This window comes from Cricetulus griseus, chromosome 7, assembly GCF_003668045.3.
Source record: "Cricetulus griseus strain 17A/GY chromosome 7, alternate assembly CriGri-PICRH-1.0, whole genome shotgun sequence".
Lineage (NCBI taxonomy): Eukaryota > Metazoa > Chordata > Mammalia > Rodentia > Cricetidae > Cricetulus > Cricetulus griseus.
Window position 1 is genome coordinate 123,050,038 of NC_048600.1, and position 144,179 is coordinate 123,194,216.

General features: G+C 38.1%; 1 protein-coding gene across 4 annotated transcripts; it reads right to left on the reverse strand.

The window, feature by feature from the left end:
* Positions 1–468: 468 nt before the first annotated feature.
* On the reverse strand, positions 469–64,470 carry Abca5 (ATP binding cassette subfamily A member 5). Of its 4 annotated transcripts, none has more exons than XM_027425790.2 (39): positions 64,305–64,469; positions 55,693–55,812; positions 54,474–54,678; positions 53,129–53,290; positions 48,465–48,553; positions 46,620–46,849; positions 44,554–44,695; positions 43,157–43,345; positions 41,487–41,634; positions 40,208–40,376; positions 39,447–39,505; positions 35,421–35,531; positions 34,059–34,234; positions 33,392–33,511; positions 32,021–32,159; positions 30,740–30,830; positions 30,428–30,567; positions 29,491–29,610; positions 27,786–27,990; positions 25,148–25,317; positions 23,010–23,137; positions 22,473–22,610; positions 20,968–21,081; positions 18,658–18,828; positions 15,851–15,964; positions 15,349–15,483; positions 14,550–14,624; positions 13,274–13,365; positions 8,289–8,415; positions 7,766–7,883; positions 7,581–7,672; positions 6,670–6,845; positions 6,065–6,140; positions 5,856–5,950; positions 4,923–5,042; positions 3,515–3,664; positions 3,101–3,180; positions 2,135–2,190; positions 469–1,382 (listed from the first exon to the last, which is right to left on the reverse strand). In XM_027425790.2, the coding sequence occupies exons 2-39, from the start codon at positions 55,792–55,794 to the stop codon at positions 1,275–1,277; spliced, it is 4,932 nt and encodes a 1,643-aa protein (XP_027281591.1). In that variant the 5' UTR covers positions 55,795–55,812; positions 64,305–64,469; the 3' UTR covers positions 469–1,274. The 4 variants fall into 4 exon arrangements, with proteins under 4 accessions (XP_027281591.1, XP_027281590.1, XP_027281593.1 ...); XM_027425789.2 differs by having other exon boundaries at positions 64,238–64,469; XM_027425792.2 differs by having other exon boundaries at positions 27,786–27,987; positions 64,238–64,468.
* Between the last annotated feature and the right edge of the window lie 79,709 nt (positions 64,471–144,179).

A 144,179-nucleotide genomic window follows, 5' to 3' on the forward strand; every position in this document is an offset into this window, starting at 1 on the left:
CCAACAGGACTAAAAGTTCATTAAGTCTTCCCAACATTAAATAATTAATAGCTTCACTGAAAGTTTTACTATTTAAAGTAAGTTGGAAGCAAGCCCTTCTGTTCTTGCTATTGTTCTTTATGTCTCTGTAATGAGTCACATCACAATATACTTGTTTTTTGCAAAGCTAACACTTTATAAACAGATTGAAATATAGTATCAACTATCTCATTTATATTAGTATACCTGTCCATAAGTCATATAATATTTCTAAGTATATTATCATATCATATATTAACTCTCTCATAAGAGTGAAACTCTGATTTTTGTATTCTACTATGCTCCAAGGTGACTGCAAGGTGACCTTTTAAAGAAATATATTGTTGATCTACTTAAAACTCAAGAGAGAATCAGGTAATAAAATTTAGCAAAAGAAATAGTTATACAATAAATTTCTTATCTAACAATAAAATTAAGTGTGCCATTTGTGAGGAAGGCAACAATTTTGTTGTTGTTGTTGTTGTTGTTGTTTTTAATCTTCATTGAGAGTTGGGGGAAGGTAGAGACTAATTCTCCTACCTCTACAGACATCTGCCATTGTAGTTTCAGAGAACCAGACTGTTAGATACTAAGACACTAGTCATAATCTTTTTGTGAATTACCGTCACCAAAACACACATGAATTTTAATGTAGGCAAAAGAAATATAACTTGAAACATCTAATTACCCATACTGAAAATCACTTACTAAAGTTTCACTTTACTTACTATGATTATTGACTATCACCTAGTGGATATACTCCTTAACTTCTGAACTTTTACAGATGCCAACTTCCTCTAAGAGTTTCTTTTACAAATTATAAAGGAAAAGCCAAAAGTTTCCTCATTGCCTTATTTCTCTTTTCTATATGTTAGTTAACATATTGGTATTTTTAATTAGCACTGGAAGATTATATAATTATGCAAGATAGTATAAACTTATATTATTCAGAATTATCCTTTCATAATTTCTTAAAGACATAAACTGAGAAATAGTGTTTTCATGAAAAGTGGAAAATATGGCATATAGGCTACATTCAATATACTTCAGATATAAACATGCGTGTTGACAATCACACACAAATTTATTTAAAGGAAAACCAAAAACACAGCCATTGCATATAAATTAAGTGTAGGAAAACTTCCAAGTGCTTTCATGTTTCTTCAATTACTATTCAAGTAATAAACTTTTAAAATCAGTTAAAATAAAAAGGATAAATAAATGCAGTGTCAATAAGCAGAATGAGAAACAAACATTTAAAATACTACTCTATCTTCCTGTGTTCTTTCCCACCAAAGTGTGCTGTTTAAAGTTCCACAACTATTATCTTCTTCCTCTTGTTCTTTGGTAAGTTCTACAAAAACCTAGATAAAAGGAAAAGAAAAAAATTAACTATTCTATAAGTCAAAGGACTTTTAATTGACAAACATGATACAATGCCATAACTAACTATATTAACAAGTATCCAAAGAGATTTATTGGTATTGATATTATTCAAACAAATTAAATTTTGTCCATTAGATACAAAGACAAACACATACTTAGAGAGTTAATAAATTTTCTGATTAATATATCAAGTAGTACTGTCATAAAGTAATTTAAAATCGCTTAAACAATTTCAAGTATCCTAATATGGAATGAGTCAAGTATTTACAAAGATGAATAAAAAGCTATTCAAAATTAAGATAAAATTTACTTGAATTAATTATTCAATAATATATATATATCAAATCATCATACTATTCTCAATAAATGTAAATAACATGAGTTTTCAATTAAAGGTGCTTTAAAAATAAAATTGAACAAAAAGCAAAGAGGAAGCTAAAGTTGTAATTATAAGCGGGGATGTTGAGATGGCTCAGTGATATCTGTCGCCAAGCCCAACGATCTAAGTTCAATCATTAAACCCCACATGGTTGAGTACGGGCTCCTACAAGTTGTCCTCTGACTCTTTGTGGCACTTGTACACCCATACTCACACATGAAATCAATACACACATACATACATTGTTTAAGTATATCATTTAAATGTCTATAACATCACAGTTTCTACAATATAAACCTAAGTGATTGCTAATACTATACAGTAATCTTTTCTAATTTAACTTTACAGTACCTGTTCCAGTGTTGCTTGAGAAAAGCTATATTCTTCAATGGCAAAAGTATGTTTTGCTATTAAAATGCAAAAACAGCATTTTACTTAGTGATACTTTTAAAGAACGAAATGGCAATAACTGATAAGGTATCTAATCTGTTTTCTTAAAATTCTGTCAACAAGATATTCAAAATGAAGCTGCCCAAATGTTATTTCCCTCAGCCTTCCTCTTTTTCTCTCTCCCATGCCCACTGATGACCCTCAGATGTAAGCAATCAGGATCAAATTACTTGACCTACTTGACATTTTCTAAGTTATCTCCTCTTTTCCTTCTGTATCTCCTTCCTCATTATTTTTTTTCTTATGGTGTCAGATCTCTAGGCCCCATTCTCCAAAACTCTACTATATCCTGTTCTAATTCTTAAATTAGATTCTGAACATTGGTCATCATAAGTTTTCCTATATTCACTTCATATCCCTGTGCAATCCAATCCAATACCAAATTCTGTTAGTATATTATTCCTTTTACAATAAAGACATTACCAGGAAAGTAAAAATTTCAGAATTAATAATTAGTCTACAGCTATTTTGGAGATATTTAAGATAAAAGTAACTTTTGTCCTATTCAGAATCCACACCAAAAATGATAAAAATTTTATGTTTCAAATTTCTATGTTGTTGAGAATTATGTGCTAAGTACTGAATTTGCATTATTCCACCCCCTCTCTCCCCTCAAGTCCTCTTGGGTCTCCCACATTCTCTCTCAAATTCCTGACAAATTCTTTTTTAATTATTTATATATATATATATATATATATATATATATGTATTTACACATACATTCATATTTACTTAGAATAAAAGAATGAATGATTATTTTATTTGCTATAATTGCAACAATAATCTGGCTCCCAGTCCTAAACTTTCTGAAATAAAGTCCTTTTGTTACTAGAAAACTATTTTACAATATTCTCAAATGCTACTTGCCTTCTTCCAACTTAGCAAAGGATTGTGACAGGGACTGAACATCTTCTCTAGGGATTTTATAAGCCAAAATAGAAGAAAAGCTGAAAAACAAAGATAAAATACAGGAAAATGCAAAGCATAAATATTGTGAATGCTCAAAAGCTAAAGCTTAAATTTTTAAGTTCAATTTCAAATATTAATAATATACTTTGATATTCATTTTCCTAAAACTTTGTGCAAAATGACAGGATAATACCATGTAATTATAACCCTAAAGTAGATACAAATGTCTGTTCTGACAGCATAGTCCAGTACTGGTGAGAATATAACACATCAATAAGATACTCAAAGACATAGGTAGAAATATAACTGAAAATATAATCTTTAATGATGTCTACTCTATAAAAATATTGAATATATTTAAAAAGTTGTTACCTCTCTTGGCGGCTTGCATTTGGGAAAATATATTGGATTTCTCTTTGAAGGCGGTCTATTTCCAGGTTTTCTATCCAGTCCTTTAATTTAATTTCCAAAAAGTAGCCTTTGCCAAACTTACTCTTTAGATGCTGTACTGTGCCAATACATCTGAAGTAATTTTTAAAAGAAGAGCTAAAATGGCTTGACAATTTCAAAGAATGATTTCTTAAATCTCTACCAAATTTTTTTTATAAAATGACTCTGGGAATCTTTTACATGTATAGAAAAAGTTGTAAACATCATGCAGCATGCTCATATTCTCTAGTCTCATTTTACCTAATATTTTCTTCTTCTATTTCTATTTCAAATTTGTCAAAAATCAAGCAATCTACATTATACAAATTTAGCTGAGGTTAGAGCAGGGTTTATTTGATTTTGCTAGTTTTCCATTAATATCTTTTTTGTTCCAGGATTATTTCATGTTGTATTTAGTTGTTATGTCTCTTTAGTTTCCAAAGTTAATGACTCATTCCTTCTTTTTCGTGACTTGTATAGTTTATAAAAAAATACTGATAAGGGGCTGGAGAGATGGCTCAGAGGTTAAGAGCACCAACTGTTCTTCCAGAGGTCCTGAGTTCAATTCTCAGGAACCACATAGTAGCTCACAACCATCTGTTATGAGATCTGGTGCCCTCTTCTGGTGTGCAGATATACATGGAAGCAGAATGCTGTACACATAATAAATAAAATCTTTAAAAAAAATACTGATCAGATGTTTTGTTGGAATGTCCTTCAATTTGTGTTTGGTATTTTCCTCATGTTAAAATAGGGTTATGACTTTTTGGCAGAAAAATCACAATCTGAAGCATGTTTCTCGCAAGTGTATCATTTTCAGGGATGCTCAGTATAGCAGTATCTGCACACACTGCTTACTTAAGTTATCTAAAGTTTTTCAATTGTGAACTTAACAATTTTCCCTTCTCCTTACTCAATTTTCTAGGAAAATTGATTATATCCAGCATAAACCTGGGACAGGAAAGGGTAAACTTCCTTTGAGGGAACAATATAGACATATATTATTTGAAATCATGGTGTAAGGAAAATTTGCCTCACTGCACACATTTATTTCTTCAATCAATTATTTATTTATGTAAATATGAACTCAAATATTTATTTTATACTTTGTATTATACTTCAAAACTACCTCTAGGCATGAAAACATACTAATACAGGTAGTTGGACATATTTTGTTAAAAAATTATGTATTTCCAAGAAATTACATAGAAAATAATTACAATAAAAACTAAAAGAAAAATACATTTTGACATTTCAAAATAATGTAGAGTTTTCTAAGTTTTTAAAAGATCACATTCAAAATATATCCTCAATTCTCTTTCTCTGATAGGAATGCTGCTTGAACATATACCTTAACTGCCCGGACACCATAATTGCCACTCTGTCACAGACAGCCTCTGCCTCTTCCATGTAATGAGTGGTCAGAAGAGCAGCCCGCTTTTTGTTTTTAAATGCAGTTCGGATAGCTCTCCTACAAAATATTAAAAAAATTAAGAGGAATACACTTGTCTGCTAATAGAAATGAGTTTTTTGACTACAACTTACCCAATATCGATTGTTGTAAGCTATTATATCCTACCAAACTATGACTATTCTGACTTTTCTTTAGTTTTGAAACTTGACAAATGCAAAGAAACTTCATTATTTCTAAAGTCTACATGGGGTTAGAGTATAATAACCAGGCCAGTGTACAGCTCAGAGACACAGCACTTGCTTAGAATGCACAGCAGCTCACTCTCAATCCCCAGCAAGAACAGAGAGAGAGAGAGAGAGAGAGAGTACAAAAACATGAAGGAGTGAATCAATGTATGATAAAATATGATTTTTTGTGATATAAAAAGCTGCATACTCATAAAATAATATACATCTAAATCAAACCCTATACTTTATAAACTTTGAAATTAAAGACTAAAAATTTAATCAACTAGTTCTCTAAACTACTACAATGAATTACAACATAAGTTCAAAACAATATTATGAAAAATGTAATTTACCATTAAATGACTAGGGAAAAATCTTTCAAAATTAACTCAGAAAGTAGAATTAGTTATTTTAATAACCACTTATATATTCATTTCTGTTCTGTAGTATATAAAGTATCATTAACATTTCTACAAAGATATAAAACTTTTAAGAGGTTAAATATTTAATTACTATTTTATAAAATCAAGATGTACACATTACTAACAGGAAGCTATTAGTCACAATGACCCTAAATACTGTGACTGTCTCTGTAAACCATGATATAATGCACTGTGACAAGTGTCTTTAGTGTCATACTCACCACATGTGCTGTTTGGCTCTGGGGTCCATACCTGTGGATGGCTCATCCAGTAGCGTAACCTGTGGGTTCCCCAGCATACTGAGAGCAAAACACAGCTAGACGGAAGAAAGGGAAACTGGACTAAGACTTCACTCTGAGGATGTCTGTCTGGAGAGGAGAAAGCACTGAACTAATAAAATAGATGCCATTTGTTGTCTAGTAAAAAGTACCTTTCGCTTGATCCCTGCAGGTAGTTTCTTTATAGTTTTCTGAAGATGTTCTTTCAAATCAAGGGCATTTGTTATTCTGCAAAATGGTCAATACAAAATTAATGTACCTGGATCTGTTTTAATAAAAATATAAATTATGCATAATCACTAACATTGTTCTCTCTAAAAGAGTCACTTAGGTAGTTTAGTATAATTAGGTCAGAAAAATCTCTAATTTATATCATTTTAAACAAATTAATTGTCTTGATAAATGATTCACTTAACTTTCATATCATTTATGGGTACCTTCTTCTTATAACTAGAAATAGGAAAATTGAGCCAGGCAATGCTGGCACCTGTCTTTAATCCCAGCACTTAAGAACAGAGGCAGGCAGATCTCTCAATCCAAAGCTAGCTATCTCAAAACATAACAATGAATCAGACAAAAACAGAAATAAAGAGTTGCCTTTTTCATAGGGATCAGAATTTTGTAAAGAATACATGAAAACTGATGACCACTTTTCTATGAAAATTATAATCTACAAAAGTGCTTATTTTAAAATTTGAAAAAAAATAAAATTTCCTGCCCCCATGTAACAAAAGCAATCTCCAGACAACAAATTTACCGACTTATTACTTCTTTCATGTCACTTGAACTCATTCCTTTCACAGCTCCATAAATTTCAAAGTGTTCTTGCAGAGTAATATCTGGCCACAGTGGGTTTGTCTGAGGGCAGTAACCCATACACTTACTGGATTCATCATCTTCATTTGAATGTGAAATATAATCACCTAGAAATATCTACAAGAATGTAAACCACATTTTAGTATCTTTGCTTAACTTGTATTGTGAAGGAGACAGTAAGTAGATTTACTTAAACTCCTTCCCTCAGCCACAGTACTTGTTACTTTTTAAAGGTGCCAGGACTCGCATAGCTAAGTCAGAGCTTAGAGATACAGCCACAAGAGATAGTAATTCTACACTGTTGGGTGGGAAATCAAGCCACAATTTTAAGTACTATCTTTATGGGGCTTCACTAAAAGGTTCTATTTAAACCAATGAGCTAAGCAAAGTAAGTCTGAGCTAAGCAAAATAAGTCCTTTGTATTTCTTGGATATAGTGTATAATTGACATGAAGAACAGCTCAGGAAAAATTCAAAGAAAAAACTATTCCTTTTCATTATTAGCAGAACAGTGAGTCTGTCTGTCTAGTGAGAAGAGGACAAGGGAAAAAACAAACAGGAAAGGAGAACAGTACATAGATGATGGGGGTTCTCCCAACTGGTAAGTGACATATTACAACTGAAGACTAATTGACAGGGTCAAGACTAACTTGCATATCTACAGAAATTAATTTGTAAGTCACCATTTGTATTACTTTCACAGCGGACCAAAATATCTTAATCTTATAAGTCTATACTAAAAATACTAAAACACATGAAGTTTGACCATCAAATTCCTAATTTTTCAATAGTAAAGTTATCTTAATGAAAAATATGCTATATTAGACCTAGCCCATACTCTTACATATCATACCTGGCCTGAAGTTGGTTCAATATCCCCAACCAGAATATTAATAATTGTGCTTTTGCCAGCACCATTTGGACCCAACAGTCCCAAGATCTCTCCTATAGAAATTGAGAGAAAAATTATATATTAAAGTCAAACTAAAAATGGAAATTACTTTTTTGAAAGCTTACTTAAGAAAAATAAATACCAACCTTTTCTCACACAGAACGAGATGTATTTGGTTGCTACTTTCTTTGTTTTTCTTGAATGAAGAAAATCTTTCTTGTCATCATATTCTTTATGCAAATTGCATACCATAATGGCTGGTTTCTAATAAGCAAAATAGATTTTAAAGAGTTATAAATTAGATGCCTCATATCTCATATATATATCTCAAGACCTATATTCACTTACATAGGAGGACAGTGTACAAATAAATATCATATTCATATGCAATGCAAAGTATTTCTTTTTTTAAGATTTATTTATTATGTCTACAGTGTTGTGTCTGCATGTATCCCTGCAGGTCAGAAGAGTGCACAAATCTCATTATGGATAGTTGTGAGCCATCATGTGGCTGCTGAGAATTGAACTCAGGACCTCTGGAAGAGCAACAAGTGCTCTTAACCTCTGAGCCATCTCTCTAGCTCTGAAAAGTATGTCTTATTAATTCCTATGCCTTTGGTAATTTACCATTTCAGACCTAATATGACTTAGCAATAATAAACAAGTTACCTCCTCACAACACTGGCAGCTCATCAGTTCTTTAACCTTCAGTCTTTCAGCTTTGACATCTTCATCTTCATCCTCATTGACTGGTGGTTCCGGAAACTTCTTACTTTTGGCCTTTTGTGAGAGGGTCCTAGATACATACAAATAGTAGATGGGTACATAATTAAAATATCAAGAAATTTAGGCACTACCTGGGAAAAAGGTTTTAAAAGAACATCAACATGAAACTTAATGTTACATCTGAAAAGTAAAATTACAAATTGTATTTTTCACTGATTGTTAGTGCTTAAATGACATTATTCAAATCCATTCATTTATTCAACATTATAATATATAATGAATATGTTGAAGGTGTTGTTCCACAGGAAAAACAAATAAACAAACAAACAGAGGCTGAAGAGATGTCTCAGCAGTTAAGAGCATGAACTGCTCTTCCAGAGACTATGAGTTTGGTTCCCATCACCCACATCAGGAGGCCCAAAACACACTATAACTACAGCTCTGAAGGATCGGATGCCCTTTTTGGCCTTGGCTTTCATTCACAAACATACACACATATACATAAATTTTAAAAGTATAATCTTTAATTTAAAAAAAATCCCAGCAGCCAATCCTAGGGCTCAGGATTAAGAGGTCGATGAATCTCTGTGAGTCCAAGTCCACCCAGATCTACACAAGATTGATCAAGTCCTAAAGAGAAATAGCTCACACAAAGATGATCTCAGCACCTGGGATCATATGCCTTCAATCCCAGCATTAGGGAGGTATATAAGACAGGAGCAAGGTCTCACTATCAGGCATTAATTCTCCAGCTACAAAGAGGATATGAAGACATTGAATTCTCAGGATTCTCTAGCCACACTGAGGAGAGGTAGTTATCTAAGGTTTGGTGGAGCCAGGATCACCTTTCAGTCTGAGGCAGAGTGAGAGTTAGTGCCCTGCTGCTTTGCTTTTCTGATCTTCAGCTTGAAGCTTGAACCCCAGTATCTGTCTCTGGGTCTTTTATTTATTCATGCTACGGGTGTTCCTAGCTAAGACTCCTCGAAATAGGAGACCTAACCACATAACCTCTGACCTATTATCTGCCCTGACTACAAGATAGGCTGGGACAAAGGTGGCACAGAAATTATGGGAGTGGTTTTAGGATAGGACCAAATATGACTGGCAAAAAAAGTCAATGAAATGATTCCTAATGATATTCTGCTATACTCATATATTATTGCCTAGCCCAATTGTCCTGAGAGGCTTCACTCAGCGACTAATGGAAACAGATGCAGAGACCCATAGCCAAATGTTAGGCAGACCTCAGGATATCCCATGGAGGAGGGGGATGAAGGATTATGGAAGTCAGAGGAGCCAAGGACATTACAGGAAAACACACAGAGTCAACTGACCTGGGCTCATGAGGGCCCACAGAGACTGAACCGTGAACCAGAGAACTTGCATGGAACTGACTTGGTCCCTCTGCACATGTGTTGCAGTTGTGTGGTTTTGTCTTCTTGAGAGACTCCTGGAAGAACTGTCTCTGACTCTGCTGCCTGCTCTTCGGACCCTTTCCTCCTGCTGGGTTGCCTGATCTAGCCTCAATAGGAGAGGAGGTACCCAGTCTTACTGCAACTTGATATCCCATGGCTAATATACAGGGAAGGACTGCACTTTTCTGAAGGAAAGGGGGAGAGAGTGGATAGAGGGGAGGGAGGAAGTTGTGGGGAGGGACTGGAAGGGGAAGAGGAAGAGAGGGGAAACTGTGAACAGGCTGGGAAAATTAATTAATTTATTAATACAAAAACTTTTGAAGTAATAAATAAAAAAGATTATTTAAAAATTAAAAGAATGCCAGTGGCTCTGACATAAGTTAAGTGGGTGATAATGAGCAGAGAATCCCTGACTGGTTTGGAGAATCAGAAAACAAAAGGGTTGATGTATTAGAAAGACTATCTCTGTGGATATAGGAATATGCCCCATAAATATCAGTAGAAATACGAAGGGGGACTAAGGAGAGCCAGACCTAAGCTGCTCAGTATCTGAGGTCAGAACTATAACACTAGTAAGCATCACACACTCATCTAAACTGCCCAGTGTTTGCATAAATTAATAATTTGAGGCCAGAACTATACGCATCACACACTTATTACCTAAAGTGTCCAGCATTTACAGGCTTTAATACTTAGCAAGTATATACACACGTGAGAGCTATAAAGCCAGGAAGCACAACACATTTAACTGTCCAGTGTTTCTATATATTAGTACTCTGCAAATACACAAATGTGACAGGTATTTAAAGGCAAACCGAAAGCTGGCTATTACCAATACATGTAGGGAGTAAAAAAGGGGGTTTCTCCTTTGTTTCCAAAGGAGAAGAAAAGCTTTGGATACCATCAAAGTTGATCAAGATTCTGATCAAACAGGAGAAACCTCTCGATGAGGAGAAATGACAGGTCATCCACCAAGGTATATCCCACGAATTGTATAGAAACCTCACAAAGGAAAGGGGAGTGTTTTGTTCTTGTCTTCACAGAAAAGCCTGTCTCCAAAAAGCAAGAAGACACTGAACATGTAGATACTTATTTAAGAGAGGACAGCTACCAAAAGAGAACCATCAAACAAAGGAGAATCTATCATGTGGTAAACTTTAAAACTATTTCTATACAAGAATCTATTTCTATTTATTTCCTAGTACCTAGTCCCAATTCACTTAAACCATAGCTGGCTTTAGAGTTGGATTTGGCTCTCCTCTAAATCCAAGAGTGTTGTTAAAACAAAATTCAAAATTCAGAAGCAAATTGATGTAACACAGAAGATGACAAAATCTAGGGACTGTCATTTGTCTATACTTGGTTGTTTCTCTAAAGGTCTAAATTCCCTCATAATTATTATCTTTCCTATTGTTGCCCTTCCCAGTATGCAAACCTATAAAAGTTAAAATTTCTGTGCTGACATTAATGTTTAAGTCCCCCTCAGCGAATAAAGAATTTCCCAACAGCAATCTTTGAAGTCTCCAGAAAGAAAATCGGGCCCCACTTCATCAATTCCACTGGATCCAACTTCATGTGTTTGAACTGACAATCACCAATCTAAAACTGGTTTGGGACTACACCACTCTAGACAACTCCAGAGCAGCTAGCTGAGATGGCACATGTTCTAATTACACTCTGGCCAGAGCTTCAGATAAGAACTTCAATCAATGTAAGAACCTGAATCAAGAACTTCAATCAAGCATCTCCCGCCAAACATAGACTGGGTACAAATGTTGTAGCTAGTCCACATAAGTCTTTCACTACTCTAAAATTTTCTTCCTACAGGATCCCATGAGATTCGTTGTCCATTTCAGCAGGAAGTAACTGAGAATACTACGCTCCCCTTTCCCTACTGTTGACACTAAAGGATAATGTACACCTGTTTAGGGTTAGTTTTCTATTGCTTAGGGTTGGGTTTGGAAGGAGGTGTTCAGACTTGGACATCTCTTTCAGATGAGTTTAGATGGGATAGAGACAATTAGGATGAGATATAGGTAGATTATTATATCTTCTTGTGATTTACCTTAGTGATTTTAGCTATAGACAACTTACATTGTTACAGATCCTTGTATGATGTAGCTTGTATGTATAATTTGTATATCACAAATTTACTGTGTAAAGTCTTCTTTCTACTTACAATGTTTGGTATAGAATTATCCTTCATCTTCTATGTATATATGCTCTTACATATGTTAAGACATTTTGTACACAATTTAGTTTTGTTTCAAGTCTAAATCTTTTTTTTAGACTAAAAGGGGAAATGTAGGGGGTAATCCCGCATACCTGTAGCACTGACCACACCCAGTTGGTCACAGGTATGCAGAAGGGATGGGATAAAAGAACTGGGAAGGAGGCTCTCACTCTTTAGGGGTTCAGATTGGGTTTCAGAGTTCATCTGAGACAGGACTTCTCAGAGTGCCAATCTGGTTATCAGCTTCTCGTGTGAGTATTTCTTTTTAATAAATATACCATTAGTAACCATATCCTGTGTTCGATTCTGTTCCCTTTCAAATCCCCATGTTTCACTAAATAATTTCATTTTAAAATAACCTAGGGAAGATACTGAAGTTTAGAGAAAATACCTGATTTAACATAACCATATACAAAATACACAAACAATTTTTACAATTCAATAATATAAATACAATGGAACCAATTTTTAAAATGTAAATGTGCTAGATAATTTGCTATTCAAATCCTAAACTATTGTGCCAGTGAGATGGCTCAACAGGAAAAAAAGTCTGCTGCCAAACCTGATGACCTAAATTCAGTCCCTGACACCCACAGGGTAGAAGGAGACAATAGCTTTTGCTAGCTGTTCTCTAAGACCCCCATGCACTCTGCGGTTTATGCATACTCACAAACAAACAAGCAAACAGGCATGTGCATATAAAATAAATACAAACGTATTAAAAGATGAATGATTCAATTCCTAACAATCTGACTTTTTTCAACAGCAAAAAGCAGGTAACTATACTATTTAAATACATTATAGAACAAGTCTTTAGTGGCTTAAATTTTCAAAACATATTTTTTCTTTTCTTAAAAAATATTTTATATGCATTATAGAATATCCAGAATGAACATGCAGTAAATGTGTGAAGGACACTACACATTAATGTTTATTTTGAAAAGGAAGGAATGAAGAAAGGAAGGAAGGAAGGAAGGAAGAAAGGAAGGAAGGAAGGAAGGAAGGAAGGAAGGAAAGCATAACAACAAAACCAAGAAATGACTACATGCTATCTGTAACTCCAGTAATATGTAATGCTCAGAAAAGGCAAACGAGATTAGTGATTGCATAGGACTAGAGGCATGGGAAGGAATATAAGAAAGTGACTATTAATAGTTACATTTACTTGGAGAGCTGGAATTGTTTTAAAATTATATTGGTGTTTAAAATTATGGTGATGGTTGTACAATTCTGTAAATTTACCAAAACTTTAAAACTTAGGTTTAAAAAAATGAACTAACCTGAAAAAGGGATCCTTTCTTAATGATCTGCCTCCATGTTTTTTCTCATAGTGTTGTATGAGGAAAATCCACAGTACACACTGCAGGTAGGGCTAAGAGAAGAATATGTAACAGCTTATGACTGAATCATCATTTCCTTGCTTTTCCAACAGAACCAAGGCTATATAGATCAGGTTTTTCACCATACCAGAGGGGGCCGGAATCCAATTGTTTTATGTTTGTTGTAATGAAGATATTTAAAAGCAACTTGTCTTATTTAGTATCTTGGTGGGTGTTAGCGATTGAACTCTGGCTTCACATATGCAGTTTATGTTATTCCACTAACTGCACTACCAGTCATATATTTTAATACTAAGAAAGTAATGTTATTTTCCATAAAGTAATTCTTCATTATTTTTCTGCCCCATAAATTCATTTACTATCAGTTTTACAAAACATAATTAAGTATAAAAGCTTAGCTGGGAATGGTGTCACTTGGCTTGTAATCTCAGCACTAAGGGAGCTTAGACAGAAAAATCATAAAATTCAAGCTGGGCTGGGCTATCTAAGACCTTGTCTCACAAACACAGGACTTTGTTCTTCCTCTGAGAAGCCAGTTGTATTAAAATAGAATTAGTAGCATGGAAAACTCAAGTATATTGTACTGGGGATAATTGGTCAATGAAAGGTATTTCTACAAAAATGCAGATTCCTTATTATTAACACACTTAACATATGGACTTGTTCTTTATGTAACAGGACAAAAACTAAAAATAAAACACAGGCAAACAAGTCATTCTTTTCTAACTCACTCTGCAGCCCAAGGATGATCTCATGCTTCTGATTGCCCTGCCTCCAGTACGAAGTGCTGGGATTACAGAGTGCATCATAACACCTGGTTGTTACTGTGCGAGGGATCAAACCAAGGGCTCCATAAATGCGAGACAAGCATTCTTAACACCCAAGGTATGTCCTGAGCACATAAACATTTCCATTTTCATTGTTTTAAACTTTTTATTTTATTTAAATTTTATGTGTATGAGTTGGTTTGTTTTGTTTTATTTTTAATATATGTGCACCACATGAATGCTTGGTGCCTGTGGAGGCCAGAAGAGAGCATCAGATCCTCTTGAACAAGAGTTACATTTGTGAGCCACCATGTTGGTTGCTGGGAATTGAATCTGGATCCTCTGGGAGAACAGCCAATGCTCTTAATCACTAAGTTATCTCTCTACTCCCACAAATACTCTTTAAGAGGATACATGAACACACAAAAATAGTTTTTGTTATTTCTTACCATTATAACAGCAACTAAAAGCTTATCCCATGGATTGTAGGTATCTTCATTTTTTGGTATATTTTTCCAAGAACCCTAAAACAAAACATCTTTATAAGGCATATACACAAGCATTTACGTTTAAAATGTTTAACATATTTAGTCATAAGCATGTAATCTCTATAAATAAGTTTTTCCTATTAATCAGCTTTGTTATGTCTAAGTTAAAATCTTCCTGCTACAAAATATTTCTAGAAGCAAGAATAGTCAAACATATTATTAAACCAGGGTAGGAAAATGGAATTATCCAGCAATCATAAAGTATGAATTTTCCGCTTAATTAATGTAACATTTTTATTATTTCTTTGTGAATGTCATAAAATGTAGTTTGATCATAATCACCCGTACTCCTATCAACTACTTATTTTTTTCTAATCAATTATCCATGATCAAAATTAATCTGACATTGTCCTGGGGGGAAAAAAAAACCTCTTACATTTAATTTTCTTTCATTACTTTATAGTATAACACATTACATAATCCTTGAGAAACTCCTAACAATAAAAATAAAACCATACATCCAATTATGCATATTAAATTAAGCATCAGAAACCATGTAGTAAACATAGTGTTTCTCTTTTGACAACCTGAAGTCATACTTGAAAAGATGTGTCATTTTAAATTCCTGTATTGATTCTATAATCAAGCAGTAGCAGTAATCTTGTATTTGTTACTATTTTCAGTACAAGAGCCAAGATATCAAAAAATGAATAAATGTATATTTAGACTTTAAAATTTCTGAAACATCTACTAGACATACCTTTATGAAAGAAATCAGGCAACCCATGAGTGGATAGATTGGAATGGCTATGCAAAAGGTGTAATGAAAAACAGTTGAAACTGAATATCCCAAAAAGAAAGTTATTTCAGTGACTGCAATACAAGCCAATGCTGTCTAAAGGGGAAACAAGAAAGTAAGTGACAGAGTATTTTAAAATCTCATATAAACTTATTATAAATTGTGACTTGGCACCAATTATATTTTTTGATCCTCAAATAAAATGTGCATCCAGAAATGACACTAAGCCAGGAAGCATCAATATGTTGGCATCAACTGTTAGCTGTTAAATACTGTGAGCAACATCCCTTGGAGTAGATGAGATGGAAGATTGGGTTTCACCCAATGGGAGAAACCACTAGTTTCTCCATACACTCTCTACTCACAGAAGATACATTTACACCCTCAGTATCATCACCAAAGCATGCCTGACTTCTACATGAGCTGATTTGGAAAACTGAAATAAAATAAAAGTGCAACTTACCACAGAATAGATAAATGACCAAAATTCCCTGGTATTTAAAATTTTCTTAAAGGTGAAAGAAGCAACATAAGTGAACAGAATAACTGATGGTACATAGCCAACAAGGCAAAACACCTGCAAGTCAGAAATGCATGTCCTATAAGAATTCAAATAGCTTATAACACAATATAAAATATCACAGTTATATTAAAATATTAAGTAAGTTTTATTTCTCAAATGTCATTCTTCAACAAACTACTGTAAAAACTATCATTGCACTTATTTGAACAGTTACAATCCATAACTCTATTAAGCCAATAAAAATCATGCTTTTAAATTACTGTTTTATACAGCTCTAAGCAATTTAACCTCAGCATTATCTGCAATTTTTAATATCAAGTAAAATGTTCTGTCATGCCAGATGGTGTTACTGCTCACTTTTAATCCCGGCACTGAAGAGGCAGAGGCAGGTATATCTCTGTGAGTTCAAGGCCAGTTTGGTTTATATAGTTAGTTCCAAGACAGCCAGGGCTACACAAAGAAACCCTGTCTTGAAAAACCAAAAGAAAAAAAAAAAGAAAAAGTCTTATTATTTTATTATTTAAATCAATTAAAGGACAACTGTCTATCTTTCAAATATTTTTTTTTCATTCTTTTTTTTTTTTTTTTTTTTGTCCGAGACAGGGTTTCTCTGTGTAGCTTTGGAGCCTATCCTGGCACTCACTCTGAAGACCAGGCTGGCCTCGAACTCACAGAGATCTGCCCGCCTCTGCTTCCCGAGTGCTGGGATTAAAGGTGTTCAACAAAAACACCCGGCTACAACCATTCTTTAAAATACTTTAACATATGAAGTGCTTTGCGTGTTTGTATGTATGTGCACCATGTGCATAAAGAGTGAAGTCAGAAGAGAGCATCAGATCCCTTTGAATTGGAGTTACAGATGATTGTGAGCCACCACATGGGTGTTGGGAACCAACCCCAAATCCTCTGCAATAATAGCAAAGTTCTTTTAATTGCCGAGCCACCTCTCCAGCACTTAGCAATTGTACACTCAATATAACTTTTTTATTTAAGTTTTAGTTCGGTTTTTTGTTTCATTTTATTTTGACACAGGGTTTCACAACATAGTCCTGGCTGGCCTGAAACTTACCAAGTAGACCAGATTAGCCTCAAACTCCAGAGATCTTTCTGCCTCTGCCTACCAAGTGCTGGCATTAAAGGTGAATACTACCATGCCTGCCTTTAATATAACTTCTAAGATTATTTTACAGGGCAGAAGTTAATATCAAATCCAAATCTATGTTTGCATCTAGCATCTTCATACATGGTGCCATATTGTTGTACTTTTTTCTACTATAAATCATTTAGCAAAAGGAGGTCTTAATTAGATTTTCCATAGATCATGAACGCCAGTTACACATTTCTTTCACATTTTCAGACAAACTTAAAATCCAGGAGAAGGAGTTTCTTTCTCAGGGCTCAAGAAATGGCTCACTGGTTAAGAACTAGACATCTGTGAGAATTGTAGTTTGGTTTCTAATACCCTTGAAACAAGACAGGCAACATGCAAATGCTGGTAGCTCTGAGGATTCAACACCCTCTATGGCTACTGGCTTACATAGACATAGACACAGACACAGACACAGACACAGACACAGACACAGACACAGACACAGACACACACACACACACACACACACACACACACACACACACACACACACACACACACCCATACATACATTAATTAAATCAAATCTTTTTAAAAAACTAATTCCTTTCTTTTGGGGGGGGGCGGGTCGAGGCAGGTTTTCTCTGAGGCTTTGGAGACTATCCTGGAACTAGCTCTTGTAGACCAGGCTGGTCTCAAACCCACAGAGATCCACCTGCCTCTGCCTCCTGAGTGCTGGAATTAAAGGTGTGCACCACCACCACCACCACCCGGCTAACTAATCCCTTTCTTATAAAATGTTTAGGTGTGAGAATGGGGAAGGAAGATTTAGGTGCCTTGATGCAAGCAAGAAGTCTACTTGAAAGACCACAACAGTGCAGTGATATATTATTTATAATTTAATAAAGCTTGCCTGAGGGTTCAGAATGCAAAGCTAGCCACAAGTCATAGAGGTTAGTCAGTGGTGATACACACCTATAATCCCAGCAGCCATACCAGCTAGCCATAGAGCTAGGTGGTGGTGGTGGTGGTGGCACACACCTTTAATCCCAAGACTCAGAAGACAGGCAGATGAATCTCTGTTAGATCAAGACCACAGTGAGCTACATGAAACTGATCCGCTCCTCCTAAGAGAAACAGCTCACACAAAGGTCATCTCAGCACTTTGGATCACATGCCTTTAATCCCAGCACTAGGGAGATATAAAGGAAGAAGCAAAGCGTCTCCTATAGAGATTTAGTTTCTAGATAAGGAGAGCTATTGTCTCTGAAGATTCGTGGAGAGAGCATTACACTTTGAGGATTCATGGAGCTAGCTGTTTCACATTTTCAGTTTGAGGTAGAGGTAAGAGCTAGTGGCCTGGCTGCTTTGCTTATCTGACCATCAGCTTGAATCCCAAGATCTGTCGCTGGGTTTATATTATTAGTGTTACACAACAACTTCAAGGATTATTTTTAAATTTTAAATTATTTTAAATCACATATAAGAAATTAAATTAAATGTACCATACACAATAATAAACATTTGATTCATTTTGTTTTTTAAAAGCTAATACACATGTTATTCAATCTGACAGCTGTCATATATTCATATGTAAATAGATTTTTTAAGAAATACTTAACTATAAATACCATGAGCACAACTGATGCTCACTTACCACAGCAAGAAATTTTACAGGATAAAAATATAGTCCATGATGAAATGCAAATAAACTTCCCAGCATCAAAGTCAGAACAACAAAAAATAAGGGAAAATCCACAACAGTTTGTCCAACCCAATAGGCTGATGGTAAAAGACCTGAAAGTTTAAGTTGAGTATAAGCTTTGATCTAAAAAAAAAAGAAAGAAAAACTATTAAAATCATAAACATTTTACAAATAAAAAGCAAGTAAATTATTGTAGAACTTTTCTTTAAATCAACAAAACAAAAAAGTAACTTTACATACATTCATTCTAGCCCTTTTAGATTCATTTATAAGATTTATCAATTTCAACAAAATTTTGAAGATTCAGAATATAGTAAGATAACACAGAAATGGTGGGTATGCCAAGAGTGACAGCCAACCACATTCATATGAAACTATGCAGAAATAAATGAAGACATGTTTAAATAGAAAAGGATTCGCATGTTCAAAGTCTATATTTAATAAAAAACATAAACTGCCTAATATCCTAAGATCCTCTGGATCTTCACAGAGCATCTGATTATGTGTGAAACTTTGTACAAAGAATATACATTTGAAAGCACTTTAAATACTTTTTAAATAAATTGCACAGTATATAAATGCATGGTTTTCCTAATAGTATTTTCATGTATATTAATATTTAAATCATTTTTCCTTCTCATGCTCTCATTTATTTTTTTCTAAAAATCTTATCTGAATCCTGATGCCTAACAATACTATTCATTTGATTTCCACCACTTCTAAAACTATCTACTCACAATAACTCAGAGTTATTATCAAAGAGCAGACAACAGTGTGAGAAATGAGAAACAAGAAATAAAAAATTAGGTAAGAGGAGGAAGTGAGGCATTAGAGAGATGGCTCAGAGGTTAAGACCACTTGGATCCAGAGGTCCATGGTTTGATTCCCAACACCTACATGTGGCTCACAACCATCTTTAACTCCAGTCCCAGAGAATCTGATGCCTTCTTTGGGCCTTTGTGAGTTCTTCAGGCATGCAGTGCACAGACATACATTCAAGCAACCATAAATGTTCATACAAACATCTATATGCAAACATTCATAGCTACTGTATTTGTAATAGTGAAACCCAGCAATAATTCAGATGCTTTTTGTTTGGTTGGTTTTGTTTTGTTGAGACACGGTTTCTCTGTGTAACAGTCCTGGCTGTCCTGAAACTCACTTTGTAGACCAGACTGGCCTCGAACTCACTGAAATCCACCTGCCTATACCTCCCAAGGGCTGGAATTAAAGGCATGCACCACCACTGCCCAGCCAGTTCAGATGGTTTTTAACAAGGAATGGTTATAAAAACTATGATCCACACTTTGAAATAGTTCTCAGCAATAAAAAGGAATGGACTACAAGGACTCCTGACACAAATTTCATAACTTTAAAAGAAAGCACTAGGAAGTTACAGTAGTAAAAAAAAAATGAGTCAAATGCATACTATAATTCCATTTATTTACTTTTGAAACACAAAAATCATAAAACAGAGAACAGGTTAATGGAGTAAGACAGCAGGGTGAGCAAGCCATGATAAAGCCAGTAAGCAGCTTTCCTCATGACTTCTGCTTCAGTTCCTGCCTTTAGGTTCCTTTGCTTTGCTTGAATTCCTGGCCCTGAATTCCTTCAGTGATGGACTGTTACCTGGGGTATAGGCCAAATAAATCCTTTCCCCCCAAGCTGCTTTTGGTCATGGTGCTTTATCATAGCATCAGAAACATAACTAAGACACTCTCAAATTAAATACTCTTAAAAAATTACCTGTTTAGGTAGGTAGGTGGGTACGTATGTATGTATGTATGTATGTATGTATGTATGTATGTATGTATATAACCCTTCTTACTAGCAGCAACTAATACTTTTAATTTTTATTTTATTTAAGATATTTAATCATGTGTATGTCTGTCTGTGTAAGTTTATGATACCACATGCATGCAGGGGACCATGAAGGGCAGAAGAGAGTACAGAATTCCCTGGAATTAGAGTAACAGGCAATTGTGAGCTGCCATGTGGATACTCAGAACTGAACCAGGGTCCTCTGCAAGGAAAGCAAATGCTCTTAACTGCTGCGGCATCTCTCCAACCCCTATTTACTTTTTTTAACTAACTTAAAAAACATTTTTTTTAACGTTTACTTGTTTGTGACCATGTGGAATAGCAGAGGGATTTGGAGGAATCAATTCTTTCCTTCCACCAAGTGGATTCCAGGGATCAAAATCAGGTCCTCAGGTTTGAAAGAACCTGATACCTGCAATTTTTTGTCTGACCTATTATTACCTTATGATTCTCTGCATTTTCCATGGCAAAGTAAGGTGGCATTGCAGTAACGATGATTCCAAGCAAAGCTGCTTGAAAATATAGCTCAACTTTAAAAACTATGTCAGTAATTTCCTGAAAGGCAAACACAATAGAAAATGAATCTAAGAATGACTTTACAATACCCTGGAATATCCTGAAAGAGCATTAATATCTTTAAAGAAAGACATTAAGATATCTACCACAGGGTATGGATGAGTAACAGGCTTATTAACAAGACATGCTGGTCTGCCAACTCTGCCACTAATTAGTATGTGTAATAAACAATTATCATATCCACCAGTGGCCAGATGCAATGATAAGAAGTACCTAAGAATAATATTTGGTACTTTTCATTGACTGTGTGAATACTATCATGACTGTGATAAATAGCATCTTGATCCCTTCTTTTTTCCCTTGGGAAAAGCTATATTCAAGCTTATCTTCCTAAAGAATCAAGAACATCTCCCAGACAAGGGTAACTAGCTCCTATAGCTCCGCATCCCTTGTTACCCTAAGGAGTCAGTTAACTTTCCCGGGAAGTCCAGTAAGTAGCTGACATCAAAACACAGACTACCTGACTCTCAGGTTGCTTTTGGTGTTATTCGCTAGCCTCAACAAGCCCATTTCTCTATCCTTGTTCATCCTGATCTTTGTGTCAGAGACCAAACCCAGTACCTTGCACCTGCTAGATTCTGGATAAATCCTGGACTCATCTCTACCCTTTTTATGTAAGACGATACACTCATGAAACAGGAAAAGTACTCTGCATTAGAACAGAATCCATATGTCTAACAAGTGCCCTGGCCCACTTTTCCATCAGATGATGTAGAAATAGTGCATCACTGTCTTGTTGTCCCTGGCCTTCAACATTTTGTTACAGTAGTGGTTTGAAAGAAAATGCCTCCCAAATGGAGAGGCACTATTAGTAGGTGTGACCTTGTTGGAGTAGGTGTGGTCTTGTTGGAGGAAGGGTATCACTGTAGGAGCTTTGAAGTCTCTTTTCTCAAGCTTCATTCAGTGTGACAGTTAATTGACTTCCTGCTGGCTTCTGGTCAAGATGTAACCAATTCTGTGTCTGCCTGCACACTGCCATGCTCCCCATCTTGATGATAATGGACTGAACCTCTGAAACTATAAGCCACCACCTCAATTAAATGTTTTCTTTGTTAAGACTTGCTGTGGTCATGGTGTCTCTTCACAGAAATAAAAAAGCCTAAGATATCGACTTAAAGCAAAAATAGTTGCCTGTGTGACTTTTTCAATATCTCAATAACTAGATTCCAAACACACCCCCAAAAAATATTAAACAATGTTCATTTCTTTTCTACAATTATTATATCAGTGTTTCAAAAACCTATCAGAATCAAATAGAGCTGTTCTGGATTTGAAGGCAACTAAACCTGGAGACTCCTAAATTCTCCACCTCAACTTTTAACTTACAGAGATTTCCACAAATGAATTGATTTTTGTGCATGTTTGCTTACTTGAATGAATGGGGTACTCCAGATCTGGATAGCCTCAGTCACATTTAAATGATAAAGATAGTAGTTACTAATGATGTTCATCATTACTGGTAGAGAATAAACCATAGTACTGTTGAAAACAGCAGTAAAAACATAGTCCTACAATTTAAAGAAAAGAGTTATTACATTCTTTATATAAATATACTAATATCACTAAGGACCAACTTTTTTGTGAAATAACCTTATTTAGATTAATTAAATCTTAGTAGATACTGTGAAAAAACTGTTTCAACAAGGGATAGGAAAAGACAGGTAAGATAACCTGGCTTGAAATATGTAGATTTTTAAGCAAAAATATAATAAGAAAATGAAATTTAAAAATGTTACTGGTCACTTACCAGGGTGTAAAAGCATCACAAACAAAACCAATTATTTTTAATTATTTATAAAAATAGACTCTAATTCATGACTAAAGGAGTAAGTTCAGCGAATTAATTTAAAGTAGTCATTTTAGTAGATTATAACTTTTAAATGAGTACACATGTATAATACTCTTACCTTTTCTGAATGCACCACATTTAAAGCTGCACTATGGGGAGCAGCGGATACATAGTCACTGTCATTAAACATTGTCACCATTATGTTCTGGTGTGTGAAAAAGTTAATAAGATCACTGATATCTGAGTCTGGTATCAGAAAATAAGAATATCAAAGAATCAGTTACAGTAAGAAACATTATAGACTTTTAATAACATTAGGAGATAGTGTTCTTTCAAGGAGAGCTTTTATCTTCAGTCTAAATATTGGTAAGAGCACTGGCTCTGTAGCCAGAAGGCCAACATTCAAACCACTTCCACTACACATCCTTCAAGCAAGTTACAATGTATACTAGATTTAGATTCCTCTGTCAAGAAAAAAAAAAAAGTATAACTACTCTATAGTAGTGGTTGTGAAAAGTAAATGATGGAATACATATGCAAGGCCTTGAGCAGAACCTGCTAATTGTGTAAATTTTATCTGCTGCCTACAGAAAGATTAATAACAGTAAAAGGTTAACATTAAATTTGAATAAAGTATGAAAATAATCTATTTGGTAATTTTAATTGTGCCAAAGTAGCCAAGCACGAAAATCAGTCTTCTACCAACATTCTTAAATGACCCATCACCAAACAAAAAAAAAGGAAAAAAATGACTGAATCCTGTCCGTGTTTAAATGTATAGCATTATGTCTAGTGAGTGGAGCAACCCTGCTCTACCACCACAAAAGCCAGGAACCAAAACAGAACAATGTGACTTAACAAAGAAACCCAAATTTCACAAAATCAAACATTCTCAGTAACTGAACAGAATGACAGGGTAGATTGAGCGCCAGTCATGAATGTCATGTGATACAAAATTCTCTCCTGATCTCTTAACTACCAGAGTGGAGATATAAACAGGAAAATAGCTATCCTGCAAGTGACATAACCATGTAATTTATGCTCTCAAAGAAGAGTAAGAAAATATTGTGTGTGTGTGTGTGTGTACATGTGTTTGTGTATATTGTATATACAAGTCACACATGCATACACACATATATACAAGTATATGTATGGATATATATACATATATATGTAGGTACATATGTATATGTATATACACACATACACACACACACAAGCTTCAATTTGTACCAGCAATAAATGCATAGATCCAAAAGCAAGAAACAATACTATGAGAAATAATGGAAGAAACAAACACTGAAAATACTAGAATTTCTACAGTGCATCAAAAATTAAAGAACAGAAAGATTTTTAATACATATATAATTTTTAGATATGCACAAAAAATCAAAAATGTGAGATTTCACAAAGTATTGTATTCTAACTATATATAATACATACTAAAACTAAAGACAAGATTTCTAAATGAAAAGGGTATACTGTAAAATTATTTTCTAACTAGAGAGATTTTTCCATGCTAAAGGTATCTTTTTCAGAAAATATTAAAATTATGTATCATAATTAGCACCTTTTTTAACAATAATGACTTCAAAGTAATATAGTTTCCGCAAGTCTTCAGACTACAAGCTATTTATGTAATAGATGTTATAAGAAAGTTGATCATAAGTAAATGAAATTCTTTACTAATTTCTAATATTTTCAAAATATAGAATCCTAATTTAAAATTAGCTGAAGTCCATAAAAATATGCAAAAAACTTTTTGTCAATTATATAATAAGAACAAAAACAGTAAATACAAAATTTTCAACTGTAAACAAGATATTCAGATATAGATATTTATATGCAAGTAAGCCTTACTTTTTACTTATAACTAATTCTTCAAGTAGTTCTTGACAAATGTTTATATCTCAATGAATATGTGTAAATACTATATATTATAATTCTTGCTAAAGAAAATTTTACAGCCTCAAGTTTATTAAGCTCATCATGAGATTTGAGATGAAACATGCCCATAACACCTTACTACTACTGTTTTTTTAAAAGAAGTTAATCACTAAAAGCAGTATAAATTAGAATATTTTAAAAACTGCCAATTATACTTAAATCAAAACTTTATTTCTGATATTATTCAGTATCACTAAGAATAATATTTAAATTTTACAATGATAGCTCATGTTCGCTTTATTCTGAACTCATCAACCCTTCACCCCATCCCCAACCAACACACATTCACAGACCTTCACACACTCTCACCAGTAGAATTTTGAAGCAGCAGGCTTGTTTTATATTTATGAGGTTTATCCCCAGGTCTTAGGAAATACAAGTCAGGAACAAGTTTGATAGGAACCACAGCATTTTTAAAAGAATGATGTACCAAAAACATAAAAATCTGAACTGCAAAAAATATTAAAAGCAGAAGCAACCTGCAAGAAAAAAATAATATAGTTTAAGATACATCAGCATACAAATCTATCAAAGATCTTCCTTCATATTAGTATAAATTTGAAACTCATACAAATATAAAACAAAAAACAACCAAACAAGATGAACAAAAAACAAAGAAAAATAAAAACTTCCTAAAAATCTATTACAAAAACTGACCTGATACCAATATTGGAGAAAGAGATAAATGAAATATCAAAATTAAAGAGTATTAAATTTGGAGTAAAGAGAAGAAGTTTTAAAAGTATGTATGGATAAGATTCCCTCCTAAATTACAGATATATAAACATAAAATTGTTAAAGAACTAAGTATTATCATAAATGTTTATGTTTCTATATTTCTGAAGGAACTGTTTCTTGCTCAGACTCTATTCTAGACATTTACTTTTCATAACATTTACTTTTCACTAACAAAAAATATTGAAAGTACAGGGAAGAAAATTAAAATACAGTGAAAAAAGTCTGCAATTTAAAATCTTCATCCTTATCACAATTTAATTACATTAACTGCTACTGTTCCACTTAGATAATGTCAAACTATATTATATAAGATGCATATTATCCCATATATATCTGCACATTACTGTATTGTACCATGAACATATAGTACTGCAAAGGGACATTGTAGTATCATAGAGAGATAGTTACTTGCCTATAAAGTATCTACATATTATATAATGCATTCCAGTAGCTAGAGCTTACAACATCACACTTAATTTAATAATTTACAACTTCCAGTTACACTTCTTGTATTTTTAAGAACCATTTCTGCTGAGCAGAGTAATGCACTCATATAATCCCAGTCCTTGGGGAGCTGAAGCAGGGGGACTGAGAATTGGAAAGCAGCCTGTGTTAGAAGCTCTAGCTCAAAAAAACAAATAAACAAAACAAAATCATTACATTATTTTAAATATTCTGAAATCGGCATCTCTCAGAACATGCTGCATTTAAGTCTAAATCTGTAAGTTAGTAGATGTTTTAAGAAAGAAAAAAATCGCGACTGAAGAATATATGTAAACCAGGTTAATATTTTACATTACAAAATCGTGAAAAAAATTCCATGGTGTTCTTACATGTCAACTATTCTTTGGAAGAATATCAGAAGAAATAGTTCCTAGTATATTTTACCATATAATATTTTTTGTCTTTAACTCAATGTCTGAGTTCCCTCAGACATTATGAATTGATAATCCTTAATCTGATGATACCTGAAGACAGGAACTCTGGAAATCAATGCAAATTAGGTAAGACCCTTATAATGTGACTAGTACCCTTATAAAAGTGATACCAGCAAATGCATGATAGTGTGGTGCTGGCTTGCATTTTCTTTCCAAACACAAAAAGAAATCACTAAAGCATGCAATTAAATGGTATCTTTCTTCAAGGAAAGAAAAGAGCCTTTACCATGGGTATCTCCGACTCCAACCTCCAGAAATATCCAGTTCATGGTTATTTTATTACAGCAATCTGAATTAAGTCACTGTTATTGTTTTCCAGAGAATATATTATTATAATGATGGTCAGCTAAGTAAATTAAAACATTCTGACTTAAATAAAGTTTTTTCAGAACAACTGATATAGAAACAAATCAGATACTTGACTAGCATTTAATACTAAATAAACTTGGTAAAAACCTCAAATAACTCCAATATATTTCAGACATTTGATGTCATGAATGCTCTTATTAAGATTTGTTTCTATTTATTTCAATTATTTTTGCTCTAGCAAGATATACATATGGTACATTAAAGCAGGAAATATAATTTTCCATAAATCATTCTCAGACTGGGGGAAAAGGGTATTAACTGAGAGAGAATAAAATTATGTACAGAATTTTTAAAATCCTAGGTCTACTAGATAAATAGTTTTCTTTATGTTTCAGCTTTCTTCATCTGATTCACAGGATTAAAACTTAACTTTCTTGCTATTTACTAAAAACAATTATAAAAATTAATGAATGGAAAAATTATGACAATATATAAATGGAAAATAAAAATTTAATGACAATAACTCAAAAATTAAACATGAGAACTTGTCACTTCATATTTTTAAAGATGAGACAATAAATATGTGTTTAGAAAAAAAGTACAAAGGTCAGCATGGTGGTAAACACCTTTAATCCCAGCATTTAGGAGAGAGAGGCAGGTGGATTTCTGTTAGGTGGAGGCCAGTTTCGTCTACATAGTGAGTTCCATACCAGCCAGTGCTACACAGTGAGACTGTCTCAATCAATCAATCAATCAATCAATCAATCAATCAATCAATCAATCTTAATGAAAAGTATAACAGTTACTTGATAAAATTACTGTACCTTTTGATACTATGAAACTGTCATTTTAATCTTTCAAAACTACAAAGCTGTAAATGTCATTATTTAAAAGTTCACACAGCAAATCCAATTTGCAACCTGAAAAAGACAAGTTTTCAGAAGAATGATAATTATACTTACACTGAGCGCACTGACTTGCTTTCTCGTTTCAATGTGAGGAAATGAAACTTGGCTATTGTAGACATTTGCTGTTTCCAAAGGCTCATGGTGCTCACTTGAGAAGCTTTTGTTTCAGAAAGAATCAGTAAACTCTGTTCCATTTCATCAAAAGATTTTGAGTCCATTTCTTCCTCCACTGACTGCTGTGTAAATACACTATAATCTACTTGCCAATAAAATAAACAAACAAAAATTTTGGGATATGTTTGGAATAGGAAGATTAAAAACTAAGACATGCCAATTTTCCAGAGCGAATCTGGAAGTGATGTGGAACACAAATGGAACTCTTGCAGGCTTTGTCAACATCTATTAAAGTTGAACATGTGCTAAATTTCAGTCATGAAATTTTCAGCTCCAATTTTCACCTTACAGTAGATAGCCCCAGCTCTGCTCTTTGCCATAACACCTAAGATGCTCTTGGCAAGGTCACTACTGTCTTCCTCACTACCAAGTCCCCCATTATCCTGTTTCCAAACTCTATTTGCTTTACTCTCTATGCTATCTGACAATTCAATGCCCACTTTCTCTTTCCCCCAAAACAGCTTTGTCTGCAATTTTACTTCTCTGATCTTTAGTGAAGGAAGAAAATTCTGTCAGCCCTGCTTTTGCTCCCTGGCTACTCACCATCAGGGGTTGCCCCTCTACACCTTCCTATTCTCCCTATCCTGTGTTCTTCCCTATTTCCATAGAACAGTGTCTCTGTGACCTCAAAATGTCCATCTCTAACCCTCAAAGCTTCACTTAGCTTCAGATACATCTCAAACAGTGAAAACAATAATGCATTCTATCTTTACATAACCCAATTCCTCTACCCTCAGCAAGCGGCAATCCCACATCAGGTTCTCAGACCAAAAACTTGAGATTGATTCTTGATTCCCCCTAATACTCCTCTGCAAATCATTATTGCTTAGACCAATACAACTCAAATCCATTCCTTGCAGATTTTCTTGCCAGCCTAATTCAAACTGAAATTGACATACAAGTTTCCTCACTGTTCTGCTCTTCTTTCACACCAAAGTTATCATTTAATAACTGGAAACATTTATTTCAGTGCTGGACACAAAACTCAGAATCTTCGAGGTGCCAGACAAGGGCTCTATAACAGAGCTACCTTCCCACCCAAGAATATATTCATTAAAACACAAACAAGGAATTACTAAGTTTTTCCTTTGCTCTAAACCCTTTGACATTGACTAAAAAATTGAAGGAAGCTCTTCTCAGATGTTCAAGAAGCAAAACTGGACCTGGCCTTTGGGCTACTCTGACATCAATGTCTATTATTTTCTTTATGGTTCCTGCCATGGTGACCTGCATTTTCATACCTCAAAGACATCTAATTAATGTCTCTAGACCTGAGAAGTAGAAATTTTCTTTATCTGGTATATTCTGTCCTAGAATGTTTACATGTCTGGATTTTTCTGGCAACTGACATCTCAGTTCAAACATCTTCTCAATAATGTCCTCCCTGACAAGAAAACCTTCCAAGAATATCATATCATTTCCGTCATAATTTGTATCACTATTAGCAAATACTTCAGCTACTTACTTACTTCTGTCCTTAGATCCACAAAGCAACACAAACTTGATATGCTTGCATAGCTTATTTGCTTATATAATTGTTTATCTTGTCCAGTTTATTGGCTGATATTTTTAGCTCTGTTTTTACCTGCTTGGTCGATTTCTGCTTCAACTTCTAGCTTTAAGAACACATCTTCCAGTGTTGTCATGGAAACACCATAAGAAATAACACCCAGATTTGAATGAATGTCTAAAGCAGAAAACAAACCTAAAAGAAAGGAAAAAAAAAGAGGTCCCATGGTACAGAACTCAAGTTGTATAGAGGGCAGGAGATACGTCTCAGCAGTTAAAAGCAAATATGCTTGTACAGAGGACCCAAGTTCAGTTCCTTGCACCAATGTTGGGGTAGCTCACAACTGCCTCTAACTCCAGGCTCATGGGAATCTGATGCCTCTAAGAAGCCTCCACAGGCACCTGCAAATGCCCTCCCCCGCCCCACCACACACACAAATAATCTAAAATAAAATTAAAAGAAATTGACCCACAATACCATTCAAAAATAATACAAATTTGTATAAAATACATTCAAAAATGGATATAAGCCAGGCATAGTTGTTCATATCATAGTTGTTCATATCTATGATCTCAGCATTCTACAGGATGAGGCAAGAGGACTGCCATGAAACTAAGATCACCTGGTACTACATGGCAAGTTCCATGCCAGCCTGGACAACAGTGTAAGATCTTGTCTCAAAAAAAAAAGGAGGCAGAAAGAGAAAAAAATTAAAATATGTTTTAAATTTACTTGGCATAGTGGTACTCAAACATTTTGGTCTCAGGATACTTTTAACATTATTATAAATTCCAAAGAATACCAAAGAAACTTATGGATATTTATGGAAAAATATCCATTGGAACTTTAGCATGTTATAAAATAAAATTAATAAATATTTTACACCACTGAAATGAATAAAATGTTAATTCTAAATTAAAATAATTTACATTATATCTTATTCTGAAATTAGAAATTATTTGAAAATACATAAGAGTTTTGTTAGAGTCAACTAAGAAAATGAAAAACATACCTGAAAATTTGTCCATGTCTTTGAAAGGCAAGCTATATACAAGCTGTTGGTCATTCTGTTGCAGTAAGGTAGCTGCAGGTATGTGCTGCCTAACCAGTGAAGAGAGTGATTCTGTGGCACAGTATCTGTCAATATACATGCTAGAGAAAGCCAAAATCATAATTTTGTGATTATTCCATAAGCAACTAAAAGTAAATTCTGAATGTTTTAAATAGTATCACTAAACACACGGCACAATAGAGGAAGACTTAAAAATAGTAACAGTCAAGCACAAATACAAATAGAATAAAGTCACAGAAGAACAAGTGTTACCTCAGGCGGTAGCCGATTCCCCATTTACTTTTTAGGAAAATTGAAGAACCAACACATTTCAGCATTCCTTGTGATATGACAGCTTTCCTATCTACAAAATGGAATTCATATTTCAATTGCTAAGTTAATAATAGCACACATCCAAGTATTATATCATTAATCATCACAACAATTTTATAAGGAAGACACTACAATATTATCACCTGTTTTTTCAGATTAGAATACTGAGAGAAGACAAAGAGACATTGTTTAGACATGTTTCACAGAGCTACTAACATAAGACTCAAGAGTGCATACTCTACATAGCTTAGACTCTTCCTAAAGGAACTTATGATACAGGAGTTTTCATGATTCCTGTATAACCAGATGTACAATAAAAAAAAAAGGAAACATAATAACAAGAATAAAAACGTTAGGTCATTGGATTCTTTTCACTTGAGATACTGCTGAAGACATGAGTGAACTTCTCCATTTATTATACTAAAGCAGCAGCTAGAAAAAGAAATTATATTAGTTGAAACTCTCAAACCTTTGTTCTAGATGTTAAAAACCAATACTAACTTAAACCTGGACTATATATGTGTATACACACACATACACACACACACACAAAAAAAAAAAAAAAACTGCACATAAATAGTTAACAGGCCAGTGAAGCCTGCTTTAGAATGATCTGTTTACAAGGCTTGCCCTTGACTACCATCTGGGAATCTGGATGGGGGATTCCTAATAGTGTCAAAAATTCTACACACACATGCCCACACACACACAAAATACAGTTTATGCTGAATACTTGTTTTCCTTTAGGGAGTCTAGAATTGTTCTGTGTTAGGAAGAGTAGCTCTATGAACAGTACCCACAGGAATCATGGACACTGAGCCTTTAATAAACTAGAAGACAATATTTCATAAATATGGTTAGTAAATTATGGAGAAATCAAGGGACTCTGTGAATCATGTACCTGGCTTCCTCTGAATTGTGTCTTATTGTGATTTAGCTCTTTGCTAAATTTGCTTCACAGACTTTTGCTATAATGAATTAATATATAATGAGTATGATAATACGGAAAATCTTATGTGAGTTCTTTTGAGAACTCACTGAAACAGAAGATGATTTAGGAAACACTAAACACAGAAATATATAATTTTTAATTTTTAAAAATCTTTTTGTTTAGAATGTACACCATTAGATAATTATTTATTCCTCGGGATTTAGCATTTCCATATTTATCTCCCTTCAGGCTTGTGACCTTGTCATTTAAACGTAAAGCAAAAATCTCACCAGCAAGAATGTCAGCTTCATCCATAAAATGAGTACTGAATAGTGTCACTCTGTTAGCTTTCCTGTACTTTAAAAGATTCCAAACAATGTGACGAGAGCAGGGGTCCATTCCTGCTGTTGGTTCATCTAGCAGTAGTATCTGAGTGAACATGGGTATAAAAAAGCAAAAAAGCAAATATTTAAAATTTATATGGATATGAGAAAATTTCTCTTTCAAGTTAATATTTTTCACCCCAAAATAGGTTTTTTACTCTTATATAAAGTTTGTATAAAGTTTGCCAGGTGTTGGTGGCACACACCTTTAATCCCAACACTCGGGAGGCAGAGGCAGGAGAATCTCTGTGAGTTCGAGGCCAGCCTGGTCTACAGAGCAAGTGCTAGGACAGGCTCCAAAGCCATACAGAGAAATCCTGTCTCGAAGACAAAAAACAAAGCAAAACAAGTTTGTATAAATGTTTAGAATTGTAAGTGAATATTTTCCTTGGTTACTTATATATAAGACACTGGTATAACACTCGGACAAAGTAGCAAATATGAAGTATATTGCTGTATGTAATTGAATCTGTATATACAGCAATTGATTATCTTCTAAATAATTTAGAAGATGTTCTGTATCATTTCAAGGGAAGCATTTTGGGGTGGGGAACATTTTCTTTCTATTTTTTTGAGGGGAACTTTTTATTAAGAGAGACTCTTACTATGTAGCTTAGACTGGACTTGAACTCATCATCTTTCTGATACAGTTTCTTGAGTGCTGGATTACGGGCATGGCCACCTTGTTTGGCTTCAAGTTGTTTTTAATTTTAAAAACATGATAGTGGGTGCTAGCAGAAAGCCCAGGTAATAAAAATTCGGAGTCCACCCTGATCCCATGCTACAGTAGAAAGGAGGAACATGGCAGGATAGTGGTTTCCATAGGCTCTCTGTTGTAAGCACACACATGAGTTTTTTAACTATGTGCAAGGCAAAGTTGCTTCTCTTTCTATGGGCTAGAGAACATCATAGAACAAACACATGTAGTATCAGTGCACCCAGATAGTGGCTAACTTAATTATCCCTTTATTTTTTGTTCTAACTTTTTAAAAATTGTATTTACCATTTTATACCTATGAGCATTTTGCAAAATGAATGTACATCTGTGAACTGTATGAATGAGGTGCCCCAGAGGCCAGAAAAGTGTATCAGCTCCTCCTGGAACTGGACTGAGAAACAGCTGCAAGTTGCTATGTGGATGCTGGGAATTAAACACGGGTCCCCTGGAAGACCAGCCAGTGTTATTAACCACTGAGCCTTATCTCTAACCCCATAACCTTCTTTTCTATCTAATAAAATTTAAAATTATCTCATCAGTGAAATTAACATTGTATTTACCTTTGGATTCCCAAGAACTGCAATTCCTAAAGATAGCTTTCTTTTTTGGCCACCACTTAATTTTTTTGCTTGGTTATCTTTGATGGCTTGCATGTCCAAATCCAGCAAAACCTTTTGCACCTGTGTGAACAATGTTATTTTAACAATCACCTCCTTAACATAATCATCAAAATTAGTTTTTATGTATCTTAAATTTTAAAGTATCATTTTAAGCATCATTTAAGCAGTATAATTGTAAAGCTAATTTTAAAATCAACTTTAAAATCTTAGGATGTGCTTAATTTTTACAAATATCATACACAATTCTTAAAATAATAAGTAACAAGGTTCTTGGGGAAGTCTGTTTCAATTTTGTGTCTTGCTGGGTAATGGGGAAGGAAAAGAGATGAGTCTGAGGCTCTGTGTGTACTGAGGCAAGGGAGAAGAGGAGTGAAGGCAGAGCGGATGAGAGGAAGAGGGGGAAAAGTAAGCACCCTCCAGAAGAAAAATGAGTTATTCACATGTGCTAAGGTGTGTACTCCTAATCCATACAATTCTTCATATTTTCTGTTTACTAATCCAGATAGGTTTTATATGTTTAGATTTTCAAGCATACTTATTATACAATTGTTACAAAGTATATTAATTTATAGAAAATACACTGATGGTTTATATATGGATAACATACTTCTTGTATTATATTGTTGGCTGGAATTCCTTTGATTGAAGCCAAAATTGATAAATTTTCTTCTACTGTCAAAACATCAAAGTTTATATCTAACTGTGGACAAATGCCAATCATTTTTCTTGCTTCAAACATCTCATCTATTTCAGAGACTCTGTGTCCATATATAGAAGCAAACCCTAAAAGCAAAATATTTATATTTACATTAAAGACATTGAGTGTTAAAAATGCATGTTTTGATGTACCTAATAGCTTACTCATTTTGTTACAACATATACCCAAAGCAAGAATTAATATATATTTGGAAGATATATCCTCATTTCAACAGTACTTGCAGTATGTTTTCACTGATATTTCAAACTTATTTTCCTTTATTTCCAGGCAATATTATATAGTGGAAAGAATAGTAAACTACAAGCTTACCATGAGATATCAATATAACTACAGTGACACTGTTTATATTTATGGTTCAATAAAGATTTCTTTCACCTCCAGAAACTATAAGATAATGAAGGGAGATCTACAAATTTTACAAAAGCTGGTTGTATGCTCTTGAACATAATAATGTCTTGAACTCCAGCTTTCTTATTATCTCAACTGAATGATAATAAGCTTCACTCTGTTAAATCATGTATGGAGAACTCTAACAAAAGTCATATGTGTAAAGTCTAAGACACTATGACTAATGCCAGAGAACATCACAAGTAAAAACAAAGAACAAGTCACACTAATTTCAAAGGTCAAGTCTGATTTACAAAGCTGAAATGCAGATTCAATATAAACTGGTCCTTTTTTATGAAACTGATTTCACTGACCCACTACTCAGTAACTGCAGACACATGAGGGCTCCACACAGCAGCTGACACCTATAAAATAACCCCAGATCTAGATTATCCTTTGAGTACTGCTCCTAAAGTTTTATTTTAAAAATTAGTGTTGACATTTATCCTTCTTTCCTTCAGCTGCATATTGAAATATTTCTGTTTTTTCCAGTGTCAGTTTACTTTCCAATTAGTTACTTACTGGTTTATTTTTCCATGAAAATATGGAATAAAGATTTGTATACATATAAATATGTGATAGAAATAGGTATATAAAACAAATAAAAGGTAAATCAAAATAAATAGTTAAAAATTTAATTTTTTACTTGATTAAATATCATGGGACTGATTTTTTTACTTTTAAAAAAATGAGTATATACAGTAAAGAAAAAACTTCTTCATAGTTATAGAAATAGTTATTTAAAATCACTGACACCAATCATCTACAACATATAAAGAGGACAAATAATTGCTGCATACTGTGACTCCTTTGTTACTAATGCTTAAAAAAAATTAAGACTTATTTAAGTGAGAAAACTCTTACCATCAGATGGTGGGCACAATCCACAAAGAATATTCATCAGTGTACTTTTTCCTGTCCCACTATGGCCCAGTAATGCAGTAATCTGACCTTCATATATGTCAAAGGACAAATCTAGTTCAGGGGAAAAAGAAGGCTCAAATGTGGTTTTTATTTTGTTCAGCTACCTAAGGCAACTTGCAATTCCTAGCAATCTTAAGAAAGACATATTTCAATAAATAAAGTTAACAACATACTTTAAGTAAGTTAAGTAGACTCAATGTAGTCAGTGGTATGAACAGCAGGAAATGTAAACTGTCAATGATTTGTTCTGACACTAAGATTTAAAGGCTTACACAAAAATATTTGAAGGTTTTCTGTATATTGACTTTTAAAAATTGTCAAAGAAATTAAAACATAAATTGTCTCACATAGGTATCTAAAGATATGTTAAATATTGTGGAAACAAAAAGAACAAAACAAGGAATTGATAGCAGAAGGACAGAAATGACTAAGAGAATAGTTAAAAGGTTCAATTGTAAATTTACTTTATTTTATGTGCACAGATGTTTTGCCTGCATACGTGTCAGATCCCCTGGAAGTGCAGCTACAGACTACTGTGAACTATAGGTGCTGGGATCAGAACACAGATCATCTGGAAACAAAGCCATGTTCCTAACTACTTAGTCATCTATCTCTCCAGCCCCTGGTGGTTCAATTTAATGAGTTTTATATAACTAGATGGATATATAAACAATTGGAGGACAGAGATAAACAACTGAAATGACAAAGCAGGAATGAACTAGTCAAGAAACAACCCTAAGTCTGAAAGAAAGCTCCTGGTAGGAAGCCTCTCTGCTCACTCAGCCATGAAAGGCTGACTAACTGATTAGAATGTCCATGATCCAGAGAGGCTGAAATGTTGCAGGTCCAGAGCCTAATTATAGTTTATCTTGGGCTACCGTGAGCCCCTGCAATAGCCATTCCCTTCCCTCCTCTGTGTTTGACCTAATGTCCCTGTGACTAACAGGTAAAATCCTTTGGAACATATTAATAGACAACCAGCTTCCACCAACCAAAGCTAAGAGTATATCAGATAGCACCTGAGGCCTATAGAGCAGCCCAACTCCCTGCTTTATAACTGAAAAGTGCCTTCACTGTTGTGTTTTGTTACTATCCTGGAACATGAAATCTGGGGTAATATACACCTGTGTTCCTGGCCATAGTCACTCATATTTGGCTGCAGAATAAACTCTCCTAATCTTTTGAGTGAGAGCAGGGTTTCTGCATGCACAGATGAAATGTAAAAGGGAGGGGGAGGGAAGTCTCATAGCCCAAGTCAGTAACCCAGGTTAATAAGGAAGTGAGTCAGTCGTGGTGGCTCACTAGGGTGGCAGAGAGAGGAGCAATCAAGAGTTTAAGACAATACTAGGCTGTACAGCAAAACCTTGTTTCTTAAAAAAATAAACAAATTAAAACTGTAGAATTTAAAAAAATACAATGTAGAAAATGATTCAGTAAGAGACTTCTAACAAGATCATGACTATAATTGCCTCAGAGAAACTCAAATATACCAATAATCTGTGCACACATACATGTGCACACAAACCTGTCAGTAAAGTATATATTTCCTATATGCCCATTCGTATACTCATGAGTACTTGAAATTTTAGTTATCTCATTGTGATTTTAATTTGTATTGCCACAATGAATAATAATATTTAATATAATTTCATGTACTGATCTGCCATCCATTTTTCTTCTCTGGTAAAACATCTGTTTAAATACGTTACCCATTTATTACATGGTCTCTTAATTAGCATCAGGGAGCTGTGAGCTTGACACAATCCCAAGTATTTTGAGAGTCTCAATTGGTAGAATGCTTCCCTCTGATTGGCCTGTGGACATGCCATGTTGGTTGGTATGGGAGGGCCCAGCCCACAGTGGGTGGTGCCATGAGCGGGGGAAGCAAAGCCTTTATGTAGTGTTCCTCCGTGGTTTCGGCTTCGGCTTCAGCTCCTGCTTGTATTCCTGCCTTGACTTGCTTCAATGAAGGACTGAAGTGTAAGATGAAATAAAACCTTTCTTCCCCAAGTTGCTTTTGTTAATTGTGTTTATCGAAGCAACAAGAAACAAACTAGAACACATAGGCTGTTGTTTTCTTATTTTTGAATTTTAATAGTACTTTTAAATATTCTTGATAGAAGTGCTTTGTTGGAGGACCTTTCTTCCAATCCATTATTTTTCATTTCCTTAGCAGTGTCTTACAAGGAGCATATAACTTTAATTTGCAATCAGTTACTGTGTGTGCTTTTGGAGCCATACCTATAAAACTTTTGTTTAGCCAAGTCCCAAAATATTTCTCCTAGGTCTACAAGAGCTAGTTCCAGGACAGGCTCCAAAGCTACACAGGGAAACCCTGTCTTGAAAAACCAGACGAAAAATATATTTCTCCTGGTTTTAGTTCTTTAAGTTTTATTGCCATAAGTTTTGTATTTGGTTGAATGACCCATTTTCCACTAGGTTTTGTATACAATGCTCAGCATGAATCACAATTCATATTTTTCTAGTTTTGTTTTAAACTTTATTGAAAATTTAATTGTCCATAAAAATACAATATTTCTGGGCTGGAGATGGCTCAGCTGTTAAAGGCTAGGCTCACAACCAAAATGTAACATTTCTGTATTCTCTATTTCACTGATTTTGGTCTTTCTTTCATGCCAAAAAGAAGTCTTGATACTATAATCTTGAAACAAGGTAATGCTAAACTCCAAATTTATTGTTGTTCTTCACATTTGTTTGGGGAATTCTAGGTCATTTAATTTATATATAACTTTAGAATCCATTTTTCAAAATGAACAAAAAATAGAATTCTGACTGAGTGTGAATCTATAAAATCTGGATTCACACCTACACATTCATTCTTGCAACACTTAAACATGGCATTGCTACCTGTCTAAACTTTTGTCAGAAATGTTTTGTACTTCTTAAGATACAAGTCTTCTACATTCTTGTCAGATTTATCTGAAATGCATAATATTTTTGATGCTACTGTGAATATTGCTTATTTTAATTTTCATTTATTTGATAGAAGAATGCAGACATATAATTGATTTTTATATATGTTTATCTAGTACCCTGTCATCTTTCTAAATACATTTTTAGTTTTACTACATTTATTACTAAGATGGATCGCTTCATCTGTAAATAAGTTGATTTCACTGGTTCCTTTGCAACCTGGACATCATTTATTTCCCTCTCTTGCTTCTTGGCATCGGCAATAACTTCCAGCTGAATAACTCAAATTGAATGCTATAGCTAACCTTAAATGCTAAGTAAAATAATTAAGAATCATTTCTCATTAATGGCACAGCAGCCAGAAATTATAGACTCATATATCAGGTCTAATTTAAATTAAGAATTTGCTTATGCTCATGAAAACACACTGTTTAGAACCAAAAGGCAAGCTTCAGATTACAATAGGATATTTGAATATCATTATCTAACTAAGGCCATAACCTAATATATTAAAATTGAAAAACTTAAATAGGTACTTTAGAAAAAACAACATTCAAATGCCCAATGAAGGAATGGTAAGTTGCATTATGCTATTGGGCCAATGTAAAATAAAACCATACTAACATACCACTGTACCCTATCAGAGTAAAGTCACAAAGATTAAAAATGTCAGTGTATGCATATTTTACTGATCCTGGAAGACACTGACACATTGCTAAAAGTACCCCAATATTCAAGACAGCTCATCACAACAAAAAGAATCTTAAAAAGAGATAACTAATATGTATATCTGTGCACAATAATAAAGTATAAAAGAAGAGAATATGAACTGGTTCAAATTATTAGGCATTTTCATGTTAACAGATATCACTTTCTGGCTTTATTAACTTCCATACTGTAAGTTTTATTATCAACATTAGTCACATAAAGTACCTATAATGGTAAGACAAAAAAATCAAAGCAGATAAGTTTAAACTTCTCCATTTGTACTACGATGCTGTTACAGACAAAGTTCTGGGGCAGGCTACTTACTTCTCAAAGCCTCCACGTTTTCATTTCCTTTTCTATAGGCCTTCTGAATACCACTTATTCTGAAAAACAGATTTATATTAAAAGTATACACAAAAATATTATTACATGTGCTTATACATTATGATTATTTTATCCAAGCTGCTTTATTGCTTTAAGACATAGTTTTTAAATTCTGAACTAGACATACATCTCTAGCAACATAAGATGCTCCCCACACTATTAAGACAGTGATGTACACACATACTTGGGTAATAGATATTCAAATTTGGGGGAAAAATGGATGGGTGGGACTGGAGGGATATTTTATAATAACACGTTCAAAACAAGAAAAATTTGCATTCTTGCAGAAAAATAAAAGAGGAAGGAAGAGGTTGAAATATTTAATAGGAAAAAAATAATAAACCACTTTCCTGCTAAAACAAAAATCCAAAGAAAATTGACATTAAGGACACAGTTATCTAAGAAGCTATGAAAGTAAACCGCTGCTCTCCATTTTATGAATCATTCACCCATTTTCATGTTAAGACAACTTTTAAGTGAAGCCCTTGTTCCAAGGAGTTTACAGATTCATCTTCCATTAATTAAATGCTTTTACATTAATAAAGGGGATATAAACTTGATGTCATTTCATGTCGACAATATCAAACTGCCTACAAATGTGATTTTTCTCATTCCATATATTTAATGATAGCAAAACATAGGATTTAAATGTCACAATTTCTATCAACAGTTCTAGCTATACTTTCAAAATTGAATCATACCTTATAGCTTCTTTTCCTATAAATTCTGGAGAAACAGGCTCAATGATTTCACTAAGACTAATATTCCCATTAATGTTGCCCTCTGATAGCTCCTTGTAATTTCTTTTGGTTTTTGACCAATACGATGGTTTAAGAAAGTATAAAGATGATCTCCTTAAGCCAAATTCCCCTAAAAATTGAAAATTTAAAGCTGAGTTATAAGAAATTATTCCAGAAAGCATTTTTAAAGCCACAGTAAAAGACCTTATTTTACTTCATTTTAACTGAAAATTCATATTGGATGGGTGTGGCAGCAGCCACACTGACTCCTAGCACTTGGGAAGCAGAGGCAGACAGATTCTGAGTTGTTTTTTTTTTAAGATTTTATTTATTTATTATGTATACAACATTCTGCTTCCATGTATATCTGCACATCAGAAGAGGGCACCAGATCTCATAACAGATGGTTGAGAGCCACCATATGGTTGCTGGGAATGAACTCAGGACCTCTGGAAGAGCAGCCAGTGCTCTTAACCTCTGAGCCATCTCTCCAGCCCCAGATTCTGAGTTTAAAGCCAGCAGAAACTGCACCGCAAGTTCCAGACCAGAAAAAATTAGAGTAAGATCTTGTCTCAAAAAAAAATACTAATAATTAAATAAAGTCATACTAACTAGTATTTACCATATTAGACAGATCTGGAATATAGAAAAATGTATAGAGAAACTCAAGAACATGGTAAAGATGAAGCGTGACATGGTCAGCTCTGAAATCATATGCAAACATCACTAAAGGGACTCAGTAGTTTCATATCATGCATTTAGATAGATATTTAGATAGACAGAGAGAGGGACAGATAAAACTACAACAAAAGAGGCTATGAATCTGGGGGAGGGACATGAAAAGAGTTGGAGGGAGTAAAATGAAAGGGGACATGAAATAATTGTATTTTAATTTTTAAAAATTAAATTTTAAAAAGGTGAAGAAAAGTGTTACAAGATTGCTTCATAGTTTTGGATCTTAAAAGGTAAAATAGTTTAAAAAGATTAACATAAAAAGGATTGAGTTGTGAATTTCAACTAGCCTTTCAAAACAAGCATCTCTCCTATTACACATCTTATGTTCACTAGTGGCTAATGAATATACAACATGATATATGTTGTGAATATATGCATATAATATTACTCAAAAGCACATTAAACCATTAATGACTTAAAATACTCCGATTAGCAGGGGGAAAAGTTAAACTGATCCTATATAAGTAATATTACTTTAGAATCTTTACAGTACCCAACCACATACCTGGAATGACTTGATCAAGATAGACAGCCAGGAGGACATAGAATACACTATCAAGAGCTAGCATGATAATAGTAATGATTAGAGGATAGGGGCCTTCAGTCAAATTAGAAAATAAGGCACCATCATTAAAATCTTCTAAATGCATGACCTGAAAACAAAAACACCAACATAACCATAAAAATTATTAGAATAAAGCTAACACTACTAAGCATAATTCATTATATCCAGAGTGGCATTAACAAAACTATTTAAAAAGCGGTTAGTAACATGTTCTTATAAGGAAAACAGTAAGGACTACCAAAAAAAAAAGTTTATCTAAATGATTCTTTTAGTCATGGTTTCTATTCTATGTGAGGTTTTTGTTTTGTTTTTTGTTTTTTTTAGTTTGTTTTGTTTTTGAGATAGGGTAGACTTAGCTGGCCTTGATCTCACAGAGATCTGCCTGCCTCTGCCTCCCGATTAAAGGATTTAAAGGTGTGCCAAGATTAAAGGAATGCACTACCATGCCCTCATTTTAATTCTTTTTTTTCCAGTCTGTGCTTCTTAAGCTTGTCTCAAAGTGTGTAACAATGACTCTTAAGTTTCAAAAAATTAATATATTTATAAATAATCTACTGTAATATTTCCTCATAAAACATCTACAAAATATCAAATATAAATCACATATAACTGAGTTTGTTCTAGTCTATAGTTACTTATAAGATTTTTTTAAATTTGGCTCTGACTATACATGTAAGAAAAATAAAAAAATTATAACATAAATAGTCTTAATTTTAATTTTTTATTTTAAGTATACAGGTGCTTTGCCTACATGTATATCTGGGCACCGTGTGTGTGCCTGGTGCCTGTGGAAACAAAAAGGAGCATCAGATCCCTGTAACTACAATTGTAGCCACTTGAAAGCCATCATGTAGGTGCAAGGAACTGGACTTTGAACCTCTGGAAAAGTAGCTAGTTCTCTTAACCACCAAGACATTTCTCCTGCCCCTAATGCTAAATATTATTTAGATGGATGACAATTCCATGGTTCCTAGACCAATAAAACCTACCACACACACCTAACATATTTTATTATTTTACTGATGGCAACTTTGTTCTTTGCATACACAATTTTCTGCTCAGCATTCTGAAATAAACTTATAAGTGCTTACAATAGATCAATGAAGATTATTTGGAACTCAAACCAGTGACTTCTAATAAACTGAGTTATTACACTGAAACAGTCATGAGACACACTAAAGCAAAAACTGAAGAACTTGTAAGCAAGATATTTAAGTGAAAACTTAAAACTGGAGACATTCAAAGTCACAATATATATAAAAGATACTCTAGTATATTTCTTTTTATTAAGATTTTATTTATTATGTATACAACATTCTGCTTCCATATATATCTGCACACAAGAGGGCACCAGATCTCATAACAGATGGTTGTGAGCCACCATGTAGTTGCTGGGAATTGAACTCTGGACCTCTGGAAGAGCAGCCAGTGCTCTTAACCTCTGAGCCATCTCTCCAGCCCCTATTTCTTCCTGATAAAATTTAAGTTTTCTTAAATTTCTTTCTCATGAAATGTAGTGTTTGTTTAGAAACAAAAGGCAATAACAAGACAATGCATCAAACTGGCAAGAAGACAAGTACTTGGCAAATGAAAGTGTACATATTACCTACCTGGGCAATACCAATCAGAAAGGTACACTGACAGAAAGGACTGAAGAGCCACACTAGTGATTTGGGGAAGTTTTCCATGAGGACTATCAAAAGGCCAACAAATCCAAACGCCACAGTGACAAAAAACTCAACTGCTCCCACATGTTTTGATTTTTTAAAAAGAGGTGTCAGCATTAAAGCAAAAAACACCTAAAAAAGCATAAATGTTAAGGTTAATGTGTAACTCATATACACTGACACAAAAGCAGCATTAACATTTTGTGAAAGAAAGTTGCATTCATGAGAAACTACAGCTGTTAAATGTAATTTCTAAATGTTACAGGAAGATGCTTTGTATTCCCAAAAGTGATACACATTAAAAATTTTAAATTGACAAATATTAATGCCTATATTTTATCTGAATTGTAGGTAAATATAACCACATCTATACAATAGCATTCAAAGGGAGCTATGTGTTGGATAGCTAGCTCAGGGACCCACCTGTTTCTAAGCTGACACTGGGGTTTCAGAGACACACACCTGCACCCAGACTTTATGTGGGTGCTGGAGATCTAAACTCAGGTCCTTATCTTTATCAGGCAAGCACTTTACCTACTGGGTCATCACCCCAAACTCCCAGTAAGCTTCTAAACAAAGAACCTATATTTTAAACTGAGTGTGAAAAACTATATATTAGGTCATTATACTAGAAATAAGAGTTATTTATAATTTATTATTTTAAAGAATGAAAATGGTAGTAAAATTATTTAACAATATACAGATGGGCACATAAATCAATTGTAATGAAAATTGGAATCATTTAAAGCAAAGGTCAGTCATTATATTCGTCAGTCAGTATACAAAATGAATATAAAGACTACGAAAGAACTACATTTTTTAAAAACCTTTAAAATTAATTGTCCTATAATATAAATTAACGTGAAAAAGTCAAGGTACCATGAAAGGGGAAAAAATACAGCAGTGTGCAAACTTCTACTGACTATATAAATACAGTATCAGAAGTACTACATGTAAAATAGAATACTCGAAAACAAGTTAGATTTGAACATGAGATTATAATTTTTCTAAAAGCATTGTAATACTATATTACATCATGCCGGGTGGTGGTGGCAGATGCCTTTAATCCCAGCACTTGGGAGGCAGAGGCAGGTGGATCTCTGTGAGTTCAAGGCCAGTCTGGTCTACAAAGCAAGTTTTAGGACAGGCTCCAAAGCTACAGAGAAACCTTGTCTCGAAAAATCAAACAAGCAACTAAAAAACAATACTACACCATTTACTATTTATTTATCTATAACTTACTGAAAATATCTTTAATGTAAAACTGACTAAGTTAACCAAAGAAAAAGATGGTAACTACATAACCAAGTTACTTTGATATTTCGGGTTAAAATACTCACAGATGATAATCCATAAAGGAAGAATAGTAGAAAAATCACAATGCTGCTACTCTGAGGGAATAAGGAAGATGCTGTTGCAATGACTGCCATAAGAAGTGACATAAGAAAAATCAAGCTTGTATACAGAAGAACCCAGGAAAGCCTACAACGAAAGCGCAAATACATTTATAGTCAAATGAACACATTTCAGCAGTGAATAAAAATCACTTTAAACTTCACATTTGTTTTAGTCATTTTATTCTTTAAATGAATTTATTTGCATGTGCTCATATACTGAAAATTAATACTGTTAAGTAATACAGAATAAAGTATTAATCAAGTCACAGGTGAATGTAATTGATATAGAGATAAAATGCTATCTCTCAGCATCAAAAAGCATGAAAACTTGATAGCAATGCATGACTAAAGCTAATACTCCCAAAAGTCCTATCAGTATCTCTGATTCTCTTAAACTGTAAGAATTTAGTAAGTGAATATAATTTTTTAAGAAATGAACTATTATTAAGCCCCCTCTGGTTTGGTTATCAAAAACACAAAAGTCCTTACCAATTAATGGCATATTATCATGCATTATGTGAGCTTGCTGATCAATAAGATCAACTAGAGTCACTATTTTTACTCAAAATTTTCCCTCAGATCAGAGCTTGATGGAATTATTATAGTATTAAATTTCACATTTTATTTCTTTTCCCATTAGCATTAAAAAACATTTTAAAGACATCAAATTTAAACATTTAATTCAGTTTATACATACTTACCACTTACAGCTAAACTCATCAAGCAATTTCAATACAAAAATAGTAATACATTGCTTCTTAAGAGATATTTCTAGAACATTTGAAAAAAGAAGGCAGGTGTGGTCACACACACCTTTAGTCCTAGCACCCAGGAGGCAGAGACAAATCCCTTTGAGTTGAAGGCAAGCCTGGTCTACCTAGGAAGTTCCAAGACTGCCAGAGTTACTTGGGGAGACCCTCTCTCAAAAAAAAAAAAAAAAACAGTATGGGGCTGAAGAGACTGCTCAGTGGTGAAGACTGCTTGTTGCTCTTGCAGATGACCTGAGTTTGATTCCTAGCACTGACACAGAGGCTAACAACAACCATCTGTAACTCCAGTTCCAGGGAATCCAATTCTCTCTTTTGTCTTCTGCAGATACTGCATGTACATGGTACACAAGCATGCAAGCAAAAAAAAAAAATACATAAGGAATAAAGATAAAATTTAAAATGCAAAAAATGGTAAGACATAATACAAGTTTTATAATTGTTACAATAAGCCAAAAAAATTAAAAGTGCATCTTTTAACAGCAACTTACACAGTACTAACCTTTCTCCTAAGTGAGCTGAAAGAAACCAGTTTTTGTTTGAAACAGCATCTGGCAATGTAGCCTAGGATAGTCTCAGATTCAAGACCTTCCTGACTTAATTTCTCAAGTGTTAGCTAGCATTATAGCTAGGCACAAACCAGCCAGCTTATCAACAAAGTGTCTTATTACACAGTAGAAAGGGGGAAAACGTACTTAGCTATCTATAAATATTCATGCCTCCATAGAATTAGCACTGTGTAAAAATACAAATACATTAACGTTCACCTATGGGAACTTTTTCTCCATCGTGTCTCTATAAATTACTGATATGTTCCTCATCTTACTCTACTGAAGTTTGCAAATGGGGAAAATAGACTGGGAACTACATGAGCAGACCCTGATCTTTGTAACTAAATTTCAATGTTATGTATATGCTGTAACATCACGAAGGACATTAATAGTCAATTTTTAGTTTTTAAGATTGTATATCATCAGTGCAATGATATGATGATATGCATGTTACATGCCTCATGGGTTCAAACAGAATGTGAAATAAATTTAAATGTATTGTCAACACAAACTTCCCATATTGCTCTTCCCTGTGGTAAAACAAGCAACTAATTGGCTGGTCTCAAATTCTAAGAAAAATGGAAACATAAGGAACCAGGATCAGCACTCCATCAAATCAGATAAACTATACTGCTGAAGATCTGTACATCCAATTCAATTGTTAACTATTTTAATAAACTGTTAAACATACCAAAAAGCAGTGTCATGAAGTCCCATTATCTTTAAAAATTCCTTTAACTTTTTTTCTTTTTCTGCTACAATGTGAATTGCCAAAAAGTATCCAAAAGGTGAAAATGCTATAACTAGATATATTAAAATGACTCCTCGGGGAAAAGTGTCTATTTCTAGAACAGCAGTTTCTCCCATGATAACAGCTTTAGTTGACTCCAGCTCCTTCCACAGAGAAACATTGGTCTTCAACTATAATTAGAAAATGTAAATACATTAATTTAGTTCTGACAATAGCTCTTAATAAAATGTGATTATTACCTAAAATTAGTAAGTAACCTCATGCAAATAAAGTATTCAAAAAGACACACTCTTGAAATAAAGTGAGTGACCATAATTCCATGATATAATCTGCTTTTAATTCATTCTGGAAATTAAAAGTTTGCAGATTAAATAAGGAATACATTTTTATTAATCCATCCAATAAAATATGATTGTGCTACTACATTAAGCAGATTAAAGACATAAGAGGAATATGCTTGCTTCTTCACCACTGAGGCTTATAGGAATGACTAATAGCCACCAGTCCTATGGCTATATTCAAAAAAGCTCTTTGTTTAAAGAGCATGTTTTCTTAGTGCTTTAAAACTGATATACATAAGACATATATACAGAATTATGTAACAAAAATATTTGCCAATTGACACTTCTAATATTCAAATGAGTGCCTAAACCACAACTCTGCACTACTCACAGTGGTCTAAGCTTGTGACTGCTAATGTCTGACTAAAAGACATCATAGAGACACATTTAATATTTCACACTTTATCTGTACAGTACAACTGAAGTAACACAGTACCACAAACCCTAATACAATCATACCCTACAAGTTGCGATAATTTTTAATACAATTCTACACACATCATCTTATTTGGTTCTTACAAGCATCCTGTCAGAAAAAGTATTACTATTACAGTCAGTATAGTACCTAGCAGTTTAACAGCTGGAAGACACAGGACTGTTGTTTACAGACTCCATTTCTATAACCATTCATGCATACTCTGAATGTACAGTTTGGTGGAGAAGACTGCTTATATGCATTTTACATTAAAATATTTTATAGTAAATTTCAACTCGAAAAAGCAAATAGGAAAAACCCCACAGATCCTAGGGGAAATGGAGAAATGTGATATGTAATTCTAATAGTTCCAGCCTAAGGCATAAAATCTAAGGCTAGTTTTTCTAAAGTGTGAAATGTTGAATGAGGCCATACATTTAGAACCGGATTTAAGAATTTATACACCATCTGAGAGGCAGAACTGCACTAAAGCAGATATAGGAATCAAAAGATCATAATCTGATCCTCTGCCAGTAATTCAGAGTCCTGTAGTCACTTGATATCACTTTATTTCAGTTTCAGTCTCAGAGGGTTGGTAAACATTAAATAAATTTATATGAGAACATAACTTAGAAGTGTTGTTTTAATAAATTAGGAATAAATGTTGAATAGAAAATAAAATCTAGCACCACAATTAACTTATTGTATTTCTTTAACTTATTTGTATTCAAGGGAAAGGTCTAAAAGTTCAGATCCTTTATAATACAGTAATATCTCAGAATATTACCTATAATCAATAGATATGTAATACTGATAGACAGTATGTTGAATAATATTCATAAAACTATACAATAAAAGTAGGCTTCAAAAAATATTAAATTAGAAAATATGATTTCCATTTTATCTTTTTTCTTAAATGATTATGTTATGTATTATATATTTTTTAAGTAACTTAACCAAATCCAACTTTAAAGAATTAAGGAATAATTATTAAAATGTGGTTAGATTTTCTTCCTTTGTTACATTTACCTGTATAATGGCAGCATCAATTGATGCCTGTAAAACTGTAAACCCTGAGGACCAGTATTGAGCAGCATCACATGACTTTGAACAACCAGCTATAGGGAGAAAAATATGAGATGTAAGATTCTGTACAATACTGTAAGTGCTTTCTTCTGAAAATAACACATGGAAGGTTACCAAAGTAGCACAATCAATCACTCTCTACAGGACTAAGGAGAACATGCCACTACCATTCAAAGACAAGTATCTGTAAGATTCCTATTTGTTTGAATGCTCAGACAAAATTACACATATTAGAGGCTTGCAAGATGGGTCAGTAGGTAAAATCACCTGTCCCACAAGCCAGGAGTAGAGGTTTATATGTGTGACCCAAGCATTCTTGTGTGAGATGATAGACAGGGACAAAAGAACAACTCAAGAAGGTCATAGGCCAGCCAGCCTGAAGTACAGGGTAGTAGAAACCACAGGAGAGACCATGCCTCAACAAGATAGAAGAAAATCAACTTTCAAAAGTTGTTCTCTAGCCTCCAACTCAGATGCAGTGGAATTTACATTCAGTCACACACATAACAACACATAATCACATATACCACATAAAATAAAACAAATAGATACGAAGTGGTAAATGAATAAAGATGTAAATTCATTATAAACACAATTATTTAAGTCACTGTTCTAGGGCTGGAGAGATGGCTCAGTGGTTACAAACACTGGCTGCCACTACAGAAATCAGTGTGGCTGTTCATCGGAAAGATGGGAATCAATCTACCTCAAAGTTTCAACTATACTACTCTTGGGCATGTACCCAAAGGATGCAACATCCTACCACAGAGACACTTGTTCAACCATGTTCATGTGGTACATTTACATAAGAATATTACTCAGCAGTTAAAAAAAATGGCATCATAAAATTTGCAGGCAAATGGCTGGAACTAGAAAAATTATCCTCCGTGAGGTATCCCAGACCCAGAAAGACAAATATGGAATGTATTCACTTATATATGGATATTAGCTCTGGAGTCAATAATAACCAAGCTACAATCCATAGAACCACAGAGGATATGTATAGAGTAACAAACTAGAGGAACAGATAGAGCTCATTAGGAAAGAGAAATAGAATTGATTTTATGGATATATTGATGGGGGGTTCTGGAATGGAAGATCAAGTAGGAATGGAAAGGGGAGGAGATGAGAGAGGAAGTATGGGTAAAATTAAGGGGTATTTGAAGGTTAGTATGGAAACCTAATACAATAGAATCCTCCTAAAATACATACACATAGAAAGGTGATCCAACAAAGCCTGTAGTAGTAAAGAGGCTGACATGCTTATTATCATTTATCATTAACTGCTGATGATGTAGTTCTGAGGAATACATCTCTTTAATTCTTTGCTTTTTATGATATCCATGACAATTTTTCCTTTTGTTTTGTGTTGAAATTCCATTAATGTCATAAAGTCATTGATTAGACACACATTTCAACTTTGTTTTTAAGAGTTTTTTTAAACCTATAAACAGGAACTTTATTAAAAATCATGTCGTGCACAACATTGAACTTTTTCATATATAGGACATTTATATATATATATATATATATATATATATATATATATATATACCTTAGTATGAATATATTAGTAAAAATGTTTCTTGGAGTTTCAGTTTGTATAAACTACACAATTTGTAAACCAGATGTAATAAAAATTATCACTTAATGATTTTATTTTTTTCAGAGCCAATTTAAGTTAAAATTCATTTTAGTAAGAGCTTTATGATGTTCTTTTAGACAATATTGTTTTAGATTTCATTTATTATGTTATAGAATTTGCTTCTTATTAACTTCAGTGGAACTACATACCATGTGACCAATTTATTTGCTTGAATTAGTAAAAACATATTCCCTTTTAACTCAAAAAAAAAAGAGAGAGAGAAAGGTGATCCAAATGAAAATGTCAAATAATGGGATAGACAGAGACCTAACTATCCATCTCTTGTCACCAAACAAAGTTTCCAGTACCAGGTTTGGGCTATATCTAATTGAGCTGTTGGCCAAAAGCCAACAAAAAAAACAGGAATCCTCAAACAAACCAGACTGTTGCCAAAACAATAGGTTTCTCTCTACAAACTGATAACAAGGCCCCATTTTTGAAGACAATACCTAAACAACTCACTGAACATGGAGATGTCAAACTGGTGCCTATATAGAGCATTCACCCCTATATTACAGGGTATTTATTACAGGAAGGCACTCTATATGATATCAAAAGAGAAAATAAACAGCAAGCCAGCCACACCCCTTAGTCTACAATAGTGTACTACCTACAAGATATGCCAAGGAAATGGTGGCACAGTTTGTAAGAGTAACCAACTAATTCCTGATCTGACTTAAAGCCCACTCTAGGAGACAGAATCCATAACCAATACTGCTTGGGTAATCAAGAACCAGAGACTAGCTAGCCCAGGGACCTAGGACAAAACCAAATTATACAGGTCTTAAAAAAAAAAAAAGGTAGGAAAAAATGTAGTGACAAATTTACTATTAATGATATTGTGTTATACTCATAGATCTGTGCCTTGTTCAACCATCATCAGAGAAGCATCCTCCTACAGCAAATGGGAACGAATACAGAGACCCACATCCAGACATTACACAGAGTGAGAATCTTTGAAAGCTCAGCCCTAACTGGAATGTCTTTACCAAATCCCTCCTCTCTAAGCTCAGGGAACCCCAAGGAAGAGAAGAAAAAAAAGAATTTAAGAGCCAAAGGAGATGGAGGACACAGACACACACACAAACACACACACACACAGACACGCTCTCTAAAACAACATGAGTAAAGCTCATTCACATGAACTCACTGAGACTGAAGAGGCATGCAGAGGAGTCCGCACACTTAACATTATGGCTTCCAGTCTAGTGGTTTTTATGGGATCCCTGAGTGTACAAATGAATGGGTCTCTGATTACTGTGCCCTCTCCTGGGATCTTTTCCTTCTGTAGGTCTGTCTTGTCTGATTTTGATGTGATAGTTTTTGTTTTATCTTAGATTTTATTTTAGTTTGTTATATTTCTAAAAAAAGATGAGTGAATGAATGTAAAGTTTGCCACTAGGGTATAGGTTAACAATGGAACTGCCATTTGCACATGCTGGGAGACAGAAAATCAGTTTTCTCCAAGGGAATAACACTGGGTATAACAACTACTCCGGGGAAGATCTCATGTTCAGTAGTTGACCAGCAAAAATGGACTTCACAGGTCTTTTGTGTGTGCTTTTATTTGGTTACAGTTTTGGTTTTTCACTTTGTTTTCCCTTTTGGGTGATATATTTTGTTTTCTAAATTTTAAGCGTTTTGTGTTGTATTGGGTTTTTGATTCTTTTAACAAATAACTTAAAGTTGGGTGAGCAGGGAGGAAGAAAGGATCTGGAAAAACTTGGGAGAGGAAAAAATACAGTCAAAATATATTTAAATCTAAAATTGTTTTAAGTAAGAAATAAGTAAATAAATAACACAGGATGGAGGGAGGGGGAGAGAGGGAGGAAGGAAGGAAGAATAGAAAAAAGGAAGGAAGGATGGATGGACAGACACTGGTTGCTCTTGAGGACCCATGTTCAATTCTCAGCAGATGGCTCACAACCACATGAAAATCCCGTTCCAAGGGATCCAAAACCCTCTCCTGACCTCTGTGAGCACCAGGCATGCACATGATACACACACATATGAACAGGCAAAATACTCATAAACACAAAATAATACAAAAAAGTCACTTTTATGTTTTAAGGTAAATCATTCTATAATGCAGATTTATCTCTGACACATGGGTAGGTCCAAATTCATAAAAAGAGAAATAAGAATTTTCCAAACAAGCTTTTGGGACAAAGGAAAAACTTTCCATACTTACAGTGAACTTAATATTGTACGATAAACAGAGTTGATATTATCTTTTCATGGGTTTAAACAACTGAAGGCAGTTCTCTGTTTCAAATGTAAACTAAGAAATTTTATTGGTAGGAGACCTTGAGATTTTAAACATTTATATCATACCACAGTGAAAACTATTACATGAAGGAAAAATTATATATTTAGAAACTCATACAATGAAAGATACAATTTTGGGTTTTTTTTTTTAGATTTTTTATTTATTTATTATGCATACAACATTCTGCTTCCATGTATATCTGCATACCAGAAGAGGGCAGCAGATCTCATAACAGATGGTTGTGAGCCACCATGTGGTTGCTGGGAATTGAACTCAGGACCTCTGGAAGAATAGTCAGTGATCTTAACCTCTGAGCCATCTCTCTAGACCACAATTTTGTTTTTTAATGTAAATAACATTTACATAAGTGTATTAAAATTAAAATGAAGATTAAAGTGATTTTATATAGCATAAATTTAGTGTAGATAGTATTTGGGACAATGTACATACACAATTTTTATTTCTGGATACAGGGTCTCATTATGTACCCCAGCTGGCCTGGAATTAGCCTAGGAGTAAAGGCAGGTGCCACATACCTGACCTCATATCTAAATTTTTTATGCTGCACATGATAGCTTTCCTACCTGAACAAATGAGTTCAGTTGAAAATGATGATACTAGACACCACCTTATTTTGATTATAAAGAAATGCACTTAACACTGAGTTCAATGATTACATATAAAATTACTTACCTCTTGAATCCATGTAAATAGAAGACACTGGAATCATATCAGGAAAAAAACGAAGTTCATAGGACATGATGTCTTTGAAAACCACACCTACAAAGTTGCTTGACTTAGAAAGACTGGATGCTAGCATTTCTTTCTCATTTGCATATTCTTCAGTAATTATAACTGTAAAATATTAGGACATATGTAATTAAATCAGAAACTGCAACAACTTACTGTAGTACAGTAGATCCATGTTATATTTGATGAATGAAATATTTTAAGTACTATTGTCTTAGTCACTAATTTCTTAGAAAATGAAGGTAACTGCAAAGAAAACAATAACATAAAATGATCAGCAGTATTATTTTACAGACAGTAAGTTGTGATCTATGATACAGTATAATATGAAACAATATTCAGAATATTCCATCAAAATCCATTATTTGAAAATTTCAATATGTTGTAATACATTCTAATTCTATATTCTAATACTGAATGGTTTTTATATCATCCCCACTTTTAAGTCTGTTTGGTTTTGGTACTGAAAAAAAACCTAGGCCCTTGAACATGCTACCTATCCTTTTTAAAGTCTGTAAGACTTCTGACAGAAATAAAATTATAAAAATAATAATGCAGTTCAATTACCTGTTTCATGGTAAAATAATTCCTAATAATTGAAGTTTTACTTTTAAATATTTGTTTCTATAAAGAAAATGTTTCTAGGCATGTCAAGCTCTTTGACATTGTGATACAACATAATCATCTACAAGGTTCATGCTAAAGAATCATGCGACCAAGTTAGAAAACAAATCTACTGTTTCAAGTAATTTTGTGTTGAGCCATATCCATAGTTCTCTTCCACCTCAACTACATGCAGCCCATGACCCACAGATGAGCATCTATGTTAGCAACCATGCTAAAACTCTACAAAGTCTTCTTTGAATAAAAATCAACATTTATGCCTAATACTGTTTATTCCTCTTTAGAAGCTAAATGGAGAAAACATTGTCACCATTCTATCACGTAAGTTGAACAAATTTTTAAAATATTTTCTCTTATTGTTTGCAATAAGTTAACTTCACTACAGAAGATCCAGAATTTGTTGTGAAGGAACCTAGAACTGGTACTTGGCTTCATTATCCATTAGCTGTGTAAGTTCACATTAGTGACTTAACTCTCCAAATTTTAATATTCTCACACATGATACCTAGCTAATTAACTGGATTGCTGTAACTCTAGCTCCAAGGAATCTTAAGGGCTCTTCTAGTGTTCATGGACACCTGCACACACATGTATACACATTCACACAAATGCATACAACATAGGCATAAATAAAAATAAATCTTCTTTAAAAAGATTACAATACCATCAGGAAGATGATCAGTAGATACTCTCTGCATGATGCTGCTTGTAGTATTATTCACAGGGGTATATCCAAGAATAAGGTTAGAAAGGCTAGATTTGTCCATGGGGCTAAGTTCTATATCAGATACTTCTTCGTATTTCTTATTTGGATGCATCATGCTAATTAATATTAGCCAAAATAAAAAAAACAGGGGAAAAAGAATTTCCTACAATAAAAGAAACATAGTTATTACAAAGTATAAGGATGGTGGCAAAAAATGAAGATTTCTATGCAAATACATAGGTAATACTAAGGAAATTAGCAAGAAATTGTCCTCTCGTTTGTAGAGAAAGTAAAAACAATCCTATCCTAAAAGGATAACTATGTTGAGCATCCTACCAAACCCCAAAACATAGCTGATCATTTTCAATATGCATTCAGTTCTACAGAAATGTTTTAATACTCAAGTATATAGTAAAGTGGCATAAAGATAATGTTCAAATGTCTTAAGAGTACTTATTTAATACCTACTATGTTTACTCATAAAATCCTAAAGTAACCTGCAAACAAATCCTTACAAGGATTATCACTAAAATGAAATGAACTTGGAAAAAAGAAAAATAAGTAAATGAGTAAATAAAAACTCTTTGGTTCTGAATTAAAAATAGTACCTTATTAATATCTAAACTACGAGTAAAATTACACTTGATTAGTTTATGGCCTGCTTTACTAGGCATGAGCCTACTTTTGCTAGTTTCAGAAGATAGCCCATACTTGAAATTATTGCCAATTTGCTAGCTAGACTTCATTCTTTTACCAAAAGCACTACATACTAGGGTACAACTCTTGTGACATAGGTTTAGTATTCTTTGGCAAGTTAATGCAGAAACCTTAAGGTGGAAATATGTGGGGTATAAAATTGTGTAATACTCTGTTCCAAAAAGTTATCTGTGGAACATTACTTCATCAACGGGGGAGAAAATGTATACCTAAAATTCAGAATCACATGCTGATGTTAGAAGTTAACTGAATCGAGTAATCATTAATACATTTAGGAGCATTGGTTCATTCCTTTTTTTTTTCTTGCTATCATAAACAATACAATATGCTCATATTTTATAAACAAACTGAAGGAAATAAAATTATAATGAAAATGTATTCAGAAACATTATCTTAAAATAGAACACATCAAAGCAAAACAAACCATAAAAAGGCACAATAATGAGTATTTTTAACTTACCTGAACACTACTTTTTTTAGTCCTGCATTTAACGAGGTAATTTTTCAGTAGAAGTGTTCTAGTCTGTCTCCAAACTCCCACTTCCCTAATTGCAGTTGCCATGTTTTCTGGGTCAGCTTACTAAAAGGAAAAAAAACAAAAAAAAAAAAAAAAACTTGACTATCCAGTAAAGCAATATGATATTTAATGGCAACATACAGATATTTTTCATTCCCAGGTAAAATAAAGTTAAGTATACTGCAAGCTCTCCTACTTGTACAGAATGCATGAAAGAGTAATCTGACAGCTCTACACAATATATAACAACATATGAAACAGGGAAACATCAAAATTTTAATCATCCCCAAACCAGCAATGAGCTTACTACTTTTTCTCCTTTGGTACACTCAAACTGAGCACATGAGAACTGAGCACCAAGACAGAGACGGCTTCAGAAGTTAATTTACAATTCTGACTTGAAGAAAAGTTAGTCTTAATACTCAGAAGATGTGGAAATTTTGTTTTTATTGATCAAATTCCTTTCCGTGTCCTTATCCTGAAAAATCCCTTTGGTGGCACATTATCAGACTATAGTAATGAAAGCCTAATGCTGCAAAACTCTGAGGAAGGGAAACTCCCTCTCCAGAAGACTGGGTGGATTCCTTTTCTTTTCTTCCCCACTGTTCTTTTACATCACTCTTCTACCACTGGGTCCTGAACAGTAGTTACTGCTGCAGAAGTTAAGTGACACAGTGAAACTTTCTCACTAGGGGACCAAAAGAGCAGACAGGGGAGAAGAGAAAATATGGAGGTCAAATAACAAGGGGAGCTCTGAAATGCACACACACATGCCAAAAATGAAGTTTTTATTGCCTCTTATATTAATTCCCAAACTAGGATTATATGGATCTCATCCTATGAATGTTAATAAAGACTGGAGAAACCAAACTAGCAGACACACCACTAACCAAATCCAGACTGGTCACCAGGCAGCATACACATGACAAACCTTTTGAAAATTCAACTGAAGATGCAAATAGTTCAGAGAATGTTGGAAAAAACTTACAGCCAAAACCTAAAAACCTTCACAACCAACTAAAAGAAAGTATCAGCATATCCACAAGATTAAGAAAAAGCTCAATGTCTTAAACAACCACAAATTACTTGGCAAATGGCCAATATATCCCATTGTCAAAATGACAGTATTGCATGAATTTCACCAGAAACCACAAAAGCAGCATCTGCCTTCAAACTGTTATGCCACTGACAGACCAAAGAATCAAACAAGTCCAGTTTATTAAGCAAAAGAAAAAAAAAAGTGTGTAAAAGGTTACTTACGGAGTGGTAGATGACCCCACCACCACCACACCCACCTAAAAAGTTCTTATTTTACACAGCTATAATCATACAGCAGAATTTATTTAAAATAAATTGAATAAATAATTTTAAAATTGGACTAAGAATCAATGCTAAAGTGACAAAACAGGAACAGGAATTAAAGTCTAGATAACAGAAGACAAAGATAAAACTAGACACTGAGAAAGTTACATGCTTGCATGTTATCTACCTTTGCTCTTATTGTAGATTTTGCTAGTTTCAGAAAACTCTCAAACATGGGAAGGAATGCTCTATTTAGTGTCAGTCTGGTGCACATAACAGCAAATGGGTTTTGCTGAAAGACAGGAGTCTGGCTAAAATTTGAAGGACTAAAGTTCCTACACACAAATTTTGAAATTTGTGACAAAAACCTCAAAGTAGCTAGCAATCTGGGAGACACAGAGAAATAAATTTGAAACTAGAGTGGAAGCCCCTCCCTGATAGTTAGCACTCACAGAGCTGGGGTAAAACTGTCAATAAAATCACTCAGCTGCAGACTAACAACTAGCCAAACAAGGGGTTCCATATTGTAACTGGTGCACAGTGGTAAGTTTGTTCCAGAAATAACCAATCACTTTCTAACGGATCTGAAACCCATGACATGGAAGGGAATTTAAGGGAGGGAATTTACTCCTGATACTGCAAACCCATCAAACAACGCCCATGCCTAGGGAAATCATCATAGGCCCCAGTGGGAAAATACTACAGTTGTTTTGCTAAATGGACATGATGTGCGTTGTAAACTACCTTCTAAATAACTATGGTTATGCCCATAAACTAGTGTGGCTATCAGCCTTTGTGGGAGAGGGTCATATGTTCTTCAGTGATGTGTCCATTGGTCAGTTTTCGTTACTAAAGTAAATAAGCCTCCATCCACCCACCCATGTGCATGCAAGCAACTCTAAATACAAAGGGGCATTTAATTTTTTTGTTTCCATTTAAAAAGATAAGTGGGGAGTCTTATTAGGAAGTTGTTTGATGGAAGGGCAAGGAACTAAGAGAAGACAATGGGCAGAATATGATTAAAGTATAGCATATCTATTTTTGAAATTGCAAAAGATTTAAAAAAAAGCAAAAACAAACAAACAAAACCCAAGGTCTTGTTAAACCTTTCAAAGCAGCTGGTGCTGTCTTGTTTTATATAAACCTACCTAAGAGAGGCCACTGATGTGAGTCCAAAACAAAGACAGTTTGTTCCAAGTTCTGTCTCTCTCCACTTCAGATAAAGAAGCAAACAACTTTTTAGAAGCAGTTAGTCTTCTCCTTAATAGATGTTTATTATTAAAAGTTAACTTAAATGACTATCCTTTTTATGTGCAGAGAAAAATGATTAGACTAGAACTTTCTAATTAACAAAGAAATTACAACTTTTACTTTGCTTTTCCACTTTGTCACTGATATATAATTACTTATGCAAGGAAAAAACATCATTATAAAACTATTAAAAGAAATTAGAAACAGTGCAAAAAAAAAGCAATCAAGAGTACACTGGTAATCACATGTAAGCCAAAGAAAAGAAAAAGAAAAAAAAAGAAAAAGCATAGTAATTCAAAGGTAATTTACTACAAAACAAAAAGAAACATCAATCAACTCAACATGAATATACCCAAGTTTTCTGCCAAAAAGCAACTTAGTAAATATCACTAAATTATTAATTATCAAATTGTATGTTTAACATTCCATTTTAGATATCAAATCCTCCACAGAATAGCTGGATTCATATTTCTACTTTGAACTGTCACTTGAATTCAAATTTGAGTCTCTCTTGTCTGAAGTTCACAAACCTAATTATCCACTTCATATCTTGTGAGAACTTTTTAAAACAAAACTAAATCCAGACTGGGTACAGTGGAGCATGTCTTTAATCCCAGCAGAGGGGGGTGGGTCTCTGTGAGTTGGAGGCCAGTCTGGTCTACACTATGAGTTCCAGGTCAGCCAGGGCTACAGAAAGAGACCTTATGTCTTTTAAAAATAACATTACATAAACAAAATAAAAACCCCTAAATTCTACTTTCCAACCATGAACCCAACAAATACAACACCATTTCCATTTTCTCCACTACAACTACCCCAAGTGGCATTCATTACATTTTCTTCTAGCAATTTAAAATTTTTGTTTGTTTTGTTTAATTTTTTGTTTCTTTCAAGAAAGGGTTTCTCTGTGTGGCCCTGGATGTCCTGAAACTCACCCTATAGACCAGGCTCAGAGATCCACCTGCCTCTGCCTCCCAAAAGTCATAGGAACTGAATTTACCTTAAAGACATTTATGAAAATGTAACTTTCTACTGTTAAGTTTCCACCTAATGGGAAATTCTTATTATGCTCAAATTTGATTTTTCTTCCTTGGGCCAAGTGCCAAAAGAATGTTAAGCAACACAACATAGGCACCAAATCAACAAATACAATTATTACTAACACTTGAAATAGTATAGCATAGTGGTTAAGAATATGACCCTTGTAATCAAGCCAGCCAGCATAAATCCTGCCTCCATCATTTCACAGCTCTGAGATCCTAGGCAAGTTATTTAAGATTTTTGTCTCTACTTGTCTTTTGTAAAACAATTAGAATACCTATTTGGAGTTCTCAAAATAACTAAATGAATTGGTACATGTAAAACTGAAATCCTGGTACAAGGCAACATTTATTAATTATAAATATTTGTTGCCATTTTATATAAAAGTAGTAGAACTAATAGACACAAGAGAATAATAAAGAATGCCATATTCATGGAAGAACAACAGGGTGATTAAAAAAATTAGCAGAAACAGAACTCCTATATAGTGTCAACAACTTCTAAAGACAAACTGGTAAACTATAAGTAAGGCTGAATCGTGAAAATCCACCAGAATGGATAATGATAAAAAAAACAAACAAGGGAAAGAAGTATAAAATCTGTTACATAGGAATACTGATGTAATCAGTATGATGGCTGGTCATAGTTAAGATTTTTTATTGAAAAGCAGGTCTAATTGTGTGGAAAATATTTCATTTCAATATTTTTGAGCTTCTATCCATCTAAGTAGTAAAACTTGACTAAACTCTAGTGTGACAACTATAAAAAGAAAATCTGAAAGTCTACTAAATTAGTCTTTTCTTTTCTACCATATAAGTAATTGACTTAAAAATAAAGCATTACACATGCCAAATACCAGAAAATAAGTTAAAAATTAGGAAACTGGGGCTGGAGAGATGGCTCAGTGGTTAAGAACACTGACTACTCTTCCAGAGGTCCTGAGTTCAATTCCCAGCAACAGATGGCTCACAACTATCTGTAATGAGATCTTGTGCCCTCTTCTGGCGTGCAGGCATACATGGAGCCAGATTATTTTAAACATAATAAATACATAAATCTTTTAAAAAATTAGGAAACTATTTATTTACTGTGTGTGTTGGGAGTTGGTTATATTCTTCCACTATGTGGGTGTTGTAGAATATGTGTACACTGTGTAAAGATGTTTTTATTGTGATAAAAAGCTGAACAGCCAACAGCTAGGCAGGAGGTATAGGCAGGATTTCCAGGGAGAGAAAGGAAGAGGAGGAGAATCTGGGTGCACAGGAGACACCAGGAGAAATGGAGATTAAACAGGAAGCTTAAGATGGAAGAGAGTTAATGCCAAGTGACAGAATGTAGATTAATATAAATGGGTTCATTTAAGTTATAAGAGCTAGTTAGAAACAAGTCTAAGCTATAGGCCAAGCTTTCATAATTAGAGATCTCTGTGTCATTATTTGGGAGCTGGTTGGCAGGACAGAGAGAAACTCCTTACTTACTGGTTTGGAGAACTGAACTCAAGATTTTCAGGCATGGGGACAAGTGCATTCACCCACTATACCATCTCACTGAATCTAGACTGTTTATTAAATGACAAATTGTTTAGAGATTTTTTTTTCATGTAAGGGAATCCTGTATTTTACTGTCTGTTTAAAAAGTGTTTTTCTTAAGAGACCCATTAAAAAAAATCTCTAACTTATCTAATATTACCATCACCTCTCTCAAGCATTTTAGCTAGCAATGCATCAAATATTTTGGAATAAACAATACTATTTTATAAGAGGCAAAATCACCTTGGAATTAAAATGTATTATGTAGAGCCCATTTTTAAATCCAGGTTTACTTCTATGATGTATGAAGTAAGATTATATCTTATACAGAAACTGAGCAACCTTAACATTCAGAGCTATTTACTGATAAGGTGTATTCAGAGACCTTCTTGGCATATTTAAAAGAGTCTTGGGAAGGCTCTCAACTGAAAATATGTTCTGTACTTTCAAAAGATGACTATTTGAGGTCATTTCTGGCCAACTCAAACAAAGCTAACAAATGAAACCACTGTTTCATTCTCCCCTTTTACTAAGTTCATTAGTTAACTAAGTAATTAGTTAACATAGTGCAATACCATTTTTATGTGTTTAAGTATGAGATACTTAATTTAAAAAAAAAAGTCTTACTTCTATTTGCTTTTCTGACACCACCAACGGTAATACCGAAATAATCTTAATACAAATTCCTTTGTCAAACCTTTTCCTGAGAGTCCTAACAAACAGATTAAGGGTCTGAAAACTAAGATGGAAGAGAAAATGGTGTCTAAGCCCAACCCACACCTTGCTCTGCTCTTAATCTTAGAGTTAACAATGTATGAGCGGTTTGGGGGGGTGTGATGAGATGAGACCAGGTTTCACTGTGTAGCCCTGGATGGCCATTAGCTTCCAGAGATTCAAATGTCTAGCCTGTATCCACATGTTTTTTAATGGTTGGAGGGAAAAAATCATATATTAAAAACTCTGGATGGGTCAAAATATGAAATTCAAATTTCAGGGCCTTTATATGAAGTTTTGTTGGAATACACCCATGCTGATTCATGTATGTGTGTCTAAGCTAAGACAGATTCTACTTGGTCTTCAAAACATAAAAGATTTAACTCCCTTACTCTTTATCCAAAAGGCTGACTAATTCCTTTTAACAGCTACAGGGGACAGGAACAAGAGGGGGAAGTGGGTCATTTTTCTAACATTTTCTGAAGAATTTCTTCGAAAAACAGAAGAAAAAAAGTATATTGTTCTCACTAACTTCAGGTAAGTAAAATAAAACATAATGTTCTAATCCCAGTTGAGGGAAAGAGTTTGGAAAAGGGTCAAGCAAAATTTCTAAGCAGAGAGAAAACTAAGGGAAAGCTGGACTTGTGTAAAATAAAGAGCAGAGTGGAGGCAGACTGCAAACTGAAATGGGGCAGGTTATGGGTGTATGCCCTAGAAAACAGAAACTGGAAACAGATTGTGAAATACCTTTTCTGCAAAAGCTAAACACTAATTTTGTGCACAGCCAAAGAATCCCTTTCTGCACCTTGAATCCCTTTCTGAACCTTTACACCCAAGGGGACATCTTCCACTGCCTGTCAATCACACTTTACAAGCCCATTCACTTTCCCGGTCCTCAAACCTCCTATACTTCTGTCTCTAGCATCACTTTCAAACTATGATCTGGATTCCTACTTTAGTGAGAAAACGGAAGCAGTCAAAAGAAATTTCTCCACTATTCTATCCACTTACCCACATCTCTGCCTGTAATCATGGTCACTTTAAACAATGTGCCATTAAAGCCTAAACTAAAGACTCCATTTTCCCTAGAACTCTAAATCACAAAAGCTTATATGCAATCTGGTTTTAGCTATACTTTTAAGATTTAATTTTTGTAAAAGAGCTATTAACTTATCCGGCAATGCACTGAAGGAAAATTCTGCCCAACTATACTACTGGCTTCTCAGTGAACAAAATAAGCCTTTAAATTTAATAGAAGATCAATCATAAATGCTTTCTTCACTGATCCTTTAAAATTTACTGGAAGTGGTGACAATAATAAAACAAAATACTAATGTCAATAAAGTTTAATCTAAATTTTGTGACAGCATGTCTTGCTGGAGAAAATGATGCAATGGCACCCATATAGCAAGTCAGTTAATAGTTTTTCTTATATATGATATTAATTCCGTATAAAAGTTTAAAGTTTGCTCTTTAAACTGTTTCCAATCTAGTTCTCACACTAATAAAGATTACAATTTACACTACTATGCAATTACTTTTTCAATTAAACTCAGCGGCAGATATTAAAAATGATATTCATCTTTGTATTATTGGAACAAATTATTATCTGGAAAGTAAAAAACAGTGAGTGTAAAGTATTAATAAATTTATAGCCAATTTAAGATTTCCCTATGTTTAATATCATGTTAAGTTTTGCATTTTCAAGAACACATCCAATGAAACGACCCAAATTCAAAGACCAAAGTCTCTTAAGTCTGATTTCAGGGTAAATACCCACAAAAGTGTTCTAATAATGTTCCCATCTATTGAGTCTTGTCTGGTGAGACATAAAAATGCTCTCTGGGCAAACCAAATGTTTTGGGGTAGAGCACCAGAATTAAGGAGTCTGGCACGCCTGAAGTAGAATCTCAGCGTCTCATTTTTGCCCCCAGCGAGGGCTTTATTAATGAAGTTGTTTAACCTCTTTAAGACCCATTTCCCACATCTACTCAACTAGAGTGCCATCTAAAACCTCAGAGCAAGATGAAGTAAGTAATGCTCACTCTGGCTTAGAGCCAGGCATGCAACCTACAATGTCCTCGGCAGAAAGTAGACGTGACTGCCTTGATTCTTTTACAACATAAAGAGAGCCAAGCCTGGGAGAGCTGGGGTGAAACCCTCGGCTCTCCCCGCCTCAAGGCCGCTCGCTGCCCCCCATCCGCCTCGCTGTTTCTTCCTCCCTGAACCATTTCTGCGCCCGGGAATCTTCGGTATGTTTGGGGAATTCGGATATTTACAGTCCCCAAACCGTGTCACGAGCTCTGCGGATTTCCCTCTCACCCCAGAGTCCTCTGGCCGCACCAGACCCGCCAGACAATCTGCCCCCCAAGCGGGACGAAGCTCCTTAGCCCTCGGGAGGGAAAAATGACTCCGGTTTGGTTTGGGGGTTGTTTTTGTTTATTTTTTTTCCCTTCTGCTCTCTCGAAGCTCTGAGGATGGAAGCGCTCCATGTCGCTGCCGACGGCCCGAGGTCCCGGTCGGCGCTCCCCCCCCCCCGCCAGCATCCCCGGCGAACCAGCATCCTCCGGCCCGGGCGGCCGCCACACCCTCTCCCGGCCCCCGCTGCTCGGCTGTCCCTGCTGTCCCCACCGCCCCCGCCACCTCGTCACCTCTCTCCGCAGACGCGACTGGCCGAGCCTCAGGCCTAGAGCGCCGGGGGTCTCGGCGTCCCCTCACCCCGGCGTCGTAGCCGCAGCGCCGTCAGGCCCAGGCCGAGCGCTTCTCTGCGGGGACCGTGAGAGTCACCGAGCTCAGAAATGCTGTGAAGGGATGAAACGCGGGTCAGCGGGACCGAGCGAGCTGGCGAGCGAGCGAGCGAGCGAGGCAGCGAGCCAGCGAGCGCGCACGCGCGTGCCCGCCGCACGGCTACGCAGGGAGAGCGCCGCGCGCGCGCGCGCCGCCGGAGCCACGCCCCCTGTCCGCCTCGGAATGCACCTGAGGGCTGGGCGAGCATAACGCGCGTGCTCCTGGGGCTCAAGACGGGAGCGCGCTTGGGGGGCGGAGCTACGGGTGGGCGGGGCTCTGAGGCTTTCTCGCTGCGGCGGGATCTCAAGGAGCTCGACCGGTCCTGCTGACTCAAGCTCAGCTGTCCCGAACCTCCTGGGAAGTTTGCGGCACTCTCTAAAGAGGACAGTTTTGAGCTACTTCTGCAGCCTCCTGGAGGATGGCCTTGGCCCTACGCCCTCCCATCTGCCTCTGTTTCCTTGCAGTTAAAGTCTCCCGCTGCGGATCCTTCTCCCTCCGGCTGGCTGCAGCGTCCTCATTTCTGTAACTATTACCTTCCCCTCCCCAGTCTCAGACCCGGGACCCTGCACATCCTGAAATTGACCATGCTTTGGGTTCCTTCGTATACCCGCCTTAAAATCTGCAAATGTGACAAAACTTGGATTATTCCCAAATCCAAAGATAGGACCTCTGGCAGAGATTACATACCACACTTAATTCTTACTTAATCTGCAATCTGATGTTTGGAGTTCTGTTTACCCAAAGTGACCTAAGCAGTGGTCAAGGTATTTCAAAGTAAAGTTCACAATAGCGAAATTACACTTATCCCTGAAGAATACAGATTCTTTCTTCTCCAGAGCCCACCAACTGCCTCAGATAGGGGTGGAACTTCATAACACACACACACACACACACACACACACACACACACACACACACACACACCATTCACGCTGGGATTTTAGATGTCTCGATTTTAAATGGGTTTTGTGCATACAGTCACTGTTGGTGTGTTGCACAGTTACTTAAGTCTTTTAAATTTGTGAATGTGTACATCGTTCATACATAGTTCTCCTTTATTTGTATATGTGTGTGTGTTTGTAGAATTTGTTCTCTGTATTTTTTATGACTATGTGTTCTCTGACATACAAAGTACTTGCACTTTGCCAGGTGGTGGTGGCCCACGCCTTTAATCCCAGCACTCGGGCGGCAGAGACAGGTGGATCTCTGTGAGTTTGAAGCCAGCCTGGTCTATTGAGCAAATTCCAGGACAGGCTCCAAAGCTACACAGAGAAACCCTGTCTCGAGAAACCAATATATATATAATTTATTTTCACTTCAATTCTCGTCATCCTGAGAAAATGATCTCTTCCCTCTCAACTTTACACACCGTATCATATTATCCATTTCACTTGGTTATGTGCTAATCTCATAAACTACATCTGCTAAGAGCTTTTTCTCATACCAATTTAAAATATACCGGTCTTGTGGATTCATAGTACATGGTAAATGTTGCTAACAGTACTACTGATAGGAGAAAACACATACAAGAAGGGAATGTAAACATTTTATCTTCACAAAATATCTCATTCATCTAACAATATCTTACACATAGAAACAGAAAATATTAAATAAAATTATGTTACAGGGCTGGACTTGTAGTTCAGTGACAGACTGCTTGCCTAGAATGCACAAGATCCTGGGTTTAATCCCCAGCCACATACATACACACACAAACACACATACATACACAAATGTATATATATACATACACGTACAAACACACATGAACATACACACACACACACACACACACACACACCTTATAAGATGGACAGCAAAACAATAGTCTTGTGAGAATAACACAGAGCACAAGCAAGATTTTTTAAATGAAAAGATTGCAGCAAATTAATGTGTGGGTTATGACATATTGTACTGCCTCTGAGCAGTATCCTGTAAACATGTTGGTCACAGGATTTCCATCTAAATGTCCACAGCTTCCAAATTTTAGTATTAAAACAGCAGCTGGAGAGAAAGGCATTCCTTTCTGCATTTCCGTATCTAGGAAATAGAAACAAGCAATACTCACGTCTTGGTTGTCATGGTGGCAACTGAAATCCCCACATCTCATTAATAGACCTGGTAGACAAAAGAACCACAGGGGAGTTCACAAATCATAGGAGTTCCAGCCTGCTGTATAAGAGGCTACCTAGCCAGGAAAATGACAGTGGGCCACAATTCTGAATGACATTTAATGTGGAGAAAGAATAAATCGTGCTACCTAGAATACTAACCTACAACCCAATGAACAATGGCCATCTGTCTCACTTTTTTTTTTTTTTTGCTTGCTAGACACCAAAGACTTATTTAAATGGATTTTCTAGTCAATGAAAAATGAATTACAAGATTACTAAATCATTTGTGATGGTTTGACTGAGAATGGCACCCGTAAGATTGCATATTTGAATGTTTAGATTCCAGTTGGTGGAACCATTTTGGGAAGGATTAGGAGGTAATGCCTTCTTGAAAAGGTGTATCACTGAAAGTAAGCTTTGAGGTTTCCAAAGCCCACAATAGCTGGGCGTTGGTGATGCACACCTTTAATCCCAGCACTTGGGAGGAAGAGGCAGGCGGATCTCTGTGAGTTCGAGGCCAGCCTGGTCTCCAAGAGCTAGTTCCAGGACAGACTCCAAAGCTACACAGAGAAACCCTGTCTCGAAAAAAAAAAAAAAAAAAAAAAAAAAGCCCACAATAACCTCAGGCGTGCAAGCTCCCTTCCTCCCCCACCCCATCCCACCCTAGCCCTACCCCCGCCTCTCTCCCTGCCTGCAACTTGAAGATCAGATGAGAGCTCTCAACTACTCCCCAGGGCCATGCCTATCTGCCTGTTGCCATGCTTCCCACGGAGACGATCACGAACACACCCTCTGAAACTGTAAGTAGTGCTTCCTTTTGTAAATTGCCTTGTTCATGGTGGTGTCCTCACAGCAATATACAGTAACTAAGTCATCATTACAGCAACTTTTTGTCTAATATTGTTCTTATAGTACTTAACATGATTATCAGTATGTTGGAAACAACACGTACCTTTTTTTTAAAAATCTTACTAAGCATTATCCCCCACTCCTGGAAGTTAAGAAAGGTGCCAAGAGAAGTTGTGTAGTTTCTAAATGAGGTGTAATTTGACAGAATTGCAAATCGATAACCTTGGTTTATCCTAAGATGTGATAAGAAATTCAGACTGAGCTATCAAAGTGGAAAGAGAATCAAGTGCCGGTGACACTAGAATTCTTGACTGTTACACCAACTGTGGCTGAAATGATTGTTTAATGTCTCAAGAAGAGGTTAGTGGCTGCGGATGGTTGCCAGGGAGGCAGTCAAAGGAATGCGTTCTGATGGTAATTTCAGTTTGATTTTTCTTGCTATTGATACTGTCACTTGTCACAATTGTTCCTATTTCACAAGGAAAAAGTGCTTATCATTTTTGCTCCCCTAAACAGGGGGGACAAAAAAATGTCCAAAAAACTGGTGTTTGAAGACTGTAAATTCAAAATGATGTTTAAAACTTGGTCCCCTAACAAGTATTTGCCAAGTGTCTGAGCTGTGGTTGTTTTTGATTTGTTTTTTTTTTTGAACCAGGGTCTCATGTACCTCAGGCTGGCCTCAAACACCCTATGTAACCAAATCTGAACTTCAATTTCTGATCCTTCTGCTTCTACCACACAAGGGCTAGGATGGTGTTTAGCGTTTGTGCTACCAAACTGGGCAGCGTCTGGTGCTGGAAAAGCAGGAGTGCTAAGCCCAGAAGTCCAGAAGCTGAAGCAGAAGGATCATAAGTTCAGCTGAGTTTCCAGAGAGAGACCCTACCTCTAAATAATAAATGAATCTAACCTTTTAGATGAAATGAACGGAGTTTACATAGTCCCAGACTTCAGAAAGCTGGGGAGGGAGTCCTCTTGAGCATGTGAGATAGAAATCCGTATGGAACCTACTGAAAACCATTCAGAAACCAACAAAAACCGTAAGGGGAAGCCCAGCAACCAGGGAAGAGAATACTTTGTTTCCTTGATAAATTATACAGAACAAATTGTCAAGAGCTTGAAGTATCTGGTAACTCCAGAAAGAAAAGGAGGAAGCACTGGTGTAATGAGGAGAACATACTAGAAAGTAGAGAAGAGACGAAGTTAGCAATTTTATTCAAGAGAATAAAGTCAAGGCAGTCTTGTCTCCAACTGAGTCTTCTTCCCTACTTTGGGACAGGAGATGGACTTCTGATCAGTACAGCTGAAACACAGAAAGCTGACAGAAACTTGAGCTGGGGGAGGAGGGAGTAAGGAGACACCTATCTGTTTCCAATAAGCTCATGTTTCCAAGGCACACATTACATCCCCCAGCTGTTTGCGGGTAACCCAAGACCCTGGCTGGTAAGTTCTGAGAGAATGTAAAACACAAACGACAACAGATCACAGAAATGGATGGTCATTGAAAACTTGTGATCAGAAAAGTGCAATTTCAGAATAGACGATTAAATACTCCAATGGTCTCTAGAAACAAGACAAACCGAAATAAGCCATTGCTATACTTCTTTCCTTACTTGGCCTTGAGTTAGTGTGAAATTTTATAAACATGACATGAATTAATTTCAGCAAAACATTTAGTTATTATCTTTCAAGGTCTTTTTATGGGAAAGCCCCCCAAATTAAGTGTTTAAGTGTTTAATATAATTGGACAAATTCAAAGTTAGTGGAATAATTGTGCTCTGGTGGGTTTTTTTCTCCCATATATTACATAGACAAAAGCACAGAATTCTTTTTGATCAAATCCAAGAAACGAAACAAAAGCTATATAGCTTTGAAAATATGTTTAAAGACAGAAATAGAAAATGAAATGGTTTTGAATGTTGAACTCTGAGCTATGAGCTCAAAGACAAAACTGACATATATGAAAATGCCCACATTCATTTTGAAAAATAAGCCTACACAGGTACCGAATAGTATGGATTTCTGTGCACCCAGATGCCTTACTGTGTGTATGTATGCCAACATTCTGTTGTTGCTGTTGTCTGACACAGTGTTTCCTGCTGTAGCCTAAGCTAGGCTAGGACTCGCTTGCCATGTAGCTTAACGTAAAAGTCCTAAAAATCCTCTGGTGACAGCCTCCAAAACCTTTACTATGGAATCAGTCACAGTGACAGGCCCGAGCCTCCAGGCACAGCTTTCTGACAGGATTGGTGTAAGTCAGTGATATCCAGGGGTGTCGGCAGTCACACCTGTACTTCTTCCCTCTGAAGCGCCCATCCTCATTTTCCCCCTTCATTTCCTCCGCAGCCACTAGTCCCAGGAAATTCACCCCCTCCCCCACCTGCATAAAAAGCAGAATAATGAATCACCAAAAAATGTTTAGACCCTAATCCTGGGGACAGAGCAAGGGGCCGTCTGTGTGGAGTTAGCTTTACAGGTAGAATTAAGGTTAGCAAATGGGCTGGCCTTAAAACAGGGGGATTATCCTCAACTATCCTGGTGGACTCAGTATAATCAAAGGGTCCCTAAGAGCGAGAAGAAGCTGAGGAAAGCGCTGGAGTTAATGAAACAGAATCAGGACTTTAAAAAGTGAAAGTACCCGACCTAAACTTTAAGTGTGCTGGTTCTTAACTGTATCCTTATGGAAGGGGAGGGCAGAGTTCAGTATGGGAACTTGATGCCACCGTCTGTGAAGACGGAGGATGGAACGCAGGTGGCCCTAGAAGCTGAAACAGCAAGGTAACAGACCCTCTGGAGCTTCCAGACAGAAACAGAGGCTGTGAACATCTGATTCCATCCCAGAGAGTGTTAGACTGCATAATTTAGGGCTGCAAAACAATAGGGGGCTATTTTCAATATCTAAGGCAATGGCAATTTGTAACAATAGCAACAGGCAACTAATAGACCCTTTGTAATTCTCATTTTAAAGGGATGTGTGTGGGGGGAGGTGGGTGTGTACCCACAGGGAAAGTGTTAGATCCCCTGGGCCTAGAGTTACAGACAGTTGTGAGCTGACCAACTGAGAACCAAACTCAGATCCCCTGTAAGATCACCCAATTTACTGACCTATCTCTCCAGTACAGCCCCTTGTAATTCTTATCATAGCTCTTCACCCTCGGTATTGTAGCAGGTGTTCTTTTAGAATCAGATGTGGCTTCTTTGCTTTTCTTCCCTTAGCTAGGAAACATGATGCCATAGGAAGGGCAATGAACCTACAACTCAAATATTGTAGATTCAGAAACTTTGTAATAGATGTGCCTTCATTATTACCTACCACTCACAGTTAAGTTCCCCAATCATATTATTGTTATTATCATTAGTTATTACTGTTATTTGTAAAAACAGCTGCCACCTCTGACTAGCTGGGCTGCTTCAGGGAGCTCAGGAAATGAGTTGTGTGAAATAATAAGACACGGTTGTTCAGTACAATAGTGCTACACACACACACACACACACACACACACACACACACACACACACACACACACTGTTCTCTATATTTCTATGTAGCATTTTATCTCTGATGGCAAAATGAGCTCTGTATTTTATTTTTTGTCATCAATGAAGTAGAGAGGAGCTAAGTAACTGAAAACTAAAAAAGCACTCAAGATGACAAACAAATGGACAGCAGGCAGGGAATCAATACACAGCAAACAAAAACATTTTCTGCTAATAACTTCCTGGAAATGTTTTTTTTTTTTTCTTTTTCCTCTGACTGATGGTGGCTTCCCATATTTGTGCCTTGCACATTGCTATCGTGGTTGCTTTCCTCATTAAGCTGCCTACTCGTTCAGTAAATATTTATGAAGGGCATATTTGATGTCGGGTACCATCCTAAGCATTTGGAAAGAAACAGACTTGGTACCAACTGTTCAACAGTAGACTGTAAGGAGTTCTCTGAGACAGGAAACAACAAAGGAAAACGGCCACTGGCGTCAGGGTGTGATTGGTCTGTAGGAGGACATTCTAAGCTCACTTAGTTTTGTTTGTTTGTTTTGTTGTTGTTGTTGTTTGAGACAGAGTTTCTTTATATAGACCATATTGGCCTCGAACTCAGATGCTGACATGCCTCTGCCTCCACAGTGCTGGATTGTGCCACCATGCCCAGCTTGTAGGAGGACATTAGAGACTGACAGAATCCAAATCTGAAAGGATGTGTCCAGAAGAATACCTATCTCAAGACCTGAAGGCCAACTAAGAGTTAGACAAAAGGGAAGAGAATATTCTGGAAGAATATTTTATCTTCATTATTCAACTTGTTTTTATTTACACTGACTTTCCTTTTTCTCAGCTTTATCTCCAAACTCAAACAGAACTTGTTTCATGGTTTATTTCTAAAATATAGTGTGATGTGAAGTTCCCCAGGTGAAATTTTCATATATTTTGAAATTTACAAATCCTTTATTTATAACCCATTATCTTGTGTTCTCTTAGTCCAAAAATCAAGCAAAGTGGTTGCTTTAGGTTGCCTTATTTTCCTTTCTGGTTAGAACATGGGCTTCTGTTATTAGTTAATAACACAATAACTAACTGTAAAAACAAGTTAATGTGAGTGGTTTTTTTTCTTCATTCTTTTTCATAAGCTTGTTCTTGTGAGGGCTGGAGAGGTGGCTCAGTGGTTAAGAGCACTGTTTGTTCTTCCCAAAGGTCCTGAGTTCAATTCCTAGCAACCACATGGTGGCTCACAGCCATCTGTAATGAGATCTGGTGCCCTCCTCTAGCTGCAGGCATACATGCAGACAGAACACTGTACACATAATAAATACATAATTTTTTTAAAAAAAAGCTTGTTCTTGGGTTCCTTCTTTTACCACTAGGTGGTACTTGTATGCCTGAGAGACAAAATGCAGGTTCAGTTTACCTTCTAGACAACTAAGTAATGACCCAAAGAATCCAGACATCAAGAAGAAACTAACCACCGGATACCTTTAAGTGACTCTGCTTCACAAATTCACCTCTAAATATCGACCCAACAATATCCTTTCTCTTCAGATCAATATAACTTTAAGAAATTGGAAAATTGAACGACCTTGGAGTGTTTGTCTGCCTTATACCACCCCGTTCCTACCCATGCTTTCTATCCATTTCCTTTATTTTACTAGAATGTATTCATCTCCTTCTGAGATCTGAACCTGGGAAATGAGACCAGCCTCCACATTAAGCTTCTCAATGTCCTGGTGCCTTATCTAAGCTAATATTTTCACTTCTACTTTTAAGAAGTAGCCCCTCTCCACAAACCCTCCCCTTGTCTCTTAGGTACTTCAATCCCTTCTTCCAAGTACATTTTGATTAGCATAACTAACCAGGAAGTGTCCCCTGTTACTAGGCAATAGTTAGAAAATGCCATCTTCTGATTCTGTTTTAGTCTTTAAACAGTTGAGTAATTTGTTTAATAATACATTATTCTGAAAGGCTATATGCATCTCTGCAGCACTTAAGGACTTTCTGTGTTGTGGCTATTTATGAGTCTTTCTCAATCTCTGCATAATGCTTGCCTCTTATGTGTAGATAATATCTTAGCCATCAATATATCTTTAAATATTAAATATAGCAGTATTATTTATGGAACTGATTTTAATAATAATATCCAAACACTATCATCTAAGCTTCCTTTTAAAATTGTTTCATTTTTAATTGTGTGTGTGTGTGTGTGTGTGTGTGTGTGTGTGTGTGGTGTGCTGTGTGACTGTGCATGCGTGTGTGTACAGAGCTTGCAGAGTCCAGAAGAGGGTGTCAGATCCCCTAGTGCTGAAGTTACAGGCGGTTGTGAGCCAGCTGGCAGGGATGCTGGGAACTGAACTCAGGTGATCTGGAAGAACAGTATGACTTAGCCACTGAGCCATCTCTTCAAACCCTAATACCCAAAGTTCAAAGAATAAAAGAATTGAGATGATCAATAGTATTTTAGGTGATCTGAATGATGTAGTGCTAAATATAGCAAAACCAGATTATCTTTCACTGTGACACTCTTGTTTCTTCCCCGATTTATCTATAGAGTATTGTGTATTAAAACATAAAACTGAAGTCAAAATAGAAGACTCACAGTCTTTAGACACCCACAAAGAAATTCAAAGTCACTGAAGCAAAGGGCAGGACTTGAGTTTTCAGTGCCATTTTGGACACAAGGAAGTACCCCTGAAGATACAAGAAGCTTAAACTAGCTTTCTTGTGCAAAGCAGGTAGGAGCCTAAGAAAGCTTTAATTTTCTGAAGCCTGAGGTGCTTGCTGAGAAACCCTTATTTAAACCCAATAATTTCAGTAGGGTGATGGTTCCCATAAAAATTCACGATATCAGCCTATAGAAATCCAATTTTGCATTATTGTGTGAAAACAGGATCCCGATCTCCTACAGAAATTACTGGGCACCTACAAAAGCAAATATAAAAGTACTTGAAAAATATAGCTACGTAACTCGGGGCACTAATGAATCCTTCAAATACACAAGAATAAATAATTAAAAATTGAATGCTACATAAGGAAACAATTTTCCATAAACAGACTAAGCAGATGCAACAAACAGAAATACTAGTGCTCCCTGAATCTGTGTTTTATTAAGCAAATAACTTGAAAGTGATGACCGAAGAAAAGTCCATAAAATGATTGAAAACATATAAGAAGTAAAATAAAACTTAAATGAAAGAACAATAAAAAGAGTAAAAAATCAAAAACCATAATACATATAGATGGTCCTTTTAAGGATCACTATTTCTAAAATACTACCTTTTCTTTTTAATTTTATGAAACTAGCAAAACATTCAAGATGACCCTAAATATGGTTATTTGGAATTTTGTTTTAAAACAATCTGGACAAACAAGTTCTTTTTTGGCACTGACATTGGGAACAGCAGTGTCTTGAATATTGTTGCCTGGGTCCTTTGTCCCTAATTACTCTCACAAAAGTGTAGACTGAAGTAAGAAAACTTGAAAAATAATGCTGTTTCATATACCCATGTCCCTGAAATTCTGAGGGCTACCAGGCACCCTCCGTCTACCTTCCCTTCTAGAGTTTAAATTTGGATTGTTGGGCCCAAAAGGAGGGTCCAGCTTTGGGAGATGCACCCACAGAGTCACTCACTAGGACGCAAGTTCGATGCAAAAGCAAAAGGATTTTATTCCAACTCGTTGGGGTCTTTCTCTGAGAAGAGATTGACCCCGAGTTTCTAAAGCAGGCAGTTTTTATATCTTTTTGGTCACTAGGCATGAGTGTGACAACATATTGATTGGCTATAACATACATGAGTCATTGACTGATTGGCTGGGAACTGAACTTACAATTTTGCCCATGAGGGGTTTGGAATGATATTTTGGTTTTTACACTTGGAAGGCCGTGGGACAGCTGGTGGATTTTCTGGGAACAGAGTGACTTATACTTATTTTCAAAATTTGGGTGGGAATGAATCTGTGGAATAGGGTAACCCATAACAATTTTTAGAAACCAGACAGTTGTTGAGGATAATAACATTCCTTAGAAACTAGTAATAATAACAATTTCCAGAGACTGGTCATCATGACCGACCATTTCATGTGTTCTTTGTCCCAGAGCTGTGTGTGTGGCCAGAGTGATTTTCAAATACATGCTGGTGGGTATCAGGATGGATTTGAGTTGGGGTCTTTCAGATGAAGTATTTTAAACAGTTCTTATCACAAGTAGTCGCCTATATTAACATGGCTCCAAAACCAGATTCTTTGGTGCAGCCTCATTCAATTTTCCTGGAAGCCCCCTAGTGTGCTCCGCTTTCTGCTATGCTTCTGAGCTGCTTTTCTGATTTCCTTTACCCTGTGGCCATCATTTATTCATTTGTTCCCTAATATTCTGGAACCCTCTGCTCCAGCCAGAAGTCTTGCCACATTTTCCATGTGAATTCAGTTTAGTGATGACATAGAATAAATTACTATAAAGCAAGTGTGTCTTGGGCTGGAGAGATGGCTCAGAAGTTAAGAGCGCCGACTGCTCTTCCAGAGGTCCTGAGTTCAATTCCCAGCAACCACATTGTGGCTCACAACCATCCATTATGAGATCTGGTGCCCTCTTCTGGTGTGCAGATATACACTGAAGCAGAATGTTGTATACATAATAAATAAATAAAATCTTGAAAAAAAAAAGCAAGTGTGTCTTTAAAAGTGAGGTCAAAGTTCACTATGACACAGAACACTTTATGAGAAGATTCTACCTTCTCATAAAGAAGTGGGCTGAAAATTAAAAAGTCACTTGTTATAAAATTTGATTTATTGCTTAAATCAAAAAATAAATAAAAATGGAAATATTTGAACAAGAATAGGGATTTGTCATTTTACTTATACAGGTGACAAATGTCTGTTGAACTTCACTAAATTCTGTTATTCTTCCAAGTTCTAGAGATTAAGAAGGTAAGACAAACAAATTCCCTATTATCATTGAGCATTCTATTGCAAATTAAAGAAAACAAAACTGATGGATTTTACTGGCTAGATACGGTGAAAGAGAGGATTCGGAAGCTGGAAAATAGGTCTGAGGAAATTACTCCCAAGATGTTTTAAATAGGAGACAAATTTTCTTAATAACTTCCTAAGAAGAACCAACATATATATACTGAAGTCTTTAATAAGCAAGAATAAACACTGAGCAATGAAATTTAGTTTAAAATGTTTGAGAAACTATGTAAATATTAAAATGTAATTGCCATATTATAACCAAAAAATTAAGATAATGAAAAAAGTCAGTTTAAAAATTCTGTTTAACTTTGTCTTTTGATGATGCCTATAATTATTAATTTTACATATATTATATGATCCAGTATACATGTTCAAAAATCTCAAGAGTGACTATTTACTTGTATATTGCTGTATCATTTAAGAATATGTAATTCTGAGGTTGGACATATGACACATGCCTTTAATTCCAGCTCTTGGGAGACAGACACAGGGGGATCTCTATGAGTTCCAGGACACCCTGGTCTACACAGTGAGTTCCAGTCCAGCTGGAGACCCCTCCTCAAAACAAAACAAAAATAGAATATGATTCTGAGCTGAGGATGGGGTTCCCATGGTGGAGTAATGCACAAAGCCCTGAATTCCACCCTACCACTGGGGGGCAGGGGTGGGGATCAGTTCTGGGGTAGAAATGAAAGAAAACAAGCAAACAAGAGCTGTATAGCTATATTGGATTTGAACTAAGTAGAACTCATGTGTGCTGAATTATATAGACAGAATGAAATGGATGAACCAGGTAAGCACTAAATACTCATGAAACATGTACAACACTAAATATACATGAGGATTCATTTTGGCTCCACGTGTCCTCTATTCAAAGTAGCTGGATAATATGTGTGGTTGATTAGCAAGGTCTGAATGTTGCCAGGCACACTGGCCCCTAAGTCTTTCTGGTAGGCAATCAAGAATTGACTCTGGATGCTTTCTGCTTACTGGGCCTTCTTAGCTCACTCTAAATTCTGATCTTTATAGCCACAAAACTAGCATGAAATTAAAAAAGATGATGCAGAAGGATGGGAGAGAAGACCTATGAACATCTTATGATATAGAATCCCAGTAATTTTGATCCTTCTATACCAATTTTACACTTCCCTAAATGCATTAGTAGCATAACTTGTCTTCCCCTGGCTTTTTGCTCGGTGCTTTAAATTGCTTCTGTTGAGAGTGATTTCGGCATCTCTTTCGGTCTGTTAGCCTCTCTTAGCCAGTACCTTGCACCAAGGTGATTTCTTACTGGCCTTCAATTAAAAGGTAGAGAGATACAGTACTTGTAATTAAGTAAAAGGAGAGGGAAAGTGAGAAATGGGGAATTCAAATGGCAGGCAAGAAAGGATTAAGAGAAATTAAGAAAAGAGATTGTAAAAAGGGTAGACAACCACTTTGTCACTTACATGCCTTTCCACATAATTCAGCACCAATTGTGTGGAATATTGGATGCATAGGAGTTCTAAAGCCAAAATACTACTTTTGTGAAAAACAGCATCTCTGTTAGCAAAATCTGCCAAAAGGCAGTGGAAACAAGGAGAAAGAATATTTGAAGTATGTCTTAGGGTTTCTATTGCTTCGATGAAACACCATGACCAAAAAGCAAGCTGGGGTGGAAAGAGTATGTTTACACTTGTATTTCCACATCACTGTTCATCACTGAAGGAAGTCAGCACAGGAGCTCAAGCAGGGCAGGAGCTGGAGGCAGGAGCTGATGTAGAGGCCATGGAGGGTGCTGCTTACTGGCTTGCTCCCCGCAGCTTGCTCAGCCTGCTTTCTTACAGAACCCTGGACCAGCAGCCCTGGGATGGCCCCACCTACTATAGGCTGTGTTTCCTGCATTGATCACTAATTGAGAAAATGCCCTACAGTTGGATCTCATAGAGACATTTTCTCAAATGAGGCTCCTTCTGTGATGTGAAAAATACAAGGACCCAGGGACTGATATTGGGGTTCAAACTTCAAGCTGAAGATCAGAGAAGCAAAGCAGCTGGCTACTAGCTTCTTATCTCTGTTTCAGGCTGAAAGGGACCAGGTTTGAGACCTGGTGAAGAGCTCATAGTTTGAGACCTGAGCTCTTCACCAGGTCTCAAACTGTTGCCTCTCCTCAGTGTGGCTGGAGAATGAATGCCTGACACTGACTGCTTTCTCTTGTCTTTTATACCCCTCTATGCTGGGATTAAATGTGTGAGCTATAATTCTCTTTTAGACTGATTCAATCTTGTGTGGATCTGGCTAGCCTTAGACTCACAGAGATCCATCTACCTCTTGATCCTGAGTCCTAGGATTATAGGTGTGTACCACCACCTAGCTTCTGGCTGCTGGGATTACAGGTGTGTATCACCACTGCCTGCTCTCTATAGCTTGAGACTGACTTTGCTTTCTGAGTCCTCAGTCAGGCTTTAATAAATCATAAATAATATATCACTACACCTTCCCCTCAGGTGACTCTAGCTTCTGTTAAATGGACACACCAAACCAGCCAGTGCAAAGCACATGTTTATGGTTCTTGATACAAGTTTCCTAAACTTAAAGAATCCTCAGCTTTCAAAAGCCAATTCTAGGGGCTAAAGAGATGGCTCAGTGTTTTAGAGCACTTGCTGCTCTTGCAGAGGTATGGGATTTTATCCCCAACACCCTTAACATGTGGCTCTCAGCCACCTGTAACTCCAGTTCCAGGAGATTTGAGGCCCTCTTTTGGCCTCTGTGGGCACCTGTACTTATGTGGCACAGACACACTCAGAGACACACATATTTTAAAAGTAAATTATATATTGAATATATATTTTCATATATTAATTTGGTACTTTTACATCTAATCATTTTCATAGATGAGAGAAGAATAATATAAACTATAAATCTAAATAGGAAGTTTAGGGCTGGAGAAATGGTTAAGAGCACTGACTGCTCTTCCAGAGGACCCAGCACCTATATGGCAGTTCACAACTGTCTGTAATCCCAGCTCCAGGGGACCTGACATCCATGGCAAAACATCAATGCACATAAAATCAAAATTAAAACAGAACAGGACGTTAAAAAGCCTGCCACATGATTCTTATTCTTAGTCAAATTTGAGAAAAATCATAATCACTACTGTTATTACTACTTAAAAGAGTGTGACATATATTACTTTATACTGTCTTTCATGTGCCTAATTCTCAAGGAAAGAGGTGTGCTATAATCACATTTTTGAGAAGATAAATTTACAAAAGTAAATTTACAAAATAGAATACCACCAGGCATGCACTCAGAAGATGGAGGCAGACAGGTCTCTGTGAGTTCAAGGTCAGACTGCTGGTCTAAATAGTGAGTTCCAGGAAACTCGGGAGTACATAGAGACTGTCTCAAAAAAGGGGGAGGGAATAGAATACAGACACAGTATAATTAATGACTTTCCTCCTTGCTTCGACAAAATCCCTAACACAGAACGAAGGGAATGATTTTTTTCTCATTGTCTGATATCACAATCCATCATGTCATGGTGAGGAGGGCATGGTAACAGGAGCGGCTGTCATTTGAAGCAGCAGAGGTGTAAGGCTGCAGGCTCACATCTGGATGCATCAGAAAGCAGAAGAGGGGGCAATGTCAGAGCTCATCTGGCGTTCTTCCTTTTCACTTCTTATTCATTTAGAGGTTCCATCCCTTGGGATAATGCTATCCACATTAGGGGCTGGTCTCTCCCTCTCCATCAGTTCTCTCTAGAAATACCCTTACACACATACCCAAAGCTGTGTCTCATTAATGCCTGCCTGAAGTTTCTTGCTCCAATTAAGTTGACATTAAAAACTGACCATCACAAATAGGCAAATCCCTGGCATGCCAAAGGACTCAGTGAGAACATCTGATGCTAAAGGGGGAATGGAGGTGCGTTTCTGTCTATGTTTTATGAGTGATAGCTATGTGGCTCCACCTAGGTCTTAGAGAAGTATTTTTAGCTATGCAGCCACTTTGCAAAAACAGGACAAGGGAAGAAAGAAAGAAAGAAAGAAAGAAAGAAAGAAAGAAAGAAAGAAAGAAAGAAAGGAGGGAGGGAGAAAAGGAGGGAAGGAGGGAGAAAAAAAGAGAAAGTCCAAATTTTCAGTAGTAGTCATGTTCTGTTTCTTGAAGATCTAAGAGAATCTACATTCTACATTTCATTATATCTTTATATGTAGTTACTTGACAGTGAATTGTATCTATTATCCCCTTCTGCCCCTTAAATACTGGGGGGGGCAGATTTCTAAGATGAAGAGTAGTCTTAACAGCCAAGAATAAAACTGCCTGGGCTAATTAAGATTTCAGATGTGAGTGACACACACTCTGTCTCAAATTCATCACATAATAATGTTATTTTGCTTTTAAATCAGAATTTGTTAACCTCTAGTCTAAAATTTTTCAATATACTTATACTTATTGGATAGTGTGGTGACATATTATTTATGACTTATTAAAGCTTACCTGAGGGATTCAGAAAGCAAAGTCAGCCTTGAGCCATAGAGATCAGTGGCAGTACACACATTTAATCCCAGGACTCAGGATTAAGAGGTAGACAGATCTCTGTTAGATCAAGGCTACCATGGCCTATACAAAAGTGAAGAGTAACAGAGCTCATGCCTTTGATCTCAGCACCTGGCATCACATGCCTTTAATCTCAGCATTAGAGAGGCATATAAGACAGGAGCAAGGGCTCAGAGCTGGGACTCATTATCCAGCCACATTGAAGACAGCTTCGAAGACATTAAAATTTCAGGATTCTCCAGTCACATTGTAGAGAATATAACAGTCTAGGATTTCAGTCTGAGTAGACAGGATGGCCTTTCAGTCTGAGGTAGAGTGAGAGCTAGTGGCTGACTGCTTTGCTTTTCTGATCTTCAGCTTGAAGCTTAAATCCCAATATCAGTCTCTGGGTCTTTTATTTTTGCCCTACACAAAGTAAATGACACACACCCAATAGTATCATCTATGTTCTGCCTAAAACACATTAGACAAAACTCACTCACACCTCCCACACACACACCAAAACCCCTCTGAGACTGGGTTTCTGAGACTGGGTTTCTCTGTGTAGTCCTGGCTGTCCTAGGACCCTGTAGACCAGTCTGGCCTAGAACTCAGAGATCCTCCTGCTTCTGCCTCCCACGGACTGGAATTAAAGGTTATGACTGCTTTCTTAAGAACCAAAGAAGGGGGAAATGGAATTTTTATTTCATATTCTCCCCACTCCTCACTGCCCAAGTTTCTATTCTAATTCCTCAGCTTAGTTTTTCATTGGTTTTGATTTTTTCTATTTATATAGTAGCCGAAAACCAGCATACAGGGTATAAAAATAACATTAAGATGCCAACTCAAAGTCCGTAGGAAAAAATTCTCAGGCTGAGAACATTGCTGCTTGGGCTTTCCACGAGAATAGAACACTGTGAAGAATGACTTTTGAGGGACAGGAGAGAGGGCTCAGCCGCTAAGAGCACTGGTTGCTCTTGCAATGGCCTAGTGGAGCCAAATCAGCTCTAATTCCAATTCAAAGGGAGTCTAGTGCCCTCTTCTGGCCTCTGTGAGCACTGCATGAAGGTAGTGCACAGACCCATGCTATGGCAAAAAAAAAAAAAAAAAAAAAAAACCACAAAAAAACAAAAAACAAAAACACTAATACACAAAATAAATAAAAACAAGGAAATCTTTTTTTAATTGATTTTTGAAATTCTCTTTGCTTGATATTGGTGCATCCTTTTTGTCTGCTTTTACCAGCACAGGTGTATCTAATTTTCTTTGTTCTGTTATTAACTCAGCAGGCATGGCTTCCCCAGAAAAAACCCAAGCCTTTCAGAGGATACGGTGGGAAAGAATGGCCCTTGAAATGCTAAAATGGGGAGAACAGCTTGAGAATGTTATGAGGCAAGAGGACTGCCGTAAGAGATATTTTCATCTCTGCAGACTTGGTGCCAACTCAGGGCCAAGTCAGGGATCCAGAGTGTGGTTCATAGAGAAGTATTACTAGAGGCACCAGGTGAGACAGGAGCGGAGTCAGAATGGAAAAGTGACTCACACAGCGACTCCAACCCTTGTCATTTGTCCTCATGATGACTGTCAACGGTCACTAGTCAATAGTAAAATAATCTGTGCCATGAGCATTCACATTTCGTGGACAGTCAAGTGCAATGTTAGTATCAACCTAGGTGCGAAAGTGCATTTCGTCCTTTAAAAGAATGAAATTTCCCAAGGGAGGCCTTACCCTCTCTGAGGAATGGATGTGGGGTGGGGTTGGGGGGGGTGGGAGAAAGGGAGGGAGGAACTGGTGTTTGTATGTAAAATGGAAAAAAAATTTACAAAATTAAAAAAAATAAAATTTAAGAATAAATTTTAATTTATATCTCATGAATGTCGGGTTGGGGTATAAGGTGAGAGCTTCCTTGTGTGTTCATGGGGTGGTGTTTATTTTAAAGATGTATTTTGTTTTAATTATGCGTATGTGTGCACGCATGCCTGCTTATACACTTGTTTAAGTGTCAGGGAAGGGTGCCTGGGGAGGTCTGAAAAAGACATTAGATCATCTGGAGCTCGAGTTATAGGCAACTGTGAGTCCCATTAACATGGATCCTGAGAAACAACAAAACAAAAAACCTTAGGTTCTCTAGAAAATCAGGTATGCAGTCTTTATTGCTGAGCCATCTCTCCAGCTCCTAGAATGGCTTATACTGGTAATAACTTTCTGAAACTGACTTAGTAGTATGTGTCACACATAGTTTCAAATATTTGTGTTAGTCTGCTGCTGCTGCTGCTGCTGCTATAACAGATAGGATGGATTGGGTGCCTTAGAAGTCCAAGATCAAATTCCTGGGTGATTTACCTGTGAGGACGCTCCCTCCCTACTTTTAGATAGCTCCCTGAGTAGAAGTAAGGAGAGCAAGACATATATTCCTTTTTTATTTTATTTATTTATTTATTTATTTATTTATTTATGTTTTGGTATTTTTTGAGATAGGGTTTCTTTGTAGCTTTGGAGCCTGTCCTGGAACTCACTCAGTAGACCAGCCTGGCCTCGAACTCAGAGATCTACCTGTCTTTGCCTCCCAAGTGCTGGGATTAAAGGTGTGCGCCACCACCGCCCAGCTATATTCCTTTTTAAATAAAAAACAAAGTCCTCTCTGTGGTTTTGGAGGCTGCCCTGGAACTCGCTCCTGTAGACCAGGCTGGTCTCGAACTCACAGAGATCAGCCTGCCTCTGCCTCGCAAATGCTGGGACTAAAGGCGTTCGCCACCACTGCCTGGCAAAAGAAGTGCTCTTAACTACCGAGCATCTCCCCAGGCTTTCGTGCCTATTGCGCTGACACTCCAAGTTCATGAAGTTTATTTTCATGACAAATGAGTCCAGGGACAGTCTTTCTTTCAAAATTCTAGAGGTGGTCTAAGGAGAGGACTGTTCTGGCTTCATTTCTATGGCTGTGATAAAAGACCATAACCAAAAGCAACTTTAGGGAGAAAAGGGTTATTTAGCTTACAATTCCAGGTCACAGTCCATTGGTGAGGGAAGTCAAGGCAGAAACTTGAGATGGGCCTGCTCACCATTTCATGCAGGGTTACCTCTGAACAAGGGACTCGCTTCACAGTCAAAGAAGTGCAGCAAGAACCTTAAAGATGCTGCCTGCCACATGGCTCTCTTACACAGTTCAGGATCACCGGCATAGGGAATGGTGCTGCCCACCCTCCTACCTGGACTCACAATGAAGACAATGCCCCCTAAATATGCCCATAGGCCAATTTGACCCAAGCAATTCCTTAATTGAGATTCTCCTCCTAGGTAACTCTGGGTTGTGTCAACTTGACAGTTAAAGCTCAGATTATGACAGAATTACTCTTGGACACTACCGTGCTATTCTGAGTGGGGGGAAAGTCCTGTAATTGATTTACTTCATCCTTAGGCTTCACCTGGGAGGTGGCACATGTGTCCTTTCTGTTGTAGATTTCCCAGACTCAGAGATGTACCATTCATCAGCTTCTTGGTAGCAAATTATAGAGGAACCCTACAAAGATTCCCTTAAGTCCAAACATACCATTTGATGGTTAGGGAAAATTAATGAAGATGAAGGTGAAAGGCAAAGGACTTGGGCTCTTCATATAGTCTCTCATTGCTATTTGTTATTTATTCAGTTTCAAATCCTGAAACTCCAGCTGTGATTATCTTCGGAAAAGGCCAGCTCTGGGAACTAAAACCTTAGCTTTACAGTAATACTCTTTGCACTGGGAGTGTGGCTCAGCAGTAGATAGAGCATTTGCATGAGGTCCTGGGGTTCCATAAATCTCTAGCGCTACACATACCAACAAAATGCTTACAGTTCTCATGTGGTGAATCTGTCTTTTATATTCTTATGCTTAGCCCACTGACCAGATCAAATCTGATACAGGGATGGAGATAGCCTCCATCCCTGGAATAACCCAGGCTGTTATTTTTTGTATAAGACCTCTGTTCATTTCTGTTACATGTGTTCACTGAACTACTAACATGTGTCAGGCTCTATCCTATATACTATAGTTAAACACCAAAATACAGAAATATAATCAGATCTTATGTTATAAAATGTATGGACTTTCTGAAGCTTTGTGAAAGAATTACTGATGACCTAGATGTATGTTGTACTAGACTGAGTGTGTGTGGTAGTCTGTAGATGGAGGCAAGATAGTTGGACATATTGCCTTCTTTATGAAACTATAAACTAGCTGCAAAAGCAGGCCCTCGCCCTGTAGATTTTCAGAAAAGCATCAAGATAAACCATGAGTATCATTCATCAATAGATGAATGCACCAAGAAATCCAGGCAAGGCACCATCTTATGCATGAGAAAGTTTGAAACTGGCTGAAGGAAAGTGAGACTGGTATACTTCTTTGAGTCTGGCCTTATGGCACCACCAGAACATTTTTTAAAGTTACGTGTGTGTGTGTGTGTGTGTGTGTGTGTGTTTGTGTGTGTGTGTGTGTGTGTTTGCCTGTTTGCACATGTGCTTGTGTATGTATACACAGAGGCCAGAGGTTGACCTCTGCTGTCATTCTCAGGAAGACCACCGGACAGGGTTTCTCATTGGCCTGGAGTTCATCACTTGAGCTAAACCGACTGGTTAGTGAGCCCCTGGAATCCTCCTGTATCCACTTCCTTCCCCACAGCTGAGATTTCAAGTGCACACCACTATGCCTGACATTCTTATGTAGGTTCTGGGGATTGAACTCAGGTCCTCCAGTTTGCAAGACAAGCATTTTACCCACTGAGTTATTTTCCCAGTCCCTACTGAAACACTTGTTTTTTTAGTTTCTATGGCATGTATTTTTTTTCAGTAGTTGATGATTGTATAGTACAAGGTTTTATGTTATGTTACATTGTGTACTGAATTCCAACACGAGCTATGGTGGTGGCCGCTTTAGGCTTTTATACTTTCAAAACATTGATAAGTAGTGTCTTTTAGGGAACAACTTAATAATACCCGTGTGTGGTTAGAATAACAATATAGTTGTGAAATATAGTTGTTTTCGTTTATGTTAACTTAATTCTTTCATTTGTCCGGTCTCAACCATGTCCTCAGTAAAGACAATGTACAAATCTGTACTGTTAAGGTCCTGATGCATCTTTCAAAACCTAATGATACAGCCCAAATGTTTGCTGCCTACTCTCTTCCTGATGGTTTGTTGTTGGTTTGTCTGTCTGTTTGTTTGTTGTGTGGTGCTGGAGGTTAACCCCAGGGCCTCTTATATGCTAGGCAAACATTCTGTCACTGGGAACCCCAGAAGCCCTCTAATTGTTTTAACATTTCAAACTCATTAGGTCCCACACAAAAAGTATCACCTTTCCTGAAACTGCCTACCATCCAATGACAGAATGCCTCTTCAGAGTATCATTTCACCCCACTGTTGTCACACCACCATAATCTGAAGCCACAAATAGAGGGCTGGGGGGATGCCCCAGTGACGAAGAGCACAGACTGTTCTCCCAGAAGACTCAAATCAGTTTCCCAGCATTCATGTTGGACAGGTCACAATTCCAGCTTCAGGGGATCCTATGCCCTCTTCTGGAGTGCATGGCCATTCCATTGACATGTACACTCTCCCCCACACATGCATATGTGTAATTAAAATTAAAAACAAATCTTAAAAACAGCTTAATACATTCTGGAAAGATGGTTCCGGAGTTAAGAGCACGGATGGCTCTTCCAGACAACTCAAGATGCAATTCCCAGCACCCACATGGCAGCTCACGGTTGTCTGTAGCTTCAGCTCAGGGGATCCCATGTCCACTTTTGACCTCTCAGGGCACCAGGCATGTATGTAGTATACTGTTACATGAAAAATAAAAACCTGGAGACAGACATTGGGGTTCAAGCTTCAAGCTGAAGATCAGAGAAGCAAAGCAGCCAGCCACTAGCTCTTACCTCTACCTCAGACTGAAAGGAATATCCTGTCTCCACGAATCCTCAGAGACAAAAGCTCTGAGTTCCTGTCTCCTTTTTATATTCCTTTCTCCTCCCAGCCATATTACTCCTGTCTCCACCTCCCTAGTGCTGGCATTAAAGGCATGAACTCTGTTACTCTTCACTCTTGTGGAGACCGGGATGGCCTTGAACTCAGAGAGAACCATCTGCCAGTCTCCTGAGTCCTGGGATTAAAGGTGTGTATCTACTAGCTTCTATAACTAACTAGTATGACTGGCTTTGCATCCTGAACCCTCAGGCAAACTTTATTAGATCATAAATAATATATCACGACAGTGCACAAACATACATAATATAAAAATAAAGGAAAAATAAAATAAAACATAATAGAACTATCTCAGCCTATGTTTAAAAAACAAATATATATAGATAGATATAGATATACATACATATATATGTATATATATATATATACATATACATACATATATAATATATACTTTAGATTATGGTGCACTAGATCTATGGTTAGTTTAATATACATATGCCATAAAAATATATGTATATATATGTAAAACTTCATTAAATGAGGATTAGCTTACCCTCATACATGCATATAACATTAATTTCCCATGACAAATGTAAAACCTTTAGAGAAATCTATTGATTGACTTTTTCATTTCCATAAACAACAAGACAGCTATATAGCTATATTTGAAACACATTTGTGTAAACCCATGCCCACATTTCTTATATATATATATATAATTATATATATTATATATATAATTAATTATATATTAATTATATATATTTATATATAATTAATTATATAATTATATATATATATAATTATATATATTATATATATATATAATGTTCTCTGCTGACTCAATCCTGTCACTTTTTGTAGATTATAATTTCATATCATGTCTATATAAGAAAACAGTCTATGAAGTCAGAAATTTGCTTCAACGATTAAAAAAAAGAGATTACTTGATTTTATTCTATGTGTATGTTTTGCCTGACTCTATGTATGCCACATACTTGTAATGCTCAAGGAGACCAGAAGAGGGTAGCAGAGGCTCTGAAATTGAGGTTACAAGTATTTGTGAACTTCCATGCAGATATTGAAAACCAGATTCAGGTATTCTACATGAGCACTATTAACTGCTCTTAACTGCCAGGTCATCTCCTCACCCCTTGTTAACAATTTTTTTTAGAAATGCTATTTTATTCTTAGCCATGCCATCCTCCGCTATGGCAGTAGCAGATACCACAATTCAGTCAAGACTGAGTGTACTAGTATGAATAAGAAAAACCCAGAGACAGATGTTGGGGTTCAAGCTGAAGATCAGAAAAGCCAAGCAGCCACGCTACCAGAGATCTCTCACCTCTACTAGGGTTGGGTGATCTCTGAACCTTAGATTGCATCTCTAGACTGCACTGCTCAAAGGCAGACACTCTGTCCCAAAATGATTGCAGCACCCGGTTTCCCTGTCCATCAGATGTGCGCTAGCCTCAGGACCATTTAAGAGAGCCATCTATTCCGGGTCTTTGGGCTAAGATCAAGTGAAGAGTTAGGTGACCTCTCTCCAGTACTGTAGCTGACTGATCAGTGGCTGTAATCAAAGAAGAAATGCCTTCCCCAAATCAGATTGGATGCTTCTCAAAGAGGCAAGGGGCATAGATGGAGTCAAGTTTGAGCAACAGCTACTTCAACTGACCCAGGGTCCTTTGTGTGTTTTCCTCACTACATTTGTGATATAAAACTGAATGAGCACGTCAGTACTTTCCAGTCTCTTAGAGCATTTATATATCGATTTGTGCCCTGGATTTCAGTTCAGCAGCTTAATCGAGAAAAACGTCTTGCCTCTAATATAAATTGGTTACATAGGAGTCCAATCTGAGCACCAAGGCAATTTTTGGTTTCTTTGTTTTTTAAGACGGGGTTTTACTACATAGACCTAGCTGGCCTGGAATTCACTATGTAAGCCAGGCTGGCCTTGTACTCACAGAGATCTGCCTGCCTCTGCCTCCCGAGTCCTGGGATTAAAGGAGTGTGCCACCAATGCTGGGCTCCATGATTGAACTTCTAATTGAAGTTTTATAGCACTCTGTTGGATTAAATGTCAGGCACAAGCTTAATTATACAAAACCAGCTTTCACATCTATAATTGATCTTTCTTGATAATGAATCTTTAAGGCAGAGGAATATTTTGACTTAATTAAGAAAAGAACGTCAGCTGATGAGAGTGGCTTCCCAGAAAATGTCTCCTTGCATATATATTAAATCAAATCATTAGCTCAGTAAGAACTTACAGTTGGAGAGCATATTCATAATTTAAAATGATTATAATTGCATAATTAAATAATGAGAATTTATGATATTTGGTGTGGTGGAAGAAAACAGGCTTCCTGATACCAACACAGTCAATGATCTTGCTTCACATTGGAACCTCACTGCTGTTTATTTCCATTCATTTCTATCATAGAAGGGTAGCTCATTAAGGGTAATGAATTTAAAGGTAATTTTAATAGATGGGTTTTAATTTTTTGTTTCTTCCTACTTATTAATACTTAAGGAGAAAACCCCAATTTACCCTACTCATCTCTCGGGTCAGCTAATAGCTTTCTGACTTGGGGCAAACCGCTTCACCTTGCATTCTTATCTATAAAATGTGAGCTTTGGTCTGTAATATAGATCACATTCCAATATTCTATGGCTATTCACTTTAATTAAAGACCAGCTTTGGGGAAGCACTTGTCTATTATGTACAAAACCCTCAGTTCAGTCTTCACCATTAAAAAATATACAAGTAGGAGCCAGCCAGGTAGCTCAGTGGATAAAGGTGCTTGCTACAAAGCCTGATAACCTGAGTTCAATCCCTGGGACTAACATGACCAAAGAAGAGAACTGACTCCCAGAGTTTGTCCTCTGACTTCCGCACACTTGTCAATTTCCCCCAAATTAATTTATAATGCCATAAAAAATATGAAAGAATTTATAGGCACAGAAGGCCAGCAAACAAATGATTCATTTAGAAGGGAAAGATTTTTCTTTCTTTGTTTTTAAGGCATTCATGATATAAAGCAGTTCAGGGACCTCATGGTGAGGACCACACTAGGGTTTCTTGGGGTGTTGCTTTTACAGGCTCAAATTTGTGGTCCTAAAGCTATGACATCCATACTTTAGGCTGTTGGTACATGGTCCAGTGGGGTCAATTTTCCCTTCAGTTTCATATAACTGCTCAGGCACCCTCAGCGCTTGTACACTCATCGTCTTGGGAAAGACCTGGGGAATTGTCAACTCTCAGGGGCTTTGTAGTTAGCAATGGCTTTAAAGATCCAAGAGAGCATTTGTGAGGGCTGACATCCTTTTCTTCATGAAGAGAAGAGAGGGTGTTTACTGCAAGGTATGTAAATTGAGGAGGGGATAGTACAATGAGGGGGCTGGCCATTGGCCCTGACAGAATTTCCTGCCTAGCAACTCTTTCTCAATTGGACAAGATGGAAAGGAAGTAGAGAGGTAGCTGGGGATACTTAGCTCCAGGTTGTGGAGCCTGTTTTTAAAAGTTTAAAGTGGCCCACTGCAATTCTTCTGGGATTATCACCTTATTTTTGTTAGAAACATGAGAGATAGTACTATTTCTGATCATTACCAACTTAATTTTTTTTTCCAAAAAGGTTTTTAGCAAAACAAAAGCAAAGGGTACTTTGAAGGTATATTAAAGTTTGCCCCTTGCTGCTATAATACTACCTTTCTGCAAGTAATCATGAAATCACTTCCAGCTGCACAGGAGTGGTTTATAATTCTTTCCTTTGAACCAATTACAACAACTTATGGATTTCCATATTAGATAATGAATTAATAAGATCTAGGACATATTTTATGCTTGTAATAGAGTCATCGTTTCAATCTTTTAAATCCCATCCCTGGCCTGGAGATGAAGCTCGGTGGTGGTAGACCACTTGCTCGGCTTGTGTTCCACATCCAGCAATGAAAATAAAGTTGTTCAATTTGCCTAAGACACCAAGCTCCTTGGAAGATAAAGTAGCACGGCATGTATTAAGCACTTGGCAAAGTGTCTAAGACACAATTACGATAATTATCAATTGTAAGATGTGTTTTGATTTTAGACTAAGTGGTCCTGCAATCCATGAGACAGCTGGCATCATTGTAGCTTCTGTAAGGATTCAAGGCATTATGCTGGCCTACCTCTGTCACCTGTCACCTCTAGGCACCAAAAGTGCCTAGGATCCAGAGGTTCAAGCAAACTGTCTATTAAAGAGGCCTCGGTGTTTATAGGATAGCTTTGCCACTTACAGAAATCATTCGCTTACTCAAGATTAATTTATACTCATGGTTTTTGCATCACGGTGGAAGTTACCAGGGGAAAGCCAAGTGAAAGAACATAGGATAGCATGCACGAGGCCCTGGCTTTAATCCCCAGCACAGAAAATATCTTCTCATTAAAAATAAATAAAAATCAGTTAAAAAAAACTTCCCTTTTTGAAACAGGGTTGTATGTAGGGCTGGCAGCCACAACTGTATGCAGCTGAGGATGACCTTGGATTACTGTTCCTCCTACTTCTGCCTCCAGAGCACTGGGATCGCAGATGTGAGCCACCACATCTGGTTTATGCTGTGCCAGGGATGGACCCCAGACCTTTGTGGTCGCGAAGCAAGCACTCTGCTGCCCAGCTACATCCCCAGACTTTTAAATTCTGAACTGCCTTATTTTTTTTTCCTCTGAGCCTAATTCACCGTCAAAACAACGTAAAGAAGTTAAGAATATATAGTATGCATTCTTATATATATTAAATATGTTTCTCTCTATACAATATATTATATATTCACATATACATTGATGTATGCGTTTCTATAGTGCGCCATTGAACAAAGCATTCTGAGTTGGCTACAGTTAGAGATGTAGTTTGGGTGAACAGGTTTTCTAGGTACGAGACAGCTTCCATCAAAATATATGGCATGGGTTGTTGAGGAGACTGTGAACAAAGGTAGCAACACAAAGGCCCACAAAGGATTTCATGCCTTCGAATCTTGCAGAGAAAAAAAAAAAAAAAAAAAAGCCAACCAACAAATCCAACTCACATTGATTAAATACCACACACCAGGTGCTGTGTGATAGACAGCAGAGTCTTTGCTTCCTGAGGCTGACTTCCCTTAGTAGGGATTGAGGAGCAGATCGGGGCAGGCTGATAGGAGAAGAAAAAAAGAAGTAATGATAGGATGCGCTAGAAAAAGACAGGTGCACTAGAGAAAAACAAAACAACCAGCAGAGAAAGGCTGGAAGTCAGCAGGAGTCATGGAAAGTGAGATTTGAGCCAAGAGTCCTCCCTGAGGCCATGGGAGGTGGTGAAAGTTCCAGGTGGAAGACCTTGAGGCAGGTAAACACCAGCACTTAAGAGTTTGGGAGAATCCAGCTGAAATCGCTTTTGCTGTCGCGCCCCCCGCCCCGCCCCCGCCCCCCACTTCTTCTTCAGTGTGGGCAGCTGTCCCTCAAACATTTGGATTTTTTGTAGGGCTCCAATTAAGGAGATCTTCCTTCCAGCCTTCCAATGTCTGCATTTTATTATATGCGTAATTAAGTGGGAGTCAGTGTTGACAGAGGTCAGGACCAGAAAGTGGCCCAAGAGGGGAGGAAAAAAAAAAGAGACTTGAGGGCTGGAGAGATGGCTCAGAGGTTAAGAGCACCGACTGTTCTTCCAGAGGACCTGAGTTCCATTCCCAGCAACCACTTGGTGGCTCACAACCATCCGTTAAGAGATCTGGCGCCCTCTTCTGGTGTGCAGAAGCAAGACTGTTGTATACACAATAAATAAATAGAATCTTAGAGAGAGAGAGAGAGAGAGAGAGAGAGAGAGAGAGAGAGAGAGAGAGAGAGAGAGAGATCCTGACCAAAAAAAAGGAAAAACACCTTAAGGAAACTTGTTATTAGTAATTTACTTGCTATTTAAAAAGAAAGGAAAGACGGGGAGGGGGGAGGGAGGAAGGGAGAGGGGGGAGTGATGAAGATGGTTCCGTCTGTAAAGTCTGAGTATCTGTGTGTATACTGAAGTCTGTGCATCTACAGCATTAATGGGAAGATGCCAAAAGAATATTCTCTTGTATTTGCTAGGACATTCTGTTTGTAAGGTCATACACTCAAACATGAAATTACTTAAAGAGAAGCAATTATGAGCCCTTCTGAATGCTAGACAACAAAATTCAGATGACTCAAAAAAAAACAAGAAAGAAAAGAAAAGAATTTAGGAACAAAGAAACAAGAAGTGAAAGTGTGGTATTATCTTTGAGTCTATCTGAACAGAGAGAGCCTCACAGTCTGAAAGATTATAGTCACAGAGAGGAATGTGAACGCAACAGACAAGATGCTAACAATCCTCTAGCTCACAGTGGGAAACTGGGGGAAGAACATTGCAGTCTTTCACAGAAGATATTCCATGGACACCAAAATTGAAGTGCATTACGTTTTCAAACAGCATTTCCTAACAAGCATAAGTCATGTATTTATCCCCAGCACAGCAAACAAGCTAATGAAAAGCAAAACCACCCAACAAAACAGCAGAATGAGTCTAATGTTTCCTTCATACCTGTGCTTTTTTTTTTTTTTTTAAGTTAGCTTACAGACATATTTCAGGAAATGAATTCTTCTGTGGTGAAGAAACGTGTGAAGTTCACCAATTTCTTCAATTTCATTTCCTCTTTTAATTTTTTATTTTTTGGTCTTATACAGAATTCAAGAAAGCTTAATGTTTTAATTACACTATCATTTGTAGTTATTTATTAAAAGGAGCATTTTATCATCTTTCTTGTGATCAGTCCAGCACCCTCCTTTATCTGAACACATGCCAAAAGGTTGAATTTGCATTAGTGGTACCTGCCCTGGTGTTTAATGTTGAAAACATAGTCATGGAAATGTTTGTTTTTTTAATATATTGCCCTTCTCTTAATTAATTACTTCAAATGAATGTATGTAATTGAAGAGGAATGTAGCAAACCTGAGAAAATTCCAGTGAAATGGGCAGGTGGGCATGAAGTCCCCCATCTCTACCTAAGGATCTACTGGCAATCGATAACTTCTGGGATAGGGAGAGTCAGTTTTCTTGGTAGGTCAGAACCCTGGTTGGTCAGCCATGCTCCACAGTTGGCCCCATAACCAAGAGTGTTTAGACAGCACCAATTGGGCTCCCTGGGTAAAATGGGGTGGGCAGAGAATGTTTGGAGAATGAGAAAATGGGAGGGGGGTCTGGGAGGAAGTACAGAAGGGGGGTGAATATGATCAAAACATACCTCGAAAGAACTGATGAACATATTACTTAAAAAACTAAAATGGAAAAGTCAAACATTTCAAAAATGGAAACCAACTCATCTGATTTAGATGAGTTTTTGACCAAATATTTTCCTTTTGACCATAAGTATTTTCTTTATCATCTTCCAGTCTTTTTCCATCTTTACTAATATTTTTGCGGAGTTGCAAGAAACCAAGATTAACTTTTAAGGAATAAGCAATATAAATCATGTACAAATAAGGAATTCGGTTACAAGAAATCCAATTGCTTTGCATTTTCACATAAAACGAAATCCATCATGCCTAGGGGGATTTTTCGAAGGGCTGTCAGCTGCTTCTTGGAATTCAGGAATTGCTGATAGCACTGTTTCAGCTATTCTGTTTTTACAAAAGTGCATTCTGCAATTAAATTCCATGCCTGCTGTGCACCTGCCCAAGCCAACATGCTGAATTCAAACTGTTGTTACCAGCCGATTTATTAGTTTCAATTAGTTTAGAATACAATTACAAATGGCCAGACAAATGTCTCTGACAAGCCATAATTCCTGGTATTCTGGTTGCCATCAAAATATCTATTTACTTGGTGCAAACAGGTTTCTTCAATTCAGAGACATATATCTTTGTTTTGGTTTTGGTTTTGTTTTTAAGATTTATTTATTTATTATGTAGAAAGTGTTCTGCCTGCAGTCCACAAGAGGGCACCAGATCTCATTACAGATGGTTGTGAGCCACCATGTGGTTGCTGGGAATTGAACTCAAGGACCTTTGGAAGACCAGCTAGTCTTTACCACTGAGCCATCTCTCCAGCCCCACATGTGTCTTTGTAATGAAATCTTGGAGCTAAGAATCACACAGGCAAAAGTGTTTAGTAGTATTAAGAACCAGGGGCTCAGCCAGGCTGTGGTGGTGCTCACCTTTAGTCCCAGCACTTGGGAGGCAGAGGCAGACAGATCGCTCTGAGTTCGAGTCCAACCTGGTCTACAGAGCAAGTTCCAGGACAGCCTCCAAAGTTACACAGAGAAACCCTGTCTCAAAAACCAAACAAAAGCAAAGGAAGAAGAACAGCAACAAGGGGCTGAAGAGGTGGCTCAGTGGGTAAGAGCACTGTCTGCTCTTGCAGATGACTCGGGATTAATTCCCAGCACCCCCATAGCAGCTCAGAAATGGTTAACTTTCATTTCATGAGCTCCAGTGCCCTCTTCTTACCTCTGAGGGCAGTGCACATACATGGTGCACCAGACACACATGCAGGCCAACATTCATATGTGTCTTAGTTAGGGTTGCTGTGAAGAGACACCATGAACATGGCAACTCTTACAAAGGAAAACATTTCATTGAGGTGGCAGTTTACAGTGTCAGAGGTTCAGTCCATTATCATCATGGTGAGGAGCCTGGCAGTGTGTAGTCAGAAATGGTGCTAGAGAAGGAGCTGAGAGTCCTGCATCTTGTAAGCAACAGGATGTTGACTGAAACACTGGGCAGTACGCTGAGCATAGGAAACCTTAAAGCCCACCCCCATGGTGGCACACTTCCTCTAACAAGGCCATACCTGAAGGGACCAGGCTTCTGCTTTAGCAGCCATGACTCAACATGTGCTTGCCTGACCTTGCCTCTCCTGCCTTAGTCACTAGAGGTCAGATACCCTCCTCATGGCAAGGAACCAATCAGAAGTTAGTTGGTGGGGCTGTGCTTCATGGCTCTAGGTGTGCTTTGCAGTACAAGTGTACAACAATGACATGCAGAGCATAGCAACTGCCCTGGGAGGGTCTATAGGCCATAACAACCAGTGACCAATCAACACAGGACAGGTTGTCCAAGTCCGGAAGTGCACCAATCCTGAGACTGTTGCATACCCCTAGACACTCCCCTTGCTCTGCCCTATAAAATTCCTGCATCATGGTTCCCCTGGGTCCTTCTCCAGTCACCTGCCACAATGAACGGACAGAGGGCCCAAGCTAATGGGGTTAGCTTGTTAAACAATAAAAGACTCTTTGCTTTTGCATTGGAATTGTCTCTTCATGATTTTGGGGGTTCAGAATTTGGGCACAACAATACCCATTCCTGCAAAGCCACACCTCCTAATAGTGCCACTCCCTATGAGATTATGGGGGCCAAATGAGTTCCAACTATCACAATGTACTTAAAAAAATCTTTGGCTTTAGAAAGAAGTAGGCTTAGATCTTGGGTCTTCCTTGTGAAACAATAAATCCTAAACTCCAGCTTTATTTTTCTTTCCTTTCCTTTATTTTCCTTTTTTGTTTTGTTTTGTTTTGTTTTGTTTTGTTTTGTTTGAGACAGAGTCACTCTACATAGTCCTGGCAGTCCCAAAACTCACTATGTAGACCAGTCTGGCTTCGAACTCACAGAGATCTGCCTGCCTCTGGGGCTGAGATTAAAGGCATGCACCACCACGCTGAGCTCATTTTTTCTTTAGTGGAGAAAACAGAACTTATTTTATAGAATAGATCATAAGACTAGGACAATGCTTGACTGTTAGACTTCCAATTACTGAATTATGCAATTGAATACTAATTTGAATAGTTAACCTAATGTTGAACCACTAATTCCTTGAATAAATAGAAACAGTCATATAGGGAGATACAATTCTCTCTCATTCTGGTCACTTGAATCTTGATTATAATGTCATTCTCGTCTACTTGATTTTGCTACACATTTAAAAATTCTTGAATGGGGAGCTGCAGAGATGGCTCAAAGGTTAAAAGCTCTTCCAGAGGACATGAGTTTAATTCCCAGCACCCACACGATGGCTCACAACTGTCTATAATGAGATCTTGTGCCAGATCTGTACAGGCAGAACACTGTACAGATAATAAATCTTTTTTTTTTTAAATCTTGAATGGGGCCGGAGAGATGGCTTATTAATAATGGGTTAAGGGTACTTCTAAGATCCAAGTTTAGTTCTTAGCATTTACATGGTGGTTCATAACCATCTGTAGCTCCAGTTCCTGGGCATTCAAAGCTCTTCTCTGACTTTCCAGGTTACTAGGCATGTGTGTGGTGCATATACATTCAGTAGGCAAAACATTCACACACACATAATAACAAATCTAAGATTGAAAAAGAAAAATACTTGAATGGACACATTTACCCCATATTACTACCAATCTTTCCAGAGGGAAGGGGTCTTGGCAGGAGAATGACAATGGACAAATCCGGGCAAGAAGCTAGAATTTGAGGTGTGTGCTTTACCATGCCACAAAATGTGATTCTACCCTGCAGATAGAGGCCTGCAGGGTGAAGAGACATTGGAACAAGGCTTGGCATCACCCCTTAGTCGACATTTGTATAGCAAAAGCTATGCAGATAACAGATCGTAGATTAATAGTTAGAAAAGATGCCTCAAGTAGCACCCTTCCCTACCTTTACTTCTTCCTCAATCCAGGGCCATCCCTGGAACTCATAAATCTCTTCGTTTTCCCCTCTATGCTATACACCTTTCTGCTGTCTTCATTTACTTATTTGTATGTGTGTGTGTTGATGAGATCACAAGTTCCTTAAAGGTAGGTACCACATTGCATTCACTTTTGTCTAGAACAGAGTGAGTATTCAGGAGCTGGGGAGATGGCTCAGTGGCTAAGAGCATGTACTGCTTTTGTGAAGGATCCAAGTTCTATTCCCAGCACCTATACTAGTTGGCTGACAAATGCCTGTTAACTCCAGCTCCAGGGAATCTGACACCCTCTTCTCACCCTGAAGGGTTCGTGCATATATGTGGCATACACACAAAGACATACATATACACATAAATAATTTAAAAAAATCTTTAAAGTATGCACACAAACATGAACACCAGGGAGAGGTTTGGGTGTGCCTTTAAGCTGTATAGTCAAAGAAGGTCTCACTGTGACAGGAGAACACAGGTTTGAACAATGAAGAAGCCAGCTATATGAATATCCAGATGAGGGAGAGGTTATAAACAGAAGAAATTGACAGGAAAGCCTTGACACTTCACTGTGCATGGATTTCAAGGAAGTCAAGAGACTGGTATGGCTGGAACAGTGAGTCCTGTGGGATGCTTTGGAGTCCCTGAGAAGATGTGAGTTCTTACTCTGAGTAGCTGTGAAACCATGGGAGGTATATGGTAGTTAGTGCTGACTGCCAATCTGGTAAACTCCAGAATCACCCAAGATACAGGTTTCTGGATATGCCACGGAGAAGTTATGTAGTCTAGGTTAACTGATGTACAAAGACCTGCCCACTGTGGATGGCGCCAGCCCATCGGCTGAGGTCCTGGACTGAATAAAAAGGAGAAAAGGTGAAACACAAACACCCACGATCTCTGATTCCTGACAGAGAATGGATGTTTCATCTGACAGTGTATTTATATGTGTCTTAGTTACTTTTCTATTGCCATGACAAAACACCATGACTATAGAAACTTGTAAAAGGAAAACATTCAATTTGGAGGATCACAAATTCAGAGGGTCAGAGTCCATGACCATCATGGCAGCGGGCAGTCAGGCATGCTGCTGGAGCAGTAGCTGAGAGCTTACATCTTGATCCACAAGCTTGAAGTAGAGAGAGCTTACTGGGAATGAGGGCATGGGCTTTTGAAACCTCAAAGCCCACCTCCAGTGACAAACATGCTCCTACAGGGCCACACCTCCTAATCCTTCCCAAGCAGTGCCATTAACTAGGAATAAGTATTGAAATATATGAGTGTTAAGGGGGTCACTTTCATTCAAACTTCTACAATATACATGTTGTTGTATATCAGATTTCATCTTGTAAAAATGAAACACTATGCCAGGTGAACAGTAACCCCCCACTTCCTTATTAGCACTCGTTCATGGAAACCACCATTTTATTTTCTATTTCACCATGGAAGTGACTGCACAGAAATTAAATACTGCAGTATCTTTGTAACTGCTTTATTCCACATAGCAAAATGCTCTCAAGATTTAAACATGTGGTAGCTTACATAAGGATTTTATTCTTGTTGAAGGTTAAATAATAGTTTATTGTTTGCAAACACCCTGTTTTCTCTATCCATACTCTTACAGATTAAAATTTAGGTTCTTTCCCCGCTCTTAGTCATTGTGAGTATGATACAATAGAGATATGTAAATATTCTTAAAGCTTTTGCTTTCAGTCAGTTAAGTATCAGCTTAGAACCGGAACTGACAGATCACATGCTAATTCTGTCATTATATGGTGGTGACGTCTATAATGCTTCCCACAATGATTATACCCGTGTACATTCTCACCCACATGCACAAGGGATCCAACAGCTGTAGCTTTACCAGCACTTCTTTTTACCCAGGTTGTTTGTTTGGAGACAGTGTCTTATTTTTGTCAGCCAGACTGTCTTTGAATGTATGATCCTTCTCCTTCTTCCTCCAGAGTGCTGAGACGATCGGAGTCGATCACAATGATGAGCTCTGTTTTCCTTCTTTCTTTTGGTTTTGTTTGGTGTTTGCTAGTGGGTACCCTAAAGAGTGTGAGGTTATGTTTCATAGTAGTTTCATGTTTTCATTAGGTGTCTTTTCTTTTACCATTGGCTAGAGCATTGATGCTAATAACTTCTTAGATTCTAAAAGCATTTAGTCTTCCTTCCTTCCTTCCTTCTTTTCTTCCTCCCTTCCTCCTCTCTCTCTCTCTCTCTCTCTCTCTCTCTCTCTCTCTCTCTCTCTCTTTCTTTTCTTTTCTCATTTTCCCCCTCTTCAGTGATAGGGATTAACTGAGTATACTCCAAGCCCCCAAATGCATCTTCAAGAAAAACTGATGGTTGAGGTTGCCAACTGTTCAAACACAGCTATCTAAAGTTGATTTTACAATCAAAGGTCTCACCACCTCCAACGCAAAAGCACACCTCTTCAGAAGAAAGAGTTCATCAAATGAAATATGCAGACTCATTCTCAAAATCTTAACAATCCCTATTCTGCAAAATAGAAGAATGAATGAATGAGTGAGTGAGTGAGTGAGTGAACAAATGAAAACAGCACTTGAATTAGTGGAAGAAGGAAAGAGGCTGACTGCCAAATCTCTATAACCATGTTTTCCCTCTCAGCCTGTTGGGACAATCTGTGACGTTTACTCAGACCTTGTTTTAGCTGACCTGAAAGCATGCTTCTGGTTTCACTTTAGGTACTTGTGTCTTTATTCACCACTTCCCACCCCACTTTTTTCCAATCAAACAACCAATGATTCTAACCAGTCACAGAATTCGATGACTCCAATGACTGGATATACCTGAATGAGCATGTTGGTCCTTTAGCAGCTAGAATCCAATTATCAGTTAATAAAGCAAATTATTAAAAACTTTAAACCAGCCTTAATTTTTTGCACTCAGGACTAAAACAGTGTTTATAAATTCCTACCCTCAGTCACCCTCTGTGATCCTAAAGTGTGTTTATGATGTTCAGTAAAACAGGTAAAGGTCCCTTTATGCCAGAGCTTATAATGTTTTTCTTTGAGGTAGAAATTAAAACAAGGCTTAGGTTGACTTTTTTAAATTTTATTTATTTATTTATTTTGTAGTCATTGGCTTATTTGGAGACAAGAGACTTACTTTGTAGCCTAGGCTGTCCTCAAACTCAGGATCCTTCTGCCTCAGCCATCTGGCTGCTGGCACTGCAGGTATGTGTCACCAAGCCTGGCTTCAAAGCTAAGTTTTGCATTCCCTTCTTCCTCCTGGCTTGTACACAGGCACACGAGAGCATTTACGGCTATTACATAACAAGGTCCTGGGCAAGGGCATGGTGTTCCCACATGCAGAACTCTGCCCTGGGTGTGGAATGTGACAGAAGCAAGTTTAGGCAGGACTGCGCCCCCAACCGTGGGGGAACTTGCGGAGAAGTTTGTGCGGCAGACAAACAACCAGTCTCCGGGCTCTGCTCTTGCACGTTCATTTTCTTGAAAAGAAAAAGAACAGCAGCTGTGCTTCTTGTGATATGTGAATTTGCACATTTGATTATTCAGCAGGCAGTTATGAACACTTTAAACATGAACACTGTTCCCACCTATGTTGAGGGACTCAGTTTTCCTGCAAGACACCACTGGTGCAATTAAAACCAGCGTCACTGTGTAAACATTCCCGGAGGAAGGCAGAGGGAGCCAAGGCTCAGGGTTACTCTGAACTTTGGAATCCCCTACGTTACTAGTTACTACCGTGTGCTTGGATAGCGTGCTGAAAGGCTGGGTGGAGTCATATGAGGGGTCCAAATGGAAGGCAGCTCTGCTCAAAGCTCTACGCATCTCTTCTAAGGAAAACAAAACAAGCAAATGGCTATCAGATGCCAAAAGGATTAATGTATTGTCCTTATGCGACCTTCTCGTGTCCCTTTGAAGAAAACAGGTGGTTGGTTGCAGCCACACACAGATTCATGCTCCGATCCCCAAACCTAGACTAAAGAAGATAAACAGATCCATAGAATACTTGCTTTCCCAAGAATGTAAGATCCCCAGGTTCAGAGCTAAGGCCCACATCCTTGTAGCCCTCCACCCTCCAAACACTCACTGTCAATTACTGCTGTCAATGTTGCTTGCGAACTGCTTGCAACCTCTCTGTGAGTCTCCAAATCAAATCAATACACAGTGGGCATGCTTCCTGAGGCTCATCCTGGGGACTCTGTAAATCTGGCGCATTTCATTATGTAAATGTGACAACGGGAGAATAATTTTTTCTCTTTGTATTTGTGAAAATCAAGAGTGCTCATAACCTTCAGGGAAATTGGGCTTTGTTCCGGGAGTATTTTCAAGTGCACCACATAAATTGTCTGTTCCAACGAATACAGAAATAGAACCAAGAGTGTGTGCATACAGCAACTTGACAAAGGATTTCGTAGTAGTTGTCACTCTGCATCCAAAGCAGCATATAAAACTGATGGAAAAGGAAACTGGAATGCCCCCACCTCTGAGGAGCATTACTCTCCAGGTCTTCATTTCCCCTAGGAATTATTATTTTTAATTTTAGTTATGTGTTTGTATGCGCAGGTGCCAGTAGAAGCCCAAAGAAGGTGTCAGGTCCCCTGGAGCTGAAGTTATAGGCAGTTGTGAGCCACCTGACATGGGTGCTGGGAACCAAACTTAGGTCCTCTGCAAGAGCAGCAAGTTTTTCACCAGCCCTCCCCATGACTTATTTTTCTAAGCACAGACAAGGAAGGGTCAATTCATTTTCTAAAGATGGGTTAATGGGGGAGGGAAGCTGGAAAGATGGCTCAGTGGTTAAAAGCACTGACTGATCTTCCAGGGGACCTAGGTGCAATTCCCAGCACCTACATGGCAGCTCACAACTGTCTGTAACTCGAGAGGATCCAAAACTCTCACACAGACATACATGCAGGCAAACACCAATGCATGCAAAATAAAAATAAATAAACCATTTTAAAAAGGTGTGTTAATGGATATTTAACCCTGCAGAAATGTTTGTCTTTGGTGGAATTTCATTGTGAAAAAATGAAATCTTCAATTTTTTCACTTATGTTCTCAAAACAAACATTTGCCATTAATTCCTAACATACGTTGATCTGAATAAATAAAACAAATGGTTAAATATATGCAAAATGCTAATAACATTTCAGAAAAATGTGGTTGCATGTATGTCCTGTTTATAATAGGTTGGGCTTTTGAATTTTTCAAATACATAAAAACTTCAGAATAATTTTTTCTAAGCATTTGGGCCTTTGAGGATTTTTGTAGAAGGTCATTTACAACTTGACTTTTCTTAATACAGAAAGGGGAAGGTGTTCACTCTCCATAGAGAGACAGGGAATGGCTATGTAGCCCAGACTGGTCTCATACTTAAAACTCCCTTGTCTCAGCTGCCCTAGTGATGAGGTAACAGACATATGTCTCCACATTCAACTTCCACAAAGGGTTTACAACTCATTGTCATGGAAAGTAGAGTATTCAGCTAATAAGAAAATTATCTGGTTTTCCCTTCTGCTTTATCGCTCTTTTTCTCCTGTCCCTGTTTAATTCCAAACACACTATGTGAATCACTTTGGACAGACATTAAACAATTACTTTAAATACAGACTCAATTGATCTTTAGTGAAAGGATTTACATTTTGATTAATAATGAAACATTCTTCTACTATTTATCCTTTAGATAAGAAAGTGGAGAAAACGCATCTTGAAGATCTTAAAATATGCTTAATATGAGTTTTATGCTGAGTTAATTAATCAACAGAGTAGTTAGCAAAAAGGAAGCTATGATTAGCAATGGCTACAAGGAAGGACAGATGTAAATGCAATGGCCATAAGAAATATGTAGATAGGCCCCGCCCTGCTGAAATATTGGCTGCTGAAAGATTTGGGAAGAGGAAGATATCACTGTCTTCAGTTGTGTGCTTGCTATATACTCACCAAGCTCCAGTGGCTAGTTCTGAACCCCACCTTATAACAGATGGTCATGGTTAAACTCCATAGCTCACAAAACAGCAAAAAGACATGATAATGGACAAAGGGTTTGGGGTCAGTAGGACTGACAGAGGTGGGAGGGAACATGAATTAAAAGTCACATTATACATGAATCAAAATGATAAAGAATGAATTTAATAAGAAAAAGAAAAGAAACCTATAGATAGAATAAACAAAATGGAAGCACATAGAGTTAAGGTCCTAATACTATCAGGTGATCACTGAGAAGCCAAATAATACCATCTTGTTATTCCTTTAGTAAGGAAACCACATCCTAAACATTGCTGATGGGCTTTGGGCAACTTTTCCAGTCTCTCATTAACTACCACCATGCCCCCTGTTGTTTGCTTTGTTCATCTCAGACACCCCACTGCCCAAGGCCAATTGATTCATTAGCTCTAGCTATTCCTTGTTTTAAAAATCCATTCCACCCTATGGAATAGAATTTTCTCCAGATGGCCTCCATTTCCTTTAAGCAAGCATCCAACAGTGTTTTGATTTGCTGCAATAAAAAAACAAAAACAAAAACAAAACCTTCTTTTTCCCCCATTCGTCTCAGAGTTTTGATTCATATTTCCTCATGTTGGTAGTTATGCTATAATTTCATAGTTTTCTTTCCTGTGGTTTTAAAAATAGAGCTTTTCATTTGTTTGTTTGTTTGTTTGTTTTTACTTGATGGGGTCCAGATTCATGCATCCTATGTCAAATGCAGTTATGTTCATTCTCAAAAAAGGAGCCTGTTCTTGGAAACAACACAACAGTTAGAATTAAAATCCTCAATAGCAGGGCTGGAGGGAATGGCTCACTTGCTCCTGTTGAAGAAGACCTGTGTTTGGTTCCCAGCACCCACATGGTGGCTCATGACTGTCTATAATTCCATTTCCAGGAGATCCAATGTCCTCCTTGGCCTCTGAAGGCACTCTAGCAGTACACAGACATACATGCAACCAAAATACTCATATACATAAAACAAATAAAATAAAACAAAGTGAAAACTCTCAATAAGGTTTTTGGAGCACAAAAGCACCAGGTACTTGTCTTAGTGCTTTGAATGTACTGGTTGAAGTAATCTTGTCACTCAGTGAGGTACTAACAGTTTTTTCAAATGTGAGGTAAATCAAAGCATAGAAAGGTGATTTGCTGAGCCTGAAGTCATGGCAACCATAATTTAGGGGATGAAACTCCAACATAAGCTTATGCTTTATTTATTAAATTTCCATCCTGTTTAAAATTGAATATCTGAGGGAGGAAAAAATACCCAGAATACATCAGAATAGTTTTTCATGAGACACATGTTGAGTCCTAATTTTAAAAGAGGACTTGAGGGGGCTGGAGCCATGGCTCAGTGGTTAAGAGCATATACTGCTCGTGCAGAGGGCCACAGTACAATTCCCAGCACCCATGTCAGATGGCTCATAACTGTCTGCAGTCTCAGTGCTAGGATTATAGGCATGTGCCACCATATATGACATGTTTTAAATAACTTTTATTAGATGCTCTTATACTGAATGTTATCGAAAGATTAAAAACACATATAGTTTTTCATAAAGACTATATTTTTTCATAAAGAAAAATGTATTTCAAAAATACATTTTTGTGTATTAAAAATCACATACTGACAATTTGCATAAGAAGCTTCCTAAACTTATGGGAATAAATTTAAGAAAGGAATAAGAAAAATGTCCAATACTTTCCTTTGAAAACGTCACAAGCATTTCAAAATTTACGCACAGTATCAGATGGTATTCAGTGTCTACACAATTTCTTTACCTACAATACCAAGCAATTTGGCAATTGGCTCCTAAAACGTTGACAAATGCACCTTCATATTCATCTCTTTTTGTTTTCTTTTAAACAGAAACAACAAGGATTTATAAAATGGAACTCTCTGGTTGCCTTTAGCAAAAGTACATGGTTCCAAGATTCTCTTCATGGCTCTTTTGAAGGCAGTCAGGTAAGAGTTTTGGCAAGAGGCTTCAGGATACCCTCCTGAGGAAGTCTAGTGGCAGCAGAGCAGAATGGAATACAGCCTGCTACAGCTACTTTGCTCCTTGTACTGTAGGCAGAATGTGGAATGTGGATGTGCAGAATATCTGCACTTTAATCAAATGTTATTCCAATTCTTCCTTCCTTCCCTCCTCCCTCCCTCCCTCCCTCCTCCCTCCCTCCCCTCCCTCCCTCCTCCCTCCCCCTCCTCCTCCCTCCCTCCCTCCCTCCTCCCTCCCTCCCTCCTTCTTTCTTTCTTTCTTTCTTTCTTTCTTTCTTTCTTTCTTTCTTTCTTTCTTGGTTTTTCGAGACAAGGTTTCCCTGTGTAGCTTTGGAGCCTGTTCTAGCACTCGCTCTTGTAGACCAGGTTGGTCTCAAACTCACAGAGATCCACCTGCCTCTGCCCACCGAGTGCTGGGATCAAAGGCGTGTGCCACCACCGCCTGGCATGTTATTCCATTTTCAAGTAGTGCCTGAGAAATATTTTATACTGACATAATACTTATGAAATATTACTGAGTTATACAACATATTACTAATAAATTGCAGGATTTTTTTTTTACTTTGGTCTATAAATACAATCTTTAATGGAAAAATCTGAAAGAAGTGGGGTGGGGTTAGAGAGATGGCTCAGTGGTTGAGTACTGGTTGCTCTTCTAGAGGACCGTGGTTTGGTTCCTAGCACCCACGTCAGGCGGCTCATCACTGCCTTCAGCCTCAGCCCCAGGAGGTATCTGATGGCACCGACTGCTGAGGGCATGTGCACTACCTCCCCTGCCAACTCCATTTCCAGTCCCTCTTATGGCCTCTGTGGCCACCAGGCACACATGTGGTATACATACACACATTCAGGTAAAATACTCATAAACATAAAATAGGTCTTTAAAAAAAGGAAAAATCAGTATCATTTTTAGTTTTTCTGTCATAAACATACACTGTCAATTATAAAATATACCCTTTGGATATTAATTCAAAGGAAGTGATTTCACAAAAAAATTCTGTGCTATTTCTGTAAGCTCTACTTCAAACAGCTTAACTTTCTATGGACAATTTATACTTTCTCTCCTATATTTTTTTTCTCTCCTATATTTTTAATATGTCATCTACCTAAGAAATTTCCCAGAATACTTAATAGTTTTTTGTTTTGTTTTGTTTTGTTTTTTACAAAGTGCATCAGGTCAGCATGACCGGAATAGTTTGTGTCTGTGAATGGAGCCCAGAACCGTCTATTAATATCAACATAAACAGATCAAGGAGGATTGAAGGGCATGACACTATGTTCTATAGCAGTGTTTCCAACACATCCTCAAAAACTATGGTATTTACTGAGTTGTCAGTGTCTTGCCCAAGGCACAGAGTATTAAGAGATATACAGACCTTGTATGGACTTGCTTGATCATGAGTTGACCTTATATCATTAAATGATAATAAAATGACTCAAAATGCTACCATATGCCTCTTAGCTTAAAAAGGGTACACTTTAAAGCTCATATCAACAGTTTCCCAGTGGGGCTAGAGTAAGGCTCAGTGGTTAAGAGCACTGGATGTTCTTGCAAAAGACGAAGGTTCAACTTGAATTCCTTTTGTACAGTATGCAATTTCTTTTCAATTGTCCTAAATAATACAAGTTAGTGACTTAAGTGTGGAATTGATTTAGTAGATTGCAAAGAAGCACCAAATTTATATGTAATAGGAACCCTAGATTTAAGTTCTACCATTTATTTGGTTTTTTACAAAGCTGTGAAGTCAAACAGAGCAGGACTTAGATTCTGGTAGGAAATCAGTGTTTGTTGTGTGACACTATTCCCTATGGAGATGTAAACAAACATTGGATTCACTTAGACTGAGCCAATGATAGAACAATGTAAGGATAGCACCAACGTCCAATTTGGTGAACGCCCAACCCAACATGGGTAACGGCTCACGAAAGCTGGAAACCCAGAGCTTAATAAACAACTTTTGGAAGCTTGACAGGTTGTACAGTATTTCTTCTAGGAAGCTTGGCTAGTCTGAGAGTCTCCCAGAAGTCCCTAAAGCTTTTATTTGCTTGGGGAAGGAGGATAGTGGTGAGTTTGAGTAGTTTCAGGGACTTCCTGGAATTTCTGAGTTGTTTGCTTCCTGAACTTAAGGAGTTTCCCTGAAGATTAGAATGTTTCACTTCCCTTTAGAATATCCCAAGTCTTCAGAAGCTTCTGTGAAACATGGGATGTTCCCACCCTCCCCAATCCTGCTTGTAGAACATTCTACTTAACAAGTTTCCCTCCAAGGGGGAATGTTTTATCTTGGAGGAAACTGCTACATAACAGTACTGTATCAGGGAGAAAAATATGCAGATATACACATGTATATATATATATGTGTACAAGAGTATATGTATTTCCATATGATATGGAAAGAGAGATAGATCAGGCATTAGGTGAAGGGAAGAGAAAAAAACATACTGCAGAAATTTTGATTAGACAGGGTTCCAATTTTGTCTCTTGAACAGTATTGAGTATCTGTGTGGGGCTCTGTGTTACTTTTTAATGATTTGGGGTATTTCTTTACTTGCTAATACTTTAACGCTCCACACAGATGATACCCTGAAACATTTATAGGGTTTCATGGCAGAGAAAGAATGGTTTTCGTTTGTCAGTGAACTCATGTTAACATTCCTATCCAGGACTCTATGATCTGGGGGCAAAGGTTAAAATCATATTATATTGGAGTTCTATATGACTTCTGAGTTGCTAAGGAACCTCCAATATTCATATTATACATTTTTTATTTTAATTCAACAAGAATGTAGTCATATCAAGACCAGATAGCCTGTCAGCATTTCACAAGCACTGCCAGTTACAAAATAAAGTTCATTCACAGTAATGTGATACCCTGGTATCTTTATAGGAGTCTTAAAATATCAGCCAACATATTTTCATTAGATATTAAAATTAATTTTCTTCTAACAAATCCCTATTCAAGTATTTTAACTTTTAACAAAGATGGCTGATCTAAGCTAATAGATAATCATCTATTATCTAGGTAATAAACACATGAGCACATCAGATGAATGTGTATAGGCTGAGTTCATATTGTCTCCATGGCAACCTGGAAAGTCTCAATTAACAGGAAACCATTTTCAGCTAAGCTTGGAGTTAAGGGTTAAAAAGAGACAAGCAAAGAAGTCTTCCCAAAGGAGTGGGTTAGCAATGTGCAGGGAATTTACCACTCACAGGAAATGTAAGATTAGGGGAAAATGGTTCAGTGTTTGAGAGCACTTAACTACTCTTGCAGAGAATATGGTTTTGCTTCCCAACACCTACACTGGGTGGATCATAACTTCAGCTCCAGGGGATCTGAACTACACACACGGTGCTTGTAAACTCATACAGGAACACACACATTCATATGTGTAAATAAAAAGTAAATCTTAGAAAATGGAATATTTGTATGCAAGTGAGATTATTGTGTGATATCAGTAAATATGTGTTTCTCTAGATATAAGCCTTATAAGAGCTAATGTCAAGTTGGATTAAATGGGGAGGAATTTTTAAATAGGATATAAAGATGACATCGTCAAGAACATCTTCATAGGAAAGATGACTTTGAATTTTGGGTGGAAAGTAGAGCACAGAAAACAAAGACCAAAGTGGAGGCCAGGATAAGACAGAGCCATAGACTAAAATATATAAAATCAGTGACATGCAAATTCATGTCCTAATAGAATAAGAATATTACATTGATTAGATAGCTGAGTGGGAGATAAGGTTAAACAGGTATAACTGTGCCAAACTGGTTAGGGCACTGACAGCAAAGCTGAACCAAATTTTCTGCTGTCAATTATCATTCACTGGGATGCTCTAATATATATATATATATATATATATATATATATATATATATGGAGAAAGAGAGAGAGAACGTGCACAAGGGGAAGGAGAAGACTTAGTGGTTGAGAAGGCTTGCTGCTCTTCCAAAAGACCCAAGTTTTTTCTGGCATCCACACTAGGTGGCTCACAATTACCTATAACTCCAGTCTCTGGGGATCAGATGCCCTCTTCTGGCCTCCATGGGTATCTGTATTCGTTGACACGTACCCACACATATGCACATAATTACAGACAATAAAAACAAGCCTTAAAAGTGTTGTGCAAAGGCAACTAAACATCTAAAGGAATCCCCATGAGCTTCTCCCCATTATGCTTCACACTAGATACTTCAACTTGCCAATTTAACACCACCACCTTCCTTTCCCTTGCTCCTGATGTCTAGTGGACACTTTTGAGTGTGTCCTGCCCACATCAACACTGCTCCCTAGGAGGTCATGTTGCAAAATGTCATAGGAACATTTCTTGTCTCATCTCTCTCTCTCTCTTTTTTAAAAAGATTTTATTTATCTATTATGTATACAACATTCTGCTTCCATGTACATCTGCACACCAGAAGAGGGCACCAGATCTCATAATGGATGGTTGTGAGTCACCATGTGGTTGCTGGGAATTGAACTCAGGACCTCTGGAAAAGCAGTCAGTGTTCTTAACCTCTGAGCCATCTCTCCAGCCCTTGTCTCATCTCTTGAGACATGTTGTTAGAATGGTCACTCCTCTTCTTGCCAAATAAGAAATCAATAACCCTTCTAACTACTAAATAGAAAAAAATGTTCAGCTGCTTAAAAAAAAAAAAAGTTCCCTTGGTGGTGGTGGTGGCCCACGCCTTTATCCCAGCACTCGGGAGGCAGAGACAAGTGGATCTATATGAGTTTGAGACTAGCCTAGTCTACAGAAACGAGTTCTGGGACAGGCTCCAAAGCTACACAGAGAAACCCTGTCTCGAAAAACCAAAAGAAAAGAAAAAGAAAAGAAAAAAAAGTTCCTAAATTGTTAGTGGCTTCAATAGACATGTTAGCTGGGTCAGGAGCCATAGAATGCTAGAATGGGCACAGGCCTGAGGCTAACTCTCTTTGTTTTACGTTGGGACCAAAAGAATCACAGGAAGGTGAAATCACTTGTTTCGGCAGCCACAGCTCATGTCTACAGCCATGGTTAGAATCTACATTTCTCACATCCAAATAAGGACATCTTTCCAAATCTCATTAGTTTATGTTCATTTAGAGCAGGCAGTAAATTTGTAGGCTATGCAACAGCATTTCTCATTCTCAACACTGGTATTTGAACCAGATAGCTCTTTGCTGAGGGTGGGACTTCCTGTGTATCATGGTATGGTAATTGGGCTCCTAATACCTATCTAGTAGATGCCAGAGTCAACCCCTCTTCTTCATTACAATAAAGCAGGCATTTACCCAGGAGGTAAACTGATGGAGTGCTATTGCCACTAAGTTATATAGCAGGTGCCTTCCCTGGCTGATACACATGCTACCACCTTCTATCCCCACCCTGCAACCCAAAACACCAGAATAACTGCTTCAGAAGCCAGTATGACCTACCCTAAGGGCCTCCTTCCAAGAATTTCACACTTTCAACCTGATAGCAGGGGTTTTATTCCCAAGTGTTCTGGGTTCCCCTGAGGTGTTAACTCTGATGTTGGAATCTAGTTATTCCAGGCTAGGCAAGGTTACAAGTCCTGCTCCATCTACTCCACCCATGATTTCAGCAAGTCTTGAAATGGACCACAAGTTAAATGCTGTCCTGGGCACTGAGAAGTACAGACATTGGTAAAAATCTTTGACCTCTAGTACCCTAGCCTCCTATAGAGACACTTAGATAAAGGAACCCTTGTTGTCCCTGGGCTGAGTCTTAGGTGAGATGCATATATGAGGAATTACAGAATTAGGGAATGGAGGGTGCTGGTAGGGACACCCCCAATACAGAGAGCACATTGAGAATGGTCAAGGACACATTAGAACCATTAGATAAAGAAGGGGTCTTTTAGATAGGGGGCGGTGCATTCCAAAAGCCCCAAAGAAATGCTACTTTCTCCTAGGTATGGGATGGGTCAGCCTGGGAAAAGGCATGAAGCGGGGAAGTGTGTAGGGCTCAGGCCCAATGAGCCAACTGTGCCACACCAAGGAATTTGGGTATTGGTTCTGGAATCTGTCAGACTTGCATTTCAGAAGGATCTGAAGTCCAGAAAATCCCAAGGTAAACATTTGATGAGCCTGTAAAGGAACTGATGGATGTCACTCTTGCTTTATCCCACTACTGCAATCCGGGAGAACAAGTGGCACAGCTTCTTTACCATGCAATACTCAAAGAGGAAGACACCTTTTTGCACCCAGGGGAAAACTTCCTTTTCAAAGAGGTTGAATTCTCTGTCATTCCGGTGACCTGCTCAGAGTTCAGGAAATAGATACATGGTTCGCTCCGTCATTTCACAATATATGGTTCAGCTGGCTAATGTATGGCTAAAAGGTGTTTTGTGCACGTGGGCTTGCAGATGCACAACGTCTGTTGATGTCTCTCTGTTTCTGTGGAGAGTGACAGGCAGGTTGATTTTCAGAATGCACTACATTTACCAGTTGTGTCTTGTGTGTGCTTATTTCGACAAAGTGCAAGCCAAATCATGGTAGCAGAAGGCACCACAGCAGCTGAGGTTAGGGTTCTTTTTGGGCTGTGGAGACGACTTTGGTAAAGGTACTTGGCACCAAGTGTGATGACCTGGGTTTGATTCCTGGGACCCACAAGGTGGAAGAAGACAATGGATTCCTGCTAAGTTGTCCCATGACCTTCATGTGCTCTATTTCAGGCTTGAGTACAGATTCTTGCATGCATATACATGTCTGCACAACTGTAACAACAAAAAAAGAACTCTTTTTATAAATAAGACTAGGTTCATTAAAGAGCAGTGCAGCTGATGAAAATGAAATACAAAGGGACAACTGTAGGTGGTTGTTCAGGTCTTGCTTGGGCCAAGGCAGTCTACATGAAGCTCTCCTAGTGCCAGTAGGAAACAGGTGTTCCTATCATTGTTTTCAAAGGAAAGTGGAGGTGTGTTGAAATGGCGTGTGTCTCCTGGTTCAATGAGACTTGGAAAAAAGGCTCATGAAGAAGGCTCTAAGCTTATATGCAGCAGGGAGGTGTAGCATGGAAGAGACTTGAAAGACAGAAGGTAAAAGAAAATCCTTAGATCTGGACACATGGGACAGAAAGCTACTCTCTTACAGGCAGAGCTACCCCTCCCTATGTGAAGTTGCCTTGCTTAGTTTTCCTGAATGTTGACGGGCTTTGATGTCACACGCCTTTAATCCCAGCACTCGGGAGGCAGAGGCAGGTGGATCTTTGTGAGTTCGAAGCCAGCCTGGTCTATAGAGCAAGTTCCAGGACAGCCTCCAAGGCAATACAGAGAAACCCTGTCTCGAAAAACAAACAAACAACAAACAAACAAACAAAAAACCCCACCAATTTTCCTGGATGTCAGTAAAGGAAGCCAGGACACCTGTAATCCCATCACTTCAGGGACACAGACAGAGGCAGGAGAATTACTGAAAACTCTTCACATGGAGTTCCAAGCCAGCCAGTCAAGGCAATATCTCAGGGGTGGGGGGGGGTAGGGGGGTGGGGTGTGAGTGAAGGACATGGACAGAAGTAACTTGTGCTAGCCCCCACCCCATCCCCACCCCCATTCAATGCATATTTGTTTTAAGTACTGATTTGCTAACTTGTGTTGGGGGTGGGCAGAGGCAGGAGGATCACAAATTCAGACCCAGTCTTTGTTACAGACTGGGTTCAAAGGCCAACCTGGATAACTTAGCTAGATCTTGCCTCAAAAAAACAAAACAAAACAAAACAAACACCAGAGTGTGTGTGAGGGGGTGGGGAGGTTGAGGCTGTGGCTCAGTGATACAGTGCATGCCTGGAATGCCTGAGGCCCGAGATTCAATCTCCAGCACTTGAGGGAGAGAAAACAGAGTTGATTTGCAGCTAACACATGGTGGCCTTCTCTCTAATTCGTGCATTACTCAGATGGTGCTGGCTTCCTAGAATTCTTAATACAATTCCAGAAATTTTCAGTAGCAGCCATCACATATGAATCTTCTTTCAGAGTGACTCTTGTGGCTTTCCACACATGGCCTGATCTATCTCTAGCCTCACCCAGGTCCAACCCACCTAGATCTCTGAGGGAAAATTTACATTCTTAAAACAATGCTTTGGCTAAGTTCCCCTTTTCAAAATCTTTTACCTCCTCCTGGGTGTTTTAAATGAAGTTCAACTGCTAAAGCCAGGTAGAATCTCCCACACCAGGTTAACTCGGAGCACCGCCTCTCTTGCTTACAAGGCGACATGGAGGTACCCGCTGTGTCCCAGGAATGGACAGCTGGACAGCTGGCCCTCATTCTCCCCACACTGGCAGCCTGAAACCCTCCCTCTCTCCCTCCCTATTTGCCTTGAAAGAACATTTTTGAAGGTCGTCTACTAGGTGCAACGGAAGCCCAGACTCCCTGCCTACTCCTCTCCACCCCTTTTAGGGATTGCTTGCATCTCTGACTTCCTAGTAAAGGAGACGCTTTCCCCACCCAGATACAGACCACTCTCTAGCCTTGGGCACAGCAAAGGGAAAATCCCAAGCTCTGGGAAGATGCTTGGCACACTTTGGGCTCCCAACAAACACCTTTTGATGGCATCGAAAACATCCGAGATAGTCGACTTTATTCACTTAAGAGTACTGTTACCCACCACCCACCCTTTCTTCTCAAGGCCAGGGACTTTCCCCTTCATCCCCCACCTGCCTCAGGCGAGAAAAAAAAAGTTCAAATATCTTTATTTTGTTTAAAATTGGCTTTCATATATAAGAAACAAAATTTCTTTTCTAACCCCGTAAGAAAGGAGAACTCCCCAAATCTCTCTCCCTCAATCCTACCCAGCATTGAATTTCAGCTTGAAAAGAACTGATCAGGATCTTGTCTTACTAAATAAAACTTTGTGCCTTCTCTGAAGGGCTAGATCGCCACCAAAATCCCCATCAAGACAAATGTTGCTTGTGAAATGAGGTGTCAGGGCGAACTGACTACAGGCACGGTGCAAAGATATTGAGCTGGAAAAGAAAAAGAATATCAACGTGTTGAACCCCCAATTAGACCTTAGTCTAAGGGTGACAAAAGCGCCTTAGCCACCCCTGTGTTCTCTAAGCTGTTGATTCAGGGGCTTTTCGAGAACAAAATGCTTCCTTTCATGAATCTTGCTGTCTGTCACCCTTCACTTGCTAAAGAGTGTGTGTCCGATTTGTTTATCTGAGTGAGATCTCTGTCGCGCTCAGTCAGTCATCTCGCTCAGCCACCGACAGGAGCACGTTTCCTTAAATCAGAGACCCGTGGACTCTACAGGAGAACTACATTACCCAGCGGGCCTCGCGTCCTTCGCAGGAAGGACGTCTGCGCACTAAGATACTCAGTTCCAAGTTTGGAGCTTTTAGCTGCCAGCCCTGGCCCATCATGTAGCTGCAGCACAGCCTTCCCTAACGTTGCAACTAGGGGAAAAATCACTTTCCAGACTGTTTTGCAAGGTGTGCAATTCCATCTTGACTCCCTGAAAGTCCATCTGCTGCATCGGTCAAGAGAAACTCCACTTGCATGAAGATTGCACGCCTGCAGCTTGCATCTTTGTTGCAAAACTAGCTACAGAAGAGAAGCAAGGCAAAGTCTTTTGTGCTCCCCTCCCCCATCAAAGGAAAGGGGAAAATGTCTCAGTCGAAAGGTAAGAGCCTGTTTGCATTAGTTGCAAAAAAATGCAAAGGCTTATGCATGCATTCGTGAATGCATGGATGCAATTTTCGCCCGGCGATTGCATTTTTAAGTTTGAGGTTTTTCACAGCTCAGTTGCATTTCCTGTTTAGTGTGTGTCTTTTTTTGCAGACACAGAGAGTTCCTGTAAGGCAGGGCTTGCAGTTCAGCTGTGCATTGACATTATTTGCATTCTTCTGCTAGGATTACTGAGCCTTTTTGCCTTTTGCACAGTCAGGAGAGGGATAGCAGGTTGGTAGCGTCTAAATGTGCAATGCTTTATATAATAGTACATTTCTTTAGTATGCGCGCACATTCTGAGTAATTTTGTGTGCAACAGGAATCCAAACTTTCGAAAAGTCTCGAGGTGAAGATGAAAGGTAAAACTCGACTTAAACTACTAGGAAATTAATGTGATCTTTTATTCTTTGGGTTAATGAGCCACTGCGGTGCCAGTATTCAGCTAAATTTGTATTGATTTTGCTTTGGACATTAGGCAACTTTTGATTTTTAAGAGAAGTAAAGGTGAAGTGTGGAGAGCAGTATATTATTAAAAAAAATAAGTAGGCAACTCTTTCTCTTCTGATATTTTACACTTTTATCAGTCACTTGTAGTGGTTAAAACCTAAATATGTTTGGCCATTTGGAAGATGCTTTTGCACCTGGGGGAGGATTTTGGTGGGTAACAGTATTTTCAAGCATTGCCTCAACATAAGATGACCTTACCGCCTCACTGACAACCACAACGAAATCTTGTAAGTGTGTAACTGCATAGATTTGGTCAGAAGTTCTGTAATAGGTCAGAAGTTCAGGGCTATGGTTGCCTTTTTTTCTTTTTTTTTTCTCAAATTTATTTAATTAGAAATTTTTTTTTGTAAGGTTGTATTTTGCAGACTTACTGATGTTCTGTGGAGGGAATTTAAAAAAAAAAAAGCCCAGGCATGGCGTCAGAGCTGAAGGGGTGCTTAGGTGCCTGTGAGACCTTTAATGACCTGTTTCGGGAGCAATCTTCCTTACCATAGAAAATCAAATGGCATCTGAGAACGTCCCACAATGAAGAGGTGTGCTAGCTGCTGGTGAGCTAGACTATCTGGGGACACCACTGGAGTAAGATCTGGTGACATGAAAGTATCCAATAAGCTTTTTGTCACACTTTTTTTTTTTTTTTTTGAGTTGTGATAAGATTTAATTCTACCTGGTGAACATGCTGTGTTTGATCCCAAGAAGAAAGGGGGATGTTCTTCAGATTTTAAAGTAAGAATGCTTATGGTTGTTGTTGCTTTTTGTTTTGTGTTTACTATTAGGGGAGGGTGACATATTTTAACTATTTCAGAAGTGTGCCTTTGAGTCTAGAAATGGACATTTTCAAAGGTGTGGATATTCCTTTTGGGAAAACTCGAAATCTTGTAATTGAGCAGAGAAATAAGAGTTTATAAGAGTCAGTCCATGTTATAACATACTAGAGATGGCTTCTAGTTATTTTGTATTTGGTAAAAATTCACTCATTCATTCAGTTCACCTTAAAATATGTATGTATGATATACATGCTTATTCTGTATACATACATGCGTATTTCTATACGTATGTGCACATGTAGACTTGTGTGTATGTATATGTACATAGAATTTTGAGATACACAAGGAAACTTAAAACGAAGTCTTTTTCTTCAGTAATTATTATCTGGTCTGAGAAAGCAAGCATGCAAGGAAATTTTTGTGACACAAGATAACAGCATAGATTGGCTCAATGGCTACAGATAGGTGCCTGCCACCAAGCCTGACCACCTTAATCCCACCCTCCAAACCCAAATGGTGGAAGGAAACGCCCCCAAGTTGTCCTTTGACTTCCACAAGTGCACCATGCACAGCCCATACACGCACAGAATAAACAAATGAAAACGCAAGGGAAGATTTAAAGAGAAATGGGGCTACCAGAGTTTAGAGGCAACAATGATTCTTTTACTTAGTGAGTTGTCAGGAAGTTGCCTGAAGAAGTTTAGATGAATTGCAACCTTCCCAACACTTGCCTTGAACCATGGGTTCTAAATGAACTTCCTCCCTGCATGGTTTTTAGTCTTTCTCAGCAGGTCTTTTTTATTTATTTATTTATTTATTTATTTATTTATTTATTTATTTATATATTTATTACTTCGGAAGCTAGCAGGGGTAGTTGTGTGGTATGGCACTTTTCCACTCTTGCTCATGGAGCAGGGATTGGTTGTTCTTCATGTCAGTTTCCATTTGTGCAGATGAGCGTTCTCAAAGGAATCCAGCTTGCAAACTGTATCTGGTATGGACATGAGGTTTTTGTCCAAAAGGAAAATTATTGGTGGAAAGACGTGGGCAATCATTTTAGAAATGGCCAAGGAGTCTTGGCCTGCACTTTTTATGTGAAGTTGGCCTAGCACAGCCAGGCTCTCCTAAATGGCCAAGAGCACTTTTTTTCTTCTTGGTTCAGACTTCTTTCTAGTGCTTTAGCCAAATGATGGGAGGAAAAGGGAGAGGTGGGTACAATCTCACAGTATTGAAGAATTTAACAACGTGTTCAATTCACGAACCTTTATGAACTTTTTAGATCACTATAATTCAGTTTTACAGACCTCTAATTTAAGGCATAGCAGAGGCAAAGAATTACAGACTGCCCAGAGGCTGGAAGGACCGGGCGCCTTCTCCCTAGCCTCACCAACAGTGAGATTCCGAGAAAGAATTTTCTTAAAAAGAGATTCTGTTTTCCACAGTTGTGAGTTTAGGTGGTGTGCTTCTCAGCTTGTTTGTATTAGCTGTCTGGGGTTGAGCTGACATTTTTCAAGTATTAAAGCAGTAGTGTGCCTTTTGAGGAAATCTGAAATGTAAGTTAACAGGAAGGGTACCAGAGAGTGCAGGAATTCCTGCATATTACAGGAAGGCAAGTCACAGGAAAAATGTGTCATGCATCTCTTGATTTACCTATATATGTTTGACCCTTTTAGAAGCCAGCCTTTCTCACTTCTTTTCCTATTCACCCTGAAAAAACAATATGAGCCTATTTTAGTTGAATGCAGTCATAAGCAAGTCATGTAAGAAATGCCTACAAGGCATACTTCAGAAGGGAATAGGGGATATAGCAGGGCAGTTCTCAACCCTACTGAGCTAATCTCTGTTTCTGTAGTCCACTCCATCCTGGGGAACCAGATGCGTAAAGTAAATTTCTCATTCTGTGCAACATGCCTTTGTTGGGTTGTATCAGAAGGACTTGTGCTTAGCTTGTAATCTGAGCCAGTGTGTTTTATAACTCTGTCGTTGTCGGGATACCCAGTCAGAATAGGCACCTTGGGCCTCCTGCTTGCTTTGTGTTGGTGCTGCCTTCAGTTCTTCCTAACATGATACATGTTAGCTAAATGGTGTGTGTGTGTGTGTGTGTGTGTGTGTGTGTGTGTGTGTGTGTGCGCGCACACGCGCGCGCGCGCGCGTGTGCAGCTCCTCTCAGATACAAGGGTTGTGATTCTCATCTTTTTGTTCTTCACAGAATAATACCATTTTAAACAATCCCCCCATCTGTTAAAATCTAAAAAATCTACAAGGAGTATTTTTGAAACTTTAAAATGTACATAAATAGTACTTCTTTATTATAGGAGTATTCCATAGAAAAGGAAAACCAAAGTGACTACTGCAGAATACACTGAGATATGTATCCTTTCGGACTTTTGGTTTGTACATATGTATGTGAAAAATGCAAAGTATGTGTACTACTAGAGTCCATTAGGCTACTTTTTATTTCTCTTACCATTATACTATGAAGTGCGTCAGAGTCACTGCCTTTCTAAATGTACGATAATCCAGTTCTTTTGCGTTTGCTTAAATAGCATTTCAGAGCCTAGTTACTTTAGTATCATGCATATTGGTACATGTTCCCCGGCACATGATGCTACTAGACTAAATTCCAGGAGGTCAGCTGCAGATTGGGAATGTCTCCTTCTCCCCCATTCCCCAGTATTTTCTCTATATTTCAAAAACTAAGCTTTTATTATCATTATTATATTAATGGTGCCTATTCATTGACAACTCTAAACCAAAGAGAAATTCATGATAAGAATATAAGAACTTGACTGAGCTGCAGTACACATCTTTAATCCTGGAACTAGGGAGGCAGAGGCAGGTAGATCTCTTTTATTTCAAGAACATCCTGGTTAACACAGTGAGTTCTAGACCAGCTAGGACTGCATAGTATGACTGTGTCTCAAAAATCACACAGGCACACGCACACCATGGTGTCCATTTTGTGCTGGCCAACTACTTTCAGGCATGGGGCCTGCCCTACCTGTGGTTGATATACCCACATGTCCAATTATTTCTTTAGGATTATTCCTAGAATTTGGAAGTCCTGAATCAAAGGGCATATATGGATATGTGGCTAAGATTCTTTGGTTGGTTTTTATTTTATTTTATTTTTTGTTTTTTGAGACAGGGTTTCTCTGTATAACAGCTCTGGCTGTCCTGAAAGTAGCTCTGTAGACCAGGCTGGCCTTGAACTCACTAAGATCCTCGCAAGTGTTGGGATTAAATGTGTGTGTCATCACTGCCCAGTGTGACTAACTTGTTCTATAGAGTCTGAACTCAGTTCTCCAATGATATTTGGGAGTTTCTGTCCTCTTCTTTCAAGCATTGTAGCAAATATTGCCAAATGTGTCACTCTCCAGAAAGATTGTACTTTTTCTCCCCTTGAGTTTAATTTGAAAAAAAAAGAAAAGAAAAAACCTTTGCCAATTTGATAAAAGATACTTACATTTGATTCCTACTTACATTCACTTCTCTTGACATTCCTGTTTCATTTGCTTTCCCCCCTCATAACATGTATCTTTAAAATCTTCACATAAGACAAAATTATTCTTTAAGTTAGGTCAGAAAATTCCAAGACTTAGAGGTTAGATAATCATGGGTTGGGAGTTGGGTTCTATGCAACTAAAAGATTTTATTCCTTGATGAGTTCTAATTTTATTTTTAACCAAAATGTCTTGTGTACATATCGCATATTTTATAATGTAAACTCATTTTGTTTGCACTGTCCATAGCTGTGCAGACTCACGTAAAAATAATGAGAAACATATAATGATCTGCTTTGAGTTCCAGACTGAGAAATTACCTATTTTGGGGCGTGTCTGGAGTTTTAATTACCTCTACAAAGAAAAGTAGTTTTTCTTTAGTTTTGTAAGTAATTCTTATGTAGCACCTGGCTGTTTTGTGGACATTGTTAGAAAATAATGAATTGTTTAAGTTTTAATTACAGGACTAATCCCAAGGAAGAGTTGATTTTAATTTACTTCGTTAAAACAATTAAGGCTGCAGTTAATTTTGTTGACCTCACAAGTTATGTGCCAGGCAGGTGTGATGTATTCTTAGCTTAGCTTACCCTTAGTAGCCCTGTCTGCTTATGCATTCTGGAGCTTCCTGATGAGCTCTAAGAGTAAGAAAGGCATTTCCAGCACAGGGTTGTCACTCTATAAATGAGCAGACTCAGGCCTTAGAATCAACACATTGCTTCAGACACGACAGCCACAGGTAAATGGAACTCTCCTGATTCTTCACCCCAAGTTCTTTTTACTACACACCAACACTGATAATCCACATTTATACTCCTCTCCCCTTTCTCGGAATTGTGCATATTTTACAATTTTCATTTTATTTGCTTTGTGGGGAGCAGACTGGAGGGGGGACTGATGATACAATCATCAGAGCTTATTATTCTATGCCCAGGAAATGGTGATCCATGAATCATGGTAGTAGGATTTCTTACCAATCCTCTGCCAAAAGATATTTTGCAAATGCTCTCAGTCTGATTGCCAGTTGCCTGCAGAGTGCAGCAATGGGCTTTAAGCTCTGTAATTACTGTTTGCCTTTTTATGGACTATCTCCTTTGAAAGATCTTGCTGGATAGATAAACTTCACATATGTCTCTGCTTCTGTAACTCTTTCAATGTTCTGTTGTGTTTATCGATTATTGATAATCGGTGTTATTGCATATACCCTGAAATAATTTTTATCAGTAAGGATAGTAGTTATTTTTCCCCTTAAAGGCTTGAGATAATTAAACTGTAAACAAAGCTGCCTTTACTCTTCCTTGTTTGCATTCAATGTCTCATTATCTCTTTGCTTGATCATTTGGAAACTGTAAAAAAAAAAAAAAAAAAACCAGCATAGAAGTAGTGGCTGAAGAAATGTCATTCCTCCTGCATAGCCCACTAAACAGACTTCAAAGTTGCATGGTTCTTTACTAACTTTTTGTTTTCAAAATGTGCAGAGGGGCTGGGGAGATGGCTCAGTGGTTAAGAGTGTGCTTATTCTGCAATCATGAGGACTTAACTTCAAACCCCCAGCACCCACATTAAAAACTGGGCAGGAGTATATGTGCCCTCCCCCACCCCCCTGGTATTGGTGGGTGGAGTCAGGTGAATTCCAGAGCTCAATGGCCAGCCAACATAGCTGAAATGGCTGCCTCTGGTCCAGTAAGAGATCTTGTCTTACGGTAATAAGGTGGAGAGTAATGATATACCTGCCCTTCTACTCTGATTCTGTGCATAGGTGTGGCTGCCTGCACACTTACAGACAGACACATCTCACGCTAGTACAGTAGCACACACTCGCATACAGCACATGCATATACAAACACACAAACAAGAGGGAAAATAATATGCTGAGGGTGTAGCTCAGTGGTAGAGAAGGTGTTTAGTATGTGGCCCCAACATGAGTGGTCCAAAGGATCGTAGTTGGTGGGACGGAAATGAATGTCTCCATGACTCTTGTTGCTTTCAGTTTCAAAGTCTATGGAGCCTTTGGAGGGTTATCAGAGGCAGTTGAGAAAATGTTAGCAGTAGGTTTCCCTCTAATAAAGCAGATCTGTAAGCATAACCACCCAATACAGTGTGATTCCTCATTTCCTCCTTGACTGCCACTGCTGCCACTGGCCACCCCTGCCTGCCTGCCTGCCTGGATTTTGTTTCCTCTGACGATCTCTCTCCCTAAACTTGTCCAGGCAGTTTGATGTGTGTAGACAACAAGCCCACTCTTTCCATTTTGAAGAGGAGACTCAGTGAAGTTCATCACAATTGCTTGTTGCTCGGTTAACTGTGCTCCTAGTCAAGCAGTAAATAGGCATTTATAAAGTTCCCTGTCATTTGTTTTGCTTTCTACTATGTACATCCTACTTCAGTCATCTCTGTGGGCTCAGTCTTAGATGTAGATCCCTCCATCGCATCATTCCAAAACATTGTCACCACCCCTCTAAAACCCTCATCCCCACTCCCCACCATCCTTGTCACTATTTGCTATAGTCACGTTTCATGTATAAGTTTTTAAAATATCACATGAACCCTATGGGCATTATTTAGTATCCTTAATTTACAAATGAGTGAATTAACTGTAATTTTTTTCCCCCATGGACTGATGAGAAGTGGAGGAAGCAGGAAGCAGGAGACAAAACCAGACTCATTTCACATTTCCAGGCTTCTAACCAGAAGCCAGAGTCTCTGTGCCAATCCTGTGAGCTAAACTGGATTCTCTGCTCATTTTTAGTGGTGCCAGGTACCTAAACCAGGGTCTCATGCATGCCATAGCTGCACGGTGGAGCTATATCCCAACTCCAATGCAAATTTTTTAGATTGACACCTAACATTTAGGGTATGGCATAATAATTCGATAAGTATATGCATTGAGTGGTGATCAAATTCAGGTCATTGTCCTTTCTCTCCCTTTTTGTGTATGGAGGACCTTTAAACTCTGCTTGTCTAGTTGTTTTGAAGTGTATAATACATTTCTTCCAGCTATCATTACCTTACCTTGGGCTGGGACAATGCAAGTAGTCCTTGCCAGGCTGGAAAGGAAGCTCAGTCGGAAGAGTGCTCGCTTAGCAGGAACAAAGCCCTGAGTTTGATCCCCAGCACTGCATAAAGTGGGAGTGGTGGTCAACACCTGTAATTCCATCACTTAGGAGGTTGAGGAAGGTGGATCAGAAGTTCAAAGTCACCCACAGCAACATAGCAAGTTCGAGACTAGCCTTGACTATGTGAAATCGATTTTCAAAAACTAATAAACACTCAACCAATGTAATTAAGGAGGAGATAATTGCTTGCATTTTTACTTATATTTTGGTTTTTACTATCATTTTCAACAATTGTAAATAACCACAAAATGGTATTTCATGCCATGTGAAAGATATATAATATTCAAATTCAGTGTCCACAAATAAAGTTATGTTATAATTCAGCTTTGGATGCTTAGTTCCCGTGGCTGGTGTTTGCTTTGCAATACTGGCATTGGGTAGTTCTAACAGAGATTCCATGTCCCACAAAGTAGAAAAGATTTACCATTTGTCCTTTTCCTAAAAGGTTTGCTGTGACTTTACTCAGCTGAGGAGTGGAGTCAGTGGGATCTGGTTAGGCCAAGACTCCCAGACTGCATTAGTCTTTGACTTTAGTGGGACATTGTTAACCTGGATAACCACTGGTCTACCATTCCCCCGGCCACCTCAAAGGCCCAGCACACAGGAAATGTCAGAGTAGCATTTCTCCTAGATGTGAGAATTTAGGTCTTGCTCATTTCTGCCCCAAACAGCCACTCTTCTTCTCCTTTAAGCCACCAGGGGTCCTTTCCCCTTCTTTGTGCACTTCCTATTGGCTTTGCATTTCTTTCTTCCCTCTCATTAAGAAGTTGTCCATTGTTGTCCCCTCATTCTCCATCCTCTCCTTCTTGATCCCATGTGCTGCTGGGGTGGTGCACTCAAAGCCCTCACGCTATCACCATTGCCTGACTTTACTGACTTTCATCATGACCCGACCCAGAGTCTGTGTCGATTCCTTTGTGTGAAGGTGGAAGTCTTCTCCCATGCTAGAACATTCTGAATGCCACACTGAGAGGTTTCTGGTTCTCCTCTCCTGAAAATGTTGTTTTCTGGAGTTTATCCCTAGCTTCAGTTGCTTCTTTAATGGCAGCTTCTTGCTTGTGTCATGATGTCCCTTTGCTGACACTTACTCAAGTCATATGTACTGTGTACATGGAAGAAGGACGGCTGTCATAAAAGTTTGGAAAGTGAAGGAAGGTGAAAGGCACAGGAGGCCAGAGTTGTTTTGGCAGGATGAGACCAGGTTTGTTAACCTAGAGTTGATTAAGTGATACACAGTGAAGTTGCTAGATCCCAGGAGCCCAGAAGGGGGTGCTGCTGGGAGTTCTTTCTGTTTCAGACATTAGACTTCATGATGTCTGTGAATTATATAAACTCCCTCTTGCTCAATGAGGTGATATCCCATTTTGTAGATGGGCTAACTGAGGCCACAGAGGTTAAGAACTTAGATATCAGACTGACAGAGGTTTTAGTCAAGGTCAACCGGAGTCTAAAACCTGAGCTCAAGTCTATTCCATTTGAGCTGCTCCTCCTAAGTAAATTATGAAACTCTGCACAAAAGAAATAGCTGAAGATAGAAAAACTGATCAGAGTCCAAAGAACTCAGATAGATTTCGGTATATGCCTGGGCCCAGCATGGTAATTAAGAGGGGTGACCTGTGTCTAGCTTTTTCTAAGTTCCTTTTGACCTGTCGCTTTAAGTGTTCATTGCACGTAGGTTGCTGAATCCGAGTCATTCCGACTCCTCAGGTTGAGTTCCAAGCACACACATTTCCATTTGGTTGAAGGAGGCCTATTACAGTGATCTGCTGACAGATATTGATGAATGTCTCCTGGAAGCTTATGCTAAAGCATTGGTGACAGATAGTTTGGTTCGCTGATTATCGTCTGCACTATCAAGAAACTGAGTAGACTCAAACCTTGTGTGGATCCTTACATGTCTAAGTGTTCAAACCAGAACACAGCCAACCCTTTTGGCTTGCTTATTTCCTTTCTTCCTGGTTATTTCTATGTAGATATATCAAGTGCAATTTCCTTGAAATTATGAATGAACCCATATCTCCACTGTTTTCCTCTTGTACATATGAGATTACATTTGGGTAGTCAAGGAGCTAGGAATGAATATTTATATTTTATTTACTTAAGGAGTTGGGAATGAATATCTAGTTTTTTATTTACTTGATTATTTGAGACAAACTCCCTATATATTCTTAGCTGTTTTTGAGCTATGTAGCCCAGGCTAGCATTGAACTCATGGTGATCCTCATGCATCCACCCCCTGAGTGCTGGGATGACAGATGTGATCCACAATGTCCATTGGTTTGAAAGAATCTCCTTTCAAACCAATGACTTCCTTTTGGTCTTTTCTTCCAGCAAAAGAAAAGTTATCACACCCATCAATCAAACTGTGGACACAGAAGATCTGGTTATTCATTCTCTTCCTTTATTCTCTCTCCTCTAATCACAAATGAGATGACATGAGTTAGACGTAAGAGCAAGGCTAGAATCTGAAGAACCAATGGGAGCGGGCTCATAAAAACCAGCAAATATTCAGAAATCACTTTTCTGAAGGTATTTGAAAATGACATATTGAAGACTTCCTTTTTTTTTTTTATTGTTCTTTTGTTGTTTTGGTTTTCAAGACAGGGTTTCTCTGTGTAACAGCTCTGGCTGTGCTGGGACTCAGCTTGTAGACCAGACCAGCCTTGAACTCACAGAGATCCACCTATTCTGCCTTCTGAGTGCTGGGACTAAGGGTGTACACCGACACCACCTGATGTAGACTTCCTTTTTAATTTACCCCTTTCTGTACTCCATACCCACTTTGCCATTTGGTAAACGAAACAAAACTCAGAGCAATCTCAAAGACTTTGTACATATCTAAAGAGGAGACTCGGGTAATGGATTTTTTTTTTTTTTTTTTGATCAGTTCCACATATTAACTTTTGAAGAGATGTTATGCTTAAGACATTGTGCTGCCAGGAGAGATGTGGGTGAGTGAGTGTGATGCTGGGGAGATGACTTGCTTCTCTCGTGCAGGACCTGGGTTCGGTTCCCAGCACACACGTGGTGGCTCATTATCTCTAGCTCTGACTCCAGTGTATCTCATGCCCTCTTCTGGCTTCCATGGGCTTGTCATGCACACAGTGCACATTTATACATGCAGGCAAGAATAAACAAACAACTAAACCAATCTTTAAAAAAATATTGTGCAGGGTAGAGAAGACATACTTGCCTGTATTCTTATTATAACTAGGGAAGCTTACAAAACCCTACTTTAACCCTTAGCTTCAGAGTCCTCTGCTTCTCCGTGGAGAGACCTACACTAACTCATGGTGCTATTAGGAAGAGTAAACAAGGTTATGCATTACAATATGCTTTGTTCCATGCTCGGTACTCATTCATTTCATAAGTACTTATTGAGTCCCTGTCTGTGTTTGAGGTACTTTCTGTAATCATCTCTCCATAATCAAATTCATTTCACTCCTCTTTCCCTTCCAGTCCTTGAATGCATTCTCATGAAGGAGGAAATAAAATGTTTAGAGTTAGATTTGTCTAGAGTTGGGGAGCCTTTTAGGTGACAGAGGGACCAGGAAAGTGTTCATAATTAGTGTGGGAATAGTCCTGTGATCTTCAGGGTTGATGAGGATTTGAGTCCCAGATCCAAAGTACAGGTGGGAAGGAATCTTGACTTCTAATGCCAGTGGCAGAAATCAAATGCTAGTATAGTCAGGGCAGTTCTTTAGGAGAATAACAAGGCAAAAGAAAAATGAAAAGAGGAAATGGCCAGGAAAATACTGGGGAAAGACCTCACTTGTCTTTTCGAAGCACTTCCTTTTCATGCCAAGAGAAACACGGTACTGTTTGTAAGAGGAATGTATCCTATATCATGCTTTTTAGGTGTGCTTTTGAATTGTGGAAACTCCAGGAAGTCTGGTGGTTAATAGTTAAACAAGCATATCGTATCAACCAGTTTTATAGGCACACTGTAATTATATAAGCAAGCTGTTGGTTCAATAATCAACGTCTAGCTGGGCCAGGGAATATTTTCCAGGGCACAGTTGCAGTGTAATTTTCATTTTTTATAACCTACCCACATGCCAGCCTGCCCTTTCAATTTCTTTGTGCTTTTTTCTTTTCTAGAATCATTTGAAAGAGGAGGAAAAAATCATGCAATATACTTCTGAATTCTCACTTTAGAGTGGAGTTCTGGACGATTCTTTGTTTTACTAGACTTATTCTCTCAAGACAGACGTATATACATGTACATAATTTACCTCTTAAACTATATTTTCTGGAAGTTATCTGTATATATTATAATTGTATATATAAATTGCATATAGATGATATAAAATGGCATAATTTCTAAAAAAATACAGTTTAGAACATAAACTGTATTTTTTTTACAATTATAGTTTAAATTATTTTCTTTTGCCAGCTCAGTTTCAAACCTGTAGTGACCTTCTGCTATAGGGCTCAAAATGGGCTTTTTCTCCAAGAACCTGTACTTAGTCACTGCCTTTCTCTCCACTGGCTCTGTTCAATTAGATTAGAACAGTGGGAAAGGGGCTAAGATGAACCACTCCCATTTAGAGTCCTGCAAACCATGGGGCTGGTTTGCCTTATCTTACTGAGTAGTTACAGAGAACGTAAAACCCAGCAGGTACACAGGACGTGCTGGCCATATTGTTTCTTTCAGGTGGTTTGCCAAGTGATCTCCTGTGAGATTTTCTTCTTGAATGAGCTTCTGTTTTTATAGGGAAAGTAGGGGAGGTTCCAGATTAAATTTTGGAAGAGGTTTCAGAAAGGAATTGAGAGTTTTTTTATATATTTGAGTTAGAATTTTTTCCCATCCCAAATTTCAATCTTTTTTAAGTGTGTGTGTGTGTGTGTGTGTGTGTGTGTGTGTGTGTGTGTGTGTGTGTGTGTGTATGTGATGTGTGTATGTGCATGTTGTGTTGTGTGTGTGTGTGTGTGTGTGCTGTGTGTGTGTGTGTGTGTGTTGTGCGCGCCTGTGTGTGTGTGTGTGTGTGTGTGTGTGTGTGTGTGTGTGTGTGTGTGTGTGTGTGGTGTGTGTGTGTAGGCTGGAGATCAATTTCAGATGTTGTTCTTCAAGAGTTATCTACCTTGGGGCTGGAGAGAAGACCTAGTGGTTAAGAGCACTCGCTGCTCTCAAAAAGGACCCCAGCTCAAGTCTCAGCACCCATGTTGGGTGGCTTACAACCTCCAGCTTCAGGGGCTCTGATGCCACAGGCCCCCTAGAACACCTGCACTCGTGTTCACGGGCACTCACGAACTTGCACATACATGCATGTACAAATGATTAAAATTCAAATAATTCTTAAAAAGACTTTATTTAGAGAAAAATCTTCCACATCTTCCACCTCGTTTTGTGAGAAAATGGCCTTTCCTGGCCTGGGCCTCACTGGTCTGGCGAGGTTGGTTGGCCAACCAGCTCTAGGCATTAGCGTGCCTCTGCTTCCCCAGTGCTGGTATTACAAGCATTAATCACTATGGGGGGCATTTTTACGTGGGTTATGTATATTGAACCTTGGTCCTCAAACTTGTGTGAAAAGTATTTTACCAACCGAATTGTCTTCTCAGCCCTTGGATTTTAGTCCCTCTAATGTGATATATCTAAGGACAAAGTATGCGGTCAGTATTGAGGGGTGTGAGACTTGGAGGACTGAGTCTTTCTTCGTTAGATGCAATAAGCATTAAACCAGCTAACCTGATACTGTGCACCTTGTATACTGCTCAAGGGATACAAAGACAGAGTCCCATTTCTGCCCTCTAGAAGCCTATTGTAAGTTAGAGATGCTGGGACAAAGTACCACACAGTGGGTGGCTTGACTCCCAGATATTTCATGTTTCATAGATCCGAAGGTTTGATGTCTGAAGTCAAGCTGGCAGCGGATTTTGCTTCTTCTGAGGGCTGGGAGGGAGATATGTACCTTCTGGTGGTTTATTGGCAATCCTTCTTATATAGACTCACCACCCAGATCTTTGCCCTTCCAGTCAAATGGCATTCTCCCTTGTCTGTGTGTCTGTATTCAAAATGTCCCTTTTAATAAGGAAGCTAGTCATACTGGAGCAGGGGCCCACCCGATTCCAGGATGACATCATCTCAAGTAATTACATGCAACCACCCTGTTTTCCAGTTAGGTCACATTCTGAGGTGTTGCTAGTTAGGATTTCAGCATATTAAATCCTGGGGGACATAGCTCAGCCTATGACTTGGCAAAACAAATGTCAGCAAACCTATGCTATGTGGTGCGACAAGCAGGTAAGGTACAGAATGGAATGCTTAGGGACCCTGATGCAATAAGGCTTACGGCGGGCGGGGGATCAGGAAGCCTGTCCCTAAGGGAGGGTGTTAATATGGCATAGTAGGATTTGAAGTGCATATCAGGGGAATAAGGAGATAAACCAAGAATCCTGCTCCCTGGAGGCTGGATGCTTCTAAACTGGGATGTGTTAAATTAGAAAAACAAATGTTCACACACATGTGTGAACACACACGCTGTTGCGATTGATTCTTCAAACTGAGTATTTATTAGTAGTGAGACTAATGAATCACTCCCAGTGGTTGCCATGGGCAACTTTGAGGTGTAGAGACACAGGGACAGGGTTGTAGGGTTTCGGGGAGGGCTTCCTTTTCACTGTAACAAGTGGTCATAGTCTCAGTGGAGCAAAGCTTAGGAAATAAGAGTAGGTCCAAGCATCTGTAGCCTAGAAACTTATTTTTAGAAAATGCCTGTGAGCCTTAATAAAAAAGGGCTACACAAGTGTCACCAAGCTTTTGCAATATTATTTTTTGTTTGTGGTGCTGGGGGTAGAATCTGTGTGGCCTTGCACATATGAGGCAAGGGTCCGGCCATTGAGCTACGTTTTCAGCCCTTGACATTAGCAAAGGACCTTTTGAATTGTGAGTCCTTGTATTTAAACTAGCAAGCAGCTTCATCATTGTCAAGTTATCTGGATAATTAGCATAAGGTTATTAGAGTTATTAGAGTACCAGGAGCCACTTTCACAAGAGGAGACAAGAAAGAAATGGTTAGGCATGGTGTATGACATGATGAATGCTAAAGCCAGTGGGAAGGAACTTCCCTGTTTTGGAATGAGTGTTCATCAGCCATCTTCTGTCCCATGGGCAGCTGATGGCAAGTATGGATGCCAGTTGGGTAACCTAGAGAGTGTCGTAAGGATGTAAGGCCCAAAGCTCATAAAATCATTGTATGTACTGGTGTCCACTTAGGGGTGCTGTAGAGCCAGGTCATCTGGGAAGAGGGCAGATGCAGGAAAAGCATAGCAGGCAGACTGGAAGGAAATGCATGAAAAAGGACAGAAGGAAGGAAGGAAGGGAAGGAGGGAGGGAGGGAGGGAAGGAGAGAGGGAGGGAGGGAAGGAGAGAGGGAGGGAGGGAAGGAAGCAGCTGGTATGTCCACTTAGACCTATATTTAAATACTGGTAATGTGGAGTGTGACGTAGTCTTGGGATAGGGGAACCAAATAACCAAAGAAGCTAGGCAGAAAGTTAAGAATGAAGAAAATCAGCATGGAAGGGGAAGGAAGAATGAGCGGTCAATTACAAAGCATTGAGCAGAGAGTGAAAGAGATCAAGAAATCAGGCTGGAGGTGGGCTGTTGGCTGGAGAGATGGGTCAGTGGTTAAGAGCACTGTCTGTCCTTCCAGAGGACCTGGGTTTGGTTTCTAGCCCCCATACAGTAGCTCTCAACTGTCTGTAACTCCACTTCCAAGGGATCTGATATCTTCTGGCTGCCATCACCAGGCAGGCACATGGTATATAAACTAACATAACAAGCATAACGCCCATACTCGTATCATAATCCTACTACTACTAATAAAGAAACCAGGATGAAGAATCCTGCCTAGCACAAGCATTTATCACTTACGAACCTTTCGTATGAAGAGTGAGCATCCACTTCACCCCTCTCTTTCATCTTCAGAAGCTGGTTGTTCCTCTGGTTGTTGTGTGAAGATGTATTTAGAAGAAGCCTGGGGAGGTAAATGTAGAAGGATACACAGGAAAAGAGCAACAGAAACAGTTTGAGGCTTGTTCCAAAAGAGCCCAGACTTATCTTGCATGCTGAGTACCTGTGCACAGTTCTCTAAGTGGGACCCAAGGGGTCAGAGGCCGGTGGGCAGTATTGATGTCAGGTCCTGTGGTTTAAGAAGCAACGCCTTTTCTCTCTTTGTTTAGGGAGTGCACACAACCCAAAGCACAAAGCAACCCCAAGTCCTGAAGGCCCAGTGAGTGCCAGTGGGAGGGCTTCTTCTAGAAATTCTATCCAAAATATATCAGGGGGTTACAGGGAGGCTTAGGTACTGAAGAGTTTTCAGCACTTTCTGGACAGCGTTTCTGTGGATGATACCCTACCCTGTAATAGTGACTACCAGGTGAGTGCCTGTGCTGTGCGAGGCTCTGTGACAAGCACTTTGTTTTGACCAAGCACTTAGAGCTCTGAGGGAGCTCCCATGCTCTTAAAAGCCCAGCCAGTAGATGACGTTCTCATGTCATAAGGAAGGAAATTGGAAATCAACTGAATAGCTTGTTCTCCATCGTTCAGTTAGTGGACACGAAGCTGGCATCTGAATCTAGTTCATTTAAACGCCTCCTTGCCTTCCTCTTTTCTCTTTTTGATTAAACCTAGGGCCTTTAGTATTCTAGGCAAGCATTCTACTACCAAGCTATACACCCAGCCCAAATCTGCATAAGTTCATGCTTCTATGTATGCCACTAGTATGTTAAAATAGTGGGGAGATAGGGTACCATTATAAGATGGTGAAGGAATAGCCTTTCTGATGCCTATGGTATCACAGGGTATGGAGGAGGGGGAATAGCCTCAGTGGGATGGCTGCTCCTGCTGAGGGAGAGTGGGTGCAAACCTTTCTGGAGTATGATAATGAATGAATGTGTGCATCTGTGTATCTGTGTGTGTTTTGTTTCAGCATCAAGTGAAAGAGTCTTCATTAGTGATAGTTTCAGTCCAGTTGTAAGAGGTGCGGCTGGGCCTGGTATAAGTGACATGTCTCTGACTCACACGGCCCACATTGCCCTTCCTCCACCACGCTCTCTCCCTCTACAGAGTCTTCCTTGTGCCTTTCTCTGGGATCATCTCTAGCCCCTGCCTTCCACTGTGAACCCGAATTTTACTCACTCATCAGTTGCACATGGGTGGAAACAGCCACTAGCTCTGAAGTGATATGACTTTGTTCTTTCTTCTTTCCTTCCTTCCTTCCTTCCTTCCTTCCTTCCTTCCTTCCTTCCTTCCTTCCATCCCTCCCTTCTTCCCTCCCTCGCTCACTCCTTCCTTCCTTCCTTCCTTCCTTCCTTCCTTTCTTTCTTTCTTTCTTTCTTTCTTTCTTTCTTTCTTTCTTTCTTTCTTACTTGAGACAGGGTTTCTCTGTATTTTTTTGGAGCCTGTCCTGGAACTTGCTCTGTAGACCAAGCTGGCCTCGAACTCACAGAGATCCACCTGCCTCTGCCTCCTGAGTACTGGGATCAAAGGCGTGTGCCACCAACACCCCGCTAGACTTTGTAGTTTCTTTAAATTTTTTTTATTATACTTACTTATTTACTTAATGACATGATAGTAAACATGGAAATCCCGGGGATTGGACTCAGATCTTCAGGTGTGGTGGCAGGTCTTTTATCTAGTAAGTTCATCTTACTGGCCCAACTTTGTAGTTTCTATATTTACCATTTCTGAGCTAATACTTGTGGTCTGTGGTTTGAGATAGAATTCTATATGTTTCAGAACAAATCCTTTAATGAATGGCTGCTCTTTGATTTGCTAGGTCTAAATCGAGTATTCATCACAGTGCTCATAAATTATCACACACATCACTGTCCACTTAGGGGTGCTGTAGAACCAGATCATCTGGGTAGCTAGGGGAGATAGGACAAGCAAATGGATTGACACAATAGGCAGACTGGAAGGAAATGCATGAAATCAAAAGGAAACAACCAGTATGCCTGGTTAAACTTACATTTATTTTTTAATTTAATTTTATTTGAATTGTTTTAAAATTATTTTGTTTTATATGTGAGTGTTTTGTCTGCATGTGTACGTGTACTCCATGTGTGTCTGATGCCTGAGGCATCAGATATCCAGGAAGTAGAGTTATGGGTGGTTGTAAATTACCATGTGGGTCCTGAACCCAGGACCCCTGCAAGAGCAAGAAGTGACTTACCCATCTCTCCAGCCCCAGTGGTTAGACTTACATTAAATGAAGTGGTATCAGTGCTTCTATGAGCTCTATTGATTTATATCATTCTTTTATAAGGTGTAAGAACTTACATATGAGGTTGAAAGTGTCAATACTAGGACTTGGTTACTGAAAAGATGTATTTCCTTAGATTGGTTCATGTTCTCTGTGTGTAGAAGAGGCTGTGATATAGACACAGTCATGTGTTCTATTGCCTTTATAAGGAGACCATTAAAGTCATAAAAAGAATATTAATAGGGCTGGGGAGATGGCTTGCCTTGAAAGGTCCTGAGTTTGAGCCCCAGAACCTAGGTAACAGAGCCAGGCCTGGTGGCAATGCTTGTAATCCCAGTGATGGGGAGGAGGCAGAGACAAGGCCTATATCTAGGACTTGCTGGCCAGACGTCTTAGCCCACTTGTCAAGTTCCAGGCCAATGAGAGATACTGTCTCAAAAACCATTGATGATGACACCTGAAGTCTCACACCCACGGTTCATCCATGTGATTACACATACATGTACACAAATCCTCATGCACCCAGACACCAATTATATCGTCTGATCAGTCAACTCAGGTCATGGCCTTGGCCAAAGAAAATAAAACAGAAAATCTCACTGGTGTTTTCTGATGCCAAAGCGGCAAGTACAAAGCTGTCCAGTGACGTGACGATTGTATAAATAGTTTGCACCATAGATATCAGAGGAAATGTGAAGACAAGACATTGGAATCATGTGCTTACATCTCAGAAGCCATGTGGGCAGCACACCTCATTTTAGAGATGAAGTCATTCTAACCAAGAGAAATTAAGTAGAAATGCTAAGGTATTGGTGAGGCCCCAATGGAAGGAAAACAGGTCTTTTGTGGTGATACATTGTTTATGATCTAATAAAGCCACTGAAGATCTGAATGCAAAGCCGGGCACAATAGACAACCATAGAAGCTGGGCAGTGATGGGGAATGCCTTTAATCCCAGGACTCAGGAGACAGAGGCAGGCAGATCTCTGTGAGTTCAGGGCCACCTAGGGCTACATGAGAGTGAATCAGTCTAAAAGAGAAACAGAGCTCACACCTTTAATCCCAGCATTAGAGAGGTTTACAGGATAGGAGCAGGGTCTCATATTCGGGCAATTAGTCTTCAGCCATGGTGAGGACAGGATTTCCCCTTCTAGCCTTGGTAGAGGTAAGAGTTCTCTGGTGGCTTGGCTGCTTTGCTTTTCTAATCTTCAGTGACTTTATTAGATCATAAGCAATATATCACCACAATCTTCTAAAGTGCATACTTGGATTGCTGGATCTCAGGAGTGTCTTGATGCTGAATCAGACTTTGACTGATTGAGGAAGCCTCTATAACTCCTGTAAATGCAGAAGTTAACTCAGGGCCTAAAAGGAAGGAAGGAAGAGCGCTTCAAGCAAAGCAGAAATCAGAGTCTTGTTTGATTCAGTCATCAGATAATTGAATGGGCCCCTTCTGTCATGCTTGTAGCCACTCATCAGTTCATTTATTGCCTGGACATTTATTATCTGGTTCTCTGTGTGGTTCTTGGAGAGGTACTGAAGAGTGTGTAGAGAAGAATCCCCCCCCCCACCCGTGTGTGGTGTGTGTTGTGTGTGTGTGTGTGTGTGTTGTGTGTGTGTGTGTTGTGTGAGTGTGTTGTATGAGTGTGTGGGTGTGCAGAGGTCAGAGGTCAAAGCACTCCCCATCTCATTTTTTGAGACAGCGAAGCTCACATTCTATAGGGCAACAGATATGTCTACTGACATTTGGGATTTAATGATAGCCTAAAAGAATCAATTACTGTGTAGATCTTGCAAGGTGAATGACAGCATGGGGGATTGGAAAGGAAGAGGTAGTGAAAGCAGACCTACTTGGTCCATAGAATGAAACAGCAATAGAAAATCCTAAAAATCTGTGTGGTTGGAATGGAGGGGTCACCAGGCAAAGCAGTCAGAGATGAGCTAGGACTACTACTGAGCTATGCTATGACGTGCGACTGACAGGGTTTCTTCCAGCAGCTTAGCTTAATTTAGTATTTTGGACTCAACTGTTCTACATCCCTTAGCAACAGCATTTTGTTAATATTCTGTGTTCACTATGGAGCAGAACGCCAAACTGGCTCTGAAGAGCTTTCTGTTGACAAGTCCATGGCTAACTTTATCAAGAGATCAAGAAAGATAGCAACCTTTGGAGGAGTGAGAGTTGGTTCCAGCTGCTAGGTATTGGATGTGGCTTTCTTTAACCAGTGTTTGATGATTCAGCGTATAATGGCACTTTGCTGGCTTCTCACCAATTTGCACTTGCCCCTGTTCAACAGGGCATGCCTTGAGGTCTGATCATACGGCTTTCATTTATACGGGCAAGTCTCCTACCCTCCTTTTTGCATTTTGGTGAACTAACTTGACATTTCTGCCTGCCAAGAGCCAGGGAGTTTGCTGGCTCTCCTTTCTGTACTTCCTCCGTGAGGTCACATTGATGTTGCCTCATTTGAATGTCTGCCATTCTGGCGGTCTCATGAAGCAGAAACTCAGTCAATGTGTTCTAGCGCTGGGGACCTTGTGGACCTTTTGAAATCACCCTTACTCTGGGGGAAGAGGAAGTTCTAGAAAGTCTTACAGAATTGCAGGAGGGACTTAGGGTGATAGCGAAATGCAAAGCCAGATGTAAGGTGATCTCTTTCAGATTTCATAATGCATTGAAGATTACTTTTGTGTTACTGTTTTTCAGCTCGAGATTTCCAAAGTCTGTATCCATAGCTTTGCTTAGTTCTTAGCAACAAACTTAGCAACCCAGAGAAAACAAATTGACTGATTGTCTGTATTTGTAAAATTCATTTTTAGATTATTTATTTCATGTGTCTGAATGTTGGACTGCATGTATGTATGTATATATATATATATATGTGATCGACATTACCATATTCCTGCTTGGTGCCCGTGAAACTCAGAAGAGGGTGGATGGTTGTAAACCAGCATCTGGGTATTGGGAATTGAACCTGAGTCCTCTGCAAGAGTAAGTGCCCTTAACTGGATCTGTAATCTCATCCTCTAACTTCCTCAGGCCTTGGTGTCCTCCTCAGTCACTGGAGGGTCTCTTTATTCTCTGCTTCCAAAGAAATTGCTTAAATGTGGGAAGGCACAGAGGAGCTAAAACTTGCAAAGAACACACTGAAATTCCATGTGAATGCGGAAGCAAAGTTTGACTTGAGGAAATCACTTCTGCTTCTCTTATTTTTGGTTGAAGTTTGGAAGAAATGAGCTACTTAAATCATAGTCTACTGGCAACCTGAATTTATACATAATTGAATTTGGTTGGCTTCTTAAAACAGATAAAATATTATCTGTCTTCAGTCTGTGGAAATGAAAAATAAGCCTTGGAGTTAATGCAAGAATTGTACCTGCAATATGACCATAAAGTAAGTGTGTGTGTGTGTGTGTGTGTGTGTGTGTAAGTCTTCAGCATCCCTTTAGGAGCTGGTTTCTCTCTGATGTTCCTAAAGGTTAAAGAATAATGATCTGAAACATATTTAAGTCATTGGAATTGATTTAAAGGGAATAAAAAAAGACAGATGCACTGGCAACAGCCTCAGATCCTTAGACAGCAAGCAACTCTGTAAAAGAAGCGAACAGCTGTCAGCCTTCTCTGTCGTCTTCAGAGAATGAGCTTTGGAAAGACAATTGCAAATGAACACAACTCATCTAGATTCCATCCTTTTTTCCTGGAACTTCTGCCTACATCTCTCCCTATTGAGGAATACAAATGGAATTGGAGATAGGTTAATAACCAGTAATTTATTAGGGGATATACTCACACAAGGGAACCAGTGACCAGGTTGGCACCCCGAGCAGGTGGGACCCAGATTGCTTCCAGTGCTGGTTCAGCCTAGAGAGAGACCATGTGCTGCCCCCTCGCTCTTATATACCCTGCTATGTAACTGTGACCATGCCCATTTGGGCGTGGTCTGCAGTACCTGTAATCAGGGTCTCTCCCTACACCTCCCTTTCAAGAGTAGAACACTTTCATTCTGTTTCTCTGGAGGGCTCTGCTTTTACGGATAGGCTTAGGCGATAGGCTGAGGGTTAGAGGTTTTGGGTTAGAAGGTTGGGGTTAGGAGTTAGGGTTAGGGCTAGCCGATAGGGTTAGAGTTAGGATTAGAGGGTTAGAGTTAGAATTAGGGTTATGGTTATGGGTTGGGGATAGGGTTAGGATTGTTAGGGTTAGAAGGTTAGGGGATTACGGGATAGGAGATAGGGTTAGGATTAGAGGTTTAAGGTCAGGGGTTAGTGAATGGGTTAGTAGAGAGGGTTAGGATTAGAGGCTTAGATTTAGGGTTAAGGTTAGGGTTATAGTTAGGTTTAGGAGTTAAGCCTAGGTGTTAAAGTTAGACTTGATGTTAGGGTTAGAGTTAGGTGTTTAAGAGTTAGAGTTGGGTTATGGTTAGGGTTAGTGTTAGTGTGAGGGTTGAAGAGAATTTGATGAGAGTTAATGAGAAAAATACCAATATCTGTTCATTAGAGAACTATTTTATTTTTTCTGGTTTGTACTTTTATCCTCAAAATGAAGTTGATCTGGTCATGATAGCTTAGATGAGTTTGGAGAGTCATCAAGGGTCTGAGGTAAGCCTGGCCTTTATAATGAGTTCCAGGTCAACCTGTACTACAGTGAGACTCTGTCTTAAATCCCAACTCCCACCCCTTCTCCACACCTAACAATTTCCCATCCTGATAGCCGGTATAAAGTAGTGATCAGTAAATATATTAATACTACATTCCTATCAGCATCTAGGCTTAGCCTTATGTGAACTTGTAATGTAGACTAAAGTGGTTTGGTAAATCCAATCTCCTGTTTCTAGTCTTTTTATTCTCACAAGTGAACCTTTTGTCACATAGGTAAAATCCTCTCTCTTTAAATGCATATTTCACTGTCATGAAATCATATGTCATAAAATCCTCTTGAATAATTATAAAGCATAGGGTCTGGTCATTTTTTAGCATGCAGAGTATCAAGTTTCAAACCATTTTTTGAAACCAGTGCCCAAGGAAACTGTGCCATTAGACAGGCATTCCTATCCCCTCTTCTCCGTGTTTCTGTTTACTATGAATCTGCTTTCTGTCTATGGAGTTCCCTCTTCTGAACATTTCTATGAATAAAATCCTGTGGCATGCTACCTTTTGCATCTGGCTTTCTTAGCTTAAGGTTTTTAGGGTTCATGTATGTCATAGCATGGAGCAATGCTTCATTCCTATTGAAGGCTTCATAACAATCCACTGTATTTATAAACCACATTTCTTCCCTTTATATTTCTGATCATTATCTAGTATCTAGAGAATTTTGGCAAAGGCATTTCATAAATACATGTAAGTATAGCTAGTATAGCTGAAATCAAGAACCCACCTATTAGAATTTTTATGATGTAAGTGGAAAATAGCCTTAAAAATGTAACACATTTTAAATCTGAGGAGGATGAACCAGGTGTGTTGCTGTACATCTTTTGTCCCTGCACTGGGGAGGTAGAAGGAGGTGGATCTTTATGAGTTAGAGGCTAGCTTGGTCTACATAGCAAGTTCCAGGCCAGCCGAGGCTATATATGGAGATCTTGTCTCAAACAGCAGCAGCAACATCAACAACAACCTCATCCCAGGGATGGAGGGGCGTTTTCAGTGAACAGGCTTGCTTAATGCATGGAATTAGATAGTGACAACTAGATGTCTTCTTGTGAAGCTAAGTTTTCCAGTAGCTGTGGGACTGGAGGAAGCCTATAGTCAATAGACAAGCACACAGGTTCTGGGAATCTGGTTTAGCTGGTAGCCAGCTGTGTGGTCTCTTTCCCCTCATCCTGAACTTCTGCTTGTCATGTTGGCTACTGAGTTTGGCTCTGTCTCTGACCTTCTGTTAAGTTTACTTTACATGCATTACCTCATTTCACTCCTACAAGATTCACAGAGAAAAAATGTTTCTTGTAGTTGAAGAGTTTGTAAATGGGAGGTGTAGAACAATAAATATCCCAGGTAACGTTTCTTGTCTATAAAATCATTAGGGAGAAACTTAGTTTGAACTTATAAGCAGTATGTAAAAGAGAAGAAATGGTTACTCAATTTTTTATTAAATTTATTTAGGTGTGTGTGCATGTGCCATGGTATATATGTGGAGATCAGAGGACAACTTTTGGGAGTCAGTTCTCTTCTTTTTAATGTGTGTCCTGGGAATCAAACTCAGTCATTAAGACTCCAGTGGCAAGTGCTTTTTACTGACTGAGTTACTTTGATGGCCCTAATAATTTGCTTTCAGTAAGAACAATATTACAGCTTACTAGATGCCAAAGGTCACTCAAAAGTGTTATGAAGATTTCTCAAAGATGACATGATGTTCCATTTTGGGAACCAGTGGGTTAATGCTTGAGATTGTCATATTGCTTCTCTAAGATACATCTGTTGGGGTAACATTGTTTGAGCCCCAGGGCTTTCCACAATGGACATTACACGTGTTCTTTAATGTTTCCTTTGTATTCTACATGCCTAAATCTGTCACTCTTACACCATACCTGTAACGATAACTGTTTTCGACAGCCGCCTGAGTTCAGCAGCCACATTAGGCCCCCAAATAACACACAGAGTCTTAATATTAGTTACAACGCTGCTGGCCAATGGCTAGGATTTCTTATTTGCTAGCTCTGTCTTAAGTATCCACCATATCCATTAATCTTTATATTTTATAGACTTACCTTATTGAGGACTCTCTTCCCTGGGATCACATGATGACATAGTCCCTTTCCTACATTTCCCAGAATCCCCCTTCTCTCCTAGTTCTGCCTAACTTTCTTCCCTATTGGCCAACAGTGCTTTATTTATCAACCAATAGGACAAATATATACATAGAAGGACCTCCCCCATCATCTCCTTTTTGATGTCTAAATAAAAAGGAGGGTTTTAACATTAACACATTAAAATATATAACAAAACAGTTATCAAGTAAGAACTATAGTTACAATATTTAGTTCATTAACATTTAGCAAGATTTTAAAGAAAACATTCTATCATTTATCCTATCTTTGTGAGTCTAAAGTCTTGTATGTAGCTTGTGTTTTGTAATAACTAAAGAAAACTATAACCATAACTATCTGTCTTCAACTCCATCAAAGACCATAGAAGGATAACATATAAACTCTAGAACTGACAGAGACATCTTGATACCTGGACAGTCACCCAAAGTTCCTCTGTAATGTTGGGGCATCCATCTTCAGCCTATAGGCCACAGTGTGTCTGGCAGACTTCTCCATGAAGCAGGAACCCTTCAGGACTTGTTTTGCAAGTTTAGCAGTCACTTTCCTGTGGCTCCTGCATGTCCAGTTTATCCAACAGTCCAGGCAAGAGTAGTTTCTTGCCCAAATGGCGTTGAAGGCAAACTCCATAGTGTGTTTCTTCAATGCCCAACCTCCTTTTTGATGTAATTGGTGTGCCAGGAGCAGTTGTGTCTCACTGTCATAAAAACCCTAAACCATTTAAATACCATATATTCTGTAGGTCTTTGAAAGGTTTGAAGAATATCTATCCATCTCAAATACATCTCTGTATATCTAGAAAACCTAATGTGTGCCTATGGGGGACAGACAACACGTTGTGGGAATGTGTTCTCTCATCCCACCATGCAAGCACATTTACCTCTCATTTTCCCATTTTGCTCTTCTTCATTTTCCATGCACTTAATCCCCTTTTTGAGACTAGTCTTGCTAAGTAGTCAGACTGACCTTCACCATGTAATTTTCCTTTTTCTGCCTCCAAGTGCTACTAAGGTAACAGCTTTGTGTCTTGATGCCTGGCTTTCTCTCATTTTCTTTTAATATTCTTTTTGTATTGTTTGAATTCAGAAGACAACATTCCCCTGAGCCTACTGAAGACCCCACCCCTATTTTTTATACCTCTCCAGTGCTGGGATTAAAGGTGTGTGATACTAAGTGTGATGAGATCATCTTTGTAAGAGCATTTTCTCTTAGCATTGGATCAATTTTGTGTAGTCGGAGTGGTCTTGAACTAACAGAGATCTGTCTACCTCTACTTCCCAAATGGTGGGATTAAAGGTGTGTACCACCACCGTCTGATCTCTATAGTTAGAGGCTGACTTTGCTTTCTGAATTCTCAGGCAAACTTTATCGTAAGTAAATCGTAAGTAATATATCACCACAGATATGACCTGCCATGTGGATGTTGGGAATTGAACCCAGGCCCTCTGGAACTGCTGAGCCATCTCTCCAGCCCCCTAAACTATTTTTTAATCTAATCTAGATTTGTCTTTTAGTCACTTTCATTTTTCCACATTCTATCTCTGTGGTTTTCTGCTATAAATTGTGAATGGAGAAGTTGAATAGTGCCATTAGATTTTGCCACACCTCATTTGGACATCTCTGGACCCAGCAGCATGCTCTTCTGTTTCTGACTGCCTGCCTGTGGCACTGCTAGTAGATATGGAATGTCACCATACCAGGAGTGCTTCTAGAGAAATTAACACCCCCCCCCCAAACCTGATGGAGGTACTGTCAACTTTTTCAGTTTCTAAAATTGATCCCAGGCTGCCCCTCCTAGTGTTCCACCTTTAGAGGCTGATTCTGACTTTACATGATTGTACTGGGTTCATGTTCTCTTTCAAAGGATGCTGGGAAAGCGACTGTCCAGCCTGTTAGTCTCTGTAATGAGTGGTAGGCTGTCTGCCTCAAAAAGTAGGGGATTTCCCAAACACAGAAGGGGACTCCCATGTCCAGTACAGCAGTCACAAAGCTAGCTGTCTGTCCTGTGTCTGCTACCAGAGTGTTTCAAGGAGTCTCTTAAGTCTCTTGGGAAGTCCAAAGTACCTGTGCATGAGGGGCAGACTTTGCCAGCTCTCCAACATAGATGAAGGAAACTTGACTCAGGGAAGTCAGGCAGAAAAGAGAAAAACTCTTGGAGTCTTAGATTACTTACTGACCTCAAAAGCAGAAGGGCTGGCTCAGCCTTAGCTGGGATGTCAGTGAGCTAATTCTGGCTCACCCAGCAAAAGTGAAAATGGAAGATGGACACCTTTGCCTTGATTTGTGAGCAGTTCTCAGAGATCGTGAGTGAAAAATCCAACAGACGTCTTATTTGCTCTGGGTTACAAACCTGAAGAAACAGAGCAATGTTGTCACCGTCCCCCACCTTTTTATGCTGTACAGAGCCGGGGAACTGTTGAATGCTTGTTTGGGAGTTACATAGCCCCCAGGTGGTAACCCAAAGTGGGGACCCTGCCTTTCAGTTCTCCTTCAACCTTTTCCCCCCTCATTGTAGCATCCCCTTTCCCTTTATGTAATAATAAACTGTGCCTGCAGCCTGGACCATGAGGAGTACTACGAGGAGAGCCTCTGCTGTTCCGTGTGCCAAGTGTGCTGATGGGTGTACACATGGACTTTACATCTTGGGGACGGCTGCTTGGATGAGCGACATCATTTTGCATTTTTATAAAACGTAAACCTTGTCAAGGCTTTTCTTCCAAAGTTTGAGGAATTGATACTATTGGTGTCACTTATAAATATATTGACCTCGGGTTTAGTTCAGATTTATTTCACTTTATTGAAAGACCCATGCCATGTAGCAGAGGAAATCACATAGGTATCTGTCTACCTAAGGAGTTAAGAGTTGAAGATAGGAAAATAATTTTTTTTCTACCCAGAAACAAAGGTATTTTGGGTATAGAGCATGCTGCCATGCCAGCTGCTCCTCCTTGGCTGTTATATTTACCTTCCCTGCCTTCATCCCCTCTGGCAATTAACAGAAGCTGGGGTGCAGGAGGGTGGATCTATCACTTTAAGAATATCAAGTTGATATAATCAAGCCAATAATTGGCAGTTGACTATTAAGGGACAGTCGGCAACATTCTCTTAAAGAATGAGAATGCCAGTCTTAAGGAGACAGCCTTGATTTACATTAGTCAACCGGGTTTTTTGAGTGGCATATGAGAAACATGAACTTAGGCTAAGTTTGTAGAGGTTGAGTTGCTGGGGTCACAATCCTGTGACACAGGCTAAGTCAGTGGCAGCAGGGCTGGATGCTGGGGCTAAGCTGATTTTTGTTCCTCAGCTTCTCCAATAAGGTCTCCACTGAGTTGCTATGTGCCCTAGTCTTCAGCTTTGTTAGCTTATGATTCCTTCATGACTAAACCTTTTTTTTTTTTTTTTTTTTTTTTTTTTTTTTTTTTACAGAGGAGTGAAGCAAAGCTCAGGGGGTTGAGGAATTTTCTTGCAGACTCTGAGCTAGCTAATAACACAATGGGGTGCAAACTTAGGTCGGGGTGCTGTGAAGACATGTTGCCTCTGACTATCCACTGCTCTTGTTCATCATTTTATTGTTTACACCCTTCCCCACAGACACTAACACTTGGGAATGCTCCCTACCCTGCCACAATTGCAGCATTTGGTGTTTAGTGGGGAATGGGGGCTTCAAAAACACTTCTGAAGTGGTGGACTTCTCAATGACGTTTTCTTTTGAGGTACCGACTTATGTAATTCTCTGAAGCACTCATCATTTTGATACTTGTAACAGGTGTGATGCTGTAGGTGACACATACAACTTCTGTCATACTGTAATATTTGCTTCCTACATAGAAAGGAATCTTATATAAAGGGTAGGTTTTAGGGATTGGACCTTTATCGTGAAAGGCCATACTAGAAGAGAGAAGAGATGAGCAGAAGATGAATTACAGCAGTGGATTTGCTTGGGGTCCCAGGGAACCTTTCTGAAGGGTGAGCATTAGTGGACTAAAGAGGGAGGCTGTTAATACCTGCACAGCAGGAGCAAGCAGGAGCTGGGGTACACAGCACAGGGCTCCCAGGCCAAGGAGTTTTGCTGAAGTGAGCCTGTGTCTAAGCCAAGAAATAAACAACTACCAGATGGCTGAGGTCACTTGGCTGGCCAGCCTGCTTCAACTCCATATTGAGAGGCTGCATCTGTAGCACTGTGGACAGAGTGACAGGTGACTTTTAGGAAAGGGACACAGGGAATGAATGGAGTCTTCACTAGCTAGCCTCAATGTTGCAACACTGTAGCTCTGATAAACTCAAATTTAGCTCTCTAAATTCCAAGGCTTTGTTTGAGAAATTTACATTTCATTTTATTCTTTCTAAGAGGTATTTATTCTTCTTGTAAGGTATTCCAGTTTATTAACTTCAGAAATGGCATTTTTGTTCACGGGTGTGCAGTGTACATGTGTGTATATATGCATACTTACATGTGTGTGCACATGTGTGTGCATATGGAGGCCTGAGGTTGATGTTAGGAATCATCCTTGATGGCTGTCCCACTTGATTTATTGAGGCAGGGTCTCTCAGTCAAACCCAGAACATGCCTTACTGCCAGTGAGTCAGCTTTGCTTTCTCGAATTACAGGTGAGCCACCAGGACCTTCCAGCCTTTGTTGGGCTCTGGGATCTGAGCTAGAGATCTCCTTGCTTGCACTGGAAGTTCTTTAACCACTGAGCTATCTTCCCAGTCCAAGAAATTGTATTGTTTCACCATTCTACAGTATCCAGAGACCCTGATA

Coding starts and splice junctions, on each gene's coding strand:
- Abca5 (XM_027425790.2), bottom strand. CDS start 55,794: ATGGCAACTGCAATTAGGGAAGTGGGAGTTTGGAGACAGACTAGAACA. Junction 33,512..34,058: donor CCAACAATATAATACAAGAA/GTATGTTATCCA, acceptor TTGTTCACACAG/GTGCAAAAGGTTTTGCTGGA. Junction 7,884..8,288: donor GCTGCCAGTGTTGTGAGGAG/GTAACTTGTTTA, acceptor TTTGCTTATTAG/AAACCAGCCATTATGGTATG.